The sequence below is a fragment of the Nuphar pumila genome, chromosome 3, assembly GCF_984573655.1.
Source record: "Nuphar pumila chromosome 3, dmNupPumi1.hap1.1, whole genome shotgun sequence".
Taxonomy (NCBI): domain Eukaryota; kingdom Viridiplantae; phylum Streptophyta; class Magnoliopsida; order Nymphaeales; family Nymphaeaceae; genus Nuphar; species Nuphar pumila.
This window is the reverse complement of record NC_143251.1, coordinates 120,153,950-120,298,128: the sequence shown is the minus strand read 5'-3', so window position 1 is coordinate 120,298,128 and position 144,179 is coordinate 120,153,950. Positions and strand designations below refer to the sequence as shown.

The 144,179-nt window shown below is 35.1% G+C and overlaps 2 protein-coding genes and 1 long non-coding RNA gene across 22 annotated transcripts; 2 read left to right on the top strand and 1 right to left on the bottom strand.

Annotated features, from left to right (window-relative positions):
- Positions 1–45,240: 45,240 nt before the first annotated feature.
- LOC149843490 (uncharacterized) lies at positions 45,241–48,048 on the top strand. Of its 6 annotated transcripts, none has more exons than XR_016430883.1 (3): positions 45,246–45,357; positions 45,500–45,746; positions 46,007–48,048. It is a non-coding gene; the product is annotated as an uncharacterized LOC149843490 (long non-coding RNA). The 6 variants fall into 6 exon arrangements; XR_016430882.1 differs by having other exon boundaries at positions 45,254–45,392; XR_016430884.1 differs by having other exon boundaries at positions 45,273–45,392; positions 45,496–45,746.
- A 17,481-nt stretch (positions 48,049–65,529) lies between these two features.
- LOC149843489 (uncharacterized) lies at positions 65,530–81,868 on the top strand. Of its 15 annotated transcripts, XM_089999851.1 has the most exons (9): positions 65,530–65,799; positions 65,881–66,042; positions 66,388–66,498; positions 66,767–70,221; positions 70,310–70,349; positions 70,486–70,534; positions 70,624–70,680; positions 70,945–70,996; positions 71,151–81,868. In XM_089999851.1, the coding sequence occupies exons 4-9, from the start codon at positions 70,114–70,116 to the stop codon at positions 71,292–71,294; spliced, it is 450 nt and encodes a 149-aa protein (XP_089855977.1). In that variant the 5' UTR covers positions 65,530–65,799; positions 65,881–66,042; positions 66,388–66,498; positions 66,767–70,113; the 3' UTR covers positions 71,295–81,868. The 15 variants fall into 15 exon arrangements, with proteins under 15 accessions (XP_089855977.1, XP_089855978.1, XP_089855972.1 ...); XM_089999852.1 differs by lacking the exon at positions 65,881–66,042 and having other exon boundaries at positions 65,530–65,738; XM_089999846.1 differs by having other exon boundaries at positions 65,530–65,738; positions 65,881–66,498.
- Positions 81,869–99,233: 17,365 nt separating this feature from the next.
- Positions 99,234–138,877, bottom strand: LOC149843488 (actin-related protein 2/3 complex subunit 2A-like). Its single transcript, XM_090001848.1, has 9 exons — positions 138,665–138,877; positions 136,073–136,139; positions 135,649–135,856; positions 126,452–126,621; positions 107,941–108,018; positions 107,588–107,720; positions 107,421–107,512; positions 100,993–101,049; positions 99,234–99,701 (listed from the first exon to the last, which is right to left on the bottom strand). The coding sequence occupies exons 1-9, from the start codon at positions 138,724–138,726 to the stop codon at positions 99,627–99,629; spliced, it is 942 nt and encodes a 313-aa protein (XP_089857974.1). The 5' UTR covers positions 138,727–138,877; the 3' UTR covers positions 99,234–99,626.
- Between the last annotated feature and the right edge of the window lie 5,302 nt (positions 138,878–144,179).

The window sequence follows — 144,179 nt, the reverse complement described above, 5'->3', positions numbered from 1 at the left end:
TTGTTGTATTTTTGTTGTGGTAGTTACATTTTATTGGGCATCTTTCCGTCTTCTATTGGGTCTTTTCATTTATATTACTACATGTAGCGTGAGGTTAGAGTTCTAGGTTTTGCTTTCTGCATATGGTCGCTCAATTTGGTGTCTTGGCAAGTGTTGGCTTTGACGAACTGTGAAGTCCAGAGACCTGCATGGTTAGTTGGTGTGCTTTCTTGTAAATGTTGCGCAATTAACTGAAAACATTCTCCTGTTTTGCATCTAATCTGGAGATTAGAAGGAATGGGTGCCTGTTGTAGGTATCTGATGGCTTGTCTGCAATCTTTCTTGAATGGTTGCTTTGTAACTACTGCAGTTTCTTGTTAGGCTCTGATCTTGTCTATTGCTTCATTTGCCATTCCTGTCAATAGTAGTTGTCTCATGTGGGCGTCGGTGGAAGTTGTGTGCTTTTTGATGGGGCACTTGTCTCTTTTCTGTGGACCGAATTTTTCAGGAGCTAATTTTGGGACTCTTGGTTGAGTATGGGGACACGACTATATATATTATTAAATCACATAAATACAAAATAAAATGAATATAATTTAAATATATATGTTATATCTAAAATATATATTATATATACTGAAAATATAATTATAAATTATAAATTATAAATTGAATATAAACCTGTATGTATGGATGGTAAAATGGTGTGTCCGGTTGACTGTGTCGTGGGCAAAATGGAGTTTCTAATGCATCTTGCTCTAGATCATAGCCTACGGGTCTTAAGTGACCCTATTTATGTCTCTCTTCCAATCACATGCATCCTGCTGTAGTTCATATCCTGCTAGTTTTTATGTGACCTCTGTTCGTTGGGCATATAGATGCTGCACCTATTCTTCTAAACGTTTGTACCTTAACGTGGTTTGTCTTTTTGTGATAATCTTATTGGTCTACTTTTTTTTAAGCGGTTTCAATTGTTAATCATCTTCATGGTTGATTGTCAGGTTTTGTTTGTTGTCTTTTTTATTGGAATTGTCCCAACTTTTTTGGTGATATATCGTGATTAATTTTCAAAAGGGGAAAGATTCTGTGTAAGAGATCTATTGCTTCTGCTCTCTTTTTATCCACTTCTGGCCTTACTGGATTGCTTATAGCAGTTTAATGTGTAGAGCCTCGTAGAGATTCTTTCATATGGGACATTATCATTCTGCTGGCCTTGGTTGATTATGTGATCTACTGCAAACAAAGAAAGACTTTCAACCTGCATCATGATATGGTATACATTCAGAATGCTGTCAGAGAGGTGATTGGAATGGAAGAGCCATCATGAGATTAGATCTGCTCTGTGCGTCTTCATTGGTCCAATAGATACCTGTCATCAACCTTTGGACTTCTTATTGTGTTCCATTCTTTTGTAGCTTTTTTTCCGTGTGAAACTTCACCTAGCTGAAGTCCTCTTCTGATGAAGTGCCAGATGACTTTGGTGAGTTGCTTGTTAGGTTATATTCTCTATTGGTCTTTCTTTGGTTTGGACTATATCAGTGCTGCTGCTCTTGTTCTTATGTGTTGGTTTCCCGTGGGTTTTGTTAAAGATATTTTTGACATAGTTTGCAGTTTGTTGTAAGGTGTTGCATTGTTCTATGTCGTGCCTTTTCACTAATTATGAGAAGGGTTGGGTTGATTTTTTTTTTAAAAATCATAAACATATGTAACAATGATTTATTGCACAAAATATAACCATGAAATTACATGTGAAACATTTATGTCTCCATGAGCTGCATAAGTCTTCCGTACCAAGTTTTTAAAAATATGACATTAATTATTTTCTTCTTCCCCTCTTTCCGCAGTCACATCATTTACATGAGATCATCATTTATGTCCCGAGTTCTTTCTGCGTTTATCCTAGAGTTCTTTCTGCGAATATCCATTGAATGTCCTCTTTCATTTAGAATGTATGCTTCTTTTTGAATCCATGCATTCAATACATCAAATTTATCCAAACTAATGGGATCTAGTTGCCCTTTGTGCCTCTTTGATAACTTTTTTAGTTGCTCAAAAAGATTACGTGAAAAAATTAAAATTAGTTGTGTTTTTTCTTGCTATTTTTTTAAATAAACACATGAAAATAATAAATTAACTTTATAATTTTTTTTACCTTTGCTACACGTAAGTTGCATCGAATGTAGAGAGGTCACTGAGTCTTTTATGCTTCAATCTATTTCTTCGTTTTGTATTTATTTGCTTAAAAACACTCCAATTTCTCTCGCACCTATTTTTTGACTAAAGATGTGAATGACAGCTTTCTAGTTTGGAACATCACTTTCAAACTTGATTCACGTCATAGAAAAACTATAAAATGTAAGACTAACAAATACAATCATACAAAACATTATAATTAAATAACTATATGAAATTGAAATAAAAAAAGTAAATTTTTTGAATGCATCGTGGTATGGTTTCGCACTGTCGTAGGTCTCCTCCTATTGTACAATGCATATCATAAATTTTTATATCTTTTCGAATTTGATCTTGAAAGCCATAATTAGGATTCAACATTTCAATGTGTATCTTAAATGTAAGATTTAAATAATATGTTGCATAGTGGTATGGTTTTGCACTGTACGTTGGTCTCTTTGTATCGGACAATGTCATAATTGGGATTATCTTAAATGTAAGATTTAAATAATATGTTGCTTCTTCAGCATGAAGTTGCCTATTCCACTTATGATTAATGATATTATATATAGGGATGCACCACTAGTGTGCTTTATCTCAGTGTCCTTAACCACGAGTTTTATGTAATAAGAAACATATAGGGTTTAAAAAAAATGACCCATAATTTTTAGCTAATTTTTTATTTGTTGTCTATAATTTGCTGCATTATTTTTTAGGCCAAAATATTTGTTGTTTTGGATGCATCCGACAAATCAATTGCCTTCAAAAATATAGTTTCTTTTGGGGGCATTATACGAAATTTATAAGGTCCTTTGGCTTTTTGTCTGTCCATTCATTTGTCATGATGATACACACTCAATTTCTCTCCATGAGTGTCTCAACTCATCATGTTTTAAATGTTGGTGTCATGGCATTACCCCATGGGTAGTTCTTGGATTGAAAAAACTCCAAATAGATGTTCTTGTACCTCTTATTCTTTCTTCTCTTTTTTTTATGCTTGTGACACTACTACTACTAGTAGTATCAGCCACACATTTTCCCTTCATTGCAAAACTTCTTACTTATGTTAGCTAGGGGTTGTAGGATCTCATCTTCATCCTCCCAAGGTTGTGCATGCACCATTTTTGCCTCTCTTTTTCTAGTCTTTTTTTCTTTATACCAATGATTGTTGATATTGTCATTTCATGACATTCATTAAATTTCTTGACATTAGGCTGCAACATTGAGACGTGTCATGGCTAAATGATGCTTCTATCGAGAGATACCACTCGAAAAAGTAGTATAACGAAAATAATAGAAAAAACATTTGATACACTATTCTCAATCAATTTTCACTCATGACTTGAGTACCCTATTGCCATGCCACACTATGATTTCAATTACTTTTCACTCATTGAGTATCTTATTGCCATGCGATGCCCTTTCCCAAAAAAACTCAATAAGAAGCAAATAATAATTTTTTTACCTTCATTTGAATAGAAAAATAGTGAAAATGTGAGTTCTCTTCTTTATGCATGAATTAACCCCCAAATCACTTTCACGAGTTTTAGGGTGCTTGGATAGCTCTCTAGAGTATTGATAAGGTCTCTCACACACCGGTGCTGATAGAAATTTCTTTGAACTCTTTCAAGGGCACATTGGAGAACGGAGAACCCAATTGTTGTACTCTAGTTTCACCTGCCTATAATCTTGCTTCGTCGACTTACACTTCTGTTGTGCCTCCCTAGGAATCCTATAATGGTTGGATTAAGGATTGAATGTTTAAATTATGTCTTGTAATTTATTATATAGCGTTATGGTATGTTTTATTTTTGTATAATGTGGTTATGTAAATAAAATAAATTATGAATATATATTATGTTTGTCAATACAAGAATTTATGTTAATTCTTTCAATCTAGGAAAAATGGCAAAATCATGGGAAAAACAGAGGGATTTTGTATTGGATGCCCTTGGTACGTTAGCGAGAAATGCATAAACCCAATATTCATAGCTACAAAATGTCTTATATGAGAAATTTTTGAAGATAACCATTTGACCTTTTATGGAAAGGCTGATAAGGAAGCAACAAAGTCTTGGATCCACGAAATTGAACATATATTCGTTGTCCTAACGACATGACATTTTACAGATTCTTTCGACTCAAGGGTGATAAGGGAAAGTGGTGGGAGATCACTTTTGAAATTTAGTTTGTGAGCTTTGACTTTCCTTGTGAGGAATTTAAAAATGTTTTTACAAGACCTATTTTCCTATCTTTGCCAAAGAGAAATTGATGTTGAAATTCGTAGGTCTCTCTATAGGGAACATGACTTATAGATTACACTACCAAATTTAGGCATTTAAAAAGATAATGTCCAAATGTCTTTACGTACATGTGCACAAAAGTATGTTCAAGGTTTAAGGGGTATACTCTAGGTCTGGGTCCTTACAAGAGGGCAAAAGAGGACTCTACCTTTGAGGATGACTTTCATAGAATCAAAGAGGTTCAAACACATTCAATATTTGAACAAGGATCATACTAGAAGAGGCCTTTTCCTCCCTCGAAACAAGGGAAAAGTGCCGATGAACAAGAGGCCATGCCCCTTCTATGGAGGATTTTGTTTTAATCAACCTGTCGTAAGAACATAGGCTGTGTCAAAAATATCACCCTAGACGCTTTTGCCCTCGTGATACTGGTGCTTGTATCTTTTGCAACGAGTTGGGGCATTACATCAAGAATTGCCCAAAATTGGCGGCACAACCTCAAACTCTACCTCAAAAACAATCGTTACTGTCGTGACCTCCACAACGATTGTACTCTCAGTTGAATCTACATCAGAGGCGGAATATTGGTCAAGTTAGCCGAGTTTATGCCGCCATGACAAATGAAGCAGGCTTGAGTCATAGGGTCATCGAATGTATAATCTCTATAGCTGATCACTCTGCTCGAGTATTATTTGAATCGGGTGCTTTTCATTCTTTTGTGTCGATTTTTGTGAAACTTTTTAATATGCCAACAAAAGAATTGAATATGGGTCTTTAAGTAGTTAATACTTTGGGAACAAGGAAGGTCCGTGTTAACTACCTTCCTAGTATATAGAGGTGTCTATTGAAGGGCACATTTTTAGCAAATCTTACTATACTAGAATTGATAGACTATGATCATTTTGGGATAGATTGGTTGCATGAGAACTTTGTCAATCTAGAGGGTCACGAAAGAAAGGTATTGTTAGAGCAACCTAACTACTCGACTATTGAGTTCAATTTTGTATTTCATTTTGAAAAGAAATGAATGATCTTTTCTCTAAAGGTGAAGAAATTTTGTTTCTCTTACTAATATTATATATTTTAAAATAATTATGAAACAAACATTGAAAATATGATAGTACAAAAATTCAAGAACGTTTTTTTTGGAGAATTATCGGGTCTACCATTTATGAGGGAGATAAATGTTTCTATTGATTTAATACCTGAAACTGCCCTAGTTTCGAGGGCACCATATCGATTGGTTCCAGGCGAATTGGCTAAGCTAAATAAGCAATTAGAAGGATTGATGAATAAATGACCCAGTTTGTCATCATGGGGGGTACCTACCTGTCTCATTTGTAAAAAAGAAAGATGATTCACTCTAACTTTGTGTTGATTACCACATGTTGAATAAAGAATAAATATCCTCTACCTATAATTGAGAACTTTTTGATCAAATAAGGTTGACTTAAAATCAAGCTGTTATCATATGCACATCAAGGCTGATGATGTTCAGAAGACTATCTTCAGGATCAGATATGACCATTATGAGTTCTTAGTAATGCCATTTGGACTCAGGAATGCATCAACAACCTTCATGGATCGTATGAATCACATTTTCAGAAAATTCTTGGAATTAGACAAAGGGCTTTTCTGTATATTTTATAGGTCTTGAATTTTTGGGTTTTCAAAAAATCCATACCATGACTTTTTGGAAAACCATTTCTCAAAAATTGTGGGAGACATAGTTTTCAAAGTGTTCACACAAAGAAATGAAAGGACGAGGTGATTGTCCCCTTGAGCTCACACCTAGTAGGACCCCTTACATATGAATGTCAACCAAGGGGGGTGACCCACCCCCTTCCTTGTAAACATGCCTCCCCCTTCTCTCTCTAACAAATTCTCCTCTCCTCATGCCCCTTTCTCCCTTCTCTATCTCTCTAATTTTTGTTCCATATGCCAATTTTTTCGTGATTCGTTTCATAAAATCTCATGATCCTTTCCACTACCTATCAATGATCTTCGTTTTTTTTTTAAAGAGTCCTTACAATTCAGAATTAGCTTTTGGAGCTTGACCACCAGAGGCTCTTGCCCAATTTAGAGGTAGTCTTGAGACCCTATGGAAGCATTATCGAAATCTCCACTCATCGTCAAAGATTTTCATATAGTACAGCAGAAGCGTTGCTCGATTTTTTTTACTACCAAATAAATGAGATGTACCTATAGGGCTCATCTGGTCCCTCTTATGAATCTATAAGACTTCCTAAGCTCTCTCTTGAACCCTTAAGATTTTTTTTTTTATAAATTTAAATGTAGTTAATGTTAAAATTTCAGTCCATTTGCGCCCTCGTATAGGGGCGGTTCAGTCAAAAATTTTAAATAAATTTTATGATTTTTCATACTAAAATAGGGCAAGTTTTGTTAAGATTTTCAAAATAATTTTTGGGTTTTTCTTACTAAAATAAGGCAGATATTATCCAAATTTTCATAGATTTTTCAAATGTCATGATTTGATATTGGGTAAATAATGTTGAAATTATAATACGAATGAATTCTGTTTGATTTTAATTTGAAGTGCTCAATTTAATTAAATGAGAATTGTTGTTATTTTTAAGAAATTTAAATTGTATATTATTTGTTAAGGATTTAATTGGATATATTATGGAGGATGTGAAATGAAATCGTTGGCCCCATGAGGTAGCACTATTTTTCTAATTTTATTGAAATATTTGGCATTTTTATTTTTAGGGATTATGGTTTTAAAACTCTAAATATAATTAAATTATTTTATGAGATATATATATATATATATATATATATATATATATATATATAGATACATACAACGTACAAATTGTGGTTGAGCTATGAGTGCTAACCATGATTCTGGAATTGTCCGGCGATTTATATTGAATACTCATGCTCTATGTGTGATTACAATTGTGGCAAATTCTGTGATTGCATTTTTATGTATTTTGATTGCATGAAATGTTTTATGAGTATTGACTTGTATAATTATTGTGAATTTTGAGGAAGTTGTGTTTATTTTTAATGGCATGCATTGAAGATCATCTCAAAAAGATAAGGTTCCCCTAATATTTGTGGAGCTAGTTGACAGTGAGTATTTGTTTGGCCATCGAGTCGGTCAAGTAGTATTGTTGCTTCATGTAATCCCTTTGGAGGGCTATGAGGATGAAAACCAAAGATCAGAAAATCTATCGCTAGGAAGGGCTGTAAGGGTGAAAACTAAATATCAAGAAATCTAAAGAACAATTGATCCTGTCCTTGAACCTCGGCTGATGCAAAGAGGGATGGACTCGATTGACAAAGCCGAGAGTTCAACCATGTACATGTGCTTAGCAGTTGACTGTGATCCTAGCCGGTTGCGATAAGCCTTGATGATGGTTCCTTTAGTGCCAGCCTTGTGAAATAAAAATTGTGAATGAACCTCAAAGTATGAATACTCAATAGTAGTCCGAGCTAGTGGCACCTCGGGATGTTAAAATCAGGATAATCACTTAATTTTGTGAAATGTTGGCTATCATGACATTTAATACAAAAATATTTTTATTGGAAAGATAATAATAGGGTTTATGTATATAGGATAGACATGTAGATATATAATTATTTGTTTTATTACTTTAGTGCCAGCCTTGTGAAATAAAAATTGTGAACCTGAAAGTATGAATACTCATAGTAGACCGAGCTAGTGGCACCTCCGGATGTTAAATGAAATGTTTGCTATCATGACATTTAATACAAAAATATTTTTATTTGAAAGATAGTAATAAGGTTTATGTATATAGGATAGACATGTAGATATATAATTATTTGCTTTATTAATTACGTAAATTAATTTTTATATTTATAAAATAAATATGTGATACAAGCAGTTCTTTATTATTATTTAGATAAATTATTTTAATTATATACATAACTCATAAAGGATCCTGAGATGCAAGCAATTTCTTATGATTGTTCAATTAAATATAAATGGTTTACTTTAATTCAGTTAATGAGATTGCCATATGAATAAGTATTGTTAGATTGTGATTATAGAAAAATGCTTGAAACATATTTGTTTTATGGACTTGACATATTTCTGTTTACATAATTTCATACACACTAAAAACCCGAGAGAGATTTATTAGTAAATAGGATGACATTAAGTTGTGTCACTTGTTTTTATTAAAATTGCAAGTTCACATAGGTGAACGGCCACAATACACATGACTCACCTGTGATTTTGATGTAGACTAGGTTATCAGTTTGCATCTTGCATTAATGCAAGTTTATAGTGACCTCAAATGTTGCTGTTAAAATTTTAATAAATCTGTCATCAACGTTGTTCGACTCAGTGTTGACTGATGATCCGATGGTATGACAAACATATAATGAACCACTAAATGTTGCTATTAAAATTTTAACAAAATCAATTCTATCGCCAATGTTGTTTGACTCAATTTTGATTGATGATCTGATGCTATGAGCTGTTAATGCTGCACAATGAAGTTTATAAGCAAGTTGAAAATAAGTAATGTAGATGGGCAACAATGTAGACCTTCAAGTAGCGCAGGACATGGTGGCATCTGCCTAAATTCAAAGCTTGTCCTACACAAAATCAATTCATTGAGCTGATAAACCATTAAATGTTGTTGTTAAAACTTTAACACGTAAATCTATTGTGAACGATGTTCAGCTCTGACTGATGATCTGATTGTATGACAAACTGAGTATCCTTGGCACGGCTACCCGTCTGCCTATGCTATTTTGTGTGAAAATTTTGGTTTTCTTTTCTTGTTGAACCTGGGGATTTTGAAGTTACCTGATTTATCATTTTTCTGAACGGTACACGTAGATGCTGGTTGTCCAGAAATTAGCAAGAGACATCTGTGCTATAACCTAGTGCACTTTGTACCAACTGAGCTTCCTGGGATGAGTTTAGAAGAATATAACAATAATCAACTTCTACAAACAGTAGTAAAGATGACCCACCATTAATCAAAATAATTTACCTGACAAACTATGGCAACAGAAATTTCTGGCATGCTCATATCCCCTTAGAGAAGCAATTTCTGCCTATAATTTTCAAGAATTTAAAACAGTGAAATATGAGACTAGCAACTCAGTTACGAAAAAAGAACAAAAAAATGTTGTCTAGATTGTTTGTTTTGTCTCTCTAACAAGCTCACAACAACATAACCACCAAGAAAGACATGGCTATAATTGTCCATTCTAGTTAATACTATTTTTATGAATGTTTTTTCTATACTTTTGTTTGCTAAGTGCTAATTGTTAGGTATTACCTATGTCACACGAACTCGGCTAAGGAGGCCCCACACTTGAGTCGACACGCCCTGACACAGGTGCGACTTTGGACACGGCCCGGGCTCGGTCAACGTTAAGTCAGACTCGGTCAACAAGTCAAGGCCGAGTCCGTCTTTGTTTTGGACTTGGTCAATGTTGATTGAGTCTATTTTTGTTCATTTTTTAAGATAAAAAATATATCAAAACTAAAAAAAATATATCTTTTATATATATTTTATTAACTTTCTTTAGAGAGAAAGATTGTGCAGAGCAGAGTCTTTACCCGACTGTGTAGATATATATTTTTTAACTGTGCACATGTGTCCTAGTGTCCAAAAATTTTAAATTCAGCTTCACCCGCACTCATGTGACATAGGGTATTACTATTATCTGAAATTGTTATTCACTTGATATAACTTATTTCTTCAATTGTTAATCTGTTAGTTGTAGCTTGTTGCTTCTCAGTTCTTCCTTCAATTTTGATTCTTTGAATAAGTTGCTAACATGTCAGTTGCTTGTTAAATGTTAAATTATCTTTGAATTTATTTTGTATTTATGCGATATTTAATATACATATCCATCATAAGAGAAACCATACCCGGATCCTACAAGGATTACTTGAACTAGGACCACACTGGATAAATTTATAGTTTTTATCCTTTTTTAGATAAAAAAATTATGGATCTTTGTTGGAACTCGGTTTGGGCCCAGGTTTAGTATGAAAGATCACTAACCATACCCAACTCCATACATTAATCGGACCTTTCGAGTCGGACATAGATTATATTCAAACCTTTTTATTTATCACCTAACTCTAACCCTATAAGGTTCTATCGACCCTCCCATCCCATCTAGGGGGATGCACAAATAACCTAGGGAACTCAGGCTTGACTCTGTTAAACTCGACTGGAGCTCATTTCAGGCCGTAAATGAGCGTACTATCTCTGAGGCTCATACCGAGCAAACAAGCCGAGTCTAATCAGCCTACCGAGCTCAATAAGGTTCAGTAGGTCCAATAAAGCTCATTTTGTTCTTCGCCACCCTTCTTGAGCCCCACCCCGCCCTTGCTCTCTCTCTTTTCCTTATGCACACGACGCTGATGAAAAGTGGCAGTATCTTATTATTTTAATTTTAAAATTTGTTGTTGATATTGTGATATGAGATATATGGTTATATATTAAAATGTAAAAGATATTTCTAATAAATTAAATAAATAAAGGTGTCTGTCCTATATTGGTAAAAAATAAAATGTGAGACTACTCGTGTCAAATGTTGAGTTTCATTTCTTCCCATGCACACGAGGGGAGCGGTTTGAGCCTGACCGTGTGCTTCGTGTGAAACACTGACCCGGGACAAGCTCGAGCCTAGCCTGAACAACCGTGGTTAAAGATCCGACCAATATTGAGCTGAGCCTGTACACACTCGTACCCACATTTTTTAGAATTGTCATGTCTTACCCTCCGTCGTACCCAGGTGACAAATGACTAATATATAGTGAACCACCAAATGTTGCTATTAAAATTTGTATAAAATTAAATCTATTGCCAACGTTAAACTCAATTTTGACTGATTATCTGATGCTATGAGCTGTTAATACTACCCAGTGAAGTTTATAAGCAAGTTACTTTTTATCTGATGCTATGAGCTGTTATTACTGCACAGCACAGTGAAGTTTATAAGCAAGTTGTTGAAGATAGATGTCATGTAGATGTAGATGGTCAACAATTTAGACCCCACTTAGGACATGGCATCCAACATAAATTCAAAGGTTAGCCTACACAAAGTAAATTCACTGAACAGATAAGGTTTTAAAAACATGAATTCATTGGTGGCACTTAAAAAATATAATGCAACTGAATTGTGAGTAACGATATTGCTTCACTTGGAGAACTTGGTCAGGAAACTGTTTTTTAAGTACTATTGGTATTGATTTGGGGTCTGCTGCCTAATAAAATGAGCATTGTGTTGGTCGGTCCTGGAGTTCTTCCACATAAAGAAACCACTGTTTTCATTTGGTAAAAAGAAGAATTTGAATTGAAAAATTGGTTGGTGATAAACAGGAGTTGCTCACACGAGGTAAAAAACTGTCTAGATTTCAACATCTTCTGTTTCATATGATTATACTGTGTTCTGAAATGAAACTGAGTTAATTCAATATGCGCTTGATTAGGCTATATTTTGAGTAGCTCTCTATTCGTCCAATCACAGGGTAAGTTTCATGCTAATCTTGCGGGTTAACATTTTGGCATGCAGAGAAAAAATTCATATCAATATAACTGGGAGCTAAAAACACTAAATACTAGCAAGCTGTCATGGTTATATTGTCTACAGCTATGATTAAATTTGAGAATGTTAAGAGTCTCGCAAACCTTTTTGGAAGTTTCTCTCAAACTAGCAGGTTATTTGCTTAGGAATTTATTATATGTTCCTTTTCCTTTTTCTAACCTTTTTTGGAACTGAGAATTCTGTTTTATGGGGAATCAGATATTGATATGCTTTAGCATCACTGCTGCATTTTCATTGTGTGGGAATGTCTTGTTTGCGGTATTTATTAGTTTTGGACATTTGGTGCTTGATAGTGCCCAACTCATTGACTTAAAAAATATGAATATGTTCATTGTTGTAAGTTGTGTGCTTTAATTTAAAAAATATGAATATATTCATTGTGTATGATGTGTGCTTTAATTTAAAAAATATGAATATATTCATTGTGTAAGTTGTGTGCTTTAATTTTAAAAAATATGAATATATTCATTGTGTGTGATGTGTGCTTTAATTTAAAAAATATGAATATATTCATTGTGTGTGATGTGTGCTTTAATTTAAAAAATATGAATATATTCATTGTATTAAAATGTAAAAGATATTTCTAATAAATTAAATAAATAAAGGTCTGTCCTATATTGGTAAAAAATAAAATGTGAGACTACTCGTGTCAAATGTTGAGTTTCATTTCTTCCCATGCACACAAGCCGAGTGCTTGGCATGTACAAGGCGGTTCGAGCCCGACCGTGCTTCCTGTGAAACACTGACCCGGGACAAGCTCGAGCCTATCCTGAACAACCGTGGTTAAAGATCGGACCAATATTGAGCTGAATCTGTACACACTTGTACCCACATTTTTTAGAATTGTCATGTCTTACCCTCCGTCGTACCCAGGTGACAAATGACTAACATATAGTGAACCACCAAATGTTGCTATTAAAATTTGTATAAAATTAAATCTATTGCCAACGTTAAACTCAATTTTGACTGATTATCTGATGCTATAAGCTCTTAATACTACCCAGTGGAGTTGATAAGCAAGTTACTGATTATCTGATGCTATGAGCTGTTATTACTGCACAGTGAAGTTTATAAGCAAGTTGTTGAAGATAGATGTCATGTAGATGTAGATGGTCAACAATTTAGACCCCACTTAGGACATGGCATCCAACATAAATTCAAAGGTTAGCCTACACAAAGTAAATTCACTGAACAGATAAGGTTTTAAAAACATGAATTCATTGGTGGCACTTAAAAAATATAATGCAACTGAATTGTGAGTAATGATATTGCTTCACTTGGAGAACTTCAGGAAACTGTTTTTTAAGTACTATTGATATTGATTTGGGGTCTGCTACCTAATAAAATGAGCATTGTGTTGGTCGGTCCTGGATTTCTTCCGCATAAAGAAACCACTGTTTACATTTGGTAAAAAGAAGAATTTGATTTGAAAAATTGGTTGGTGATAAACAGGAGTTGCTCACACGAGGTAAAAAACTGTCTAGATTTCAACGTCTTCTGTTTCATATGATTATACTGTGTTCTGAAACGAAACTGAGTTAATTCAATATGCGCTTGATTAGGCTATATTTTGAGTAGCTCTCTATTCGTCCAATAACAGGGTAAGTTTCATGCTAATCTTGCGGGTTAACATTTTGGCATGCAGAGAAAAAATTCATATCAATATAACTGGGAGCTAAAAACACTAAATACTAGCAAGCTGTCATGGTTATATTGTCTACAGCTATGATTAAATTTGAGAATGTTAAGAGTCTCGCAAACCTTTTTGGAAGTTTCTCTCAAACTAGCAGGTTATTTGCTTAGGAATTTATTATATGTTCCTTTTCCTTTTTCTAACCTTTTTTGGAAATGAGAATTCTGTTTTATGGGGAATCAGATATTGATATGCTTTAGCATCACTGCTGCATTTTCATTGTGTGGGAATGTCTTGTTTGCGGTATTTATTAGTTTTGGACATTTGGTGCTTGATAGTGCCCAACTCATTGACTTAAAAAATATGAATATGTTCATTGTTGTAAGTTGTGTGCTTTAATTTAAAAAATATGAATATATTCATTGTGTATGATGTGTGCTTTAATTTAAAAAATATGAATATATTCATTGTGTAAGTTGTGTGCTTTAATTTTAAAAAATATGAATATATTCATTGTGTGTGATGTGTGCTTTAATTTAAAAAATATGAATATATTCATTGTGTGTGATGTGTGCTTTAATTTAAAAAATATGAATATATTCATTGTATTAAAATGTAAAAGATATTTCTAATAAATTAAATAAATAAAGGTCTGTCCTATATTGGTAAAAAATAAAATGTGAGACTACTCGTCAAATGTTGAGTTTCATTTCTTCCCATGCACACAAGCCGAGTGCTTGGCATGTACAAGGCGGTTCGAGCCCGACCGTGCTTCCTGTGAAACACTGACCCGGGACAAGCTCGAGCCTATCCTGAACAACCGTGGTTAAAGATCGGACCAATATTGAGCTGAATCTGTACACACTTGTACCCACATTTTTTAGAATTGTCATGTCTTACCCTCCGTCGTACCCAGGTGACAAATGACTAACATATAGTGAACCACCAAATGTTGCTATTAAAATTTGTATAAAATTAAATCTATTGCCAACGTTAAACTCAATTTTGACTGATTATCTGATGCTATAAGCTCTTAATACTACCCAGTGGAGTTGATAAGCAAGTTACTGATTATCTGATGCTATGAGCTGTTATTACTGCACAGTGAAGTTTATAAGCAAGTTGTTGAAGATAGATGTCATGTAGATGTAGATGGTCAACAATTTAGACCCCACTTAGGACATGGCATCCAACATAAATTCAAAGGTTAGCCTACACAAAGTAAATTCACTGAACAGATAAGGTTTTAAAAACATGAATTCATTGGTGGCACTTAAAAAATATAATGCAACTGAATTGTGAGTAATGATATTGCTTCACTTGGAGAACTTCAGGAAACTGTTTTTTAAGTACTATTGATATTGATTTGGGGTCTGCTACCTAATAAAATGAGCATTGTGTTGGTCGGTCCTGGATTTCTTCCGCATAAAGAAACCACTGTTTACATTTGGTAAAAAGAAGAATTTGATTTGAAAAATTGGTTGGTGATAAACAGGAGTTGCTCACACGAGGTAAAAAACTGTCTAGATTTCAACGTCTTCTGTTTCATATGATTATACTGTGTTCTGAAACGAAACTGAGTTAATTCAATATGCGCTTGATTAGGCTATATTTTGAGTAGCTCTCTATTCGTCCAATAACAGGGTAAGTTTCATGCTAATCTTGCGGGTTAACATTTTGGCATGCAGAGAAAAAATTCATATCAATATAACTGGGAGCTAAAAACACTAAATACTAGCAAGCTGTCATGGTTATATTGTCTACAGCTATGATTAAATTTGAGAATGTTAAGAGTCTCGCAAACCTTTTTGGAAGTTTCTCTCAAACTAGCAGGTTATTTGCTTAGGAATTTATTATATGTTCCTTTTCCTTTTTCTAACCTTTTTTGGAAATGAGAATTCTGTTTTATGGGGAATCAGATATTGATATGCTTTAGCGTCACTGCTGCATTTTCATTGTGTGGGAATGTCTTGTTTGCGGTATTTATTAGTTTTGGACATTTGGTGCTTGATAGTGCCCAACTCATTGACTTAAAAAATATGAATATGTTCATTGTTGTAAGTTGTGTGCTTTAATTTAAAAAATATGAATATATTCATTGTGTATGATGTGTGCTTTAATTTAAAAAATATGAATATATTCATTGTGTAAGTTGTGTGCTTTAATTTTAAAAAATATGAATATATTCATTGTGTGTGATGTGTGCTTTAATTTAAAAAATATGAATATATTCATTGTGTGTGATGTGTGCTTTAATTTAAAAAATATGAATATATTCATTGTATTAAAATGTAAAAGATATTTCTAATAAATTAAATAAATAAAGGTCTGTCCTATATTGGTAAAAAATAAAATGTGAGACTACTCGTGTCAAATGTTGAGTTTCATTTCTTCCCATGCACACAAGCCGAGTGCTTGGCATGTACAAGGCGGTTCGAGCCCGACCGTGCTTCCTGTGAAACACTGACCCGGGACAAGCTCGAGCCTATCCTGAACAACCGTGGTTAAAGATCGGACCAATATTGAGCTGAATCTGTACACACTTGTACCCACATTTTTTAGAATTGTCATGTCTTACCCTCCGTCGTACCCAGGTGACAAATGACTAACATATAGTGAACCACCAAATGTTGCTATTAAAATTTGTATAAAATTAAATCTATTGCCAACGTTAAACTCAATTTTGACTGATTATCTGATGCTATAAGCTCTTAATACTACCCAGTGGAGTTGATAAGCAAGTTACTGATTATCTGATGCTATGAGCTGTTATTACTGCACAGTGAAGTTTATAAGCAAGTTGTTGAAGATAGATGTCATGTAGATGTAGATGGTCAACAATTTAGACCCCACTTAGGACATGGCATCCAACATAAATTCAAAGGTTAGCCTACACAAAGTAAATTCACTGAACAGATAAGGTTTTAAAAACATGAATTCATTTGTGGCACTTAAAAAATATAATGCAACTGAATTGTGAGTAATGATATTGCTTCACTTGGAGAACTTCAGGAAACTGTTTTTTAAGTACTATTGATATTGATTTGGGGTCTGCTACCTAATAAAATGAGCATTGTGTTGGTCGGTCCTGGATTTCTTCCGCATAAAGAAACCACTGTTTACATTTGGTAAAAAGAAGAATTTGATTTGAAAAATTGGTTGGTGATAAACAGGAGTTGCTCACACGAGGTAAAAAACTGTCTAGATTTCAACGTCTTCTGTTTCATATGATTATACTGTGTTCTGAAACGAAACTGAGTTAATTCAATATGCGCTTGATTAGGCTATATTTTGAGTAGCTCTCTATTCGTCCAATAACAGGGTAAGTTTCATGCTAATCTTGCGGGTTAACATTTTGGCATGCAGAGAAAAAATTCATATCAATATAACTGGGAGCTAAAAACACTAAATACTAGCAAGCTGTCATGGTTATATTGTCTACAGCTATGATTAAATTTGAGAATGTTAAGAGTCTCGCAAACCTTTTTGGAAGTTTCTCTCAAACTAGCAGGTTATTTGCTTAGGAATTTATTATATGTTCCTTTTCCTTTTTCTAACCTTTTTTGGAAATGAGAATTCTGTTTTATGGGGAATCAGATATTGATATGCTTTAGCATCACTGCTGCATTTTCATTGTGTGGGAATGTCTTGTTTGCGGTATTTATTAGTTTTGGACATTTGGTGCTTGATAGTGCCCAACTCATTGACTTAAAAAATATGAATATGTTCATTGTTGTAAGTTGTGTGCTTTAATTTAAAAAATATGAATATATTCATTGTGTATGATGTGTGCTTTAATTTAAAAAATATGAATATATTCATTGTGTAAGTTGTGTGCTTTAATTTTAAAAAATATGAATATATTCATTTTCTGTGATGTGTGCTTTAATTTAAAAAATATGAATATATTCATTGTGTGTGATGTGTGCTTTAATTTAAAAAATATGAATATATTCATTGTATTAAAATGTAAAAGATATTTCTAATAAATTAAATAAATAAAGGTCTGTCCTATATTGGTAAAAAATAAAATGTGAGACTACTCGTGTCAAATGTTGAGTTTCATTTCTTCCCATGCACACAAGCCGAGTGCTTGGCATGTACAAGGCGGTTCGAGCCCGACCGTGCTTCCTGTGAAACACTGACCCGGGACAAGCTCGAGCCTATCCTGAACAACCGTGGTTAAAGATCGGACCAATATTGAGCTGAATCTGTACACACTTGTACCCACATTTTTTAGAATTGTCATGTCTTACCCTCCGTCGTACCCAGGTGACAAATGACTAACATATAGTGAACCACCAAATGTTGCTATTAAAATTTGTATAAAATTAAATCTATTGCCAACGTTAAACTCAATTTTGACTGATTATCTGATGCTATAAGCTCTTAATACTACCCAGTGGAGTTGATAAGCAAGTTACTGATTATCTGATGCTATGAGCTGTTATTACTGCACAGTGAAGTTTATAAGCAAGTTGTTGAAGATAGATGTCATGTAGATGTAGATGGTCAACAATTTAGACCCCACTTAGGACATGGCATCCAACATAAATTCAAAGGTTAGCCTACACAAAGTAAATTCACTGAACAGATAAGGTTTTAAAAACATGAATTCATTGGTGGCACTTAAAAAATATAATGCAACTGAATTGTGAGTAATGATATTGCTTCACTTGGAGAACTTCAGGAAACTGTTTTTTAAGTACTATTGATATTGATTTGGGGTCTGCTACCTAATAAAATGAGCATTGTGTTGGTCGGTCCTGGATTTCTTCCGCATAAAGAAACCACTGTTTACATTTGGTAAAAAGAAGAATTTGATTTGAAAAATTGGTTGGTGATAAACAGGAGTTGCTCACACGAGGTAAAAAACTGTCTAGATTTCAACGTCTTCTGTTTCATATGATTATACTGTGTTCTGAAACGAAACTGAGTTAATTCAATATGCGCTTGATTAGGCTATATTTTGAGTAGCTCTCTATTCGTCCAATAACAGGGTAAGTTTCATGCTAATCTTGCGGGTTAACATTTTGGCATGCAGAGAAAAAATTAATATCAATATAACTGGGAGCTAAAAACACTAAATACTAGCAAGCTGTCATGGTTATATTGTCTACAACTATGATTAAATTTGAGAATGTTAAGAGTCTCGCAAACCTTTTTGGAAGTTTCTCTCAAACTAGCAGCAGGTTATTTGCTTAGGAATTTATTATATGTTCCTTTTCCTTTTTCTAACCTTTTATGGAAATGAGAATTCTGTTTTATGGGGAATCAGATATTGATATGCTTTAGCATCACTGCTGCATTTTCATTGTGTGGGAATGTCTTGTTTGCGGTATTTATTAGTTTTGGACATTTGGTGCTTGATAGTGCCCAACTCATTGACTTAAAAAATATGAATATGTTCATTGTTGTAAGTTGTGTGCTTTAATTTAAAAAATATGAATATATTCATTGTGTATGATGTGTGCTTTAATTTAAAAAATATGAATATATTCATTGTGTAAGTTGTGTGCTTTAATTTTAAAAAATATGAATATATTCATTGTGTGTGATGTGTGCTTTAATTTAAAAAATATGAATATATTCATTGTGCATGATGTGTGCTTACTCAAGGGCGTCGTTGTTCCAGAGTAATGTCATATTGAGAATATCTTTGACATTACCACCAACGTTACTTAGTCCTTTAGTCCTTTCGTTTTGTATCGGCTGATTCCGACTGCAAACCGAATCAAGCTCGAATCTGTCTGCTAATTTTCAACCACATGACGTGCTAGGAAAATATCGAAATAATAGAAAACTATGTTACACCATTTTCTAAAATGTATTTAAAATTAAGCCCAATCAACTCAGTTTCATATTGATTTTTGGCTTACACGGTTGCAAACCGATCAACAATACTGACAACATTGGTCTCAATTCCTGGCTAAAGCGGGGGATTATTAAAGTTTTTGTGGGTGTTTCAACTTTTAGTAAATGGCTATTGAATCATCGATTTCATTTTGAGTGTTTATGCATGTTCGTCCAGGTACAGGAATATTGTCTTACAATGCATAGTTATGTCCCTACTGTTCCTTCTGGTGGTCTTGTTAGATGCACTGTGGGTGCTGTTAGTAAAAAAATATTATTTCAATTATTGGTGGTGTTAGAAAGAAATATTGTTTCATAAAAATGCAATGCTAGTATAATAGGAGATTATAAAAAACATACAAACATTAGGTTGAATATGTTAACTCCGCCATTAGTTGAGTTTTTTTTTTTACTCTACTAGTGCCAGTCCCAAGCCTGGATAAAAGGAGGAGGGCATTCAGTTTTTTGTTGGAAGTTGTGTTAGAATTGATGTGTGCTCGCGAAAGGAGCGTTACTTGTCCGGGGATACGTTATTGTGATTAAAGTAGCGCGTGTTGATGTGTGATTGTCTGCGGGTTGTTGTCCAGAATAATTATGTCTTCAAAGAAATGTTTTTGACATTAGTTTTATTAAAAATGTTTTGACACTTGTCCACATGGTTATCTGTTCTAGTGTTTTTGTTAAAAGTATGGCTTGCTAATGTAAAACGTAAATGCAAATGTAGAATATATCAACACGGTTTTTTGTTATAGTGTTTGTGTTAGAAGTCTTATTGATGTAAAAAGCAATGCAAAGGTAGAATATATCAGCATGGTTTTTTGTTAAAAAATGTCATATGTAAAAAATAAAGCCAAGGTAACATATCAACATGGCTTTTCATCCTAGTTTTTTTTTGTTGAACGCATTGTTAAATATGAAACGTTATAGAAGATGGTGCACATATTAGTCAAAAATCATATATAACCGACTTCAAGAAGGAGAAGAATTAGGGGTTGGCCCCCATACATCAAAATGAATAATTTCAAAAGGTTTAGAAGCTCTTTTATTGCTGAAAATAAATGAAAATACATGACTTGGGCACTCAACAACTATGACAAATAAGACCCAAATTCTTGACTCTCATTAGAAACAAAAATTAGCTTATTGAAAATGAGCTTTCTAATGAAATCTTCATTACAATGCCCAAGACTAGAATTATTTGGCATGGACTTATGAGGTCAAATACACTCTTGGACTGCTGCAATAACTTATTGACTCAAGCCAATGGATCTTCCTTGAAGAGGTACATGTTTTCTTCTCTCAGACCTTCAACGTATGTCCTCTTCATGTGAAGATCCTTCACATGAACAACACATTAATTGGTATCATCAACTAACTTGGAAACAAATACTAGGCTCTTTTTAATATTTGGAACAATAAAGATGTGTGCTTTTTGATGGGGCACTTGTCTTTTTTCTGTGGTCTGAATTTTTCAGGAGCTAATTTTGGGACTCTTGGTTGAGTATGGGGACACGACTATATATATTAAATCACATAAATACAAAATAAAATGAATATAATCTAAATATATATGTTATATCTAAAATATATATTATATATACTGAAAATATAATTATAAATTATAAATTGAATATAAACCTGTATGTATGGAGGGTAAAATGGTGTGTCCGGTTGACTGTGTCGTGGGCAAAATGGAGTTTCTAATGCATCTTGCTCTAGATCATAGCCTACAGGTCTTAAGTGACCCTCTTTATGTCTCTCTTCCAATCACATGCATCCTGCTGTAGTTCATATCCTGCAAGTTTTTATGTGACCTCTGTTCGTTGGGCATATAGATGCTGCACCTATTCTTCTAAACGTTTGTACCTTAACGTGGTTTGTCTTTTTGTGATAATCTTATTGGTCTGCTTTATTTAAGCGGTTTCAATTGTTAATCATCTTCATGGTTGATTGTCAGGTTTTGTTTGTTGCCTTTTTTATTGGGATTGTCCCAACTTTTTTGGTGATATATCGTGATTAATTTTCAAAAGGGGAAAGATTATGTGTAAGAGATCTATTGCTTCTGTTCTCTTTTTATCCACTTCTGGCCTTACTGGATTGCTTATAGCAGTTTAATGTGTAGAGCCTCGTTGAGATTCTTTCATATGGGCCATTATCATTCTGCTGGCCTTGGTTGATTATGTGATCTACTGCAAACAAACAAAGACTTTCAACCTGCATCATGATATGGTATACATTCAGAATGCTGTCAGAGAGGTGATTGGAATGGAAGAGCCATCATGAGATTAGATCTGCTCTGTGCGTCTTCATTGGTCCAATAGATACCTGTCATCAACCTTTGGACTTCTTATTGTGTTCCATTCTTTTTTAGCTTTTTTTCCATGTGAAACTTCACCTAGCTGAAGTCCTCTTCTGATGAAGTGCCAGATGACTTTGGTGAGTTGCTTGTTAGGTTATATTATCTATTGGTCTTTCTTTGGTTTGGACTATATCAGTGCTGCTGCTCTTGTTCTGATGTGTTGTTTCCCGTGGGTTTTGTTAAAGATATTTTTGACATGGTTTGCAGTTTGTTGTAAGGTGTTGCATTGTTCTATGTCGTGCCTTTTCACTAATCATGAGAAGGGTTGGGTTGATTTTTTTTTTAAAAATCATAAACATATGTAACAATGATTTATTGCACAAAATATAACCATGAAATTACATGTGAAACATTTATGTCTCCGTGAGCTGCATAAGTCTTCCGTACCAAGTTTTTAAAAATATGACATTAATTATTTTCTTCTTCCCCTCTTTCCAGTCACATCATTTACATGAGATCATCATTTACGTCCTGAGTTCTTTCTACGTTTATCCTAGAGTTTTTTCTGCGAATATCCATTGAATGTCATCTTTCATTTAGAATGTATGCTTCTTTTTTAATCCATGCATTCAATACATCAAATTTATTCAAACTAATGGGATCTAGTTGCCCTTTGTGCCTCTTTGATAACTTTTTTAGTTGCTCAAAAAGATTATGTGAAAAAATTAAAATTAGTTGTGTTTTTTCTTGCTAATTTTTTTTAAATAAACACATGAAAATAATAAATTAACTTTATAAATTTTTTTACCTTTGCTACACGTAAGTTGTATCGAATGTAGACGAGGTCATCGAGTCTTTTATGCTTCAATCTATTTCTTTGTTTTGTATTTATTTGCTTAAAAACACTCCAATTTCCCTCGCATCTATTTTTTGACGCATCTATTTTTTGACTAAAGATGTGAATGACAGCTTTCAAGTTTGGAACATCACTTTCAAACTTGATTCACCACGTCATAGAAAAACTATAAAATGTAAGACTAACAAATACAATCATACAAAACATTATAATTAAATAACTATATGAAATTGAAATAAACAAAGTAAATTTTTTCAACGCATCGTGGTATGGTTTCGCACTGTCGTAGGTCTCCTCGTATTATACAATGCATTATCATAAATTTTTATATCTTTTTGAATTTGATCTTGAATGCCATAATTAGGATTCAACATTTCAATGTGTATCTTAAATGTAAGATTTAAATAATATGTTGCATTGTGGTATGGTTTTGCACTGTACGTAGGTCTCTTCGTATCGGACAATGCATTATATCTTTTTGTATTGGATCTTGAATGTCATAATTAGGATTATCTTAAATGTAAGATTTAAATAATATGTTGCTTCTTCGGCATGAAGTTGCCTATTCCACTTATGATTAATGATATTATATATAGGGATGCACCACTAGTGTGCTTTATCTCGGTGTCTCCTTAATCACGAGTTTTATGTAATAAGAAACATATAGGGTTTAAAAAAAATGACCCATAATTTTTAGCTAATTTTTTATTTGTTGTCTATAATTTGCTGCATTATTTTTTAGGCCAAAATATCTGTTGTTTTGGATGCATCAGACAAATCAATTGCCTTAAAAAATATAGTTTCTTTTGGGGGCATTATACGAAATTTATAAGGTCCTTTGGCTTTTTGTCTGTCCATTCATTTGCCATGATGATACACACTCAATTTCTCTCCATGAGTGTCTCAACTCATCATGTTTTAAATGTTGGAGTCATGGCATTACCCCATGGGTAGTTCTTGGATTGAAAAAACTCCAAATAGATGTTCTTGTACCTCTTATTCTTTCTTCTCTTTTTTTTATGCTTGTGACACTACTACTACTAGTAGTATCAGCCACACATTTTCCCTTCATTGCAAAACTTCCTACTTATGTTAGCTAGGGGTTGTAGGATCTCATCTTCATCCTCCCAAGGTTGTGCATGCACCATTTTTGCCTCTCTTTTTCTAGTCTTTTTTTCTTTATACCAATGATTGTTGATATTGTCATTTCATGACATTCATTAAATTTCTTGACATTAGGCTGCAACATTGAGACGTGTCATTGGCTAAATGATGCTTCTATCGAGAGATACCACTCGAAAAAGTAGTATAACGAAAATAATAGAAAAAACATTTGATACACTATTCTCAATCAATTTTCACTCATGACTTGAGTACCCTATTGCCATGCCACACTATGATTTCAATTACTTTTCACTCATTGAGTATCTTATTGCCATGCGATGCCCTTTCCCAAAAAAACTCAATAAGAAGCAAATAATAATTTTTTTACCTTCATTTGAATAGAAAAATAGTGAAAATGTGAGTTCTCTTCTTTATGCATGAATTAACCCCCAAATCACTTTCACGAGTTTTAGGGTGCTTGGATACCTCTAGATTATTGATAAGGTCTCTCACACATCGGTGCTGATTGAAATTTCTTTGAACTCTTTCAAGGGCACATTGGAGAACGGAGAACCCAATTGTTGTACTCTAGTTTCACATGCTTGTAATCTTGCTTCGTCGACTTACACTTCTCTTGTGCCTCCCTAGGAATCCTATAATGGTTGGATTAAGGATCTTGTAATTTATTATATAGCGTTATGGTATGTTTTATTTTTGTATAATGTGGTTATGTAAATAAAATAAATTATGAATATATATTATGTTTGTCAATACAAGAATTTATGTTAATTCTTTAAATCTAGGAAAAATGGCAAAATCATGGGAAGAACAGAGGGATTTTGTATTGGATGCCCTCGGTACGTTAGCGAGTATTGCATAAACCCAATATTCACAGCTACAAAATGTCTTATATGAGAAATTTTTAAAGATAACCCATTGACCTTTTATGGAAAGGCTGATAAGGAATCCACAAAGTCTTGGATCCACGAAATTGAACATATATTTGTTGTCCTAAGGACATGACATTTTACAGATTCTTTCGACTCAAGGGTGATGAGGAAAAGTGGTGGGAGCACTTTTAAATTTAGTTTGAGAGCTTTGAACATTCCTTGTGAGGAATTTAAAAATGTTTTTACAAGACCTATTTTCCTATCTTTGCCAAAGAGAAATTGATGCTGAAATTCGTAGGTCTCTCTATAGGGAACATGACTTATAGATTACACTACCAAATTTAGGCATTTAAAAAGATAATGTCCAAATGTCTTTACTACTGAACGTATATGTGCACAAAAGTATGTTCAAGGTTTAAGGGGTACACTCTAGGGTTGAGTCCTTACAAGAGGGCAAAAGAGGACTCTACATTTGAGGATGACATTCATAGAATCAAAGAGGTTCAAACACATTCAATATTTGAACAAGGATCATACTTGAAGAGGCCTTTTCCTCCCTCGAAACAAGGGAAAAGTGCCGATGAACAAGAGGCCATGCCCCTTCTATGGAGGATTTTGTTTTAATCAACCTGTCGTAAGAACATAGGCTAAGTGTCAAAAATATCACCCTAGACGCTCTTGCCCTTGTGATACTGGTGCTTGTATCTTTTGCAACAAGTTGGGGCATTACATCAAGAATTGCCCAAAATTGGCGGCACAACCTCAAACTCTACCTCAAAAACAATCGTTAGTGCCGTGACCTCCACAACGATTGTACTCTCAGTTGAATCTACATTAGAGGCGGAATACTGGTCAAGTTAGCCGAGTTTATGCCGCCATGACAAATGAAGCAGGCTTGAGTCATAGGGTCATCAAATGTATAATCTCTATAGCTGATCACTCTGCTAGAGTATTATTTGAATCGGGTGCTTTTCATTCTTTTGTGTCTATTTTTGTAAAAGTTTTTAATCTGCCAACAAAAGAATTGAATATGGGTCTTTAAGTAGTTCATGCTCTGGGAACAAGGAAGGTCCGTGTTAACTACCTTCCTAGTATATAGAGGTGTCTATTGAAGGGCACATTTTTAGCAAATCTTACTATACTAGAATTGATAGACTATGATCATTTTGGGATAGATTGGTTGCATGAGAACTTTGTCAATCTAGAGTGTCACGAAAGAAAGGTATTGTTAGAGCAACCTAACTACTCGACTATTGAGTTCAATTTTGTTTTTCATTTTGAAAAGAAATGAATGATCTTTTCTCTAAAGGTGAAGAAATTTTGTTTCTCTTACTAATATTATATATTTTAAAATAATTATGAAACAAACATTGAAAATATGATAGTACAAAAATTCAAGCATGTTTTTTTTTTAAGAATTATCGGGTCTACCATTTATGAGGGAGATAAATGTTTCTATTGATTTAATACCTGAAATTGCCCTAGTTTCGAGGGCACCATATCGATTGGTTCTAGGCGAATTGGCCAAGCTAAATAAGCAATTAGAAGGATTGATGAATAAATGACCCAGTTTGTCATCATGGGGGGTACCTATCTGTCTCATTTGTAAAAAAGAAAGATGATTCACTATAACTTTGTGTTGATTACCACATGTTGAATAAAGAATAAATATCCTCTACCTATAATTGAGAACTTTTTGATCAAATAAGGTTGACTTAAAATCAAGCTGTTATCATATGCACATCAAGGCTGATGATGTTCAGAAGACGATCTTCAGGATCAGATATGACCATTATGAGTTCTTAGTAATGCCATTTGGACTCAGGAATGCATCAACAACCTTCATGGATCGTATGAATCACATTTTCAGAAAATTCTTGGAATTAGACAAAGGGCTTTTTGGTATATTTTATAGGTCTTGAATTTTTGGTTTTTCAAAAAATCCATACCATGACTTTTTGAAAAACCATTTCTCAAAAATTGTGGGAGACATGGTTTTCAAAGTGTTCACACAAAGAAATGAAAGGAGGGGGTGATTTTCCCCTTGAGCTGACACCTAGTAGGACCCCTTACATATGAATGTCAACCAAGGGGGGGTGACCCACCCCCCTTCCTTGTAAACATGCCTCCCCCTTCTCTCTCTAACAAATTCTCCTCTTCTCATGCCCCTTTCTCCCTTCTCTATCTCTCTAATTTTTGGATCCCATACGCCAATTTTTTCCTGATTCGTTTCATAAAATCTCGTGATCCTTGCCACTACCTACCAATGATCTTCGTTTTCTTTGAAAGAGTCCTTACAATTCAGAATTAGCTTTTGGAGCTTGACCACCAGAGGCTCTTGCCCAATTTAGAGGTAGTCTTGAGACCCTGTGGAAGCATTATCGAAATCTCCACTCACCGTCAAAGATTTTCATATAGTACAGCAGAAGCGTTGCTTTATTTTTTTTACTACCAAATAAATGAGATGTACCTGTAGGGCTCATCTGGTCCCTCCTATGAATCTATAGGACTTCCTAAGCTCTCTCTTGAACCCTTAAGATTTTTTTTTATAAATTTAAATGTAATTATGTTAAAATTTCAATCCATTTACGCCCTCGTATAGGGGTGGTTTAGTAAAAAAATTTAAATAAATTTTATGATTTTTCTTACTAAAATAGGGCAAGTTTTGTTAAGATTTTCAAAATAATTTTTGGGTTTTTCTTACTAAACTAAGGCAGATATTATCCAAATTTTCATAGATTTTTCAAATGTCATGATTTGATATTGGGTAAATAATGTTGAAATTATAATATGAATGAATTCTGTTTGATTTTAATTTGAAGTGCTTAATTTAATTAAATGAGAATTGTTGTTATTTTTAAGAAATTTAAATTATATATTATTTGTTAAGGATTTAATTGGATATATTATGGAGGATGTGAAATGAAATCGTTGGCCCCCTGAGGTAGCACTATTTTTCTAATTTTATTGAAATATTTGGCATTTTTATTTTTAGGGATTATGGTTTTAAAACTCTAAATATAATTAACTTATTTTAATATATATATACATAAAGAATTGCGTACAAATTGTGGTTGAGCTATGAGTGCTAACCATGATTCTGGAATTGTCCGGCGATTTATATTGAATACCCATGCTCTATGTGTGTAATTACAATTGTGGCAAATTCTGTGATTGTATTTTTATGTATTTTGATTGCATGAAATGTTTTATGAGTATTGACTTGTATAATTATTGTGAATTTTGAGAAAGTTGTGTTTATTTTTAATGGCATGCATTGAAGATCATCTCAAAAAGATAAGGTTCCCCTAATATTTGTGGAGCTAGTTGACAGTGAGTATTTGTTGGCCATCGAGTCGGTCAAGTAGTATTGATGCTTTGCACCATCTTCATGGAATCCCTTTGGAGGGCTATGAGGATGAAAACCAAAGATCAGAAAATCTATCGCTAGGAAGGGTTGTAAGGATGAATACTAAATATCAAGAAATCTAAAGAACAATTGATCCTGTCCTTGAACCATGTACATGTGCTTAGCAATTGACTGTGATCCTAGCCGGTTGCGATAAGCCTTGATGATATGGTTCCTTTAGTGCCAGTCTTGTGAAATAAAAATTGTGAATGAACCTGAAAGTATGAATACTCAATAGTAGACCGAGCTAGTGGCACCTCGGGATGTTAAATCAGGATAATCACTTAATTTTGTGAAATGTTGGCTATCATGACATTTAATACAAAAAAATATTTTTATTTGAAAGATAATAATAGGGTTTATGTACATAGGATAGACATGTAGATATATAATTATTTGTTTTATTACTTTAGTTTAGTGCCAGCCTTGTGAAATAAAAATTGTGAACCTGAAAGTATGAATACTCATAGTAGACCGAGCTAGTGTCACCTCAGGATGTTAAATGAAATGTTTGCTATCATGACATTTAATACAAAAATATTTTTATTTGAAAGATAATAATAAGGTTTATGTATATAGGATAGACATGTAGATATATAATTATTTGCTTTATTAATTACGTAAATTAATTTTTATATTTATAAAATAAATATGTGATACAAGCAGTTCTTTATTATTATTTAGATAAATTATTTTAATTATATACATAACTCATAAAGGATCCTGAGATGCAAGCAATTTTTTATGATTGTTCAATTAAATATAAATAGTTTAATTTAATTCAGTTAACGAGATTGCCATGTGAATAAGTATTGTTAGATTGTGATTATAGAAAAATGCTTGAAACATATTTGTTTTATGGACTTGACATATTTCTGTTTACATAATTTCATACACACTAAAAACCCGAGAGAGACTTATTAGTAAATAGGATGACATTAAGTTGTGTCACTTGTTTTTATTAAAAATTGCAAGTTCACATAGGTGAACGACCACAATACACATGACTCACCTGTGATTTTGATGTAGACTAGGTTATCAGTTTGCATCTTGCATTAATGCAAGTTTATAGTGACCTCAAATGTTGCTGTTAAAATTTTAATAAATCTGTCATCAACGTTGTTCGACTCAGTGTTGACTGATGATCCGATGGTATGACAAACATATAATGAACCACTAAATGTTGCTATTAAAATTTTAACAAAATCAATTCTATCGCCAATGTTGTTTGACTCAATTTTGATTGATGATCTGATGCTATGAGCTGTTAATGCTGCACAATGAAGTTTATAAGCAAGTTGAAAATAAGTAGTCATGTAGATGGGCAACAATGTAGACCTTCAAGTAGCGCAGGACATGGTGGCATCTGCCTAAATTCAAAGCTTGTCCTACACAAAATCAATTCATTGAGCTGATAAACCATTAAATGTTGCTGTTAAAACTTTAACACGTAAATCTATTGTGAACGATGTTCAGCTCTGACTGATGATCTGATTGTATGACAAACTGAGTATCCTTTGGCACGGCTACCCGTCTGCCTATGCTATTTTGTGTGAAAATTTTGGTTTTCTTTTGTTGTTGAACATGGGGATTTTGAAGTTACCTGATTTATCATTTTGTTGAACGGTACATGTAGATGCTGGTTGTCCAGAAATTAGCAAGAGACATCTGTGCTAACCTTGTGCACTTTGTACCAACTGAGCTTCCTGGGATGAGTTTAGAAGAATATAACAATAATCAACTTCTACAAACAGTAGTAAAGATGACCCACCATTAATCAAAATAATTTACCTGACAAACTATGGCAACAGAAATTTCTGGCATGCTCATATCCCCTTAGAGAAGCAATTTCTGCCTATAATTTTCAAGAATTTAAAACAGTGAAATATGAGACTAGCAACTCAGTTACGAAAAAAGAACAAAAAAATGTTGTCTGGATTGTTTGTTTTGTCTCTCTAACAAGCTCACAACAGCATAACCACCAAGAAAGACATGGCTAAAATTGTCCATTCTAGTTAATACTATTTTTATGAATGCTTTTTCTATACTTTTGTTTGCTAAGTGCTAATTGTTAGGTATTACCTATGTCACATGAACTCGGCTAAGGAGGCCCGCACCTGAGTCGACATGCCCTGACACGGGTGCAGCTTTGGACATGGCCCGGGCTTGGTCAACGTAAAGTCAGACTCGGTCAACAAGTTAAGGCCGAGTCCGTCTTTGTTTTGGACTTGATCAATGTTGATTGAGTCTATTTTTGTTCATTTTTTAAGACAAAAAATATATCAAAACTAAAAAAAATATATCTTTTATATATTTTTTATTTACTTCTCTTTAGAGAGAAAGACTGTGCAGAGTAGTCTTTACCCAGACTGCGCTGCAGAGTCTTTTCTAGACTATTTTTTAACTGTGCTGAGCACAGTCTATATATATACACACACGTGTCCTAGTGTCCAAAAATTTTGAAATTGAGCTTCACCCGCACTCATGTGACATAGGGTATTACTATTAGCTGAAATTGTTATTCACTTGATATAACTTATTTCTTTAATTGTTTATCTGTTAGTTGTAGCTTGTTGCTTCTCCGTTCTTCCTTTAATTTTGATTCTTTGAATAAGTTGCTAACATGTGAATTGCTTGTTAAATGTTCAATTATCTTTGAATTTATTTTGTATTTATGTGATATTTAATATACATATCCATCATAAGAGAAACCATACCCGGATCCTACAAGGATTACTTGAACTAGGACCATACTGGATAAATTTATAGTTTTTATCCTTTTTTAGATAAAAAAATTGTGGATCTTAGTTGGAACTCGGTTTGGGCCCAGGTTTAGTATGAAAGATCACTAACCATACCCAACTCCATACATTAATCGGACCTTTCGAGTCGTACATAGATTCTATTCAAACCTTTTTATTTATCACCTAACTCTAACCCTATAAGGTTCTATCGACCCTCCCATCCCATCCAGGGGGATGCACAAATAACCTAGGGAACTCAGGCTCGACTCTGTTAAACTCGACTGGAGCTCATTTCAGGCCGTAAATGAGCTATTATCTCTGAGGCTCATACCGAGCAAACAAGCCGAGTCTAATCAGCCTACCGAGCTCAATAAGGTTCAGTAGGTCCAATAATTAAAGCTCATTTTGTTCTTCGCCACCCTTCTTGAGCCCCAACCCGCCCTTGCTCTCTCTCTTTTCCTTATGCACGCTGATGAAAAGAGGCAGTATCTTATTATTTTAATTTTAAATTTTTTTGTTGATATTGTGATATGAGATATATATGGTTATATATTAAAATGTAAAAGATATTTCTAATAAATTAAATAAATAAAGGTCTGTCCTATATTGGTAAAAAATAAAATGTGAGACTACTCGTGTCAAATGTTGAGTTTCATTTCTTCCCATGCACACAAGCCGAGTGCTTGGCATGTACAAGGCGGTTTGAGCCCGACCGTGCTTCCTGTGAAACACTGACCCGGGACAAGCTCGAGCCTATCCTGAACAACCGTGGTTAAAGATCGGACCAATATTGAGCTGAATCTGTACACACTTGTACCCACATTTTTTAGAATTGTCATGTCTTACCCTCCGTCGTACCCAGGTGACAAATGACTAACATATAGTGAACCACCAAATGTTGCTATTAAAATTTGTATAAAATTAAATCTATTGCCAACGTTAAACTCAATTTTGACTGATTATCTGATGCTATAAGCTGTTAATACTACCCAGTGAAGTTGATAAGCAAGTTACTGATTATCTGATGCTATGAGCTGTTATTACTGCACAGTGAAGTTTATAAGCAAGTTGTTGAAGATAGATGTCATGTAGATGTAGATGGTCAACAATTTAGACCCCACTTAGGACATGGCATCCAACATAAATTCAAAGGTTAGCCTACACAAAGTAAATTCACTGAACAGATAAGGTTTTAAAAACATGAATTCATTGGTGGCACTTAAAAAATATAATGCAACTGAATTGTGAGTAATGATATTGCTTCACTTGGAGAACTTGGTCAGGAAACTGTTTTTTAAGTACTATTGGTATTGATTTGGGGTCTGCTGCCTAATAAAATGAGCATTGTGTTGGTCGGTCCTGGAGTTCTTCCACATAAAGAAACCACTGTTTTCATTTGGTAAAAAGAAGAATTTGAATTTCAAAATTGGTTGGTGATAAACAGGAGTTGCTCACACGAGGTAAAAAACTGTCTAGATTTCAACATCTTCTGTTTCATATGATTATACTGTGTTCTGAAACGAAACTGAGTTAATTCAATATGCGCTTGATTAGGCTATATTTTGAGTAGCTCTCTATTCGTCCAATCACAGGGTAAGTTTCATGCTAATCTTGCGGGTCCAATCACAGGGTTATCTGTTCTAGTGTTTTTGTTAAAAGTATGGCTTGCTAATGTAAAACGTAAATGCAAATGTAGAATATATCAACACGGTTTTTTGTTATAGTGTTTGTGTTAGAAGTCTTATTGATGTAAAAAACAATGCAAAGGTAGAATATATCAGTATGGTTTTTTGTTAAAAAATGTCATATGTAAAAAATAATGCCAAGGTAACATATCAACATGGCTTTTCATCCCAGTTTTTTTTTTGTTGAACGCATTGTTAAATATGAAACGTTATGGAAGATGTTGAACATATTAGTCAAAATGTATCAACATTTTGCTGAAAGTAAGTCTTTTTTTTTTTAAAGGCAAGCTGGGGTTAGACTGACCCCAACCTGTAAAACAACTATACCATTGGGTTTTGAATTTACAACCTCCCAACACAAGCTATGGTACGCTAGCTGCGCACATCAGACAGGCGGATTCCCCTTTGTTACCTCTTGACAATGCTCGTCCCAAGCTTGGACAGAGGACGACTTCCAAGTTGGGTATGCTGAAGCTATTTCTGCTAGGCTTGTCAATGCGTCGGGGAGGAGGAAGAAGCTTGCCATCATATGATAAAAATGATAGGCAGAATACCCCAAGCTGCTAGTCATGTCAATGCCATCTTGTCTGTGTCCCTGGTGACATGGAGAAGTGCTGTCCCGACCTGTGGCATTATTTTATTTTCTTAGAAATAAATTTTATTACATTTTGATCGTATTTAAAAAAAAATAATAAACATAATTCGATTCCTCTTTTGTCCCATTTTTTTTTGAACTTTGGAGTCGAATCCAGATCGCACGACTCCGAGAATCATTATGACAGGTCTAGGCGAAACGTTTCTCTACTTATGTATATGTTAAGTTGTTTTGAGAGAAATCATCACCATTCCCTCTTCTTGCCCACCTTTCCACATTTGTTGAATCGCGCAACTCTTTCAATCCATGTTGCTTGAATTCTTCAATACATCTTGTGGGGCCAAGGCGTGTTTTTCCTTTGAAATACGATGTATAGCCTTGATGACCAACTTTATTATCTTTTCCCATGATCCGCTGCCTTCTCTTATGTTTTAGTGCAACTGATCCGATTGGGCAGTGTTTCGGGTCCAAATCCGGTTCTAAGACTTGCGGGTGCTTGGAAGTTTATGAAACCCTAGCGTAATTCTGATATTTGGTCCTCTTCCTGGTTTGGCTGGAAACTGTGGTTCACATTAAATGAAACTAGAAGGAAATCGTGTATTGTTGCTGATGTCATCTCCCTTGCATGTGACTTCTTTTCATTAACGATGCTGCTCACATTAAAAGCTTCTGTCCATCCCAACCATGGATAACTTGGTCTTTAAAAACCTGAACTTATGTTTACTCAAATCTTTCGTGAATAGATCAGCCACCTGCGCTTCTCTCTCAATAAACTTAGCTTCAATTTCTTCATTCACTATCTTGCTTTGAATAAAATGTTGATCTATTTTCATATGCTTTGTTCTACCATGCAGATTGCAGATTGGGATTAAGCAAGACATAGCACAAAACACATCTTCTAATTTAATTTACTAAGCAAATATCTAGCCCATGTTATTTTCGATGATGCCACACTCATAGCCCTATACCTGGCCTCTATATTAAAATATGCAATTGCCTTTTACTTCTTACTACGCTATGATACAAGATTTGTTTCAAGAAATACACTATATTCTGAGACTATCTTTGTTCACCCTACCCAATCTACATCTGAATAAGAAAATATAGTTATAAAAATATTTGTTTAATCTCTTTTCTTTTAGCAAAAACTATCACGAAGGGTACCTTTAAGATATCGAAGTATTCTCTAAATAGCCTCTACATGACTAATTCTTAGCGAATGTATGTATTGTGAGACTTTATTCATAACATAAGCAACATGAGGCCAGGTGAATGGAGCATTACCTACAATACTTCTAGACTTGATTGGCTCATCATACACATCCCCCCTCATCACAACCGAGCTTTTGATTCAATGAACTAGGAGTCACAAGAGTCTTTCAGTCTTTCATACCAGCCTTATTTAACAGAATGGTGTACTTGTGCAACAACGTATCATTTTTTCTATCAACTTCGACTCCCAAGAAATATTGTACGAAAATCTTCTCCAAAAAAACTTGTCCAATATGAGAATTCTCCCGTTGACAATTAATCATGTTTGTAACCATCCCCAAAGCCACTATGGTTGAGGATTGGTCCACCTTAGTGACCAAGATGGAGCCCATAAGAACAATTGTCATCGTTGTTAAGAAGGAATCTTTTGACAACTCAGCATCCCATGGGGTTAGTGCTAACTCGCTCAATGAGCCCAGTCCATTTACATGTGCCTCATATTTTAGGGTATAACTTGTTTCATTTTTAATTAACATTCATTATTAATTTGATTCTCATTGTACTCTTTAGGTACATAGGGCCTTGCCTAACAAGTTACTAACCAGTTATTTAACTTATAATATTATCAATTACTTGTATAAACCCTTGGTTGCACGCCTAGGGTCACTTTCTTGCTCCACCAGCATTATGTTTTACTAAGACATACTGCCAACCACAGTAGGCTCAGCCTCACTGTCATCCACGGTAGGCTCACACCTGGCAAATTATTTTTCATGATCTAAAGCAACTACCAGCGGTAATTTCATAAAATGACCTTTTAACGAATCTTGTACCACAATTCGTAGTTGAATCAAGCATATGTCTTTAAACAACTACTCAACTTAGTGCTATATTAATCATAGGTTAATTATTCAAATGATTATAGTAACCTACATGATGTCCATAAACTAACCATATATATATATATAGATATATACACACGTAGACATTCACAAAATCATGCTTAGTCTTATATTGCTGCATATCATGCTTTCATATATGAAATCAAAGAGCATACAAATATGAAAATCATAACGTCGTCCATGTAAATCATATCATACTTCTCAACATGGTTCAGGTCTCTCTCTTTGACCACCAAACTCAACTAATGCATTCAACCCAAAGGTATATCAAACACAGGTTAACCTATTTCAGGGTTGATCTATATATGCAATAAAACATTACTAAGCTCAACTAGAAGAAAGACAAATTCTGGTTGCAAAAGAATCAACTGCGTCAACTCAGACCCCATGCGACTTTCCAGGAAACAATATTCGGTTTGCCCAAAAGCGAGTGAAGCATTCATGGGTCGATTCTCAAGTGAAGGAGTCGACTCTTGTACTTTGCCGATTCAAGTACCACGAAAATACACATCTTAATAAAATTTACAAATCCAAGAAACTGCCAACTCTTAGAATTATAGAGACACGTATACAAAATATCAAATTTTGTAAAATAATCTAATTTTCAAAAAACATTTATAAAGATACACAAGTTTGCACTTTTAAAAAGTATTGGAAAAACATACACAAGTTTGCACTTTTAAAAAATTTACGAAATCCTTTCCCAAAGAATATACTAGTATGCAAGTTTTCAATTTTTTCCAAGAATTTCATAAATTGGTAAATTCTTCAGAAATACATAAAAAATGTTTCTAATGCATAAGTTTCTCAAAACCTTAAATGAAACAAGTTTTCAATGAAAATGATAAGCTAAACAAAAATATTTTATTATTTTTAAAAATAACCCTTTTGACAGAAATATTGAGTTGAAGTAGAAAGTTTTTTTTTTAAAGAAAACTTAGTCTAACCACAAACACCATTTTTCAGCAAATGAAATGCACAAAACTTACTTTCTCATGCATAAATTATACAAAATTGCTTTGTTGTATGAAATCCTTTAACATGTATATTAATACGAGATTAATTATTTTGAGCATGCATGACGAACCCATATCAGTCTCTTTCATTTTTCGAAACTCACATTTATTTTCAAAGAAATTGACTCTCCTACAGAGTTTGTTTCTGATTTCATGTATTTACTGAAAACAATTAGCATGATACACATTATTTGAATCATGTTCAACTCTTTGCAGATACATTTTTCTGAATCACACAATGTGCCTTTGCATGACACTACCACGAGAGAGAGAGAGAGAGAGAGAGATTGCAAATACAATTATGACAGTACATGATCTACCATCTTGAGAGTATTCACCAATGGCACTCAACCCTTATGAGCTTGGCAATTGGCTCATTAGAGATAGAAACCAATGTAGTTGTCCTGGACGCTGAATCATACAAATCGTCGAGTAGGATCGCAATTCAAGTTGTAACCAAGGTAAAATCAATGATTTTATGGACGAATCGTTTGAGTGACAAGTCGGCAATGAATCGGCCACTGAAAATCACGATTTCTCACGAATCAATGAAAATTTGCTATGTTTTCTCAAAAAAGGTAATAAAATCATGAAATGAATGACTAGAATTGCTTGAAAAGTTGTGAAGGTTTTCTTCATAAATCATTGATTGAGCATGAAATCGATCATTTTGTCCTAAATAATTTGATTTTGGTTTGTGTTTTTTGGAAAATTTCTTCCCTACCAATTAGTATTCAACTGCCATGGTTTGTTTCTTTGTTTATATTGTTGTGTTCTTTTGGCAAGTGATCTTTTATGTTTTCAGATTGCAAAACCATTTCTAATAGCATATGCCAATCCCATCTCTATCTTTACCTCAATTGCGTATGGTCTTCAACCTTTTGGCATACCTCAACAAATTCACTGCTCTCCAACTTTTGACATACCTTAAGAATTTCAGTTCTCCTTTATGCAGTAAGAAATAGGAAAATTCGGGTCAGTTGTAAACGGGAACCCCGTGTTCTGCCCATGGCTTCTGCATGTTTCCTGTCTTGAATTATTTAAAAATGGGGAGTCGTTCAAACTCATCTCATTTAGACCGGGGATGAAGGACATGAAATGAGCAATAGACAAAGAATAAAGGTAAATATCACATCACCAGGAGGGTGTTGTGTGTTCTCCCAAGAACACAAATTAGCATGTTTCGGTGTGTATGTAGGAATATCTTGGGACCCACCAAAATTCATATGCCAATGTTGCCCACAATGACTTTATAATAAAATAACATATAAAAAAGGTAGATATGTTTTTGACAAAAATATCCTCCCGTAAGACAGATATGTGTTGGACAAAAATGTCCTCCCGCTCCTCATAAATAGATTTGCACGTTCCATCTTTGTTTTTAGCTTTTGATACAACACATGACCGCCTTGTCGTTCCTGCCTTGTGTTAGGTAGAAAGCATTCTCGGGTTCGTTCCGACCTCGTTGAGATAACTATAAATCAAACGACTGGTTCAATCATTGGTGGGCGTCATAGAGGGATTTGTCGGCCATCTCTTTTTACAGTCTTCTCTTCTTCTTCGTTTTCGTTAGGTAGTATAAAAAAAAACAATGATGCGCAAACATTCCAACAAGTGCCATTAAGGCATCGTGAGTACATTTCCATATCATCATTCTATTGTTGAAGAACGTATGTCATTGTGAGTGCCATTAAGGCATTTTGTTATTACAAGTGGATGTTGTCTTTTCAATGGTTGAAAATTAAAGATATTTGTAATACCCTAGGACCTGTCGACAAGAATGCTTGTTTATAGATCCGAGGAAGGGCGTCTACCCCATCTGGTATCGTCAATTCACTCAGTATATACAATGTAACGCAAATCACGGTTGTAGTAACATACTATCGATTTGTGAGATATTATTTTGTTTGTTAATATCATTTTGTAAGCTATTGTGCTGAATTTTTGTATCGATTTGTAATATATTATGCGATATGTATACCGATTTGTCAGATATTATGTGTTTTATAGTGTCGATTTGTAAGCTATTATGCTAAATTACTGTATCGATTTGTAATATATTATGCAATATTTATATTAATTTGTGAGATAATGTTTGACGATTTCGTCAAGAGATTTCCTCTTTAATGACGAAGTGTTTCTTCTCTTACGAATCTAAGCCATTGGTAACCTGCACAACACAAAAACTCATCGAGATGGTAAAGGGTGCTTTGGCGAAAGAAGACGAAGCGTTAGATTTTTTATGGAACATTTATGGGAAAATATTGCGAGGATCTCTATTTATAGCAGAGGAGTTTAATGCTTATGGGACCCGCCAAAGATTTTATAATAAAATAACATATACCTTTAAATGGTTCACGTTTTAGGCGGTTTACGCAATGACGTCTTTGTCAGCCATAAATCGATATGGAAATTCTTGTTGATAGTTTATAAATCGATATACAAAATCAGGATAGAAATCAATATTAAGAATCAAAACAATATCTTAAATCAATATCAAGAATCAACATAGAAATCGATACTAAGATTCAGAACAATATCTTAAATCGATTTGGAAATTCGTATTGATATCTTACAAAATTGATATTTAGAATCAAAATAATATCTTAAATCAATATTAAGAATCAATATAACATCTTAAATCAATATGAAAATTCCTATTGATATCTTACAAATCAATATTTAAAATCAAAACAATGTCTTAAATTGATATTAATAATCAAAACAATATCTTAAATCGATATTAAGAATCAACATAGAAATCAATATTAAGATTCAGAACAATATCTTAAATCGATTTGGAAATTCGTATTGATATTTTAAAAATCGATATTTTGAATCAAAACGTAATCTTCAATCGATATTAATAATCAAAATAATATCTTAAATCGATATAAAAAATCAACATAGAAATCGATATTAAAAATCAAAACAACATATTAAATCGATATAGAAATTTCTATTGATATCTTATAAATCGATATTTAGAATCAAAATAATATCTTAAATCGATATTAAGAATCAAAATAATATCTTAAATCGATATTAAGAATCATCATAGAAATCGATATTAAGATTTAGAACAATATTTTAAATCGATTTGGAAATTTGTTTTGATATCTTAAAAATCAATATTTAAAATCAAAACGTAATCTTAAATTGATATTAATAATAAAAACAATATCTTAAATCGATATGGAAATTCCTATTGATATCTTAAAAATCATTGTAATGTTTAGTCGATTTGCCTTTGTTATGAAAGTATTGTCATAGTATAGGGTTTACGGTTGAGGTTTAGGGTTGAGGGATTAGGGTTAGGGTTTTAGGGTTTGGGGTTTAGGTTTGGGGTTAGGGTTTAGGGTTTAGGGTTAGGGTTTAGGGTTAGGGTTTAGGATTTAGGTTTAGGGTTTAGGGTTTAGTAATATATTATGGGTTTAGGGTTAGGGTTTAGGCATTAGGGTTTAAGGTTTAGTAATATATTATGGGTTGAAGGTTTAGGGTTTAAACATTAGGGTTTATGGTTTAGAGTTTAGTAATATATTATGGGTTTAGGGTTAGGGTTTAGTAAGATATTAAGGGTTTAGGGTTAAGGTTTAGTAAGATATTAAGGGTTTAGGGTATAGGTTCAGGTATAGTAATATAGCATGGGATATATGTACCGATTTGTAAAATATTAAGTGTTTTCTAGTATCGATTTGTTAGATAATTGTAGTATGTAATTGAAACATGTGCGTGAAGAATTTACATTGTAGTGACATGAGGTAGCCATTTGCATGTTCAAATCGTTGCTCATTTAGCGATTTCTATGAAAATCGCTTCAAAGCTTTGTACCTGTAATTAAATAGCTGGCACGTGAATCACTATCATCAACAAGTATAAATCGCTATTTCATCAAACGTATAAAACATTCCTGCTTTAAAAGTACAAATTGTTGCTTTAAACTTACAAATTGATGTATAAATCACACCCTTCATAACTACATATCGCGGTTGTATAGAAAATATTGGAATAGTATAACGTAAATCGCGGTTGTAGTAATATACTATCGATTTGCGAGATATTGTTTTGTTTGTTAATATAAATTTGTAAGTTATTATGATAAATTTTTTTATCGACTTATAATATATTATGCGATATATATATATCGATTTATAACATATTATGTGTTTGCTAGTGTCAATTTGTAAGATATTTTTATTACAATATTGAAACATGTGCGTGTGGTATTTATATTGTTGGGCGATTACGGTGACAATTTGCGTATTTAAATCGTTGTTCATTTAGCGATTAAATTTGAAATCGCTTCACAACGTCATAATAGTCATTAAATCATTGTCACATGAATCACTATCATCAACACACATATACGATAAGTCGTTTCTTTTATTGCCAAAGTAAATAACAACTCGATGCATAGTATAGTATGCTACAACTAACGATCATGACAAATAACATGAAAAAAGATGTGCATGCAAAATTAATTTTGCATGGTCGACAAGAAGAAATCTTTTTGCCTCATAAGTGTGCGTAGTTTTCATTCTCCTTTTTTTTTGTTTTTCCTTCTCTTCTTCTTCCTCCTCATTTTAGTTCTTTCTCATTTTACTTCGTTTGCTTTTCATCTTCAATATCTGATGGATCAGGCTCAGCATAATAAATATCCACCAATTTGTTCCTGTCTTTTTCATTCTCAATGTTCATTATATTTTGGTACTTTACATAACCCTCATATATATCGGATTGGCGGATGATTTCTCCAAGAGTCTTCATCTCCAACGGCGAAGGCTTTATTGTCTTACGAATTATAGTCATTGCTAACATGCACAACACATAAATTTAATCACATCATTATATGTTACAACCGTCCCCCCCCCCCAAAGTATATATTATTATAAATTATCACATTTGTTAAACAATTACTAGCATTACAAGTCGTTGCAATATTTGGCTTTATAAGTATACATCGTAGTACGATTTAGCAAAATTAAGTACAAATTAAGGTAACTTCATAATTACACATCGCTATGAATAGCGAAATCAAGTACAAATCGATTTAGTAATGTTTGGCCTTCATAAGAACAAATCGTGCTAACTATTTTTCAACATCCAAAAGGTGGATATATACAAATCGATTTGTTTCAACATGAAAATATGTGTTATTTAGCATGAATAGTACAATCAATTGTAAGATTTAGCATTCAGATTTACAAATCGATTTGTTTACATAACAAAACCTTAAATGAAACTCATCGAAACACCATGAGTTTTGCTAATCCGATAGTGGAGGAGAAGCACCTAGAAGGTAGATGCAGCCGATGGTGGCAACGGTTCTCCGACTACGCTTCGACGATAGTAGACGACGAAAAGGGGTGCTTCGACGATAGCAGACGATGCCAAAGGGGTGCTCCGGTGGCAGCAGACGATGTCAAAGGGTGATCCCGCAGCAGCAGACGACGTCAAAGGTTGCGTCGTCAAAGGGAGCTCCTGTTACAGCAGATGGTGCATCGTCAAAGGGTGAGCCAGAACGTTTAAGGTGAAATATTGCGAGGAGCTCCTGTTAAAGTATAGGAGTTTACTCCTTATGGATAAAATGATGATAATTTTAACCCTTTCTGACGGGAAAACATTTTTGTCATTTACTCGAAACATCGTTTCATGGTGTTATTGACGGAAAAGGGTAATTAAGTCTTTGCAAACAAATCGGACTCCGATGCTAAGTGATGCTGATACACATGGAGAAACGAGCTCCACGTGCTTACATACATGGCACTCATTCAGACTCGAGAACACGCACCTGCATGTTTCGGGGGGGGACATATAACCTGCTTCGCACCTCACCCGGTCTCCGTTAATGAAATTATTAATATATCTTTATATATTAAAAAATCTTTATATATACACATATATTCTTAACCCTAAACCCTTTCTCTCCTTATTTTATTCTTAATGCTGTTAAAATATGCATAAAGTTAGTTTGAGATGGGATGAGGACAACTATTTTATTCCCCTTTAGTTTGAGACAGAGATGAAAGAGGGATGAAAAGCAAAATTTTGAGATGAGACGAGGGTGGAGACCTTGTCCCGGCCCAATTCCATTGAATATACATCATCAAAAACATAAAAGTTTAATTTCAAAAACAATTCCTGACTATGAAACTTCCTCCCCAAAAACTAATACCTGATTTATTCACAAGTATCTCCACGACTAGCGGGAATTCCAGGTTCAATTCTTAGTATGTATCTCCATGAACACCCACTTCCCCTCTTAAGCAGTGATGACGATAGATTTCTCGTAAGCAAAGGTAAAGAACTCACTTTTTTTTGAAGAATTTGAAATTTATAAATTTTGTTTTATCTTTCACTTTTTAAAGATGTGAACAACGAATTTTCACCGATTGGGTTTACCTTTACAGCTGTTTGGATAAGAATCCCAGGTTGGGTGCGGACAGAGTTAGACCAGCCACAGTAAAGTCTGTGTCCTGTCTAAGCCCATAGGCTTCAATTCCCATGGGCTCATCAAAAAGATCACGCCTTCTTGGATATAAGCTTTGCCAGTCCCACTGTCAACTGGGGTCATGTCCATGTTCCAGTCGCAACAACTGTTGGGTTTGGAACAATGTTTGTCAGTATCTGTGCGTATACTGTTTTGTATCGGCTGATACATATTGTATCGAACAAAAATCGATAGGCTTCAATCTTGAATGACTATTTTTAATAAATATAAAAATACTTAAAATTATTTTTATTATTATAGTGACAAAAGATTAAAACTCGCTTTTTTTTTGGGCAGTAAAAAAAAAAAACTCACGAGATTTTTTTTTTAATTTTGCATTTTTAGGCAAAATATCGGCAATAAAAAATAATTAATTAAAAATTATTTTTTATAAGAAAATATAAATAAACAAATTTAAAAATGAAAACTGCACTATTTTTTCTCGATAAATAGTTGTTCAAAACATAAATATCATGTTTAAATCATGATATTCATGTTTTGCTGAAAATCATGATATTTTGAAAATCTTGTGGAAAAATTACCGTTTTAAACTTTCAAGTAATTTCTCATGATATTATCAAAAGATTTTCATAAATCTCTCAATATTTGTCACTACCATCCAGCCTCTTCGCACGCACAGGTCAGCCCACAGTTTGGAAAAAACTAGTTGACAGTTGACAAGATTAGCATGAACTTGGTGCATGTACCATGTGATGACCACAACCAACAAAGGGTGGCAAAAATCTGACCCGCCAACCCGCTTCTTAGTCGGATTAAGGTTTGGCTTAAACGGGTCAACCCGCCTGACCTGTTTATTTAACGGGTCATGTTCGTGTTCATGTTAGGGGTATACCAACCCGTTTGATCCGTTTAATAAATGGGTTAGGCAGGCGGGTCAACCCGTTTACACGAACCTGTCAACCCGCAACCCGTTTATATATATATATATTAACTTATCTAACCCTAACTCCTGTTTGACCAATAGTCCGAACCAAATCAAATCGTAAACAAAAATGTCTATGTTATCGGGTTGACTCGTTTAATAAATGGGTCACCATGTCATGTAATCGTGTCGTGTCAACCCGACCTATTTATTAAACGGGTTAACAGTGTCGTGTCGGGTTACCCAATTAATAAATGGGTCATGTTCGTGTTTGCCACATCCAACCCGTTTAATGAACGGGTCGTGTTCGTGTTGAGGTATTCTGACCCATCAACCCGTCGACCTGACCCGATTGCCACCCCTACAACCAACTTATCAGAGTCAGATCATGTCCAATTGGATCTGATGAACCATGCCAATTAAAACTTGGTTTGACTTGGAATCCGGCCTTCCTAATTGACTAATCGTGGTCGTCGGGCCAGACCCACTGATTGGCTGGACGGTGGCCTAGTTTTGCTTGACTCAGGATCCATTTCAGAGTTTATGGGTCTTTCAAGACTCCATTAAGCTGGTCCGTGTTTGGACTCAGATCCATTTTACCTGGTTCCACCTAATAGTAATCCGAAATTGGTACCACCGAGGATGAATCTATAAGCCTGTTGGGTGGAGTCTGCATGATATGAATGCAGTTGGGCCTGGATCCAGTTTGTTTATTCAGTTATACATATAAAATTTGCGATATATAGTTCTTACCCATAAGAAATGTAGGGTCTGGATCCATACATGAAATGAATTGGTCTAATCTGGTAGAAAAAAATTTGCTTCGAATCCAAAAAGATCAAATTAGATAAGTCAGGATCCCATCTAAATACACATTTGATCTTATTTTGTATGTAGTTGGTAGCTTATAGGAATATATCCGTGTCAAGTTGGATCAGATCCAATACACGGGCAATCCTGCTTGTTGGATCGGATCATACCTCCATGGTCCAAGGACTGCCTCTATGATATGTCCAACCAAAGTCGCTTCCAGTTTTGGTGCAAATGGATTGGATTGGTTTTGGAATTTTGAATTGAATCTGACACTATGAATAAAAATTCGATTTGCAAATAGGATTTGGTTGCGAGTGTGGATAGATTCTCCCTATCAGATCTATGTTCAAATCTGGATCAAACCCCAATCTGTTTTCACACTTTTACATGTTAAATTTCAACCTTTCTTATTGGATCCAGAATTATCATTTACAATTAGAATCTTGATTCAACTCTACGCTATCGGATAAGGTTCGCATCCAGATTCGGACCAGGATTGCCCCTGATTTTCGAATTCGGACCCCGGTCCGGAACTACTATAATGCGACCCTATCCGACCCGTCCAAACTCGAGGGGTGGCCCATTTTCCGCGTGGGAAAGGCGGTTCTCACGTCTCTCGCTGACGTGTCATATTCTTCAAAACTATTCTAGGTTCGTCAGCAGGTCCACCTTGCCAACCACTTACCTCCTCAGGAAAGTAAAACCAAATCTAGCCGTACGTTGTGTTGCCAACCGCTTCATCAGGACCGTAGATTCATGACCTCTCTGCTTATAAATACCCCAACCCTCGCTCCTTTCCCTGACTTCTCGTCCTCCAGTGTGGGGTTAGGGCGAGTTTGTTCCCGTGTGTTATGTCTGCCGTGCGTTTTTTGGGTTTCTTGCTCTGGATTTAGGGTCTTCCTTCCTTCTTCCACCATGTAGGGTTCGGTTTTCATTCTTTGGCTTTTCCTGATTTCTCTATCCAAGAGGAGAGCGAAGCAAAGGGCCAGATCGGATCGCTATCAGTAAGCGTTTATTCGTTTGATTCGAGTTATTTAGGGTGAGGACTCTTCTCTGCTGTTTGCGGTCTGTTTTTGCGGCAAATTGTGTTGTAGGTTTCGATTTTATTTGATATAAGATGATTTTGAGTTGTCGATCTGTAGCCAGTATGATAATAGGACGAGAATTTGATGCTGATTATCTGGAATAGAGAAGCAAGGGTTCTGAGGTTACGGGAGGTTGAATGCAAATCTTGTGCTCGTCTTTCTGATCTTGCTTTAAAGGATTCGTGGTAGAGAAGGCATCCTTCTGTTGGTTAGTCATCTGCTGGCATGCCGCTCTTCTGCATATGATTGATGAGTTGAGATTTATGGATTAGATGAGTGATTATGAATACGATAGTAGAAGCAAGCAGGTAAAGTTTTAGTGTCGGTTTTGGGGCAATTGGTGTAACCTTGCCCTTTCCCTTCACCGTGATGCATAGCTGTTTGCTTATCAAGTTTGGATGATTTCTCTCCCTGTCTTGGTCTAGGTTTATGCTGACCGCAGACTTTACTTCGTGATTAGCTGTGCGGTGTTATTATGGGTTTAAAAAACGAGTTTTACTGGACTTGCCCTCTTTTAGTAGGACTAGTATACATCTCATGTTGGTTCTGGTTCTGTTGTTGAATCTAGGGCTTGCTGCCATGGTCGGAGCAAAAGCATTTGGATGTGCGGCAGTGTGTTCTCTGCTATGAAGAGGGTTATCCGTTTTGTAATGGAGGTTTATTATTATTTTTTTCAATGGTGGGTATCATTGCGAGGTTGATATTCGGCACTTGTTTTGTTGATGTAGTGCGGATTCTCTTTATGGATGTGGTCAAGATCAAATTTAATCTTTTCTTATCCATCGATAGATTGATTATGAAAAGGGAAGGCTACTTCACTTGGTCAACACTGTTATCGTAGTGCATGAACTATTCTTCTTCTGCCTGTATATATGATCCATCGAATTAAGAATATTCTTCTTCTGGTCGCTCCTCCTTCAGGTATTGATATTCAAAAGTCATTGCAGGGGACAGGAAATGCGTACCTTTGGTGCTTAGGCTGGGTGACAACCAATCTACAAAAAAACATTTTTGTAGTTGTATTTGCGGGGTAGACATGATCATCTGCTCTTTTTTATTGCTATTTTATTGGCCTCGTCTTTGCAACTCTTTTTTTCTTTGGGTCTTTTCCCCTACAGAAGAGGGTGTTGATGCTCCGGATTTACTGCAGGAGATTATTTGCTGCAAGCAATACGAGACCAAGAAACACAACTTGGAGTCGTGTTTGTAAGATGTTTTTAATTGGAATAGTCCGTTCTGTTGTAGTCGTTATCTTATCCTCCCATCTTTACTTCTTTGGACTATTTTATTTGGATTATTCTAGACCACTATCTTATTGTGATTGCTTGGTAGTGCAAGCATCGACTGTCATATTATGAACTTTTTTTTCTGTTTGGATGGCAAATGCGCGTGGCCATTGGAGTTGCTGTTGGCCATAGATAGGCTGCTATATGAGGCTTTTGTGGTGGTTCGTGGTTGGTAGGTTGGAACCTCTGTTGGTTGTATCGTTCTTAAACTCTTATAGGGGAATGTCAGAGTATTTAATTGGCCATCAGTGAATAATTTGGGGGTGATGCCTTGTCTGTTTTGTCCTTTATGTATCAGGTAAGTTATGCAGCAAGGTGCTAGGGTGGTGGAGCATACTGCGATTTATGTGGATGTGTAGATAAGAATCTTGCAGCATTTTATTAGGGTTTTCCCATCTTTATTGCTGCCTGATTAGATTGTGCCTTTTGTTAGTTTTTTTCCTTGTAATTTTAATTTTTCTCTTTTGAATCTTTGTTATTCAATGATGGTTATATCCAATTTCTGTCTCGTAGTGAATTTTGGGCATTTTAATTGGTATTGCGGATTGTTGGAACATATGGGTGGAGCTGAGATCAAGGTGGCAGAGGAATCTTGGCACCATTGGCAGAAGAGGATTATAAGTTCATTTGTTATTTGTTATGGTTTTGTTTGTTTGGGAGAGTCTGTGATTTAGTTGTTGGTTTTGTGAACAGGCAAACGGGTAGGATTATTGCTGGTGGCTTGAAGCAAAGACCTAACTTTATCGTGAATTGTATTTTTAGTTTTTGTTTTTCAATATTATCTTTCTTCTTCCGGATCAGATGCTTTGATGTTGATTCATCCCATGTTTGCTGTCTGGATCTGTAGGGTCAGATTGTTGGTTTTGTTAATGAGCTGTGTTCGTGGGCGTGGTTCCAACATCAGCAGACTCCATTTGGTTATTTGATTAGATTGCTGTCTGATTAGATTGTGCCTTTTGTTAGTTTTTTTCTTTGGAATTTTAGTTTTTCTCTTTGAATCTTTGTTTTTCAATGATGGTTATATCCAATTTCTGCCTCGTAGTGAATTTTGGGCATTTTAATTCGTATTGCGGATTGTTGGAACATATGGGGGGAGCTGAGATCAAAGTGGCAGAGGAGTCTTGGCACCATTGGCAGAAGAGGATTATAAGTTCATTTGTTATTTGTTATGGTTTTGTTTGCTTGGGAGAGTCAATGATTTAGTTGTTGGTTTTGTGAACAGGCAAACGGGTAGGATTATTGCTGGTGGCTTGAAGCAAAGACCTAGCTTTATCGTGAATTGTATTTTTAGTTTTTATTTTTCAATGTTATCTTTTTTCCTCCCTGCTCTTCTTCTTTTCTTCCGGATCGGATGCTTTGATGTTGATTAATCCCATGTTTGCTGTCTGGATCTGTACGGTCAGATTGTTGGTTTTGTTAATGAGCTGTGTTTGTGGGTGTGGTTCCAACATCAGCAGACTCCATTTGGTTATTTGATTAGATTGCTGTCTGATTAGATTGTGCCTTTTGTTAGTTTTTTCTTTGGAATTTTAGTTTTTCTCTTTGAATCTTTGTTTTTCAATGATGGTTATATCCAATTCCTGCCTCGTTGTGAATTTTGGGCATTTTAATTCGTATTGCTGATTGTTGGAACATATGGGGGGAGCTGAGATCAAAGTGGCAGAGGAGTCTTGGCACCATTGGCAGAAGAGGATTATAAGTTCATTTGTTATTTGTTATGGTTTTGTTTGCTTGGGAGAGTCGGTGATTTAGTTGTTGGTTTTGTGAACAGGCAAACGGGTAGGATTATTGCTGGTGGCTTGAAGCAAAGACCTAACTTTATCGTGAATTGTATTTTTAGTTTTTATTTTTCAATATTATCTTTCTTCCTCCCTGCTCTTCTTCTTTTCTTCCGGATCGGATGCTTTGATGTTGATTAATCCCATGTTTGCTGTCTGGATCTGTAGGGTCAGATTGTTGGTTTTGTTAATGAGCTGTGTTCGTGGGCGTGGTTCCAACATCAGCAGACTCCATTTGGTTGTTTGATTATATTGCTGTCTGATTAGATTGTGCCTTTTGTTAGTTTTTTTCCTTGGAATTTTAGTTTTTCTCTTTGAATCTCTGTTATTCAATGATGGTTATATCCAATTTGTCCCTCGTAGTGAGTTTTGGGCATTTTAATTCGTATTGCGGATTGTTGGGACATATGGTAGGGAGCTGAAATCAAAGTGGCAGAGGAGTATTGGCACCTATGGCAGAAGAGGATTATAAGTTCATTTGTTTTTTGTTATGGTTTTGTTTGTTTGGGAGAGTGTGATTTAGTTGTTGGTTTTTTGAACAGGCAAACAGGTAGGATTATTGCTGGTGGCTTGAAGAAAAGACCTAACTTTATCGTGAATTGTTTTTTTAGTTTTTATTTTTCAATATTATCTTTCTTCCTCCCTGCTCTTCTTCTTTTCTTCCAGATCGGTTGCTTTGATGTTGATTCATCCCATGTTTGCTGTCTGGATCTGTAGGGTCAGATTGTTGGTTTTGTTAATGAGCTGTGTTCGTGGCCGTGGTGCCACTACCTATCAATGATCTTCGTTTTCTTTGAAAGAGTCCTTAAAATTCAGAATTAGCTTTTGGAGCTTGACCACCAGAGGCTCTTTCCCAATTTAGAGGTAGTCTTGAGACCCTGTGGAAGCATTATCGAAATCTCCACTCACCGTCAAAGATTTTCATATAGTACAGCAGAAGCGTTTGATTTTTTTTACTACCAAATAAATGAGATGTACCTGTAGGGCTCATCTGGTCCCTCCTATGAATCTATAGGACTTCCTAAGCTCTCTCTTGAACCCTTAAGATTTTTTTTTTTATAAATTTAAATGTAATGTTAAAATTTCAGTCCATTTACACCTCGTATAGGGGCGGTTCAGTCAAATTTTTAAATAAATTTTATGATTTTCTTGCTAAAATAGGGAATGTTTTGTTAAGATTTTCAAAATAATTTTTGGGTTTTTCTTACTAAACTAAGGCAGATATTATCCAAATTTTCATAGATTTTTCAAATGTCATGATTTGATATTGGGTAAATAATGTTGAAATTATAATACAAATGAATTCTGTTTGATTTTAATTTTAAGTGCTCAATTTAATTAAATGAGAATTGTTGTTATTTTTAAGAAATTTAAATTATATATTATTTGTTAAGGATTTAATTGGATATATTATGGAGGATGTGAAATGAAATCGTTGGCCCCATGAGGTAGCACTATTTTTCTAATTTTATTGAAATATTTGGCATTTTTAGGGTTTATGGTTTTAAAACTCTAAATATAATTAAATTATATATATATATATATATATATATATATATATATATATATATAAAGAATTGCGTACAAATTGTGGTTGAGCTATGAGTGCTAACCATGATTCTGGAATTGTCCGGCGATTTATATTGAATACTCATGCTCTATGTGTGTAATTACAATTGTGGCAAATTCTGTGATTGCATTTTTATGTATTTTGATTGCATGAAATGTTTTATGAGTATTGACTTGTATAATTATTGTGAATTTTGAGGAAGTTGTGTTTATTTTTAATGGCATGCATTGAAGATCATCTCAAAAAGACAAGGTTCCCCTAATATTTGTGGAGCTAGTTGACAGTGAGTGTTTGTTGGCCATCGAGTCGGTCAAGTAGTATTGTGAGGATGAAAACCAAAGTTCAGAAAATCTATCGCTAGGAAGGGTTGTAAGGGTGAAAACTAAATATTAAGAAATCTAAAGAACAATTGATCCTGTCCTTGAACCTCGGCTGATGCAAAGAGGGATGGACTCGATTGACAAAGCCGAGAGTTCAACCATGTACATGTGCTTAGCAGTTGACTGTGATCCTAGCCGGTTGCGATAAGCCTTGATGATATGGTTCCTTTAGTGCCAGCCTTGTGAAATAAAAATTGTGAATGAACCTGAAAGTATGAATACTCAATAGTAGACCGAGCTAGTGGCACCTCGGGATGATAAATCAGGATAATCACGTAATTTTGTGAAATGTTGGCTATCATGACATTTAATACAAAAAATATTTTTATTTGAAAGATAATAATAAGGTTTATGTATATAGGATAGACATGTGGATATATAATTATTTGTTTTATCTTTAGTTTAGTGCCAGCCTTTTGAAATAAAAATTGTGAACCTGAAAGTATGAATACTCATAGTAGACCGAGCTAGTGGCACCTCAGGATGTTAAATGAAATGTTTGCTATCATGACATTTAATACAAAAATATTTTTATTTGAAAGATAATAATAAGGTTTATGTATATAGGATTGACATGTAGATATATAATTATTTGCTTTATTAATTACTCAAATTAATTTTTATATTTATAAAATAAATGTGATACAAGCAGTTCTTTATTATTATTTAGATAAATTATTTTAATTATATACATAACTCGTAAAGGATCCTGAGATGCAAGCAATTTTTTATGATTGTTCAATTAAATATAAATAGTTTAATTTAATTCAGTTAACGAGATTGCCATATGAATAAGTATTGTTAGATTGTGATTATAGAAAAATGCTTGAAACATATTTGTTTTATGGACTTGACATATTTCTATTTACATAATTTCATACACACTAAAAACCGGAGAGAGACTTATTAGTAAATAGGATGACATTAAGTTGTGTCACTTGTTTATATTAAAAATTGCAAGTTCACATAGGTGAACGGCCACAATACACATGACTCACCTGTGATTTTGATTTAGACTAGGTTATCAGTTTGCATCTTGTATTAATGCAAGTTTATAGTGACCTCAAATGTTGCTGTTAAAATTTTAATAAATCTGTCATCAACGTTGTTCGACTCAGTGTTGACTGATGATCCGATGGTATGACAAACATATAATGAACCACTAAATGTTGCTATTAAATTTTTAACAAAATCAATTCTATCGCCAATGTTGTTTGACTCAATTTTGATTGATGATCTGATGCTATGAGCTGTTAATGCTGCACAATGAAGTTTATAAGCAAGTTGAAAATAAGTAGTCATGTAGATGGGCAACAATGTAGACCTTCAAGTAGCGCAGGACATGGTGGCATCTGCCTAAATTCAAAGCTTGTCCTACACAATCAATTCATTGAGCTGATAAACCATTAAATGTTGCTGTTAAAACTTTAACACGTAAATCTATTGTGAACGATGTTCAGCTCTGACTGATCTGCTTGTATGACAAACTGAGTATCCTTGGCACGGCTACCCGTCTGCCTATGCTATTTTGTGTGAAAATTTTGGTTTTCTTTTGTTGTTGAACATGGGGATTTTGAAGTTACCTGATTTATCATTTTGTTGAACGGTACATGTAGATGCTGGTTGTCCAGAAATTAGCAAGAGACATCTGTGCTAACCTTGTGCACTTTGTACCAACTGAGCTTCCTGGGATGAGTTTAGAAGAATATAACAATAATCAACTTCTACACACAGTAGTAAAGATGACCCACCATTAATCAAAATAATTTACCTGACAAACTATGGCAACAGAAATTTCTGGCATGCTCATATCCCCTTAGAGAAGCAATTTCTGCCTATAATTTTCAAGAATGTAAAACAGTGAAATATGAGACTGGCAACTCAGTTACAAAAAAAGAACAAAAAAATGTTGTCAGGATTGTTTGTTTTGTCTCTCTAACAAGCTCACAACAACATAACAACCAAGAAAGACATGGCTAAAATTGTCCATTCTAGTTAATACTATTTTTATGAATTCTTTTTCTATACTTTTGTTTGCTAAGTGCTAATTGTTAGGTATTACCTATGTTACATGAACTCGGCTAAGCAGGCCCGCACCTGAGTCGACACGCCCTGACACGGGTGCGGCTTTGGACACGGGCCGGGCTCGGTCAACGTAAAGTCAGACTCGGTCAACAAGTTAAGGCCGAGTCCATCTTTGTTTTGGACTTGGTCAATATTGAGTGAGTCTATTTTTGTTCATTTTTTAAGACAAAAAATATATCAAAACTAAAAAAAATATATCTTTTATATATTTTTTATTTACTTCTACTGTGCAGAGTAGAGTCGTTACCCAGACTGCGCTGCAGAGTCTCCATCATAAGAGAAACCATACCCGGATCCTACAAGGATTACTTGAACTAGCACCATACTGGATAAATTTATAGTTTTTATCCTTTTTTATATAAAAAAAATTGTGGATCTTAGTTGGTACTCGGTTTGGGCCCAGGTTTAGTATGGAAGATCACTAACCATACCCAACTCCATACATTAATCGGACCTTTCGAGTCGTACATAGATTCTATTCAAACCTTTTTATTTATCACCTAACTCTAACCCTATAAGGTTCTATCAACCCTCCCATACCATCTAGGGGGATGCACAAATAACCTAGGGAACTCAGGCTCGACTCTGTTAAACTCGACTGGAGCTCATTTCAGGCCGTAAATGAGCGTATTATCTCTGAGGCTCATACCGAGCAAACAAGCCGAGTCTAATCAGCCTACCGAGCTCAATAAGGTTCAGTAGGTCCAATAAAGCTGATTTTGTTCTTCGCCACCCTTCTTGAGCCCCACCCCGCCCTTGCTCTCTCTCTTTTCCTTTTGCACACGACACACTGATGAAAAGATGCAGTATCTTATTATTTTAATTTTAAATTTTTTTGTTGATATTGTGATATGAGATATATGGTTATATATTAAAATGTTAAAGATATTTCTAATAAATAAAGGTGTCTGTCCTATATTGGTAAAAAATAAAATGTGAGACTACTCTTGTCAAATGTTGAGTTTCGTTTCTTCCCATGCACACGAGCGGAGCGGTTCGAGCCCGACCGTGTGCTTCCTGTGAAACACTGACCCGGGACAAGCTCGAGCCTAGCCTGAACAACCGTGGTTAAAGATCTGACCAATATTGAGCTGAGCCTGTACACACTTGTACCCACATTTTTTAGAATTGTCATGTCTTACCCTCCGTCGTACCCAGGTGACAAATGACTAATATATAGTGAACCACCAAATGTTGCTATTAAAATTTGTATAAAATTAAATCTATTGCCAACTTTAAACTCAATTTTGACTGATTATCTGATGCTATGAGCTGTTAATACTACCCAGTGAAGTTTATAAGCAAGTTACTGATTATCTGATGCTATGAGCTGTTATTACTGCACGGTGAAGTTTATAAGCAAGTTGTTGAAGATAGATGTCATGTAGATGTAGATGGTCAACAATTTAGACCCCACTTAGGACATGGCATCCATCATAAATTCAAAGGTTAGCCTACACAAAGTAAATTCACTGAACAGATAAGGTTTTAAAAACATGAATTCATTGGTGGCACTTAAAAAATATAATGCAACTGAATTGTGAGTAATGATATTGCTTCACTTGGAGAACTTCAGGAAACTGTTTTTTAAGTACTATTGATATTGATTTGGGGTCTGCTACCTAATAAAATGAGCATTGTGTTGGTCGGTCCTGGAGTTCTTCCACATAAAGAAACCACTGTTTACATTTGGTAAAAAGAAGAATTTGATTTGAAAAATTGGTTGGTGATAAACAGGAGTTGCTCACACGAGGTAAAAAACTGTCTAGATTTCAACGTCTTCTGTTTCATATGATTATACTGTGTTCTGAAACGAAACTGAGTTAATTCGATATGCGCTTGGTTAGGCTATATTTTGAGTAGCTCTCTATTCGTCCAATCACAGGGTAAGTTTCATGCTAATCTTGCGGGTTGACATTTTGGCATGCAGAGAAAAAATTCATATCAATATAACTGGGAGCTAAAAACACTAAATACTAGCAAGCTGTCATGGTTATATTGTCTACAACTATGATTAAATTTGAGAATGTTAAGAGTCTGGCAAACCTTTTTGGAAGTTTCTCTCAAACTAGCAGGTTATTTGCTTAGGAATTTATTATATGTTCCTTTTCCTTTTTCTAACCTTTTATGGAAATGAGAATTCTGTTTTATGGGGAATCAGATATTGATATGCTTTAGCATCACAGCTGCATTTTCATTGTGTGGGAATGTCTTGTTTGCGGTATTTATTAGTTTTGGACATTTGGTGCTTGATAGTGCCCAACTCACTGACTTAAAAAATATGAATATGTTCATTGTGTAAGTTGTGTGCTTTAATTTAAAAAATATGAATATATTCATTGTGTATGATGTGTGCTTTAATTTAAAAAATATGAATATATTCATTGTGTAAGTTGTGTGCTTTAATTTTAAAAAATATGAATATATTTATTGTGTGTGATGTGTGCTTTAATTTAAAAAATATAAATATATTCATTGTGCATGATGTGTGCTTACTCAAGGGCGTCGTTGTTCCAGAGTAATGTCATATTGAGAATATCTTTGACATTACCACCAACGTTACTTAGTCCTTTAGTCCTTTCGTTTTGTATCGGCTGATTCTGACTGCAAACCGAATCAAGCTCGAATCTGTCTGCTAATTTTCAACCACATGACGTGCTAGGAAAATATCGAAATAATAGAAAACTATGTTACACCATTTTCTAAAATGTATTTAAAATTAAGCCGAATCAGCTCAGTTTCATATTGATTTTTGGCTTACACGGTTTCAAACCGATCAACAATACTGACAACATTGGTCTCAAGCCCTGGCTAAATCGGGGGATTATTAAAGTTTTTGTGGGTGTTTCAACTTTTAGTAAATGGCTATTGAATCATCGAGTTCATTTTGAGTGTTTATGCATGTTCGTCCAGGTACAGATATATTGTCTTACAATGCATAGTTATGACCCTGCTGTTCCTTCTGGTGGTCTTGTTAGATGTACTGTGGGTGCTGTTAGTAAAAAATATTATTCCAATTATTGGTGGTGTTAGAAATAAATATTGTTTCATAAAAATGCAATGCTAGTGTAATAAGAGATTATGAAAAACGTACAAACATTATTTAGAATATGTTAACTCCGCCATTAGTTGAGTTTTTTTTTTTACTCTACTAGTGCCAGTCCCAAGCCTGGATAAAAGGAGGAGGGCATCCGGTTTTTTGTTGGCAGTTGTGTTAGAATTGATGTGTGCTCGCCAAAGGAGCGTTACTTGTCCGGGGATACGTTATTGTGATTAGTGTGTTGATGTGTGATTGCTTGCGGGTTGTTGTCCAGAATAATTATGTCTTCATAGAAATGTTTTTGACATTAGTTCTATTAAAAATGTTTTGACACTTGTCCACATGGTTATCTGTTCTAGTGTTTTTGTTAAAAGTATGGCTTGCTAAATGTAAAAAAGCAATGCAAATGTAGAATATATCAACACGGTTTTTTGTTCTAGTGTTTGTGTTAGAAGTATGTCTTATTGATGTAAAAAGCAATGCAAAGGTGGAATATATCAGCATGGCTTTTTGTTAAAAAATGTTCTTATTCATGTAAAAAATAATGCCAAGGTAATATATCAACATGGCTTTTCGTCCTAGTTTTTTTTTTTTTGTTGAACGCATTGTTAAATCTGAAACGTTATAGAAGATGGTGCACATATTAGTCAAAATGTATCAACATTTTTGCTGAAAGTCTTTTTTTTAAAGGCAAGCTGGGGTTAGACTGACCCCAACCTGTAATACTACTATACCATTGGGTTTTCAATTTACAACGTCCAAACACAAGCTGAGGTACACTAGCTGCGTGTATCAGACAGTGTGAAAACCAAAAAAGAAACAGCTTGGTGTGGACTTTTTTAGAATCGAAAATGGGAACCCTGGAGTCGGCATTGGTTTCTTTAGAAAACGAGTGACATTTTACCAATGTCCCTGGTTGCTGTGGGGAATGATGAAGTAAGTTGTTTTGAGAGAAATCATCACCATTCGCTCTTCTTGCCCACCTTCACGTTCTGCCTCTATAAGGGTTAGATGATTCCATACAACTTCCATGCATGATTTTTAGCTCAGTAGTAGTCATTGTTTTCTCTATACTTATATAGTGAAACTAAAATATGTATGCTATCTCACATAGTTTGCTGGTTTGAACCAATAGTGGCAGAACAAAACTCCTGTCTAATTGTCCCCTTTTCGTACACGGCAGAGCTCCCTGCTCTCCGTCTTCACCTTCTGCCCACCATCCTCGTTCATGATTGTCTTCATTGGCTCCCATCCTCGTTCATGATTATTGCTAACTGATTTATGATTTTTTTTTATTTTGTTTAAGTACTCTATTATGAACATGAATTCTTTCTTGAGATTTTGGAATTCTCTCTTAAAAAACATGACCCTTGCTTCAAAAACTTGAGGATATGTCTGAACCAACTTACCCCAAAGCTCTATAGCAGTATAATCTTCAGGCATGCTGATCAGAACTATCTGAGACAAAGTAGACATGATATATGCCACAAGCGCTTGATCTTGCTTCATCCAATAGATATATTCAAGATCGCGAACATGAGTAGTTACAACAATCCTTTTATCATCTTTCTTTTCGTGCATAATGAATTCAAGGGGAGGGGGTCGAGAGTGAGCTATCTAGGTGACTCGAAAGATCTTGGCTGCAAATGAATGAGACTATTTGCCATTTTCAGGTGAGAAAATTAGTATTGTTGAGTTTTACATAAACAAGCTAGTTTAAAAAACTAGCAGAAAGGGATGTGGTTGCCCAAGAATCCATGTAGAATATAAGAATATAAGTAGAGAGAAACATGGATAGGAAGAAACAACTACCAAGAACGTGAAAAGGAATATAATCTGAAAACGGAAAACTGTAAACACAAACAGATCTTAAATCGATATGGAAATTCTTGTTGATAGTTTATAAATTGATATACAAAATCAGGATAGAAATCGATATTAAGAATCAAAATAATATCTTAAATCAATATCAAGAATCAACATAGAAATCAATATTCTGATTGAGAACAATATCTTAAATCGATTTGGAAATTCGTATTGATATCTTACAAAATTGATATTTAGAATCAAAATAATATCTTAAATCAATATTAAGAATCAATATAACATCTTAAATCAATATGAAAATTTCTATTGATATCTTACAAATCAATATTTAAAATCAAAACAATATATTAAATCGACATTAATAATCAAAACAATATCTTAAATCGATATTATGAATCAACATAGAAATCGATATTAAGATTCAGAACAATATCTTAAATCGATTTGGAAATTCATATTGATATTTTAAAAATCGATATTTAGAATCAAAACGTAATCTTCAATCGATATTAATAATCAATATAATATCTTAAATCGATATCAAGAATCAACATAGAAATTGATATTAAGAATCAAAACAACATATTAAATCGATATAGAAATTTTTATTGATATCTTATAAATCGATATTTAGAATCAAAATAATATCTTAAATCGATATTAAGAATCAAAATAATATCTTAAATCGATATTAAGAATCAAAATAATATCTTAAATCGATATTAAGAATCATCATAGAAATCGATATTAAGATTTAGAACAATATTTTAAATCGATTTGGAAATTTGTTTTGATATCTTAAAAATCAATATTTAAAATCAAAACGTAATCTTAAATTGATATTAATAATAAAAACAAAATCTTAAATCGATATGGAAATTCCTATTGATATCTTAAAAATCATTGTAATGTTTAGTCGATTTGCCTTTGTTATGAAAATATTGTCATAGTATAGGGTTTAGGGTTTACGGTTGAGGTTTAGGGTTTAGGGCTTAGGGTTAGGGTTTTAGGGTTTGGGGTTTAGGTTTAGGGTTTAGGTTTAGGGTTAGGTTTAGGGTTTTAGGTTAGGGTTTAGGATTTAGGTTTAGGGTTAGGGTTTAGGATTTAGGTTTAGGGTTTAGGGTTTAGTAATATATTATGGGTTTAGGGTTAGGGTTTAGGCATTAGGGTTTAAGGTTTAGTAATATATTATGGGTTTAAGGTTTAGGGTTTAAACATTAGGTTTTATGGTTTAGAGTTTAGTAGTATATTATGGGTTTAGGGTTAGGGTTTAGTAAGATATTAAGGGTTTAGGGTTAAGGTTTAGTAAGATATTCAGGGTTTAGGGTATAGGTTTAGTTATAGTAATATATTATGGGATATATGTACCAATTTGTAAAATATTAAGTGCTTTCTAGTATCGATTTGTTAGATAATTGTACTATGTAATTGAAACTTGTGCGTGAAGAATTTACATTATAGCGACATGAGGTAGCCATTTGCATGTTCACAGCGTTGCTCATTTAGCGATTTTTATGAAAATCGCTTCAAAGCTTCGTACCTGTAATTAAATAGCTGTCACGTGAATCACTATCATCAACAAGTATAAATCGCTATTTCATCAAATGCATAAAACATTCCTGCTTTAAACGTACAAATTGTTGCTTTAAACTTACAAATTGATGTATAAATCACACCCTTCATAAGTACATATCGCGGTTGTATAGAAAATATTGGAATAGTATAACATAAATCGCGGTTGTAGTAATATATTATAGATTTGCGAGATATTATTTTGTTTGTTAATATCAATTTGTAAGTTATTATGCTAAATTTTTGTATTGACTTATAATATATTATGCGATATATATATATATATCGATTTGTAACATATTATGTGTTTGCTAGTGTCAATTTGTAAGATATTTGTATTACAACATTGAAACATGTGCGTGTGGTATTGTTATTGTTGGGCGATTACGGTGACAATTTGCGTATTTAAATCATTGTTCATTTAGCGATTAAATTTGAAATCGCTTCACAGCGTCATAACAGTCATTAAATCATTGTCACATGAATCGCTATCGTCAACACACATATACGATAAGTCGTTTCTTTTATTACCAAAGTAAATAAGAACTCGATGCATAGTATAGTACGATACAACTAACGATCCTGACAAATAACATGAAGAAAGATGTGCATGTAAAATTAATTTTGCATGGTCGACAGAAAGAAATCCTTTTGCCTTATAAGTGTGCATAGTTTTCATTCTCCTCCTTTTTTTTTGTTTTTCCTTCTCTTCGTCATGCTTCTTCTTCTTTCTCTTCATTCTAGTTCTTTCTCATTTTTCTTCGTTTGCTTTTCATCTTCAATATCTGATGGATCAGGCTCCGCATAATAAATATCCACCAATTTGTTCCTGTCTTTTTCATTCTCAATGTTTATTATATTTTGGTACTTTACATAGCCCTCATATATATTGAATTGGCGGATGATTTCTCCAAGAGTCATCTCCTGCAACGGCGAAGGCTTTATTGTCTTACGAATTATAGTCATTGCTAACCTGCACAACACATAAATTTAATCGCATCATTATATGTTACAACCCCCCCCCCCCAAGTATATATTATTATAAATTATCACATTCGTTAAACAATTTCCAACATTACAAGTCGTCGCAATATTTGGCTTTATAAGTATACATCGTAGTACGATTTAGTAAAATTAAGTACAAATTAAGGTAACTTCATAATTACACATCGCTATGAATAGCAAAATCAAGTACAAATCGATTTAGTAATGTTTGGCCTTCATAAGAACAAATCGTGCTAACTATTTTTCAACGTCCAAAAGGTGGATATATACAAATCAATTTCTTTCAACATGAAAATAGGTGTTATTTAGCACAAATAGTACAACCAGTTGTAAGATTTAGCATTCAGATTTACAAATCGATTTGTTTACATAACGAAACCTTAAATGAAACTCATTGAAACACCATGAGTTTTGCTAATCCGGTAGTGGAGGAGAAACACCTAGAAGGTAGATGCAGCCGATGGTGGAAACAGTTCTCCGACTACGCTTCGATGATAGTAGACGACGAAAAGGGGTGCTCTGACGATAGCAGACGATGCCAAAGGGGTGCTCCGATGGCAGCAGACGATGTCAAAGGGTGATCCCGCAGCAGCAGACGACGTCAAAGGTTGCATCATCAAAGGGAGCTCATGTTACAGCAGATGGTGCATCGTCAAAGGGTGAGCCAGAACGTTTAAGGTGAAATATTGCGAGGAGCTCCTGTTAAAGTATAGGAGTTTACTCCTTATAGAGAAAATGATGATGATTTTAACCCTTTCTGATGGGAAAACATTTTTGTCCTTTACTCGAAACATCATTTCATGGTGTTATTGACGGGAAAGGGTAATTAAGTCTTTGCAAACAAATCGGACTTCGATGCTAAGTGATGCCGACACACGTGGAGAAACGAGCTCCATGTGCTTACATACATGGCACTCATTCAGACTCGAGAACACACACCTGCATGTTTCGGGGGGGGGGGGGGGGGACATATAACCTGCTTCGCACCTCACCCGGTCTCCGTTAATGAAATTATTAATATACTTTTATATATTAAAAAATCTTTATATATACACATATATTCTTAACCCTAAACCCTTTCTCTCCTTAGTTTATTCTTAATGCTCTTAAAATATGCATAAAGTTAGTTTGACATGGGATGAGGACGAGGATGAAGCTCAGGACAACTATTTTATTCCCCTTTAGTTTGAGACAGAGATGAAACGGGGATGAAAAGCAAAATTTTGAGATGAGACGATTTGTGAGATATTGTTTTGTTTGTTAATATTATTTTATAAGCTATTATGCTGAATTTTTGTATCGATTTGTAATATATTATGCGATATGTATATCAATTTGTAAGATATTATGTGTTTTGTAGTGTCGATTTGTAAGCTATTATGCTAAATTGTTGTATCAATTTGTAATATATTATACAATATGTATATCGATTTGTGAGATACTGTTTGACGATTTCCTCAAGAGATTTTCCCTCTAATGATGGATTGTTTCTTCTCTTATGAATATAAGCCATTGGTAACCTGCACAACACAAAAACTCATCGAGACGACAAAGGTTGCTCTGGCGAAAGAAGATGAAGCGTTAGATTTTTGGTGGAACGTTTATGGAGAAATATTGCAAGGATCTCCTTTTATAACAAAGGAGTTTAATGCTTATGGGACCCGCCAATGATTTTATAATAAAATAACATATACCTTTAAACGATTCACGTTTTAGGCGGTTTACGCAATGACGTCTTTGTCAACCACAAATTGATATGGTAATTCCTGTTTATAGCTTATAAATTGATGTTCAAAATCAAGATAGAAATCGATAATAAGAATCAAAACATTATCTTAAATTGATATAGAAATCAATATTAAGATTTGGAACAATATCTTAAATCGATTTAAAAATTTGTACTGATATCTTACAAAATTGATATTTAGAATCAAAATAATATCTTAGATCGACATTAAGAATCAAAATAACATCTTAAATCGATATGAAAATTCTTATTGATATCTTACAAATCGATATTTAGAATCAAAACAATATCTTAAATCAATATTAATAATTAAAACAATATCTTAAATCGATATTAAGAATCAACATATAAATCAATATTAAGATTCAGAACAATATCTTAAATCGATTTAGAAATTCGTACTGATATCTTAAAATTTGATATTTAGAATCAAAACATAATCTTCAATCAATATTAATAATCAAAACAATATCTTAAATCGATATCAAGAATCAGCATAGAAAACGATATTAAGAATCAAAATAACATATTAAATCGATATGAAAATTCTTATTGATATCTTACAAATCGATATTTTTAACCGATTAATCACGATTTGTCGATAAAAATACTTTCAAAATAAATGAATTAAAAGAAGAGAAGAAACAAAATTTCCCGGTTAAACTATTGGGTATCTGGGTTATTACGAGTTCTATTGGGGTATCCAACTCAAAACGTGCGGTCCTCATCTTCCCTGCCCAATATGGAACGTGATACCTTTACAACTGTTTGGATAAGAATCCCAGGTTGGGTGCGGACAGAGTTAGACCAGCCACAGTAAAGTCTGTGTCCTGTTTAAGCCCATAGGCTTCAATTCCCATGGGCTCATCAAAAAGATCACGCCTTCTTGGATATAAGCTTTGCCAGTCCCACTATCAAGTGGGGTCATGTCCATGTTCCAGTCGCAACAAGTGTTGGGTTTGGAACAATGTTTGTCAGTATTTGTGCGTATCGGTCGGTAGACTGGTTTGTATCGGTTGATACATATTGTATCGAACAAAAATCGATAGGCTTCAATCTTGAATGACTATTTTTAATAAGCATAAAAATACTTAAAATTATTTTTATTATTATAGTGACAAAAGATTAAAACTCAGTTTTTTTTTTCGGCAGTAAAAAAAAAACTTACGATTTTTTTTTCATTTTTAGGCAAAATATCGGCAATAAAAAATAATTAATTAATTAAACATTATTTTTTATAATAAAATATCAATAAAAATATTTAAAAATGGAAATTGCACTATTTGTTCTCGATAAATAGCTGTTCAAAACATAAATATCATGTTTAAATCATGATATTTATGTTTTGCTGAAAAATCATGATATTTTGAAAATCTTGTGGAAAAATTACCGTTTTAAACTTTCAAGTAATTTCTCGTGATATTATCAAAAGATTTTCATAAATCTCGCACTATTTGTCACTACAATCCAGCCTCTTCGCACACACGGGTCAGCCCACAATTTGGAAAAGACTAGTTGACACGATTAGCATGAACTTGGTGCATGTACCATGTGATGACCACAACCAATTAAGGGTGGCAAAATCTGACCCGACCCACTTCCTAGCCAGGTTAGGGTTTGGCTTAAAGGGGTTCGTGTCGTAAACAGGTCGACCTGCCTAACCCGTTTATTAAACGGGTCATGTTCGTGTTAGTGGTATGCCAACCCGCCAACCCGTTTGACCAGTTTAATAAACGGGTTAGGCGGGCAGGTCAACCCGTTTACACAAACCTGTCAACCCGCAACCCGTTTATTTATATATATATATATATATATATATATATATATATATATATATATATATATATATATATATAAACTTATCTAACCCTACACTACAAGAAAATCATGGATTAGCGACGGCTTATATCCATCGTTAATCCGTCGCTAAGCCGTCGCTAAACAGTTTAGCGACGGATTAGCGATGGATAGAGGCCATCGCGAATTTTTGCTCGCTAATTAGCGAAAAAACTTATTTGTCGTTAATTCCGTCGCTAATTTGCGACAGATTAGCGACAGACATTATCCGTCGCTAATCCGTCGCTAAATTTAAAAAAAAAATAAAAAAATGATCCCTGTCGGGCGGTATTCCGGCAGCAATAAGCCGGACTTATACCGCACCCGACAGGCATCGTCGTCCTCCGTGAACCGGCGTCGTCGTCCTTCGTGAACCGGAGGACGACGACGCCAAAGGCAGACCTTGCGTGGCACCGCCTTCGGGGGCAAGGGCTCGCACCCCTTGATCATCAGCCGCTGCACAAAGATGTCGTCCGCCGGGCACGTCCCCCCGATGTCGTACGACATATACTGCTTCAGCTCCTCTTGGAACCGTCGGCAGGCGTGACCCACCGGCGGGTAGATCTCCTCGGAGCCGAAGGTGGGCGAGAAACCCAGCGGCAGCTTGTGCGGACCCGCCACGTTCCTCACCTCGTCGGGGACATCGGGGCCCCAACCAGCCAGGTGATCTGTCTTGGCACCATCATATTGTTCAAGGACCACGGGGTCGTTCTGGCCGCTATTGCTCCCCCGTTCCGGCAGCGACTCCTTCAGCCGAGCCAGCTCCGTGAGCAGGTTCTCGAGGAGGGTGTTGGAGGAGTGAAGCTGGTTCTGCACCTCGGAGAGATGGCCTCGGTCATGACGAGGCGATTTTGCGTGGTGTTGAGCTCATGGAGAAGCTCGTGGGCGTCAAGCACGCTGCCCAGGCGCTGAGAGTATTGGGACCAGTTGAAAGGTTCAGCCCGGCCTTCGTGGGAATAAGAAGGGAATGGAACGGGATGGAATGAAGCAACCCGGTAGGATAAAAAAGCAAGAGGAGAGGGGGAGAGTGGGCCCGATTTAAATTTCGAAAGGGAGAGAGGGAAAATTTCGCGCTCGGTTTAAATCGAAAATTAGAGAGGGATTTAGCGACGGAATTTTTCCGTTGCTAATCCGTCGCTAATTAGCGAGGGATTTAGCGACGGAAAAATTCCGTCGCTAAATCCCTCGCTAAAATGTTTTTTTGGTATTGGGAATTAGCGACGAAACAATTGTTGTCGTTAATCCGTCGCTAATTAGCGACGGCAAAAATCCGTCGCAAATTTCCGTCGCTAATTAACATTTTTCTTGTAGTGCTAACTCTTGATTGACCAATAGTCCGAACCAAACCAAATCGTAAACAAAAATGTCTATGTTATCGGGTCGACTCGTTTAATAAACAGGTCGTCGTGTTGTGTCGACCCGACCCGTTTATTAAACGGGTTAACCGTGTCGTGTCGGGTTACCCGTTTAATAAATGGGTCGTGTTCGTGTTTGCCACATCCGACCCGTTTAATAAATGGGTTGTGTTCGTGTTGAGGTATTCTGACCCACCAACCCGCCAACCCAACCTGATTGCCACCCCTACAACCACCTTATCAGAGTCTGGATTCAACTCTACTGTATCGGATAAGGTTCGCATCCAGATTCGGACCAGGATTGCCCCTGATTTTCGAATTCGGACCCCGGTCCGGAACTACTATAATCCGACCCTATCCGACCCGTCCAAACTCGAGGGGTGGCCCATTTTCCGCGTGGGAAAGGCGGTTCTCACGTCTCTCGCTGACGTGTCATATTCTTCCAAACTATTCTAGGTTCGTCAGCAGGTCCACCTTGCCAACCACTTACCTCCTCAGGAAAGTAAGACCAAATCTAGCCGTACGTTGTGTTGCCAACCGCTTCATCAGGACCGTAGATTCATGCCCTCTCTGCCTATAAATACCCCAACCCTCGCTCCTTTCCCTGACTTCTCGTCCTCTAGTGTGGGGTTATGGCGAGTTTGTTCCCGTGTGTTCTGTCTGCCGTCCGTTTTTGGGTTTCTTCTGTTTTTCTTGCTCTGGATTTAGGGTCTTCCTTCCTTCTTCCACCATGTAGGGTTCGGTTTTCACTCTTTGGATTTTCCTGATTTCTCTATCCAAGAGGAGAGCGAAGCAAAGGGCCAGATCGGATCGCTATCAGTAAGTGTTTATTCGTTTGATTCGAGTTCTTTAGGGTGATGCCTCTTCTCTGCTGTTTGCGGTCTGTTTTTGCGGCAAATTGTGTTGTAGGTTTCGATTTTATTTGATATAAGATGATTTTGAGTTGTCGATCTGTAGCCAGTATGATAATAGGACGAAAATTTGATGCTGATTATCTGGAATAGAGAAGCAAGGGTTCTGAGGTTACGGGAGGTTGATTGCAAATCTTGTGTTCGTCTTTCTGATCTTGCTTTAAAGGATTCATCGTAGAGAAGTCAGCCTTCTGTTGGTTAGTCATCTGCTGGTATGCCGCTCTTCTGCATATGATTGATGAGTTGAGATTTATGGATTAGATGAGTGATTATGAATACGATAGTATAAGCAAGCAGGTAAAATTTTAGTGTCGGTTTTGGGGCAATTGGTGTAACCTTGCCCTTTCCCTTCACCGTGATGCATAGCTGTTTGCTTATCAAGTTTGGATGATTTCTCTCCCTGTCTTGGTCTAGGTTTATGCTGACCGCAGACTTTACTTCGTGATTAGCTGTGCGGTGTTATTATGGGTTGAAAAAACGAGTTTTACTGGACTTGCCCTCTTTTAGTAGGACTAGTATACATCTCATGTTGGTTCTGGTTCTGTTGTTGAATCTAGGGCTTGCTGCCATGGTCGGAGCAAAAGCATTTGGATGTGCGGCAGTGTGTTCTCTGATATGAAGAGGGTTATCCGTTTTGTAATGGAGGTTTATTATTATTTTTTTCAATGGTGGGTATCATTGCGAGGTTGATATTGGGCACTTGTTTTGTTGATGTAGTGCGGATTCTCTTTATGGATGTGGCCAAGATCAAATTTAATCTTTTCTTATCCATCGATAGATTGATTATGAAAAGGGAAAGCTACTTCACTTGGTCGACACTGTTATCGTAGTGCATGAACTATTCTTCTTCTGCCTGTGTATATGATCCATCGAATTAAGAATATTCTTCTTCTGGTGGCTCCTCCTCCAGGTATTGATATTCAAAAGTCATTGCAGGGGACAGGAAATGCGTACCTTTGGTGCTTAGGCTGGGTGACAACCAATCTACAAAAAACATTTTTGGAGTTGTATTTGCCGGCTAGACATGATCATCTGCTCTTTTTTATTGCTATTTTTATTGTCCTCGTCTTTGCAACTCTTTTTTTCTTTGGGTCTTTTTTCCTACAGAAGAGGGTGTTGATGCTCCGGATTTACTGCAGGAGATTCTTTGCTGCAAGCAATACTAGACCAAGAAACACAACTTGGAGTCGTGTTTGTAAGATGTTTTTAAGTGGAATAGTCCGTTCTGTTGTAGTCGTTATCTTATCCTCCCATCTTTACTTCTTTGGACTATTTTATTTGGATTATTCTAGACCACTATCTTATTGTGATTGCTTGGTAGTGCAAGCATCGACTGTCATATTATGAACTTTTTTTTTCTGTTTGGATGGCAAATGCGCGTGGCCATTGGAGTTGCTGTTGGCCATAGATAGGCTGCTATATGAGGCTTTTGTGGTGGTTCGTGGTTGGTAGGTTGGAACCTCTGTTGGTTGTATCGTTCTTAAACTCTTATAGGGGAATGTCAGAGTATTTAATTGGTCATCAGTGAATAATTTGGGGGTGATGCCTTGTCTGTTTTGTCCTTTATGTATCAGGTAAGTTATGCAGCAAGGTGCTAGGGTGGTGGAGCATACTGCGATTTATGTGGATGTGTAGATAAGAATCTTGCAGCATTTTATTAGGGTTTTCCCATCTTTATTGCTGCCTGATTAGATTGTGCCTTTTGTTAGTTTTTTTCCTTGTAATTTTAATTTTTCTCTTTTGAATCTTTGTTATTCAATGATGGTTATATCCAATTTCTGTCTCGTAGTGAATTTTGGGCATTTTAATTGGTATTGCGGATTGTTGGAACATATGGGTGGAGCTGAGATCAAGGTGGCAGAGGAATCTTGGCACCATTGGCAGAAGAGGATTATAAGTTCATTTGTTATTTGTTATGGTTTTGTTTGTTTGGGAGAGTCTGTGATTTAGTTGTTGGTTTTGTGAACAGGCAAACGGGTAGGATTATTGCTGGTGGCTTGAAGCAAAGACCTAACTTTATCGTGAATTGTATTTTTAGTTTTTGTTTTTCAATATTATCTTTCTTCTTCCGGATCGGATGCTTTGATGTTGATTCATCCCATGTTTGCTGTCTGGATCTGTAGGGTCAGATTGTTGGTTTTGTTAATGAGCTGTGTTCGTGGGCGTGGTTCCAACATCAGCAGACTCCATTTGGTTATTTGATTAGATTGTTGTCTGATTAGATTGTGCCTTTTGTTAGTTTTTTTCCTTGGAATTTTAGTTTTTCTCTTTGAATCATTGTTTTTCAATGATGGTTATATCCAATTTCTGCCTCGTAGTGAATTTTGGGCATTTTAATTCGTATTGCGGATTGTTGGAACATATGGGGGGAGCTGAGATCAAAGTGGCAGAGGAGTCTTGGCACCATTGGTAGAAGAGGATTATAAGTTCATTTGTTATTTGTTATGGTTTTGTTTGCTTGGGAGAGTCGGTGATTTAGTTGTTGGTTTTGTGAACAGGCAAACGGGTAGGATTATTGCTGGTGGCTTGAAGCAAAGACCTAACTTTATCGTGAATTGTATTTTTAGTTTTTATTTTTCAATATTATCTTTCTTCCTCCCTGCTCTTCTTCTTTTCTTCCGGATCGGATGCTTTGATGTTGATTCATTCCATGTTTGCTGTCTGGATCTGTAGGGTCAGATTGTTGGTTTTGTTAATGAGCTGTGTTCGTGGGCGTGGTTCCAACATCAGCAGACTCCATTTGGTTATTTGATTAGATTGCTGTCTGATTAGATTGTGCCTTTTGTTAGTTTTTTTCCTTGGAATTTAGTTTTTCTCTTTGAATCTTTGTTATTCAATGATGGTTATATCCAATTTCTGCCTCGTAGTGAATTTTGGGCATTTTAATTCATATTGCGGATTGTTGGAACATATGGGGGAAGCTGAGATCAAAGTGGCAGAGGAGTGTTGTCACCATTGGCAGAAGAGGATTATAAGTTCATTTGTTATTTGTTGTGGTTTTGTTTGTTTGGGAGAGTCAGTGATTTAGTTAGTTGTTGGTTTTGTGAACAGGCAAACGGGTATGAGTATTGCTGGTGGCTTGAAGCAAAGACCTAACTTTATCGTGAATTGTATTTTTATTTTTTATTTTTCAATATTATCTTTCTTCCTCTCTTCTTCTTTTCTTCCGGATCAGATGCTTTGTTGTTGATTCATCCCATGTTTGCTGTCTGGATCTGTAGGGTCAGATTGTTGGTTTTGTTAATGAGCTGTGTTTGTGGGCGTGGTTCCAACATCAGCAGACTCCATTTGGTTATTTGATTAGATTGTTGTCTGATTAGATTGTGCCTTTTGTTAGTTTTTTTCCTTGGAATTTTAGTTTTTCTCTTTGAATCTTTGTTATTCAATGATGGTTATATCCAATTTCTGCCTCGTAGTGAATTTTGGGCATTATAATTCGTATTGCGGATTGTTGGAACATATGGGGGGAGCTGAGATCAAAGTGGCAGAGGAGTCTTGGCACCATTGGCAGAAGAAGATTATAAGTTCATTTGTTATTTGCTATGGTTTTGTTTGTTTGGGAGAGTCGGTGATTTAGTTGTTGGTTTTGTGAACAGGCAAACGAGCAGGATTATTGCTGGTGGCTTGAAGCAAAGACCTAACTTTATCGTGAATTGTATTTTTTGTTTTTATTTTTCAATATTAGCTTTCTTCCTCCCTGCTCTTCTTCTTTTCTTCCGGATCGGATGCTTTGATTGTGATTCATCCCATGTTTGCTGTCTGGATCTGTAGGGCCAGATTGCTGGTTTTGTTAATGAGCTGCGTTCGTCGGCGTGGTTCCAACATCAGCAGACTCCATTTGGTTGTTTGATTAGATTGTTGTCTGATTAGATTGTTCCTTTTGTTTGTTTTTTTCCTTGGAATTTTAGTTTTTCTCTTTGAATTTTTGTTATTCAATGATGGTTATATCCAATTTCTGCCTCGTAGTGAATTTTAGGCATTTTAATTCGTATTGCGGATTGTTGGAACATATGGGGGGAGCTGAGAGCAAAGTGGCAGAGGAGTCTTGGCACCATTGACAGAAAAGGATTATAAGTTCATTTGTTATTTGTTATGGTTTTGTTTGTTTGGGTGAGTGGGTGATTTAGTTGTTGGTTTTGTGAACAGGCAAACGGGTAGGATTATTGCTGGTGGCTTGAAGCAAAGACCTAACTTTATCGTGAATTGTATTTTTAGTTTTTATTTTTCAATGTTATCTTTCTTCCTCCCTGCTCTTCTTCTTTTCTTCCGGATCGAATGCTTTGATGTTGATTCATCCCATGTTTGTTGTCTGGATCTGTAGGGTCAGATTGTTGGTTTTGTTAATGAGCCGTGTTCGTGGGCATGGTTCCAACATCAACAGACTCCATTTGGTTATTTGAATTGTATTTTTTAATGGTCTTTAGAATATGTGGCTATTGTGGTTTATTCTGCTGAGTATCAACTTTTATTTCCATGCAGTTGGATAATAAATTATATTTGGTTGGTCATGGAGTGGGAGGTGTGTATTGATGGTATTCAGTTAATGGATGGCTGCATTTATTTATTTTGTTAAATTTTGAGAATTTCTTAATGTCTACTCCACTGACTATTTGTTTTGGTGATTTGTTAATTCTGTCACCTGCACCTACTTTTAGGGCAATTGGATGTATTGGTGCTCGAATCATCCTTTAAAGCTTCCTGGCTGTAAGGTTTTGAGTCTTTTGACCCTCGTCATGTAGCAAGTTGGTTCCTTATTCTGGTTTTGTAAATTGCAAGCTTTTCTTTTAAATCAGGAACAATGTTCTTATAAAGAGATGTCACTGGGCATGCATAAGCTGCAAAAATCTTTTGTAAGATGGTCTTCGGCTCTATTGTTTTGTTTACTTCTCTTTTTCCTCTTCTTTCTTCCAGGTCTACAATCTTATTTTTGTTTTCAAGGAATTCTTCTTTTTGGTACTCTTGATGTGTTGCTTTTTAGGCATCTTTTGTTCTTGCTATCGGGGACTTTTTGTTGGTGGTGGTGATGCCTACTGTCTGCTATAATCTTTTCCAGCGTTTTGGTTTCTTTGCTAGGACGTCCTTCCCAATTTTTCTCATGTTGCTGTTGTTTACAGTGCGATTTTCCCTTCATCACTGGATACAATGACATGGGGACAACATTGTTCTGTAAGTGATTAGCTGAGTGGGTCTGTCCAGAACATTTTGGTTCAATTTTGTTTTCCATTTGTTGTTGTTAAGCTGCTGCTGCTTAAGTACCTGATTACCTGTTGTTCGTCTACTTTTTCTGTTTGTGCTAACTGGAAGATTTTAATTGTGCTAGGGTGTGACTCATCTGGTGTTTGTGTCAATTTCTTATTCCCTTCAAAACTTTGAAGGGTCATTCTGGTGGCTGTGGTGTTGGTTGGAAAATGATGGGATCTGTGCTATTGTTATAGTAGATCTTAATGATGGGCATTATATATAACTTCACGAGCTTCTAGATATCTATGTAAAGCATTTGTTGTACTTGTTGCTTGTACGGACTCACTGTTGTAATATAAAAGTGGTAATGTTGTTGTATAGAAGAAGTGCAAATAAAACTGTGGAGCATAGAAGTTTTTTGTGGTTTACAATCTCTCTCTCAGGATTTTGTTTCTACCGTTTCTTCTCTAAATACTGGAAAAGTGACTTGCTATAAATCTTTTGTTCATTATCAATCTATTTGGTTGTCAAATTTATTTTCTTGCTTTCGAATGTCTTCCTGTTAACATCATGTTCCCTGGTTAGTCTGCAGCACTACTGCGCCTTTTTTGTTGCTTCTTTGCAGACTTCATGCCATCTTGTTGATTCATTTTCATAATCTTTGTCTTCCTATTTCAAGGCTTCAATGTGGGTTTGCTTGTGTGCTTGGGTGATGCATTTTTTCTGTGTAGTCGTCTTTAAGGAGTTTCTTTAGAGCACGTCTGGAAGCAGGTAAATAACAGGAAAAGTTATAGTATGAATGAAAAATTAAAACTTCCCATCTATTCGAAACAAGAGAATTTCTGAAAGGAAGTTTTTCTAAAAACTTTTGATAGGGGTTGAGGAATTTTTCCTATCAAAATTTTTCTTTTTGCATTATGGCACTCGCCCTCAAAGTATCTCTCTGTCAGCTGCCACTCCACTGCCTTCATTTTCATCTCTCTCTCTCTCTCCAGTTGGCTGCTTGGTGCTGCTCATCTTAGGTTCTGCAGTTCCATGTATGAAAATTGCAATTGTATCTTCTTTGATGGGTCCCTCTTCTCCTTGAACTGCTCCAACTCAATCAATAATGAATTATAGGTTGAGCTTATGGAAACCATCATTGAATCTTTGCTGCCATTCACGATGGATGGATGGGACTTCTGAGCATGTTGCTGCTCTCCAATTAGGATGATGGAAAAGGAATGGGTTGCTGCCCACCAATGGCTTGTGTATATGTTTCAGGAAACATTTTGAGTTTTGACAAGTGGGTACACAATATTATCACATTTATCATATTTTTTTTAACTTCATTCTCTCAGCTCTCATTTGACACAAATGAGAGAATTTTTTCATATGAGAACTTCTCATGTGTACAATTTTCTTTTCCTATGAGAATGTTTCTCACTTCTAAACATGCCCTTGGTGTAGATAGGTGTTTTGTCTTGATGCGGTTGCTTTGGTGATCCAATATTGGTAAGCTCAGCCCACCAATGGCTTGTGTATATGTTTCAGGAAACATTTTGAGTTTTGACAAGTGGGTACACAATATTATCACATTTATCATATTTTTTTTAACTTCATTCTCTCAGCTCTCATTTGACACAAATGAGAGAATTTTTTCATATGAGAACTTCTCATGTGTACAATTTTCTTTTCCTATGAGAATGTTTCTCACTTCTAAACATGCCCTTGGTGTAGATAGGTGTTTTGTCTTGATGCGGTTGCTTTGGTGATCCAATATAGGTAAGCTCAGCCACCTTTGCAAGTGAAAGTGGTGCAGATTTGGTTCTGTTTTACTACATTACATGCATTGTGTTGTGGGTGATCTGTGTTGTCCTGGAGATATTTCCGTTGGTCTCTTATATGTGCCTTTCTGTGGTTTCTTTATTGATACTGTTGGGAGTACATTGCTCTTGCAGTCATGGCTTTGTAGGTCATGTATCAGTCGTTAGTTTTTTATACTGTTAGTTACATTCATGTCATCCTCTTCTTTGATTCTTTCATTTTTGGGATATTTTTCTAAGGAAATTCATCATCCTCTTGGATTTGGATGCCTTGATTTTTGTGCAGTCACGTTGGTGTGACCTTGGATAGTGTGCAGATCAATGGAGATGCCCAACATATCCTTGCAAGCTTGTTCTAGATTTTTGGTATATTGCTTTATTGTTTTCGATAATCAGATTGTCGATTTGCATTGTATTTTATTGTTTTTATGCAGAAGCATATTCTAACAAATTTCTCGTTATGTGTGCATCGCTGTAGCGCTCTCTCTCAGTGAGAGAATGCCCCGGTTGTGTCGTTTGTGTGTGTTTTGCTTGGTGTTGCTTGACGCACACCAAGTATTCGGTGAATTGCCTAAGCGACAATTTGTTGCAATTTTTTGGGACCTCTTGGTTTTTAAGGTTCCACTACTTAGTTTTATCGAATCGCTAATATAGGATTCTGTTTTGGTCCCAAGCCCGGATAAAGGAGGGTTGCAGTAGGCCAGTGACGTCAACATAAAAACTTAAGCCACACCCTATTAATATGAATCAATATGAGAATTTCGTTGGGGCGTTCCCTATTGAGCGACGCCCTGTACTCTATAGGCCCGGATGCAGTGATAAATGGGCAAGGGTTGCTAGGTCGTCGCCCAGAAGCGATGCGTCACACCGGCGCCTGGGTGTGGTGTCAAATAGGCAAGGGTTTTCTCTGTTGGATGGGTGAGGGTAAAGAAGATAGTTCAAGACTATAAAATTAGTAGATGTTATGTGTAGGAGAAAGATTGATATTTTATGTCTACAGGTGACCAAATGGGTAGGTGAGAAAGCATAAGTGATAAAACCTTGGGATATAAGATTTGATATAGAGGAATAAATAGGAATATGATTGAAGTAGGGATTGTTATTTGTCGTGAGTTTATAGATAATGTAGTTGAGGTCCGTAGGAAGGGTGATAAGATTTTACTTGTTAAATTAGTATTAGGTACGGATATTATTAATATTATTAGTGTTTATGCACCTTAAGTAGGTTTAGATGATTCCATTAAGCGTAAATTTTGAGAAGATTTGGATGGAGTAGTACAAGGGATATTTTATGGAGAAAAGCTTTTCATCGGCGGTGACCTTAATGCACGTAGGCATTAGTAGGGATGGATTTGAGAGTATCCATGAAGGTTATGGTATAAGAGAAAGAAACGAAAGTGGAGAAAGGATTTTAGATTTTGGGTTGCCTATGATATGATCTTTTAGCCAACACTTGGTTTAGGAAGAGGGAGTCTCACCTAGTAACATTTAAAAGTGGGGTTAATACGAGTCAGATAGATATTTTCCTACTTATAAAGAGAGATAGGGGTTGTTGCATCGATTGTAAGGTTATATCGGGATAAAGTGTAGCTACACAACATAGAGTCTTAATTTTAGATCTTAGATTTAGAAAATGCCACAAAAGGGATAGACATAAGATAGAGCCTAGAATTAAGTGGGGGTACTGAAAGGAGCTAAACACAGAATGTTTGTAGAGCAGGTAGCTAAGAAAGTTGATTGGTGTCTCGAGGAGGATTCAGAATCAACGTGGAATAAAATAGCGGGTTGCATGAGAAAGGTGGCTAAGGAGGTATTGGGTGAGTCTAAAGGCGGTGCACCGCTAGGTAAGGATACATCACGGTGGAACGAGAATGTCAAATTAGCTATTAAGGTTAAAATGGAGTGTTATAGAAATCGAAGAGTTTGATAATGAGAATTTGGAGAAGTATATGATAGCAAAGAGGAAAACCAAAAAAGTAGTTAAAAACGAGGGATAAGGTATATAAGGAGGTTTATGACAAGTTGGATACCACAGAGGGCGAGAAGGATATTTATAGGCTTCCAATGAGAGATAGGAAATCGAGAGATCTGGGTACGGTTAGATGTATCAAAGATGAAACGCAAAGGGTTTTAGTCAAAGATGAGTAGATTAAGCAGATGAAAAGATTATTTTGATAAGCTATTTAATGTAAGTCATGCTCAAGATCTTTGAGACTTCTCCATTCCTTTTCATGAGATGAATCGTGACTTCATGCGCAAGATTCGAAAGAATGAAATTGCAGAGGCTTTGAAGAAAATGAAATAAAAAAATATAATTGGCCCATATGGTATACCTATTGAGGCTTGGAAATGCTTGGGTGAGAGGTTTCGAATGATTGACAAATCTTTTTAACAAGATTTGACGGACAAATAAAACTCTTAATGAGTGGAGGAAGAGTATTTTGGTGCCTCTATATAGGAACAAGGGTGATATACATGATTGCACAAACTATCGTTGTATAAAACTCATGAGTCATATTATGAAACTTTGGAAGAGGGTGATTGAGTATAGATTGAGTAAGGTTGTCATGGTATCGGAGAATCAATTTGGTTTTATACCGGTGGATGACTGTTTCAAAAGGATGGAGAAATTGATGATGTAAATCATAGGATAAAGGTTGGGTGGATGAAATGAAAAAGTGCAACTGGAGTGTTGTGCGACCATAGAATGCCATTGCGGTTGAAGGGAAAGTTTTATAAGGCGACAATTAGGCCCGCTTTACTATATGGTACGAAATGTTGGGCTGCCAAGAGACATCATATTCAAGAAATGAGTATTGCTGAGATGCATATGCTTAGATGAATGTGTGGAAATACAATAAAAGATAAGATTCAAAACGAGGAGATACATAAAAAGGTAGGCGTTGCATCCATTGAAAATAAGATGAGAGAGAATCGTTTACGGTGGTTTGGACATATTCGGCGAAGGCCTACTGATGCTCCAGTTAGAAGGATGGAGAAATAAAAAAATATATTAGTTAAAAGAGGTCGGGGTAGGCCTAAGAAGACTTGGATGGAGATGATAGGAAAGGATATGAATGCTATGAACTTCACCGACATGACATTGGATAGAAAAGATTGGAGGACAAGGATTCATGTGGAAGACCCAAAATGATTTTCTTATTTGGTTCATATCGCCGACCCCAATTATTTTGGGATGAAGGCGTAGTATTTTTGTTGTGGTAGTTACATTTTATTGGGCATCTTTCCGTCTTCTATTGGGTCTTTTCATTTATATTACTACATGTAGCGTGAGGTTAGAGTTCTAGGTTTTGCTTTCTGCATATGGTCGCTCAATTTGGGGTCTTGGCAAGTGTTGGCTTTGATGAACTGTGAAGTCCAGAGACCTGCATGGTTAGTTGGTGTGCTTTCTTGTAAATGTTGCGCAATTAACTGAAAACATTCTCCTTGTGTGCTTTTTGATGGGGCACTTGTCTTTTTTCTGTGGACCGAATTTTTCAGGAGCTAATTTTGGGACTCTTGGTTGAGTATGGGGACACGACTATATATATTAAATCACATAAATACAAAATAAAATGAATATAATCTAAATATATATGTTATATCTAAAATATATATTATATATACTGAAAATATAATTATAAATTATAAATTGAATATAAACCTGTATGTATGGAGGGTAAAATGGTGTGTCCGGTTGACTGTGTCGTGGGCAAAATGGAGTTTCTAATGCATCTTGCTCTAGATCATAGCCTACGGGTCTTAAGTAACCCTATTTATGTCTCTCTTCCAATCACATGCATCCTGCTGTAGTTCATATCCTGCAAGTTTTTATGTGACCTCTGTTCGTTGGTCTTATAGATGCTGCACCTATTCTTCTAAACGTTTGTACCTTAACGTGGTTTGTCTTTTTGTGATAATCTTATTGGTCTGCTTTATTTAAGCGGTTTCAATTGTTATCTTTTTTATTGGGATTGTCCCAACTTTTTTTGGTGATATATCGTGATTAATTTTCAAAATTGGAAATATTCTGTGTAAGAGATCTATTGCTTCTGTTCTCTTTTTATCCACTTCTGGCCTTACTGGATTGCTTATAGCAGTTTAATGTGTAGAGCCTCGTTGAGATTCTTTCATATGGGACATTATCATTCTGCTGCCCTTGGTTGATTATGTGATCTACTGCAAACAAAGAAAGACTTTCAACCTGCATCATGATATGGTATACATTCAGAATGCTGTCAGAGAGGTGATTGGAATGGAAGAGCCATCATGAGATTAGATCTGCTGTGCGTCTTCATTGGTCCAATAGATACCTGTTATTCTTTTGTAGCTTTTTTTCCATGTGAAACTTCACCTAGCTGAAGTCCTCTTCTGATGAAGTGCCAGATGACTTTGGTGAGTTGCTTGTTAGGTTATATTATCTATTGGTCTTTCTTTGGTTTGGACTATATCAGTGGTGCTGCTCTTGTTCTGATGTGTTGGTTTCTCGGGGGTTTTGTTAAAGATATTTTTGACATAGTTTGCAGTTTGTTGTAAGGTGTTGCATTGTTCTATGTCGTGCCTTTTCACTAATCATGAGAAGGGTTGGGTTGAATTTTTTTTTAAAAATCATAAACATATGTAACAATGATTTATTGCACAAAATATAACCATGAAATTACATGTGAAACATTTATGTCTCCATGAGCTGCATAAGTCTTCCGTACCAAGTTTATTAATTATTTTCTTCTTCCCCTCTTTCCACAGTCACATCATTTACATGAGATCATCATTTACGTCTAGAGTTCTTTCTACGTTTATCCTAGAGTTCTTTCTGCGAATATTCATTGAATGTCTTTCATTTAGAATGTATGCTTCTTTTTGAATCCATGCATTCAATACATCAAATTTATTCAAACTAATGGGATCTAGTTGCCCTTTGTGCCTCTTTGATAACTTTTTTAGTTGCTAAAAAAGATTACGTGAAAAAAATTAAAATTAGTTGTGTTTTTTCTTGCTATTTTTTTTAAATAAACACATGAAAATAATAAATTAACTTTATAAATTTTTGTACCTTTGCTACACGTAAGTTGTATCGAATGTAGACGAGGTCATCGAGTCTTTTATGCTTCAATCTATTTCTTCGTTTTGTGTTTATTTGCTTAAAAACACTCCAATTTCTCTCGCATCTATTTTTTGACTAAAGATGTGAATGACAACTTTCAAGTTTGGAACATCACTTTCAAACTTGATTCACCACGTCATAGAAAAACTATAAAATGTAAGACTAACAAATACAATCATACAAAACATTATAATTAAATAACTATATGAAATTGAAATAAACAAAGTAAATTTTTAACGCATCGTGGTATGGTTTCGCACTGTCGTAGGTCTCCTCGTATTGTACAATGCATTATCATAATTTTTTATATCTTTTTGAATTTGATCTTGAATGCCATAATTAGGATTCAACATTTCAATGTATATCTTAAATATAAGATTTAAATAATATGTTGTATCGTGGTATGATTTTGCACTATACGTAGGTTTCTTCGTATCGGACAATGCATTATATCTTTTTGAATTTGATCTTGAATGTCATAATTAGGATTATCTTAAATGTAAGATTTAAATAATATGTTGCTTCAGCATGAAGTTGCCTATTCCACTTATGATTAATGATATTATATATAGGGATGCACTACTAGTGTGCTTTATCTCGGTGTCCTTAATCAAGAGTTTTATGTAATAAGAAACATATAGGGTTTAAAAAAAATGACCCATAATTTTTAGCTAATTTTTTATTTGTTGTCTATAATTTCCTGCATTATTTTTTAGGCCAAAATATTTGTTGTTTTGGATGCATCAGAAAAATCAATTGCCTTAAAAACTATAGTTTCTTTTGGGGGCATTATACGAAATTTATAAGGTCCTTTGGCTCTTTGTCTCTCCATTCATTTGCCATTACACACTCAATTTCTCTCCATGAGTGTCTCAACTCATCATGTTTTAAATGTTGGAGTCATGGCATTACCCCATGGGTAGTTCTTGGATTGAAAAAACTCCAAATAGATGTTCTTGTACCTCTTATTCTTTTTTCTCTTTTTTTTATGCTTGTGACACTACTACTAGTGGTATCAGCCACATTTTCCCTTCATTGCAAAACTTCCTACTTATGTTAGCTAGGGGTTGTAGGATCTCATCTTCATCCTCCCAAGGTTGTGCATGCACCATTTTTGCCTCTTTTTCTAGTCTTTTTTTCTTCATACCAATAATTGTTGATATTGTCATTTCATGACATTCGTTAAATTTCTTGACGTGCAGGCTGCAACATTGAGATGTGTCTTGGCTAAATGATGCTTCTATCGAGAGATGCCACTCGGAAAAGTAGTATGACGCAAATAATAGAAAAAGCATTTGATACACTATTCTCAATCAATTTTCACTCATGACTTGAGTACCCTATTGCCATGCCACACTATGATTTCAATTACTTTTCACTCACTGAGTATCTTATTGCCATGCGATACCCTTTCCCAAAAAAACTCAATAAGAAGCAAATAATAATTTTTTTACCTTCATTTGAATAGAAAAATAGTGAAAATGTGAGTTCTCTTCTTTATGCATGAATTAACCCCCAAATCACTTTCACGAGTTTTAGGGTGCTTGGATACCTCTCTAGATTATTGATAAGGTCTCTCACACATCGGTGCTGATAGAAATTTCTTTGAACTCTTTCAAGGGCACATTGGAGAACGGAGAACCCAATTGTTGTATTCTAGTTTCACCTGCCTATAATCTTGCTTCGTCGACTTACACTTCTGTTGTGCCTCCCTAGGAATCCTATAATGGTTGGATTTAGATTGAATGTTTAAATTATGTCTTGTAATTTATTATATAGCGTTATGGTATGTTTTATTTTTGTATAATGTGGTTATGTAAATAAAATAAATTATGAATATATAGTATGTTTGTTAATACAAGAATTTATGTTAATTCTTTAAATTTAGGAAAAATGCCAAAATCATGGGAAGAACAGAGGGATTTTGTATTGGATGCCCTCGGTACGTTAGCGAGAAATGCATAAAGCCAATATTCATAGCTACAAAATGTCTTATATGAGAAATTTTTAAAGATAACCCTTTGACCTTTTATGGAAAGGCTGATAAGGAAGCAACAAAGTCTTGGATCCACGAAATTGAACATATATTCGTTGTCCTAAGGACATGACATTTTACAGATTCTTTCGACTCAAGGGTGATGAGGGAAAGTGGTGGGAGATCACTTTTGAAATTTAGTTTGAGAGCTTTGAACATTCCTTGTGAGGAATTTAAAAATGTTTTTACAAGACCTATTTTCCTATCTTTGCCATGGAGAAATTGATGTTGAAATTCGTAGGTCTCTCTATAGGGAACATGACTTATAGATTACACTACCAAATTTAGGCATTTAAAAAGATAATGTCGAAATGTCTTTACGTACATGTGCACAAAAGTATGTTCAAGGTTTAAGGGGTATACTCTAGGTCTGGGTCCTTACAAGAGGGCAAAAGAGGACTCTACCTTTGAGGATGACTTTCCTAGAATCAAAGAGGTTCAAACACATTCAATATTTGAACAAGGATCATACTAGAAGAGGCCTTTTCCTCCCTCGAAACAAGGGAAAAGTGCTGATGAACAAGAGGCCATGCCCCTTCTATGGAGGATTTTGTTTTAATCAACCTGTCCTAAGAACATAGGCTAAGTGTCAAAAATATCACCCTAGACGTCCTTGCCCTCGTGATACTGGTGCTTGTATCTTTTGCAACGAGTTGGGGCATTACATCAAGAATTGCCCAAAATTAGCGGCACAACCTCAAACCCTACCTCAAAAACAATTGTTACTGCCGTGACCTCCACAACGATTGTAGTCTCAGTTGAATCTACATCGGAGGCGGAATATTGGTCAAGTTAACCGAGTTTATGTTGCCATGACAAATGAAGCAAGCTTGAGTCATAGGGTCATCGAATGTATAATCTCTATAGTTGATCACTCTGCTCGAGTATTATTTGAATCAGGTGCTTTTCATTCTTTTGTGTCGGTTTTTGTAAAACTTTTTAATCTGCCAACAAAAGAATTGAATATGGGTCTTTAAGTAGTTAATACTCTGGGAACAAGGAAGGTCCGTGTTAACTACCTTCCTAGTATATAGAGGTGTCTATTGAAGGGCACATTTTTAGCAAATCTTACTATACTAGAATTGATAGACTATGATCATTTTGGGATAGATTGGTTGCATGAGAACTTTGTCAATCTAGAGTGTCACGAAAGAAAGGTATTGTTAGAGCAACCTAACTACTCGACTATTGAGTTCAATTTTGTATTTCATTTTGAAAAGAAATGAATGATCTTTTCTCTAAAGGTGAAGAAATTTTGTTTCTCTTACTAATATTATATATTTTAAAATAATTATGAAACAAACATTGAAAATATGATAGTACAAAAATTCAAGCATGTTTTTTTTAAGAATTATCGGGTCTACCATTTATGAGGGAGATAAGTGTTTCTATTGATTTAATACCTGAAACTGCCCTAGTTTTGAAGGTACCATAGCGATTGGTTCCAGGCGAATTGGCCAAGCTAAATAAGCAATTAGAAGGATTGATGAATAAATGACCCAGTTTGTCATCATGGGGGGTACCTACCTGTCTCATTTGTAAAAAAGAAAGATGATTCACTATAACTTTGTGTTGATTACCACATGTTGAATAAAGAATAAATATCCTCTACTTATAATTGAGAACTTTTTGATCAAATAAGGTTGACTTAAAATCAAGCTGTTATCATATGCACATCAAGGCTGATGATGTTCAGAAGGCGATCTTCATGATCAGATATGACCATTATGAGTTCTTAGTAATGCCATTTGGACTTACGAATGCATCAACAACCTTCATGGATCATATGAATCACATTTTCAGAAAATTCTTGGAATTAGAACAAGGGCTTTTCGGTATATTTTATAGGTCTTGAATTTTTGGTTTTTCAAAAAATCCATACCATGACTTTTTGAAAAACCATTTCTCAAAAATTGTGGGAGACATGGTTTTCAAAGTGTTCACACAAAGAAATGAAAGGAGAGGACCCCTTACATATGAATGTCAACCGAGGGGGGTGACCCACCCCCCTTCCTTGTAAACATGCCTCCCCCTTCTCTCTCTAACAAATTCTCCTCTCCTCATGCCCCTTTCTCCCTTCTCTATCTCTCTAATTTTTGGATCCCATACGCCAATTTTTTCCTGATCCGTTTCATAAAATCTCGTGATCCTTGTCACTACCTATCAATGATCTTCGGTTTCTTTGAAAGAGTCCTTACAATTCAGAATTAGCTTTTGGAGCTTGACCACCATAGGCTCTTGCCCAATTTAGAGGTAGTCTTGAGACCCTATGGAAGCATTATCGAAATCTCCACTCACCGTCAAAGATTTTCATATAGTACAGCAGAAGCATTGCTCAATTTTTTTACTACCAAATAAATGAGATGTACCTGTAGGGCTCATCTGGTCCCTCCTATGAATCTATAGGACTTCCTAAGCTCTCTCTTGAACCCTTAAGATTTTTTTTTATAAATTTAAATGTAATGTTAAAATTTCAGTCCATTTACGCCCTCGAATAGGGGCGGTTCAGTCAAAATTTTAAAATAAATTTTATGATTTTTCATACTAAAATAGGGCAGGTTTTGTTAAGATTTTCAAAATAATTTTTGGGTTTTTCTTACTAAAATAAGGCAGATATTATCCAATTTTCATAGATTTTTCAAATGTCATGATTTGATATTGGGTAAATAATGTTGAAATTATAATACGAATGAATTCTATCTGATTTTAATTTGAAGTGCTCAATTTAGTTAAATGAGAATTGTTGTTATTTTTAAGAAATTTAAATTATATATTATTTGTTAAGGATTTAATTGGATATATTATGGAGGATGTGAAATGAAATCGTTGGCCCCATAAGGTAGCACTATTTTTCTAATTTTATTGAAATATTTGGCATTTTTATTTTTAGGGATTATGGTTTTAAAACTCTAAATATAATTAAATTATTTTATGATATATATATATATATATATATATATATATAGTTGCGTACAAATTGTGGTTGAGCTATGAGTGCTAACCATGATTCTGGAATTGTCAGGCGATTTATATTGCATACTCATGCTCTATGTGTGTAATTACAATTGTGGCAAATTTTGTGATTGCATTAAATGTTTTATGAGTATTGACTTGTATAATTATTGTGAATTTTGAGGAAGTTGTGTTTATTTTTAATGGCATGCATTGAAGATCATCTCAAAAAGACAAGGTTCCCCTAATATTTGTGGAGCTAGTTGACAGTGAGTATTTGTTGGCCATCGAGTCGGTCAAGTAGTATTGATGCTTTGCACCATCTTCATGGAATCCCTTTGGAGGGCTATGAGGATGAAAACCAAAGATCAGAAAATCTATCGCTAGGAAGGGTTGTAAGGGTGAAAACTAAATATCAAGAAATCTAAAGAACAATTGATCCTGTCCTTGAACCTCGGCTGATGCAAAGAGGGATGGACTCGATTGACAAAGCCGAGAGTTCAACCATGTACATGTGCTTAGCAGTTGATTGTGATCCTAGCCGGTTGCGATAAGCCTTGATGATGGTTCCTTTAGTGCCAGCCTTGTGAAATAAAAATTGTGAATGAACCTGAAAGTATGAAATGTGGCAAATTCTGTGATTGCATGAAATGTTTTATGAGTATTGACTTGTATAATTATTGTGAATTTTGAGGAAGTTGTGTTTATTTTTAATGGCATGCATTGAAGATCATCTCAAAAAGATAAGGTTCCCCTAATATTTGTGGAGCTAGTTGACAGTGAGTATTTGTTGGCCATTGAGTCGGTCAAGTAGTATTGATGCTTTGCACCATCTTCATGGAATCCCTTTGGAGGGCTATGAGGATGAAAACCAAAGATCAGAAAATCTATCGCTAGGAAGGGTTGTAAGGGTGAAAACTAAATATCAAGAAATCTAAAGAACAATTGATCCTGTCCTTGAACCTCGGCTGATGCAAAGAGGGATGGACTCGATTGACAAAGCCGAGAGTTCAACCATGTACATGTGCTTAGCAGTTGATTGTGATCCTAGTCGGTTGCGATAAGCCTTGATGATGGTTCCTTTAGTGCCAGCCTTGTGAAATAAAAATTGTGAATGAACCTGAAAGTATGAATACTCAATAGTAGACCGCGCTAGTGGCACCTTGGGATGTTAAATCAGGATAATCACTTAATTTTGTAAAATGTTGGCTATCATGACATTTAATACAAAAATATTTTTATTTGAAAGATAATAATAGGGTTTATGTATATAGGATAGACATGTAGATATATAATTATTTGTTTTATTACTTTAGTGCCAGCCTTGTGAAATAAAAATTGTGAACCTGAAAGTTTGAATACTCATAGTAGACCGAGTTAGTGGCACCTCAGGATGTTAAATGAAATGTTTGCTATTATGACATTTAATACAAAAATATTTTTATTTGAAAGATAATAATAAGGTTTATGTATATAGGATAGACATGTAGATATATAATTATTTGCTTTATTAATTACGTAAATTAATTTTTATATTTATAAAATAAATATGTGATACAAGCAGTTCTTTATTATTATTTAGATAAATTATTTTAATTATATACATAACTCATAAAGGGTCCTGAGATGCAAGCAATTTCTTATGATTGTTCAATTAAATATAAATAGTTTAATTTAGTTCAGTTAACGAGATTGCCATATATATAAGTATTGTTAGATTGTGATTATAGAAAAATGCTTGAAACATATTTGTTTTATGGACTTGACATATTTCTGTTTACATAATTTCATACACACTAAAAACCCGAGAAATTTATTAGTAAATTGGATGACATTAAGTTGTGTCACTTGTTTTTATTAAAAATTGCAAGTTCACATAGGTGAACGGCCACAATACACATGACTCACCTGTGATTTTGATGTAGACTAGGTTATCAGTTTGCATCTTGCATTTGCATTAATGCAAGTTTATAGTGACCTCAAATGTTGCTGTTAAAATTTTAATAAATCTGTCATCAACGTTGTTCGACTCAGTGTTGACTGATGATCCGATGGTATGACAAACATATAATGAACCACTAAATGTTGCTATTAAAATTTTAACAAAATCAATTCTATCGCCAATGTTGTTTGACGCAATTTTGATTGATGATCTGATGCTATGAGCTGTTAATGCTGCACAATGAAGTTTATAAGCAAGTTGAAAATAAGTAGTCATGTAGATGGGCAACAATGTAGACCTTCAAGTAGCGCAGGACATGGTGGCATCTGCCTAAATTCAAACTACACAAAATCAATTCATTGAGCTGATAAACCATTAAATGTTGCTGTTAAAACTTTAACACTTAAATCTATTGTGAACTATGTTCAGCTCTGACTGATGATCTGATTGTATGACAAACTGAGTATCCTTGGCACGGCTACCCGTCTGCCTATGTTATTTTGTGTGAAAATTTTGGTTTTCTTTTCTTGTTGAACATGGGGATTTTGAAGTTACCTGATTTATCATTTTGTTGAACGGTACATGTAGATGCTGGTTGTCCAGAAATTAGCAAGAGACATCTGTGCTAACCTTGTGCACTTTGTACCAACTGAGCTTCCTGGGATGAGTTTAGAAGAATATAACAATAATCAACTTCTACAAACAGTAGTAAAGATGACCCACCATTAATCAAAATAATTTACCTGACAAACTATGGCAACAGAAATTTCTGGCATGCTCATATCCCCTTAGAGAAGCAATTTCTGCCTATAATTTTCAAGAATTTAAAACAGTGAAATATGAGACTAGCAACTCAGTTACGAAAAAAGAACAAAAAAATGTTGTTTAGATTGTTTGTTTTGTCTCTCTAACAAGCTCACAACAACATAACCACCAAGAAAGACATGGCTAAAATTGTCCATTCTAGTTAATACTATTTTTATGAATGCTTTTTCTATACTTTTGTTTGCTAAGTGCTAATTGTTAGGTATTACCTATGTCACACAAACTCGGCTAAGGAGGCTCCGCACCTGAGTCGACACGCCCTGACACGGGTGCGGCTTTGGACACGGCCTGTGCTCGGTCAACGTTAAGTCAGACTCGGTCAACAAGTTAAGGCCGAGTCCGTCTTTGTTTTGGACTTGGTCAATGTTGATTGAGTCTATTTTTGTTCATTTTTTAAGACAAAAAATATATCAAAACTAAAAAAATATATCTTTTATATATTTTTTATTTACTTCTCTTTAGAGAGAAAGACTGTGCAGAGCAAGAGTCTTTACCCAGACTGCGCTGCAGAGTCTTTACCCAGACTGCGCTGCAGCCAGACTGTGTAGATATATATTTTTTAACTGTGCTGAGCACAGTCTATATATGTACACACACGTGTCCTAGAGTCCAAAATTTTTGAAATTCAGCTTCACCCGCACTCATGTGATAGGGTATTACTATTATCTGAAATTGTTATTCACTTGAGATAACTTATTTCTTCAATTGTTAATCTGTTAGTTGTAGCTTGTTGCTTCTCAGTTCTTCCTTTAATTTTGATTCTTTGACTAAGTTGTTAACATGTCAGTTGCTTGTTAAATGTTAAATTATCTTTGAATTTATTTTGTATTTATGTGATATTTAATATACATATCCATCATAAGAGAAACCATACCCGGATCCTACAAGGATTACTTGAACTAGAACCATACTGGATAAATTTATAGTTTTTATCCTTTTTTAGATAAAAAAAATTATGGATCTTAGTTGGAACTCGGTTTGGGCCCAGGTTTAGTATGAAAGATCACTAACCATACCCAACTCCATACATTAATCGGACCTTTCGAGTCGTACATAGATTCTATTCAAACCTTTTTATTTATCACCTAACTCTAACCCTATAAGGTTCTATCGACCCTCCCATCCCATCTAGGGGGATGCACAAATAACCTAGGGAACTCAGGCTCGACTCTGTTAAACTCGACTGGAGCTCATTTCAGGCCGTAAATGAGCCTATTATCTCTGAGGCTAATACCGAGCAAACAAGCCGAGTCTAATCAGCCTACCGAGCTCAATAAGGTTCAGTAGGTCCAATAAAGCTCATTTTGTTTTTCGCCACCCTTCTTGAGCCCCACCCCGCCCTTGCTCTCTCTCTTTTCCTTATGCACACGACACGCTGATGAAAAGAGGCAGTATCTTATTATTTTAATTTTAAAATTTTTTGTTGATATTGTGATATGAGATATATGGTTATATATTAAAATGTAAAAGATATTTCTAATAAATTAAATAAATAAAGGTGTTGAGCCCCACCCCGCCCTTGCTCTCTCTCTTTTCCTTATGCACACGACACGCTGATGAAAAGAGGCAGTATCTTATTATTTTAATTTTAAAATTTTTTGTTGATATTGTGATATGAGATATATGGTTATATATTAAAATGTAAAAGATATTTCTAATAAATTAAATAAATAAAGGTGTCTGTCCTATATTGGTAAAAAATAAAATGTGAGACTACTCGTGTCAAATGTTGAGTTTCATTTCTTCCCATGCACACGAGCCGAGCGGTTCGAGCCCGACCGTGTGCTTCCTGTGAAATACTGACCCGGGACAAGCTCGAGCCTAGCCTGAACAACCGTGGTTAAAGATCCGACCAATATTGAGCTGAGCCTGTACACACTTGTACCCACATTTTTTAGAATTGTCATGTCTTACCCTCTGTCGTACCCAGGTGACAAATGACTAATATATAGTGAACCACCAAATGTTGCTATTAAAATTTGTATAAAATTAAATCTATTGCCAACGTTAAACTCAATTTTGACTGATTATCTGATGCTATAAGCTCTTAATACTACCCAGTGGAGTTGATAAGCAAGTTACTGATTATCTGATGCTATGAGCTGTTATTACTGCACAGTGAAGTTTATAAGCAAGTTGTTGAAGATAGATGTCATGTAGATGTAGATGGTCAACAATTTAGACCCCACTTAGGACATGGCATCCAACATAAATTCAAAGGTTAGCCTACACAAAGTAAATTCACTGAACAGATAAGGTTTTAAAAACATGAATTCATTGGTGGCACTTAAAAAATATAATGCAACTGAATTGTGAGTAATGATATTGCTTCACTTGGAGAACTTCAGGAAACTGTTTTTTAAGTACTATTGGTATTGATTTGGGGTCTGCTACCTAATAAAATGAGCATTGTGTTGGTCGGTCCTGGAGTTCTTCCACGTAAAGAAACCACTGTTTACATTTGGTAAAAAGAAGAATTTGATTTGAAAAATTGGTTGGTGATAAACAGGAGTTGCTCACACGAGGTAAAAAACTGTCTAGATTTCAACATCTTCTGTTTCATATGATTATACTGTGTTCTGAAATGAAACTGAGTTAATTCGATATGCGCTTGGTTAGGCTATATTTTGAGTAGCTCTCTGTTCGTCCAAGCACAGGGTAAGTTTCATGCTAATCTTGCGGGTTAACATTTTGGCATGCAGAGAAAAAATTCATATCAATATAACTGGGAGCTAAAAACACTAAATACTAGCAAGCTGTCATGGTTATATTGTCTACGGCTATGATTAAATTTGAGAATGTTAAGAGTCTCGCAAACCTTTTTGAAAGTTTCTCTCAAACTAGCAGGTTATTTGCTTAGGAATTTATTATATTTTCCTTTTTCTAACCTTTTATGGAAATGAGAATTCTGTTTTATGGGGAATCAGCTATTGATATGCTTTAACATCACTGCTGCATTTTCATTGTGTGGCAATGTCTTGTTTGCGGTATTTATTAGTTTTGGACATTTGGTGCTTGATAGTGCCCAACTCACTGACTTAAAAAATATAAATATGTTCATTGTGTAAGTTGTGTGCTTTATTTTAAAAAATATGAATATATATTCATTGTGTATGATGTGTGCTTTAATTTAAAAAATATGAATACATTCATTGTGATGATGTGTGCTTTAATTTAAAAAATATGAATATATTCATTGTGCATGATGTGTGCTTACTCAAGGGGGTCATTGTTCCAGAGTAATGTCATATTGAGAATATCTTTGACATTACCACCAACGTTACTTAGTCCTTTCGTTTTGTATCGGCCGATTCTGACTGCAAACCGAATCAAGCTCGAATTTGCACATGACGTGCTAGGAAAATTATCGAAATAATAGAAAACTATGTTACACCATTTCTAAAATGTATTTAAAATTTAGCCGAATCAGCTCAGTTTCATATTGATTTTTGGCCTACAGGGTTGCAAACCGACCAACAATACTGACAACATTGGTCTCAAGCCCCGGCTAAATCGGGGGATTATTAAAGTTTTTGTGGGTGTTTCAACTTTTAGTAAATGGCTATTGAATCATCGAGTTCATTTTGAGTGTTTATGCATGTTCGTCCAGGTACAGATATATTGTCTTACAATGCATAGTTATGACCCTGCTGTTCCTTCTGGTGGTCTTGTTAGATGTACTGTGGGTGCTGTTAGTAAAAAATATTATTCCAATTATTGGTGGTGTTAGAAAGAAATATTGTTTCATAAAAATGCAATGCTAGTATAATAAGAGATTATAAAAAACATACAAACATTAGTTAGAATATGTTAACTCCGCCATTAGTTGAGTTTTTTTTTTACTCTACTAGTGCCAGTCCCAAGCCTGGATAAAAGGAGGAGGGCATCCGGTTTTTTGTTGGCAGTTGTGTTAGAATTGATGTGTGCTCGCCAAAGGAGCGTTACTTGTCCGGGGATACGTTATTGTGATTAGTGTGTTGATGTGTGATTGCTTGCGGGTTGTTGTCCAGAATAATTATGTCTTCATAGAAATGTTTTTGACATTAGTTCTATTAAAAATGTTTTGACACTTGTCCACATGGTTATCTGTTCTAGTGTTTTTGTTAAAAGTATGGCTTGCTAATGTAAAAAAGTAATGCAAATGTAGAATATATCAACACGGTTTTTTGTTCTAGTGTTTGTGTTAGAAGTATGTCTTATTGATGTAAAAAGCAATGCAAAGGTAGAATATATCAGCATGGCTTTTTGTTAAAAAATGTCTTATTCATGTAAAAAATAATGCCAAGGTAATATATCAACATGGCTTTTCGCCCTAGTTTTTGTTGAACGCATTGTTAAATCTGAAACGTTATAGAAGATGGTGCACATATTAGTCAAAATCTAGCAACATTTTTGCTGAAAGTAAGTCATTTTTTCTTTTAAAGGCAAGCTGGGGTTAGACTGACCCCAACCTGTAATACAACTATACCATTGGGTTTTGAATTTGCAACCTCCCAACACGAGCTGAGCTACACTAGCTGCGCATATCAGACAGGCGGATTCCCCTTTGTTACCTCTTAACAATGCCCGTCCCAAGCTTGGACAGAGGACATCTTCCAAGTTGGGTATGCTGAAGCTATTTCTGCTAGGCTTGTCAATGCTTCGGGGAGGAGGAAGAAGCTCGCCATCATATGATAAAAATGATAGGCAGAATACCCCAAGCTACTAGTCATGTCAATGCCATCTTGTCTGTGTCCCTGGTGAGATGGACACGTGCTGACCCGACCTGTGGCATTATTTTATTTTCTTAGAAATAAATTTTATTACATTTTGATCATATTTAAAAAAAAAAAGAATCAACATATTCCGATTCCTCGTTTGTCCCATTTTTTTAAAACTTTGGAGTCGAATCTAGATCGCAAGACTCTGAGAATCATTATGACAGGTCTAGGCGAAACGTTTCTCTACTTATGTATAGGTTAATTTGATTTGGCCTACACGAGGGAGGGTTTGGTAAGTCAAAAACCAACCAATGGCTAAATCGACCAAAATATTCTCACAAGGTTAAATTTCATTTTATTTAGGTGAATGAGCTCAAACCAATCACCATTCAGTGATGATATAGTGTGAAAACAAAAAAGAAACAGCTTGGTGTGGACTTTTTTAGAATCGAAAATGGGAACCCTGGAGTCGGCATTGGTTTCTTTAGAAAACGAGTGACATTTTACCAATGTCCCTGGTTGCTGTGGGGAATGATGAATTAAGTTGTTTTGAGAGAAATCATCACCATTCGCTCTTCTTGCCCACCTTCACGTTCTGCCTCTATAAGGGTTAGATGATTCCATACAACTTCCATCCATGATTTTTAGCTCAGTAGTAGTCATCGTTTTTCTCTATACGTATATAGTGAAACTAAAATATGTATGCTATCCCAAATAGTTTGCTGATTTGAACCAATAGTGGCAGAACAAAACTCCTGTCTAGTTGTCCCCTTTTCGTACACGGCAGAGCTCCCTGCTCTCCGTCTTCACCTTCTACCCACCATCCTCGTTCATGATTGTCTTCATCGGCTCCCACCCTGATAGCACCACCCCCTCTCCCCTTTTTGCCCAACCCAGAGGCCGTTTGGTGAGCTATGGGCAGCGGTGTGGGGGTGGAGGGTGGTCTGGATGGACCCTGCAGGACCATATGTCATCCTTCTCCCTGTCGTAGCTAAAGGTGGGCACTGGGCCCAGCAGTCCGCAGGCCGGCTGAGTAGTATATTTGGCCCTGGCCTGGCCTAAACCAGGCTTTTAGCCAGGCCCAGTCCAGCCCATTATTATATACATAACATAATATATATAATACAGTATATATAACATATTATATATTATAATACATTATATATATAACATAATATATAATATCAATACATCTTGTGGGGCCACTGCGTGTTTTTCCTTTGAAATACGATGTATAGCCTTGAGGACCAACTTTATTATCTTTTCCCATGATCCGCTGCCTTCTCTTATGTTTTAGTGCAACTGATCGGATTGGGCAGTGTTTCGGGTCCAAATCCGGTTCTAAGACTTGCGGGTGCTTGGAAGTTTATGAAACCCTAGTGGTAATTCTGATATTTGGTCCTCTTCCTGGTTTGGTTGGAAACTGTGGTTCACATTAAATGAAACTAGAAGGAAATCGTGTATTGTTGCTGATGTCATCTCCCTTGCATGTGACTTCTTTTCATTAACGATGCTGCTCACATTAAAAGCTTGCGTCCCAACCATGGATAACTTGGTCTTTAAAAAGCTGAACTTATGTTTACTCAAATCTTTCGTGAATAGATCAGCCACCTGCGCTTCTATCTCAATAAACTTATTTCATATGCTTTGTTCTACCATGCAGATTGGGATTAAGCAAGACACTGATTATCACAAAGTAGCACAAAACACATCTTCTAATTTAATTTACTAAGCAAATATCTAGCCCATGTTATTTTCGATGATGCCACACTCATAGCCTTATACCCGGCCTCTATATTAAAATATGCAATTGTCTTTTACATCTTACTAAGCTATGATACAAGATTTGTTTCAAGAAATACACTATATTCTGAGACCATCTTTGTTCACCCTACCCAATCTGCATCTTCTGAATAAGAAAATATAGTTATAAAAATATTTGTTTAATCTATTTGCTTTTAGCATAAACCATCACGAAGGGTACCTTTAAGATATCGTAGTATTCTCTTAATAGCCTCTAAATGACTAATTCTTAGAGTGTACGTATTGTGAGACTCGATTCACAACATAAACAACATCAGGCCAGGTGAATGTAAGATACTGGAGCATACCTACAATACTTCTGTACTTGGTTGGATCATCATACACATCGCCCCTCATCACAACCGAGCTTTTGATTCAATGAACTAGGAGTCACAAGAGGCTTACAGTCTTTCATACCAGCCTTATTTAACAGAATGGTGTATTTGTGCTGTATCAACAACAATGTATCATTTTTATTTCTATCAACTTTGACTCCCAAGAAATATTTTAGCATTCCTAGGTTTTTCATTTTGAACCTTCGACTTAAAACTTCTTTCATTTCTACAATATACTTAAAATTTTCTGCAACTATTATATCATCCACATAAATGAGTAGAACTATTAGCCATTCTTTATCTTTATATATAAAGAAGGAATGATCAAGTTGTGACATGATGAATCCATGTTTTTGAATCTCAAGAGAAAAACTTTCAAACCATGACCTGGATGTCGATTAAGTCTATATATAGCTCTATTCAATTTGCATACATACTGATTGTGATTATTCTTATTATATCCCTATGGCTACTTTATAAATCTTTCACTTTTAAATCTTCATGCAAAAATGCATTTTTGACATCTAGTTAGCTTAATGTCCAACCATAATCAATTGCAAGAGATAAAATAATATGTATGGTTCTCATTTTTACCACTGGGCTAAAGGTCTCATCATAGTTCAGTCCATGTTCCTGTGTATATCCCTTTGTCACCAATCTGGCCTTGTGTCTTTCTATACTTTTATCAGGTTTATATTTAATTTTATACACCCACTTTGATCCAATAACATTTTTATCAACAGGTCTTGGGACAATATCCTATGTTTGACATTCATATAATGTTTTTATTTCCTCAGTCATGGCCTCAATCCATCTAATTGATTTTAATGCAAGGTAATAAGGCTCTTCAAATTTATGCACACATAGTGCAGGCATCCTCCAAGGCCTCTGCATCATTCATGGTCGACCACTTCCAACCATGGAGACGAGACATACGAGTGCCCTTCAATTTTTAGTAAAAAAGAATGAACATAGGGCTAACTACAATGATTTTTTTAGTTTTCAAGACAACAATAAAAAATAATTGATGATGTGTACTGAAATTCTCATAACTGACCCATCTCTCCACTAGATGTCTGATTTGAGTCAATCTTCTCACATCTGGCTGCACATGATCATCTTCAATGCTGGATGTACTATGTTGTACCTGTCCTTGTTTCGGATGTTGTTTGCAATAAGTCTAAGATATCTTTGTCTAAGTTTCTGTGGCTATATATTTTACCTTTGAATATGCCATTTTGTAACTCAAGATCTTCACGTGGAAGATCATAATGCTAATTATTTTGGTTGTTACATTGCCGTTGATTCCCAAACTATTGTTCATGTATTTCATCTTCACATGAATTTCTATCATTGCCTCATTGGGCTGATTTATCATTCGTTGCTAGGAAAAGATCTTCATTCAACCAAGGCTGATAAATATGAGCAAATTGAACTCTTTCATATGCACTGTTTTTGTGATCACACTTTTTTTCATCAAAGATCACATTTTTTGATATGCGGATGCATCTATTTTGAGGGTCATAACACCGATATCTCTTATATTCATCAACATTACCAACGAATTTGCAGACATATGCCTTTTTTATCAAACTTGTTTCATAAGGATATATCAATATGCACAAAACAATTGCACCCATAAGCCTTCAATAGTCCATAATCAGGATGTTTACTAAATAGTTCTTACAAAAAAAAATTATCTTGAATTTTTTTCAGTGGTAGCATATCAATGACATGGACAACAATGTGAAAAGCCTCTGTCCATAAGTGAATAGGAACACATCCTTCATCCATTATAGCCAAAACACTCTCAACAATATGCTTGTGTTTTCTCTCAGCAAGTCCATTTTGCTGAGGTGTTTGAGGGTATGACATTATTTGATTAATCTCGTTCATTTTAAGACATTCGAAGACTATTCTCCTCTACCGTCACACTGAAAATACATGATTGACATAGACAATTGATTTCGAATCATAGCTCGTGAATATATTAAAAACTTCATGCTTATGTTTCATAAAGTATATCTAAGTATACCAAAAAAATTTGTCAACAAAAATCATATATAATCGACTTCAAGAAGGAGAAGAATTAGGGGTTGCCCCCCATACATCAAAATGAATAATTTCAAAGGGTTTAGAAGCTCTTTTATTGCTGAAAATAAATGAAAGTACATGACTTGGACACTCAACAACTATGACAAATATGACTCAAATTCTCGACTCTCATTAGAAACAAAAATTAGCTTATTGAAAATGAGCTTTCTAATGAAATCTTCATTACAATGCCCAAGACTAGAATTATTTGGCATGGACTCATTAACAAAACATGAGGTCAAAGACACTCTTGGACTGCTGCAATAACTTATTGACTCAAGCCACTAGATCTTCCTTGAAGAGGTACATGTTTTCTTCTCTCAGACCTTCAACGTATGCCCTCTTCATGTGAAGATCCTTCACATGAACAGGAGTAAAAACAATACATTAATTGGTATCATCAACTAACTTGGAAACAAATACTAGGTTCTTTTTAATATTTGGAACAATAAAGATGTTTGACAATTGAAGACTAGAAGAGGACATAGGAATAAAAACCTTTCTAGTGCTGATAATGGGACGTCGAGTACCATCTCTAGTAATGAGTATCGTTTTCAAAATAAGGTACTAAATTTCAAAATTTACCTGCATCTTCAGTGATATGATTGGTTGCTCCTGAATCAACATACCAAACTCCCTATTCATTTTATTTCAAATTGAGCCTTATAATTGCTGCTAACAAGTTGTCTATCTACTAGTGCTTGGACCTTCAAACTCGTCTCTGACCCTGTTGATCTATTTGCTGATTTTTCTTGAATCTTAGCCTCCAAGTTGTATTTGAAATCATCCTTGAACAAATGCCTTTCTTCTTGCAGACATAACATGTAGGAATTCTTTTGTCATCCTTGAAATATTTGGCAGTGAAAGGAGGCATCGACCTCCTTGATTCCCAAATTGTTTACATCCTCTGCCATACTGAGAGTCAGATATCAATACATTATGACTGTCGACATTAGACGAATTACCTCCTGAACTTCCTGACATGTTCATTTCAAAAAGAAGCAGTTTTGACCTTAGTGCTTCAAAATCTAGCAACTCATGAGAACATTTGATTATTGTTAACTGATTTATGATTTTTTTTCATTTTGTTTAAGTACTCTATTATGAACATGAATTCTTTCTTGAGATTTTGGAATTCTTTCTTAAAAAACATGACCCTTGCTTCAAAAACTTGAGGATATGTCTGAACCAACTTACTCCAAAGCTCTATAGCAGTATAATCATCTGATCAGAACTTTCTGAGACAAGGTAGACATGATATATGCCAGAAGCGCTTGATCTTGTTTCATCCAATAGATATATTCAGGATTGCGAACATGAGTAGTTACAACAACCCTTTTATCATATTTCTTTTCCTGCATAATGAATTCAAGGGGAGGGGGTCGAGAGTGAGCTATCTAGGTGACTCGAAAGATCTTGGTTGCAAATGAATGAGACTATTTGCCATTTTCAGGTGAGAAAATTAGTATTGTTGAGTTTTTCATAAACAAGCTAGTTTAAAAAACTGGCAGAAAGGGATGTGGTTGCCCAAGAATCCATGTAGAATATAAGAATATAAGTAGAGAGAAATATGGATAGGAAGAAACAACTACCAAGAATGTGAAAAGGAATATAATCTGATAACAGAAAACTGTAAACACAAACAGATCCTAATTTGCAGTCAGTTCTTAGTAGCATTTTTTTTTCTGTCAAAAAATAAAAAAGATCAGATTAACTATAATACCCAACTCAATCTGAGTAAAAGAAATAATACAAGTATTTAGAAGAGAATATGGTTCATGTGAATATGAGTTTATCCAGAAAATACAAGACAATTTTTTTTCTAGCTGGAGACAAGAAATCGATTTTGATTTTGGGTTAAATAATAAACCCAAATCAATACCAAAGAAAGAAGACAAAAAAATATTGGAAGAAAGAAAAATCAAAATATATGCAGTATAGAGAAGAAGAAAGGGAAACTAATCATTACAGAATCCAAGAGAAGAATGAAGAAGAAATATTCACAGCCAAGTTATCTATCTTACCTTGATGATCAGCTTTGAAAAGGAATATAATCTGATTACGGAAAACTGTTAACACAAACAGATCCGAATTTGCAGTCAGTTCTTAGTAGCATTTTTTTTCTGTCAAAAAATACAACAGATCAGATTAACTATAATACCCAACTCAATCTGAGTAAAAGAAATAATACAAGTACCCCTTTTTTCCTATTTAGAAGAGAATATGGTTCATGCGAATATGAGTTTATCCAGAAAATACAAGACAAATTTTTTTCTAGCTGGAGACAAGAAATCGATTTTGATTTTGGGTTAAATAATAAACCCAAATCAATACCAAAGAAAGAAGACAAAAAAATATTGGAAGAAAGAAAAAACAAAATATATGCAGTATAGAGAAGAAAAAGGGAAACTAATCATTACAGAATCCAAGAGAAGAATGAAGAAGAAATATTCACAGCCAAGTTATCGATCTTACCTTGATGATCGACTTTGAAATAAGACCCGCTCTGATACCATGTAAGCCGGGTGTACCTTGAGGAGAGAAAGAAGATGAGAGGAAGAAGAGGATGCTGCAAAACCCCCTAAAATATGGGTTCCTTTCTATTATATCGACAACTTACCATTAACAAATACATAACCACCATTTACAATAGTACCCCATACATTAAATACAGCAGCATGGAAGGAGGGACCAAAGTGTAACACATCCCAATTCTAGATCCAGATTTGGATCCAAACCAAATCACGTCTTAACAACACATGATTGCAAATGGATCTGATTTCAGATCCCAAAATACATTGGGAAGTTGGATCGGTTCGGATCCGGGACAGCCAAATTTTGCAAATTTGGCTTCCTGAATCCAACCGGTTTGCAACCCTAATATACACTCTGTGTGTGATTGCATCGGTGTCCGACTGTTATGAATATTGTTACAGTTTGTATGTTGCATCTGTCGGTGCCTGTTTTAAAAGTTGGTTTGAGATCTTTGTTGCATGATGGAATGGTGACTGGTGCAGGTGGAGGAAGCAGTTATGAGAGGGCCTTGTCTTGGAAACAAGCGACGTGAAGCACAGCCACTTGTCATTCTAGCTGACGATTCTGAGTTGATTAGCAGGTTTCGGCTTTTGGGGCCTTGTTGTATTCAACCAATTCGAGCAATTTTGCATATTTTGGATGAGACGCTTCCATGGAAAACTGTTTGGAGCATAAGGTTGGCATGCTAGGCCCTGTGTTGGACCAACGGTGACTAAAAGAAACTATTTTGCATGTTTTGACGGATTTAATGTTTAAGCAAAATATGTTAACAAAATACAGTTTGCCCCACACTGTAATTTGTAAAGTTATCATATTTTCTATGCAAAATATCCTCGTTCTTCTAAAAGTAGTAATCTTTTTTTCATGTATTGTACGAAAATCTTCTCCAAAAAAACTTGTCCAATATGAGAATTCGCCCGTTGACAATTAACCATGTTTGTAACAGTTTACAGAAAACAACAGCTCTGTAAGATTTGGAGAATTTTTTCATCTTTCTTTCTTTGTGCCATCAAATAGGCCTTAAAATCAAATGCGTCATTGCGGTGGACACTTTTAGTTATTGGGAGAACCTAAGTACTCTCTTTCGGATCCATGAAACAACTCTCAGAGATCTTTTTCCCTTTTGGAAGATACGAGTCAGCCTGCCTTAGGTTCTTATCAACTTGGAATCATTGCTCGAAGTTGGCATTTAGAAGAGCCAGAGTATAATCTTCTATTCGTAGCATAATGACACTTACTATAACATTATCATCTTATTTATAACTTGGAGGTGATTTTTAATTTTTTTAAAAACATTTGACTAATTAGTCTTGGGCCTTAAACCAAAATGAAGCTTAAGAAGCTCCTCTTGAAAACCCATAGGATTTTTACAAAGTTGGCAAGTTGCACCAGAAGGATTTTATATATTGACTACTGCCAAGTCAAATTAGTCAACAGCCTCAAAGGACGGGACAGTGTTCCCACACGTTAAAAAAAAATCGGGTGGAGGGGAAGGTATGCCTCGATTCCCCTCTCTCTCTCTCTCATTAGGGATTTTCTAACTAGGGTTTGAATTAAGGATTTTTGAATTAGAGTTTCAAATTAGGGCTTTTCAACTTAGGGTTTTCCAAATTAAGGTTTCGAATCTTTTTGTTTTAGGGTTTTGAAATAGGGCTGTTTGATTTAGGTTTTTGAATTAGGGTTTTGAATTAGAGCTTTTCCAATTAGGTTTGAATTAGAATTTGATTTGATTAGGGCTTTATGCTTTCATATTTGAGTCAAAATAAATGCTGGACGAGGTGCACTTTGTCACAGAACATTCTGTTCTACTGTTTATTCAATCTTGGGCAAGCAATCAAACAGGCCCTAAATGTAAACAGGTGTTATAGGTTCTGCAATTTCATGCAGTTTGTTCCTGCAATCATCATGTTTCACAATGACCAATTTGAACTTCCACACGTGCACCAATTCTCAGGACCTGGTCCAAGATTTGATGATTGTCAAGTCCAAACTTCTTGTTCAACTCGGACCCAACCATGCCATGTTAGAAATATTCATCTGAATCTTGACCTTGCTAAGGGCCCTGGAAACACTTCAAATTCATCCAATAAACTTATCTATATAGATATCCATTCATTAAGATACATAAATTAACGAGTGCAACATAGACAGAATTAAAAATGGTAAGAAACCAGTAGTTTTTTCTTCTGGCCTGCCAAAATACAATCACGCCAGAACAGCTACGATGACATGGGTATCCAAGCTCAGTTTAGCCACATTAGGCAGTCATGTATAGCATTAAGTCAAGCAAAATGTCTTCCCCTTCAACTCGGAGTGAGGCCCATGATGATGAATCATTGGTACCAAACCACCATCAACATCATCGATGCTCGTTATGATCTTATGTGGGGCTATCTGAATACGTCTGAAATTGCATGTGCCGCTAGCATGGCAGCAGAAGTGAAAGGCCTAAAATGAAATGCACCATTAAAATGACTAAACTACATCAGCCTAGGCGCTTGAATGGCTTTGGTTGTGATTTCTTGGATTTCTCCATGTCTGGTTTTGCTCGATCCAAAGCCTGGCAGGTAGGGTTAGTCAGAACGCATTCAACTTTAATCTGAAAATTATGAGCTTACTGTAAAATCCAAGTGATCAAACAAACTTATCACTATATATATCATCTGGCAGGAGTACAATTATCAAACCACCTTCCTTTGATTTCTAACACTCTACTAGGAGGGGCCATTAGGGCTGTGCGTGTGTGCGCGAGAGGAAAAGATAGACTTAAAAATAAGTTGAATTTCTATCACCAAGTTACTCTTTGGGCTTACCATGTCCAACTCATGCAACATTTTACAAATTAAATAAAAAAGAAAGCTGAATAGAACACCAAATTATTCAGTTCGGTGGACAACCAAGATCAAGTTCAAATTTTAAATTCAGCTTTCAGGTTTGACATTTATCAAGATCCCACTGTTTTTTTTTTTTTTTTTTGGGGGGGGGGGGGGGGGGGGGTTAAAGAACACATTATCTTTTGAATCATGTCTAATATGCATATTATCATTATATGAAGATTATTATTATTCTATCTCAGAACTCAGCTTAGCTATTTGCTAATTGCATGAGAAATCACCAGTTCACTTCTCTTCATAAATTCTTCTGATCATAAGGTGATGATCCTTGTTAAAATTATGGCTGAAAACACTTTAAACATAAAAGCTAAGAAAAAACCAAATTCTAGACTTTTAGACTTCCAAACCCAACTATTTTGGTTCCCCTTACAACAGAGAGAGAGAGAGAGAGAGAGAGAGAGAGAGAGAGAGAGAGAGAGAGAGAGAGAGAGAGAGGTTTCTCTAGAAAAGGAAGGACCATAAATGAGTGTAGCTCACATTTTGTTCATTGTAAAGATTGACATGTCAAAACTTTCAAGCCTATCTTGGAAGTTTCAAGCTGTTGATTTCTAGCATTTCTATTACCTCCATATTAAACATTACATCAATGTGTTGATTCAACTCATCAAATTCCTTTAAAAAAAAGGACCATGAAATATGTTTGACAATTTGGTCCCTGAAAGACATGAACTACAAGTTAATGGAACAGACTAATTTCAGGCCCAAGATTGAAGAATAAATCGATAGTCACTGGAATCAACCTTTTTCCTTTCAGATTTTAATAATTGCAACACTTTTTTAAAAATTCCCAACCATAAATATGCAATTTTCTTACTATGTATTGCAAAAAAGAGTTTGTTTGATCCCTTTCACAATTTATCCACCCATTTCAGAAAACTATTGTAAACCACACACTCTGCTTCATGGCAAAACAATAGAAATGTAAAATATATCCCTAAACTTTGTAGTCAACATTACCTGAATCAGTGTCTCTACACGCCGTCTCATTCTGGTATGCATAAAACCTTCAGAGCACTGAAGAAAACAAATACGAAAAAAAATGAGACCTCAATTGCATGCTTGAAAAATACCCTTCATTCTTCGAAAAAATAAATGGCAATAGTTTAAGGACACAAGTAGTTCAGAGCCCTGCACAAAGTCCAGGAAAGATCCAAGTATCCAACCATATTCTCAGATACAGGAAGCCCTTTCCCAAGTCCAAGTCAGGTCCAAGTGTATATATGACTGGTTCTTGTCATATCTGACTCCAGATCTGTTAAAATGTATATATATATATATTCAAATATGTATAATATATATAGATATATACATATATGTATAATATTCCTTTTTTGCATTTTATTTTTCCTTTTTTCTTTTCTGTATTTTCTATTTTTTAATATAGTCAACAGGTTGTTGACTAGCCGTTAGACTGGTTATAATGGCAAAAAATCTAGCTGTTATAACCAGTCTAACAGTTAGTTTTGCCCCCTCTTTTTATATGAATAAGGGGTGTTTTGTTAAAATGTATATATTATATAATTTTAAACTGCTTATCTTCCCTTTGTAATTGGTAATACCCTTTAGGGGTATTGTGGTAATTTTGTATATCTAATAGGCTCTTCCCATTAGGGGGCAGAATGGTAATTCTGTACATATAAAAGGCTCTGCCCTTTAGGGGCAGAACTAACATTTTTTATTTTATTTTTATTCTGTCTTTTACACTTTTGTAAAAGGCAATTTTGTCTTTTAATCAATATAGCTATTGGGAATCTCCAACAGCTATATTCAGTTTTGTCTTTTAGTGAACATAGCTGTTGAACAGCTATATTTCTAGCTGTTGGAGCCTTTCCCAACAGCTATATGGGTTCTCTTGGCCCTCTTTTTTGTATATAAATAGGGATCTCTTGTCCCATTAAATGTAATGTTTCCTTAAGCATTCTATCTCAATAAAGATTATTATTTTTTTTATGTTTTTTGTGTTCTTTTGTGTATGCTCTTTGATGCCTCTTATGATCTCATGTATCCGTCATTGATTGACTTGTGTATTGTCCCTTTGTGGACTTGTGTTTGTGCACATTTAAGCTCTTTGTAGCCATTGTATGCACTTAGGTGCACATTTGTATTGTTCCTTAGAGGACTTGTTCTTGTGCTTATGCATATTATGGTTTGTTTTTCAGTTGATTTCATTACATGGTATCAGAGCCAAGTAATTTTTCTTAGTATTTTCCTCTTTGGGTCTTGGGACTCTTTGGTTCGAGTCGTGACGGAATCGTGTTCGATGTATGACTTGGATTCAAGGGAGATCTTGACCCGGTATATATCTTAAATCTTTATATATATATATATATGATTATTTTTTGAGTTGTCTATTTCATGGATTACGCATGAGAAAACACTCATTTTTCTTATCTTTGAAAAATTATTTGTTATTTTTTAAAGCTAAACCTTTAAATGCTTTTCAAATTTATTGTTGGATTTATATTTTAAAAATATTTTATAAGGTTTATAATATTTATTTGATTTTGTGAAATGATATTTATACATGTGTATGCTTTTATGAGATCTAGTTTAAATCTTAGGTTTTTGAACTCTCTTTATTTAATATGTAAGTATATGATATGGTATTCTTGAGCATGTGATTTTGGCACTTAGATGCTTTATTTGAGTACTTTGTGGTTATAAATATCAAAACAAGTCTTTATGTATGACTTCAAATTCATGTATTTTCGTTTTGAGGGTTGTGATCTTTTGTTGTGACTATTCCTTGTGAGCATGACTTAGAAACTTATGGAATTTATGTTGAACTCTTCTATGAGGTTTATGATTGCATTCTAAATGTGCATTTAAAAAAATATAAAAAATATTTATGTTATTGTGTGCTATCTTGTTGTGCCCATTTATGGCTTGTGTTCTTGCCTCTTGGGAGGTGTTTATTGTGAGTGTCCTCATTGCACTTGAATGATTTGTGCCTTACATGCTTAGTGCATCATAAACATTAATAAAAATATTTATTGCAGTATTGTATCGTTAGATTCGTTACTTTGAGCCTAATCGATACGATACACACCTGTATCGAGATACGGGTATTATCGTACCTGTATCGGGTGTATCGTACGATACACCCCGATATAGGGTGTATTTTACGATACACAATTAGTGCATTTTATGTTGCACTCAATTCATTTTTTTTTAAAATATATAAGACTCCTTAAGGTGAGTTTGTGTTCAGTCCTAAAGAACTTGAGAGTGATTTAGGGCTTGATTTTTTGCAAGAAGAAGAAGAAATCTTCATTTTTGTTTGAACTTAAAAAAATTTGGTTATGTAAAACTTTTAAGTATTGAGAAACACTTGGGGATTTTGTTTTTGTTTATATAAACATGCACTGTTATGGATCTTATGACTTGTTAGCTTAGTGTTGTTTATTATCACAATTTGCATTTTTGTTATGAGATATGCATGCCATTCATAGTAGCTCATGGAGACATAAATGCTTCATATATGATTTTATGGTTGTATTCTATGCAATTCATCATTGTTTCATGTGATGTGATTTTTTTAGAATTTTTGCTATTTTTTCTTGAATTTTTTGAAATTTTTTATTAAAAATTTATGATATGATACAATGTTACTTTGGGCCCGACCTATACGGGTAACGATACGATACTTACAACCTTGATTTATTATAAACATTTTTGTGAGGATTCTCATTAGAGACCTTAGTGGCATTTGTATCTTGTGATTGCGTTATTTCTTGGTTTTATAGCTCTTTAGTAAACATTATCTTACATGTTGTTACATCACATGAAAATTTAAGCATAATACTTGCAAGATTTGGGTGATCAATAAAATATTATTTTATTTGAGCCTTATTTGTGTGTATCCCTTTTATGGGACTTGTGGGTGTGCCCATAGTGACTACTTTTGTGCTTGTCAACTTTTGGTTTTGGGTGGACTTTTGCTTATGATCGAAAGCTCCTTGATTCTTCACATGCATTAGATCTATAGGATCATATTATTTTTTGGCTATTATAATGTCTTTCTTTATGCAATCTTTTTGCATTATTGTGAGGTTAATGAAATAATAATTTTTTAAAAAGGTGTGCTTTCGCACCCTTAGTGGCTTATGTTTTCTTTCCTTATAGGCATGTGTTTGTGCCCTTAGTGGCCTTGAACGCGGATTTGTGAGAATTAATATCTTAAGTATTGTATGTTCTTGCCTTAGTGGCATTGTGATTATTTTACTATTGGCTATTTCCCTCTTGAATTACCATCTCATTGCATTCCTTATAAGGCTTTATGTTTTTTGAACTTTTGATGCATATTATTGTATCGTATATATGACCTCATGAGGTTTTTAGTGACTTGTTTGCATCTTGTCATATGATTGACATATCGGCTCTTGTTTATAACCTCTTTTTAAAAGTGTTTTCTGAGGTTTTTCTTGTTGTCTTCTTTTGGCTATAGTTTAGTTCATCACTTTTCTATTTGATACATCTATTATTATTATTATTCGGCCTTTTCGAGGCGAGTTTGTGTACCATGGTGTTGTGGAGACAAAGTTAGTTGTTAGGGGTGAGTTATGTGTGCACCTTTATCTTCTTGTCAATATAGATTACCAAGTTTATGAGTGTCGTATTGACACTTGTTTTGGCTCTGACTGATAATTGATTGATCTTTGGTTCTACGAGTGAGTTATATTACTCAATTGCTTTTTTATGCACCTCGGTGTTGTGGAGTCAAAGTTGATTGTTGGGGTGAGTTATGTGTGCACCTCTATCTTCTTGTCAATATAGATTGCCAAGTTTATGAATGTCGTATTGACACTTGTTTTGGCTCTGACTGACAATTGATTGACCTCTAGTTCTAAGACTGAATTGTATCACTCAATTGCTTTTTTGGCCTTTGTTGTTTATTGGATGCCCGTATCCATATTTGTTAGTGATGGCTCAATTGCTATTTGCTTGTGATCATATTGGTCTTTATGGATTAAATCTCATAATATTGCAAAATTTATTACTTTTACCTTTATTTGAATTTGCAATACACTAGACGTAAGGATAAAAAATCTTCCATGTGCACTTGAAAGGTATTTGAAGATTGGAAGTAAAGATAATACGCAATCTAGGAGATCATCTAGATTGTCAAAGCCTCCAGAAAAGTTTGTATCTTATCGTTGTCATCTAAATACAAGGCATGTCTTGCACTTATTCATTCTTATATAAAACCCTCATCCTATTGGACAATTTAAAACCTTCATCAAAGAAAAAAACCTATAAGATGTAAGTGGGTGTATAAAGTAAAAAACCAAAAGTGATGGAACCCTTGAGAGGTATAAAACTAAGTTAGTAGCCAAAGGATGCTCATAAGAATATGAAATAGATTACGAAGAAACTTTTACTCTCGTTGCTACGACCACTGATAGGGCCTCAATAGTCATCGCTTCCATTAGGAATTGACCCATATATCAAATGGATGTCAAGAATGCTTTTCTTAATAGGGATTTCGTTGAAGAAATGTACATGAAGACACCTCCTGGTGTGAACATTCCCAAGGGAAAACTCATCGTTTGAACAAGGCACTTTATGGCTTAAAGTAAGCACCGAAAGCATGGTATGACATGTTTAGTAAGGTTATGCATGATATTCGTTTTATATCTTGTTTGACTGACACATCTTTGTTTGTTAAGGAAATTGATAAAGATATTGTCATTCTACTCTTGTATGTGGATGACATGTTCATCATTAGAGGAGACAAACAAGGAGTTGAATATATTAAAAAACTTCTTAAAAACAATTTTCAAATGATTGATTTGTTTTTTTTAAGACACTTTATAGAGTTTGAGCTTGCTTATTCCCCTAGAGGGCATTTGTTGTCTCAGTTTAAGTTCGCCTCTGGTATTATTTTTAGGTCTAAAATTACATATGATAAGAGAGTAGATACCTTTGAGGTTGCTAATGTCAATATGAGAATTGATAGAGAACTTTTTGAAGATCCAACACTTTACTGATCGGAACACTCTCTTACCTTTCAATTACTAGACCAAATATAGCACACGTTGAAAACACAACTAGTCAATTTCAGCACACTCTTACATTTGTTCACATGGAAGTAGTTTTACAAAGTATTATATACATTAAAACTTCTATTTTAGAGGTTTTTTCTGTCTTCTTCATCTATATTAGATCTAATTACTTATATTGATATTGACGGGGGAGGTGACCCCCAACAACAAACACTCAAACATGGGTTTTTGTGTTTTATAGGTGAATACACAGTTTCATTGAAGTGCAAAGAACAACAAAAGGTCTCACTTTCATCAACAGAAGTTAAATACAAGGTCATGACCACTACCACGATGGAGGTGGTCTAGCTGAGAAGATTGCTGACTGACATGGGCATTCGAGTAACAGGAGCTTCAAAGATGTGTTGTGACAATAAGAGCGTCATTTACATCGCCAACAACCATACATTTTATAAGAAAACAAAGCACATTGAAATAAATTGTCACTATGTTGGAGAGAAGGGCGACATTGATCTGTCCTATGTTACATTGACAAATTTTTTCACCAAACCTTTCTTAGCTCCAAAGTTCTATTTTGGCAAACTTTCGGTCATTATACTGTAAGTTTGAGGAGTGTTAAAATGTGTGTATATACATGTATCCATACTCAAATATGTATATAGAGATATATACATATATATATATGTATAATATTCTTTTTTTGTATTTTATTCTTTCTTTTTTCTTTTTTGTATTTTCTATTTTTTATTATAGTTAACAGGCTGTTGAATAGCCATTAGGCGCAGTCCAACAGCTAAAAATCTAGACATTAGATTTGTTCTAAAGGCTAGAAATCTAGCTGTTAGAACCAGTCTAACAACTAGTTTTGCCCCCCTCTTGTGTGTATAAATAAGGGGTGTTTACCCCATTGTAAGCATGCACCTTGCATACATTTCAAGTGTGAATAAATAATATTTTTAATATTTGAGAGCTCGCTTTGTGTGTGCCCTTAGTGGCTTTTGAGTGTGTGCCCATAGCGGCCCTTTGTGTGTGTCCATTTGGACTCATTGCTGGAAATTTGCTCTCACTTAGTGATTACATTCTCTTTACAAGATCTAGATAAATTAAGTAATTAGAACACAAGCTGGAATCAAGTCAAAACTAAACTGCATGATCCTTTTAGATGGATCAAATCATGATTAACTCTATCTTGCCTGATTAGTGTCACAAGTTTAGACAAGAATATTAATTTGTCCTCTAAGATTTGAGTTAGATCCAGCTCCAGATATAGACCACCTTTGCAAATAAAGGATACAGCTGCAAACGCTTGACTTGGCCCACACCCGACCCATTTTTACCATGCAAGTATTTACTCCAAATCAGGTTGAAAGAAAAACTCACTTTAACATGGTAGCTAACATAGGCATGAAAGGTAGATAGACTCCAAACAGTTTTGTCCAGCTTGCGGCCTTCCACATGACGAGGAAAAATAACTGAAAATAGAGAACTGTTACTCTAACTAACAAAACAAAAAAGAAAAATAGTAGAGGAAATTGGAATATTGTTACCAAAAGTAACAAATCCTGCATTAGCAGCTAATGCTTGTTTGGGAGCTCCTTTCAACTCCATTGGAGGAGATGGTGACCATAAACAGGAAGGTGCAGTATTAAGTCCTGCTGCATGCCGTGCCTCCACAAATTCCTACAGATATATCTCTCGATAAAAAAATGATTCACTTGTACATAGTAGCATTTTGTTTTCAAATATTGAAAATAACCAGACTAAGGATTCAAGATTTGGTTGAGAGTCAACCAGGTCAGGGCTTTATGGCATGGTATATGATGTATAAACTTCCCCAATGGGAATTTGTAGTTCAAATATTGTTATGAGATGCACTTGAAGAAAAACTTTAAATCATTACCTGCAAGAAGGATGTCGCCAAAACTGTGTCAATTGAATCTTTAAACCTCATTGGGAATACAACAGTCACCTTGTCCGGCTGCCATAAGAAAGTAGGGGTCATGAATCATCTCAACAGCAACAAACATTTGGTAAATACATGATTCTTGAGTAACAAACAATGAGGAACATGCATTCTAAACAAAAAAACTATTTCTGGCTCAATTCTTTTTCTTTAATTTTGACCTTCTTGCCTTACATAACTTTTCCCCTTCATATCTTAATCTAGAAAGAATTAAATTTCATAATTTTTCAAAAGCAGCTTTCTTGGTAGTTGAATCTAACCCAGAGTTATCGGAAGCTTCTTAGGTAGGTGGGAAGTGCACTTCACGGAAACTCGCTTCGGAAGCACGATACTCCTCGCTTCCGAAACTTCATGGGAATCTTGATTCCCCCACGCTTCTTCTATACTTCCCACACGCATGGTGTATACTTCCTATATGATTTTCTCACGTTTCGTTTCATGGTTTTCATGTATTTCCTCTCACGCTTCCACTAACTACCCATGTATTTTCTCTAAATTGGTAACCATCATTGTTAGATTTTAACAAAAATTTTACTCTTTTACTGAAAAATCATGAAAAATAAGAATAATCAATTTATTTTAGTTTTTATTTGCTTCTTATTCAGTTACCATATTGCTTCATTTTTTATTCCTATTTTGCTTTCAAAATGATATTTCGCTTCTCGCTTCCACTTCCACTTCCACTTCCACTTCCACTTCCACTTCCCGTACCATTTCTATCTTCCGCTTCCTAGTTTGGCAACCTTAATCTAACCCATGTAAATCAGCCAAATCACACCAATGGAATCTACACAGGTACATGTAACTGCATACATTTGTGAAAGATATGATTCAAAGGAGAAGGTACATTGAAATGCAGTTTATACTAAACTCATAACCATAAATTGTTTAGCAGCTTGCATTCCTATTTACATGGAGTTCTAAGTGGTTTCAAGCTTTTATGATCATGGTGATGAATAGAAAGCAATCTCATCTCATGCTTCAAAGTTGTAAAGATGTTTAAAAAGATGGAAAGAGAAAACCATATAGAGAACTACATACACTACTATCTCTAAAAAACTACATACACTACTAAATGCTTTTTATGTCTCATTCTAACACTTATTTTCGCATATAGTAGCCTGACATACTATCCGCTAAACAGATATAAATCATCATAACGATAAAGCAACAAAAACATTTGGCAGAAAAATTATTCCTCTTTTATACAAATGCATCTCTTGTAGCCTCATCCAGATAATTAGAAAAGAATAATAGGATTCTTCATATTCTTGACAAAGTAAATGATAACAAATTACAAAGACAAAACCACTAGTGAAAAACTTTTGAGTCCCATTTATCTCCTATGTTATGGCAACAACTTATCAAATATATAGTGTGTCACTGGTGGAAAGGACAGCTCAGGTACCATATGTATTTCACTAACATCATACATGAATCAAGTGCATGGTGTTACCGTTATTAGTTTTTAGTTTGTCTAACCTCTAATTGAAGTATACCTCTAATTTTGTGTAACCTCTAATTGAAGTATACCTCTTATTTTGTGTAACCTCTAATTTGCGGTGGTATGTTTACTAACCCTCATTAAAGACAATTACAGCAGAGATCCAATCTTGGTAATCCCTATTGACTATTGTTTCTTTAATGTGGACTCTCCGTACATGAACATTTGCATAGAAGAAGAATTCAATAGTATATCAAAAGTTTTGGTTAACTCAGCATTCTGAAAGAAAACAATATAAATGGACCATGCTCGCCTCTGTGGATAAAATACCTTGAAAACTGGCAAAGGACATTGATACTGGAGAAACATGAAGAGTGGCATAGGATTATCACTCAGATTTGACTTAAATCTAATCAAAGAATCCATGTTTTATTTTTATTACTAACTAAATTTGGACATGCCTATTTTAAGAACCTTGAATATTTGTGTGCAAGCATGAACATGGCCGGACACAGGTTGGAAATCCAAGGGCCTACTGGATTTTGTCCATGAAGCCCATCACACTACCCAGCCAGATGTCCATCCCTATTTATGTGTGCTTCTCTTGTAAAAGTACACATCCCCTCTTGATATCATCACCAATTTGGTTCTCTTAAATTTTCATGTGCAGGAGATTTTTAAGAACTAATAACAATGAAAAAATAAGAGCTAAAATAGAAAAGAGTGCTTTTTAAAGCTACTAATGAAGTACAACTTCTTTAGTGCATGTTCGCATAGCAAAAGTTTTTTTTTGCATGGTACATAGCCAACAATTTTTAAAATTCACATAATCCGATGAGATTGTTGTTGCTATTTGCTGCAAAATCATTTTGGTATTGAAGGGATAACTGTTAATATATATATATATATATATATATATATATATATATATATATATATATATATATATATATATGTGTGTGTGTGTGTGTGTGTCTTGTCTAGAATACCCGATATGGGTATTTTAGACTTTTCACATAGTTGTTTCTAGAAACAACTATTTTATTAGGTTAGACTTTTCTTTTTTAATTAAATGTAACTTTTTATTTTCTTTTTTTTTTAACTACATTGGGGGTCCCACCATAGAGTCGTTGGGACCATAAATATAACTGTTGGGGGCTCCCAACGACTCTATGTGGGAGCCCCCAATGGCCTCTCACTCCCTCATCTTTTGTGTATAAATAGGGGACCTCTCCCCTTGTATTTTAATGTACGTTCTCCCACTCTTTCTCTTAATAATATAATTTTTTTTGCCTTTTGGCATTATCCCTTTGTGGATTTGTGTGTGTGCACTTAAAGTGCTTTTGTACTTTCTTTTGTTTTTTGTCTATTGTTGGACTTGTAAGTGTTTTACACTCAATATTTGTATTTCCGCTTACTTCATTACATGGTATCAGAGCCATTTGGTTTCTCTTGATCTTAGAAGCCTCTCTTGTGACATTTAAAAATCGTGACAAAGATACTATCATTCTCCTTGTCTTAATCTATATCTTATTCGTCATGGAGCATGAATTAAGGATGGAGCTTTCCTTCAAGCTTAATGGATCAAACTACTTGATGTGGGCATCGACTACGAAGAATCACCTTAGAGGAAAGAAGCTTTGGGGCTTTGTGATGGAAACTTCTCTTGAACCATCATTGAAACTCACCAAAATCGAAGGTGTTGAAAAAGCTCTCGTTGAGGAGGATTGTCTTAAAGTCATTCATGATCATCAAGTAAAGGTAGAATATTGGGAAAGTAACCACGCTAAAATCTTGGCGTGGTTTATGAACAATGTTGACATAAGAATTTGTACCAACATTGCTAAGTTTAGCAGAGCCAATAAAGCTTGGTTCTTCCTTAAGGGTATGTATACCCAAAAGATCTTGCTAGACAATATTTTTGTCAAGATAAAATAAGATTCACTAAGCAAGGGGACATGAGTGTCCGCGATTATTTTACTACTTTGCCCCCCTCTTTGGGATGAATTAGCTCTTCTTGAGCCTAGATGGGTGGCTCCCAAAGACATTGAAATAAAAAGAGAGCAAATTGAAAAAGAACACTTCTTTCAATTCCTTCATGGTCTAAGACCGGAATTTGAATAAGTGAGAACATCTTTCTTAAAAAAAGCAAGACTATGCCTATTGAAGATGCTCTTGATGAAGTATGCCAAGAAGAAACCCGTCCTGACATGACTCAAAAGAGTGATGATATTTTGGCCGTTGGGCCGGGTTTCAATATAAAAACTTATAAGTCATCCCACTTTGCCAAAACTAATAACTATGAAAATGGATCCAACTATAATAGTGGTTATAGGAAGGGTGTTACTTGTCATTATTATAATGAACCGGGTCATATTAGACTAGTATGTCCTAAGCTTAAGGAAAAAGTTGCTTCCGTTGGTGAAATCACATCAAAGAAAGAAGAAGCAAGCAAAAATGGAGAAGATATTAAAGATACACTTAATCAAATACCGGAGGCACTCCAACAACTTCTCAAATCATCTTCAACTTCGGGTGCCGCTATTGCATCATCCCCATCTCCTCCAGGTATGTGGATTCTTGACTCGGGTGACACTTTTCATATGACACCTTATAAGAATGTTCCTTCTAAAGTTTATTCTAATCATTCCTCATTTTATTTTTCAACAACCGATGAAACTTCTTTGAAAATATAAAGTATTGGAACACTTGATTCAAAACATTCTAAAAAAAATTTAGTTAAAAAAATATGAGTGGTTTCAAAAATAAATTTCAATCTCTTTTTCGTCTCTCAAATTTCTGATCATAGTTGCAAAGTCTCTTTCTCACCTAAAAATTACACTGTGCAAGATCTTCAGTCAGGAAAGTTGACTGGGCAAGGCCATAGGAGAGGCGATCTTTATTTTATGGATTTTTTGTCTCTTCCACCCAAGTCATTTTGTAATTTTGTAAATATCAAAAGTATTGATGTTTGGCATAAGAGACTTGGCCACCCTAGTTTTTCAAAGATGTCGCTTTTATCCTTTTTGGGAAATACATGTAATAAAAAATATATAGCTTGTAAAGATTGTATCTTTGAAAAAATAAAAGCAATTCCCCTTCCCCAAAGAAACATTTGGATGTATGGGGTCCCTCACCTATCATATCAAAATGAGGTTACTCATATTATGTGATTTTTGTTGATGATTTCACTAGGCACACATGGATATATTTTTTAAATAATAAATCTGATGTGTTCTCTTTCTTTAAAGAATTCCATATAATGATTAAAAATCAATTCTTAAGCAATTTTTCTATTCTAAGATTGGATTCGGGAGAAGAATATATGTCTAATGATTTTCAAAACTATTTAAAACAAAATAGAATTTGTCATCAAAAGTCTTGTCCTGAAACTCGACAGCAAAATGGTTTAACGGAAAGAAAACATAGACATATAATAGAAACCACTAGGGCTCTTTTAATTTCCAAGAATATTCCAATAAAAAATTGGGTTGAAGCCGTTCTAACTTCAACTTATTTAATTAATAGAACTCCTTCAATCTCATTAAACAATATTTCTCCATTTGAAAAACTTTTTAAAATGACTCCGGATTTTAAAAGGCTAAGAATCTTTGGTTGTAAGTGTTATGTTCTTACTCATAAAAATGACAAACTTTCTCCAAAAGCTATTGAGTGTATTTTCTTAGGCTATAGAGAGAATAAAAAAAGATACCAATGTTTTGACCCAATATAACAAACTTTATATTTCAAAAGATGTTTCTTTTCTTGAAAATGAAAATGGGTTTGAGAGTAAAGAATAAAGAGAAAACATTGATTATTCATTTCTATTTGATTTATTACCAAGAAATGATATATCCAACTCTATTGAGGTTTTTGAATCGTTTGACAATGATTCTAATAATGATAGTAATCAACATAGGAATTTCAATCAACATATATCAAGTAATACACATGTATATGTTAAATTGTAATACCAATTCAATGTAATTATATATATTTTATATATATATATATATATTTCATATATATGTGCATATATCTACCTACGCATATATATAATATATTTATTTCTCGTAATAGTCAGAGGGGTAGTTTAATCTTTTTGCACATATCCATTTTTGGATATGTTGTAATTTCTTTTTATTTTTTACTTTTATTTTTTTCTTTTTATTCTTTTTCTTTTTTCAATCTAGGTTAGTGTGTACCTTGGGGGCCCAACATCTAGTCGTTGGGCCCCTCCAACGGTCACATTTGTGACCGTTGGAGGGGCTCCAACGACTAGAAGTAGAGCCCCTCCAAGGTCTCCACCTCTATATAAATGGGGGTCCTTCCCTTGTATTTCATTCATGGCTTTGGGTCAAAGCCCAAGTGTTCAATAAAGATTATATTCTTTCTTTTAGTGCATTTGTGAGATTGATTGGTTTGTGCCTTTGTGCACAAGTGTTCTAAGTGTTCTTATTGTGCATGTGTGCACTTGTCCTTCATCGAGAATATTGGGTCTTGATTATAGTATCTTGTTGAAGATACTTTCACATGGTATCAAAGCGAGGTTGAAGAAAGAAGATCGTGTGGATTCTCACTTTTTATGGGCGTAAGAAAATAGAACTTCAAAAGCAACTCCAAAGACAAGCTCACAAAGGCTCTTAATGAACACAAGAGTTCATTCAATATACTCACAAGAACCACAAAAAATACTCAAAAGAGTATATACACCAAGAAGGAAAAGAGGATAAATATATCACTCATGTGGAGAAAGCCCACTCCAAAAAGAATACATAATGCATGGGGTATGGCCCCATATTTATACATGAAAGGAAGGGGCTAGAAAGAGCTGTTGGACCCTCCAAAAGCTCTTAAATGCTTTTGCTTTTTGACTTAGTCAAAAAGCAAAAGTCTAAAGGATGTCCAAAGTTATTTGCTTTTTGCTTTTTGACTTGGTCAAAAAGCATAAGCTTACACTAGTCCAAAAAAACAAAACTAACTAGTTGTCCTAATGTAACTAAACTAAAAAACAAATAAAAGATTACATATGATAGGATATTTACATATGAGATTGTCTATGAGATTACAACTTTTAACACTCCCCCTCAAACTTACGGTTGAATAACTAAAAGTTTCTCAAAAAAGAAAGTAAAACCGTTGAGCAGCAAGAGGTTTGGTAAAGAAGTCTGTCAGTTGATATTCAAAGGAAACATATGGAAGCTCAATGGTGCCTTGTAGAAATTCCTCATGCACGTAGTGGCGGTCCATTTCGATATGCTTTGTCCGTTCGTGAAATGTCTGATTGCTGACAATGTAAATGAAATTTTTATTGTCACAACATAACTGTGATGCTTTTGTGCTCTCAACACCCATATCTTGAAGCAGTCGCCTCAACCAGACTACTTTCATGGTGGTTGTAGCCATGGCTCTGTACTCGGCTGTTGTTGATGAAAGAGAGACTTTCTGTTACTTCTTGCATCTCTATGAAATCAATGATTCTCTTAAAAACACACAAAACCCAGTAGTTGAATGTCGATCATTTGGATCACCTCTCTAATTTGCATCAGTATAAGCAGTTAGTTCTAATGAGGAAAAAATAGACAAAAGAAGTTCTCTACAAATAGAGGTTTTAAGATATCTAATAATTCCCAATACTGCTCCCATATGGACAGTAGTGGGTGCATGCTGAAATTGATTTGCTGTGTGAACAACATGTGCAATGTCCGGTCGAGTGATGGAAAGGTAAGACAATGCCCCAACAAGATGTCTGTAAGGTGTTGGGTTCTCAAGTGGTTCTCCATCATCCATCTTCATTTTGCTATTTACGATCTCATGAGTGTCTACATATTTTTTATCTGTGATTCCGGACCTGTTAATAATTTCAAGAGCAAATTTTGATTGAGTTAGTAAATAACCTTTAGAGAACAGGCTACTTCAATTCCAAGAAAAAATCTTAAGAAACCCAAGTCATTCATTTCAAAATTAGTCTTGAGAAATTTTTTGATGTTGTCAACTCCCTCTTTATCACTTCCTGTTATGATCATGTCGAATAATAATACTTGCATTAGATTTCTTAATGAACAAAACAGTGTCAGTACGACAAAATCGAAAACCAAAAGTAAGCATAACTTAACTAAATTTATCATACCAGGTCTTTGGGGCTTGTTTAAGTCCATATAAGGCCTTATGTAAACAAAAGGCTTTTCCTTGAGGAATCTTGATGTCAGGAGGTGGTTCATTAAGAAACACATTCTTAACATCCATCTGAAATATATACCATTTTTTTATAGAGACAACAACAATTAAAGTTCTTACAGTGGTCATTCTTGCTACTTGTGCGAAGGTCTCATCATAGTATATTCCATATTCTTGGAAATAACCTTTAGCCACTAGACGAGCCTTAAATCGTTCCAGGGTGCCATCACTCTTGGTTTTGACTTTGTATACCCAACGACATCCTATAGGTTTCTTCCCTGGTGGAATATCGTGAATAGTCCACGTGTTTGCCTTTTCTAAAGCGCTTAACTCTGTTGACATGGCTTCAACCCATTTGGGATGTTCTTTTGTAATATCATACTTAAAAGGTTCTATGTAGGAATGTAATAGGATGATATATGCTTGGTACCTTGGTGAAAAGGACTCATAGGATACAAATTTTTTAGGTACTTTTGACATTCTTGATGATCTTCTAGTTTCCATATGATCTTGTGCTTTAGTATATTTTTCTAGAGCACAAAGTTGCTCCAGATTATCCCGTCTGAAATATTAAATGCATGCTGGGTGAGACGATTCAGTACTTCCACATTTTGATCTTCTTGGTCAGCTTCTTCTTTATTTATCTTTGGAACTAGGTCCAGTAGAAAAGAGTATTCATTACCTTTTGTAGAGTTTTTAATTTCAAAAAAACTTTCATTTTCTAAGAAGGATACATTTCGTGACACATATAGTTTTCTAGTTTTAAGATTAAGGCATCTATAGCCTTTCGGATCGCTTGCAATACCAAGAAACACACATGGAATAACACGAGGTGAGAGTTTGTCATTTTTGTTGGAAAAAACAAAACATTTACAACCAAATACCCTTAGCCTTGAGTAATCTGGGGTTTGTTTGAAGAGTTTTTCAACAGGTGAAATTATGCTCAATAAAGATGATGGCATTCTATTAATGAGATATATTGTAGTTAGAGCGGCTTCGGCCCAAAAAAATTTGGGTACTAGATGAGTAATAAGTAGGGTTCTTGTTGTTTTTATGATATGCCTATGTTTCCTTTCTGCTAGACTATTTTGTTGAGGGGATATATGAACATGATTTTTGATATGAGATTCCATGTAATTTTAGGTAATCGTTAAATTCTTTTGATAAAAACTCTCCTGAATCAGTGCGAAAGACAGAGATATCATTCTTGAATTGATTCTTGACTAGTTTATGAAATATTTGGAAATGAAAAAATACTTCGAATTTATTTTTGAGAAAGTAAATCCAAGTATGCCTTGTAAAATCATCTACAAAAATAACATAATATGAAAAACCTCCTTCGGACATAACCGGTGCAGGACCCCATACATCTAAATGCACTAACTCAAAAGGCCGAGATGAAACAAAATTTCTTTCTTGAAAAAGTAATCTCTTCATTTTTCCCAAGATACATTCTTCACACTTGAATATTTCAGAATTACAAAAGTATTCTATATTTGGAAACAGATGAAGCTTGGATATGCTAAGATGACCAAGTCTCCTCTGCCATATATTTAAGTTCATTTTCTGAACATTAAAACAAAAAGTATTTTTGGAAATTTCCAAAAAATTCATGTAGTATAGGCTTCCTTCTCTATGGCCTTCCCCAATCAGCTTCTCTGACTGACGATCCTGCACTCGACAATCACGAAAAAAAGAAGGAAACGTTATATTCACAGTCACATAGTTGAGAAACAAACAGGAGATTGAGATTTAATTTGAGAATATATCTAATTTGTGGAACATGAAATCCTTTTGAATTTTGAGAAACCTTTTTCAAAATTCCCTATTGCTTCAATTTCTAGTGATGTTTCATCGACAGTAAAAACATTTGATCCTTTTGAGTTATGACATTCAGATAATATATCAATATTTGGAGTCATGTGAAAAGAAGCACTTGAATCAAGAAGCCATAGAGTTTTACCTGGATCGGAGGTGCTCACGGAGGAGGTTGCAACTCTCGTAGATGAAGATGCTCCTTTGAGTAGAGGTTCAAGTGCTTCCACCAATTGAGCGATAGACATACTTCCAATAAAAGTTTCACTCGATTCTTGTGGTGGTCCGACATATGTTGCTTTCTTCTCATAGGGCCTTTTTAATTTGGGACAGTGAGTTTTTACATGTCCAGGTTCACGGCAATAGTAGCAAATGATTTTTTTTTCTCAAAATCATCATTTCCTTTTTCGTAGTTAGGTCTATAAGTCCTTACGAAGTTTCCAGGTTTCGAAACGGCTAGAACTGAGTCGTCATCGCTTTTAGCAATTCTACCTTTTAGTCTATTCTCTTCTATACTCAATTCCTCTACTGTATCTTCAATTGATAGTACTTTTCCACGATGAAGAATAATAGACTTAGTGGATTCAAATTTCGGTCTCAATCCACTAATAAACTGAAAGAAATGCTTCGCATTGATTTGGTTTTGGCGGAGTTCAATATCATGTGGATAATGCCACTTTGGTTCAAGAAGAGCTAATTCTTCCCATAATTCCGACAAGCTATTATAATACTCCCTAATACTCTTGTTCCCTTGAACCATATTTCTTACTTTATTTTGAAGGTTACACATATGTGCAATATCTTTAAGAGAATACATTCTCTTAAGATAGTCTCATGCTTCATTTGCATGCTCAAATTTTGCTAAACACGAGCATTTCTTTATATCAACACTCGAAATAAGCTAAGACATGATCTTGGCATGTCCCTTACGCCATTCTTTCCACTTTTTCTCGTAAGTGGCTATAGCCTTAACTTTTTCTACCTCCGTAAGAGGTATTTCCCCTTCCCCTTCAACCTTTGTAAGGATTAGAGTAGGTTCCTCATCAGTTCCATCTACTAATCCCCATAAACCCTTCTATATAAGATGCTTCATGATTGAAGCCCATGTGACATAGTTGGAATCATTTAGTTTGATGGGCTTAATGGTGACATTATCATTGTCATCAATTTTACAATTTTTGATGAAGTAGGTAAGAGCGGAAAGAGAGAAAAAAGTGAAAAGATACTCTACCACAAGAGTGAATAAAAAAATACTTCTCCGAGCTTTTTACGCTTCCACACGATCACCCCTTCAAAGAAGATCACTTTCTTGCAAGAAACTTGTGTGGCATGCTTCCCAGTGCACCAAAAAAACTTGCTTCAACCAAGCTTTGATACCATGTAAGGAAATAGAACTTCAAAAGCAACTCCGAAGACAAGCTCACAAAGGATCTCTTAATGAACACAAGAGTTCATTCAATATACTCACAAAAACCACAAAAAATACTCAAAAGAGTATATACACCAAGAAGAAAAAGAGGATAAATATATCACTCATGTGGGGAAAACCCACTCCAAAAGGAATACATAATGCATGGGGTATGGCCCCATATTTATACATGAAAGGAAGGGGCTAGAAAGAGCTATTGGACCCTCCAACAACTCTATTAGAGCCGCTGGAGAGTCCAACAGCCCTTACATACTTTTGCTTTTTGACTTGGTCAAAAAGCATAAGCTTACACTAGTCCAAAAACCAACAAAATAAAACTAATTAGTTGTCCTAATGTAACTAAACTAGAAAACAAATAAAAGATTACTTATGATAGGATATTTACATATGAGATTGTCTATGAGATTACAATTTTTAACAATTGGTGCCTCAAAAAACGTGCCCTCAAATTTTTGGAGATTGGCGTGGATTCTCTTATTAATCCAATATTTTAGAAGCCTCTTCTATCAAGAAAAATGTAAAACTCTATTGTGGTACGTACCTTCTTCCCTTGTTTCTCCTCTTTAATGGGTGAAAAAGATTTCCATTTCTCTCTCGGTTTCAAACTTAATGGCTCCAATTATCACGTTTGGGCCGAAAACATGGAGGCTCATATTAAAGGAAAAGGGCTTTGGAGTTATGTCCAAGGCTCGATTCCAGAACTAGAGCCTAAAATCACTTTGATGGAGAGAAGAGAAATAAAGATCCTTGAAGGAGAAGAAAGAGCCAAGGCGCTTGAAGATTATAGTAAGAAGCATGAAGAATGGGAGATGAAGAACTTTAAAATCCTCTCATGGATTTTCTCATCCGTTGAGACAAGGATTAATGCCAACATTATAAAGTTCAATAAAGCTTCTCAAGCGTGAGAATACCTTGAAAAAATGTACACTTCAAGGGATTTGTCCCACAAACATTACCTTCAAACAAGGGCCTTGACCCTTCAACAAAACGAAATGACTATTAGAGAGTATTTCACGAAGTTTTCTTTCATTTGGGATGAGCTTGTCATGCTTGAGCCCAAATGGAGCGAAGAAGCTATTGAGCTTAGGCATAAACAAGTAGAGGAAGATCGGTTTTTTAATTTATTGAATCGGCTTAGGCCCGAATTCGAACAAATTCGATCTTCTCTTCTATCCACCTTCACTTCCCCCTCTCTTAAAGATGTAATTACTAAACTAAGTGGGGAAGAGACTCGTATGGGTATAAGCAAGAATAACCTGAGTGTTCTAGCAACACCTTCTAATAATGAAGAAAATAAAGGTGTTAATGTCGTCTCAAGACCAAGGAGCAACTTAAGGACCTACAAGCCTCCCCACTTCAAGAATCAAAACCAAAGTTCAAGTAGTCAAGGTGGAAAGAGGGATTATAGCAAGCTTGTGTGTCACTTTTGTAAGGAACCGGGGCACATCAAGCCTATTTGCCCAAAGTGGAAGAAGTTGCTAGCTATGGCTACTACATCCCAACCTCAAAAGGAAGAGCGTTCGTCATCTTCTAATGGAGTTCTCTCACTACAACAAATTGTGGATGCACTTCAACCTCTTCCTAAGGGGGCTATTTTCGGAGCCGCTATGTCAACCACTTTTCCTTCCGGTAAGACCTCGTGGCTTTTAGATTCGGGTGCTTCATTTCACGTCCCCAAGTATTAGTTCTTTTTCAAAATACTCAAACAGTCTTTCTCCATCCCTTGTTTCAACCGCGGATGGAACATCTCTTGAAGTAAAAGGAATTGAAAATTTTGAAAAACAAGGGTTCTTTATTCCAAAAATTAGATTTATACCCAAATTAAACTTAAATTTGCTTTCGGTTTCTCAACTCTCGGATCATGGGTGTGATATAAAATTTTCATCTAACAAATGTTGCATACAGGACGCCAATCTGGGAAGTTGATTGGGGAAGGCTCTAGGAAAGACGATCTTTACTGTCGATTCCCTTCAAATTCCAAAGAACCCATTTTGTAATGGTGTCCAACAAAAGGATATTAATGTATGGCACAAGAGACTTGGACATCCAAATGTTGTACAAATTTCTCATTTACCTTTTGTTAAAAATATATGTAAAAGTGATTTCACTTGTAACGATTGTACTCTTGGGAAAATAAAAAAATTACCTTTTGGTCAAAGATCTATGTTTACAACAAGACCTTTTGAAATTGTACATTCGGATATATGGGGACCGGCACCTGTTTTATCAAAAGGGGGTTTTGCATATTATGTCATTTTTATTGACGACTACATGAGATATTGTTGGATATTTTTTCTTAAGCACAAATATGAAGTTTTTGTGACTTTTAAAACCTATCATATGATGATTAAAAATCAATTTAATGAAAATCAAAATTTTTTTAGAACTGACTCTGGTGGAGAATACCTTTCAAAAAGTCATGGTATTCTCCACCAAAGATCCTGTCTAAAAACCCCTCAACAAAATGAATTAGCCGAAAGAAAGCATAGACACATAATAGAGACAACTCAAACTCTACTTATTTCTCAAAACATCCCAAAAGGTTTTTGGGCCGAAGCTGCCTTAGCGTCTGTCTATCTGATAAATCGACTACCTTATAAAAATTTGAACAATATCTCGCATTTTGAAATGTTGCATACCAAAGAACCCGACTATAGTCGGTTGAGAATTTTTGGTTGCAAATGCTTTGTCCTTACTGACAAAAATGACAAGCTTTCATCGAAAGCCATTGCATGTGCCTTTCTTGGATATTTTGAAACCCAAAAAGGATTTTAATGTTATGATATCAAGAATGATAAGTTATGTGTCAAGAAATGTGAGTTTTCTGGAAAATGTTAGCGGTTTTGAGAGAAGTGAACATTATAAAGAAAACATGGATTACTATTTTTTATTTGAGTTGTTGATGATGAACTCACTCATAATGATGCTAATGATAAAGAAGATGAAGAAAATATTTCATCCCATCCACCTATCTTCCAACCTAGTGGTGAAGGGGCATCGAGAGATCCTATAACATATACCCATAGAGATAGAAACAATTTTAGAAGTGCAATTGAAAAATACAGTGAACCTAGTAGCTCCAATTCAACAAATAATGAAAACCTACAGAGAACTGAGAGAAGTAGAAAGAAGCCCTCTAGGTTCATCTCATATGATTCCTTTACACCTAAGCATAGAGCTTGTCTTAGCGTCATTCACTCCTATATAGAACCCAGAAACTTCGAAGAAGCCAAAAAGAATGATGAATGGCTGAAAGCAATGGAATGTGAGCTTTCAGATCTCAACATGACAAAAACTTGGGAATTTCAAGATCTCCCTAAGGGTAAGAAAGCAATAGGGTGTAGATAAGTATTTAAGGTGAAAACTAAGAGCGATGGATCTCTTGAGAGATACAAAGCTCGGTTGGTTGCAAAGGGATATAGTCAAGAATACATGATTGACTATAAAGAAACGTTTGCTCTTGTGGCCCACATGGTCATTGTCCGATGCCTCATCATTGTTGCCTCAATCAACAAATGAAACATTTATCAAATGGATGTTAAAAATGCCTTTTTAAATGGTGATTTAAATGAAGAGGTATATATGGATGCTCTGACAGAAATGGAGACTCTCAAAGGAAAAGTGCTTCGTCTTCGAAAATCACTTTATGGTTTAAAGCAAGCCCCCAAGGCTTGGTATGATAGATTTAATTCTATAATGTTAGAAAATGATTTTTCATCCTGTTTCACTGACACTGCTTTATTCGTTAGAAAAACCAATGCAGGGATTGTTATTATTCTTCTGTATGTAGATGATATGCTAATAACCAGAAGTGATACTAAAGGTGTTAGAAGCATAAAATCAATTTTAAAGGATAGATTCGAGATGTCTGATTTGAGATTTCTAACTTATTTTTTGTGTATTGAAGTAGCACTCTCACAGAGGGTATTTTTTATCTCAAACTAAGCTTGCCTCTGAGATTATTGACAGGTCAGATATTACGGATGATAAGGTTTGTGAAACTCCTGCTATAGTAGGAGCCAAAATAAAGATTGATGATGGCATCCTTCTTTCGGATCCCACTCCCTACAGGCAATTTGTGGGATCATTGGTGTATCTGAGTAAAACTAGACCAGATATCTCTCATGCAGTTCATACTGCAAGTCAGTTCCAACATGCACCAACATCGAATCACATGGGTGTCATCCTGCGGATCATAAGATACATAAAGGGTACACTACATAAGGGAGTATTTTTATTCTTCTTCTAAATTAAAATTAATTGCTTATACTGACTCTGATGGGGGAGGTGACCCAAATAACTGTCACTCCACTACTGGTTTTTGTGTGCTTTTAGGAGACTCACTAATTTCATGGATATATAAGAAGCAACAAAAAGTGTATTTTTTCTCAACTGAAGCTGAATATCGAGTCATGACAACTACTACCATGAAGATTGTATAGATTCATCAGCTATTAAAAGACATGGGGATTAATGTAGGAGGGCCCACCAAGTTATGTTGTGATAACAAGAGTGCAATTTATATTGGCAAAAATCATACGTTTCATGAGCGGACTAAACACATTGAGATGGACTGTCACTATGTTCGAGAAGCCTATCTGAAAGGAGTCATAGATCTTCCATATGTAACTTCAGAATATCAGTTGGCAGATTTCTTCACTAAAGCATTGTGTTCTCCACGGTTCAACTTCCTTCTTGGCAAACTTTCAGTCATCTTGCCCTAAGTTTGAGAGGAGGGTGTTAAATTGAAATACCGATTCAATGTAATTATATATATTATATATATATATATATTTATTTATTTATTTATTTATTTATTTATTTATTTCTCGTAATAGTCAGAGGGGTAGTTTAGTCTTTTTACACATATCCATTTTTGGATATGTTGTAATTTCTTTTTCTTTTTTACTTTTTATTCTTTTCCTTTTTCAATCTAGGTTAGTGTGTACCTTGGGGGAGCCAACATCTAGTCGTTGGGCCCCTCCAACGATCACATTTGTGACCGTTAGAGGGGCTCCAACGACTAGAAGTAGAGCCCCTCCAAGGTCTCCACCTCTATATAAATGGGGGTCCTCCCCTTGTATTTCATTCATGGCTTTGGGTCAAAGCCCAAGTGTTCAATAAAGATTATATTCTTTCTTTTAGTGTATTTGTGAGATTGATTGGTTTGTGCCTTTGTGCACAAGTGTTCTAAGTGTTCTTATTGTGCATGTGTGCATTTGTCCTTCATCAAGAATATTGGGTCTTGATTATAGTATCTTGTTGAAGACACTTTCACAGTATATACTATACTGGGAGAAGGTAATCATCTGTGTGTTCTTGACAAATTCACTCAAAACATACCTTTGGAAGAATCCCAACCTAAAAAGTCAAGTCGTATTTCTAATGCATCAAGTAGATTTGTATCCTATGAATCCTTCTCTCCAAATTTCAGAGCATGTTTAATAACCCTTCACTCGTACTATGAATCATCTCATTATAATGATGCCAAACAATATTCTCATTAGAACGGAGCTATGAAATTTGAACTTAACGCTCTTAAAAAAGCCAACACATGGGAAATTGTTAATCCACTCTTAGGCAAGAAACCTATAGGATATAAATGGGTGTTTAAAGTAAAAACCAAAAGTGATGGGGACGTTAGAAAGATATAAAGCAAGGTTAGTTGTCAAAGGGTATGCTCAAGAACATGGAATAGATTATGATGAAACCTTTACTCTGATTGCTCGAATGACAAGTATTCGAGCTCTTATTGCCATTGCATCTATTAAAAAATGACTTATTTATCAATTAGATGTTAAAAATATTTTTTTGAATGGTGATCTTAGTGAGGAAGTTTACATGAAACCTCCTCCTGGAGTAAATTTAAATGAAAAAAAAATTAAATTAAAAAATGATTTGTATGGTCTCAATTAAGGCCCTAAAATGTGTTGATTAATTTGGGTTCTATACTGACGCTGCTCTCTTTGTCAAGTAACAGGTGATACTATTGTGATTCTTCTTCTATATGTTGATGATATGATCATCACAGAAAATGACAAAGAAGGAGTGATTGAAATTAAAACAATTTTAAAGAAAACTTTTTATATGTCTGACTTGGGTTTTTTGAGATATTTTTTAAGCATTAAAGTGGCCTACTTTCCTAGAGGATATATTTTTTCTCAAACAAAGTTAGCTACTGACGTTTGTGCTAAGTCGGGAATCTCGGATGACAAGAAGGTGGAAACCCCATAAGTTATAAATGTTAAATTAAGACTTGAAGATCCTACTTCATATCGACAATTAATTGGATCTCTTACTTACCTCTTTATCACCCGACCTGATATTGCTCATGTTGTTCATGCAGCAAGTCAGTTTCAGCATGCTCCTACCACAATGCACATGACAACAGTAATGAGGATTGTGTGTTATATTAAAAACATTATCTCAAAAGGGTTTTTCTTATCATCTTTTTCATCTTTTGATTTAACTGCTTATACTGATGTTGATCGGGGCGGTAATCCAAATGATAGAATATCAACTACTGGTTTTTATAGTTTTTTAGGAGATTCGCTAATTTCTTGGAGGTGCAAGAAATAACAAAATGTATCTCTATCCTCAACTGAAGCTGAATATCGTGCAATGGCCACAACAATAATGGAGATTGTGTAGCTTAAAAGTCTTCTCAATGATATGGGCATCATCACCTTAACACCATCGAAGATGTGCTGCGACAATAAAAGTGCAATTTACATCGCAAGCAACCACACATTTCATGAGTGTACTAAGTATATTGAGATGGACTGTCACTATCTATGTGACGAATATCTGAAAGAAACTATTACTTTGTCATATGTCACATCAGAGTACCAGTTGGCAGATTTCTTCACCAAAGCGCTTCCAAACTTTCCGTTAGCTCCCTGTAAAGTTTGAGGAGGGTGTTAAAATATATGTACATGTCTTGTCTAGAATACCTGATAGAGGCATTTTAGACTTTTCATATAATTGTTTCTAAAAACAACTATTTTATTAGGTTAGACTTTTCTTTTTTAATTAAATGTAACTTTTTATTATTTTTTTATTTTTAAACTACATTGGGGTCCCACCATAGAGTCATTGGGACCCCCAACGGTCATAAATATGACCGTTGGGGGCTCCCAACGACTCTATGTGGGAGCCCCCAATGGCCTCTAACTCCCTCATCTTGTGTATAAATAGGGGACCTCTCCCCTTGTATTTTAATGTATGTTCTCCCACTCTTTCTCTCAATAATATTATTCTTTTTGCCTTTTGGCATTATCCCTTTGTAGATTTATGTGTGTGCACTTTAAGTGCTTGTGTACTCTCTTTTGTTTTTTGTCCATTGTTGGACTTGAAAGTGTTCTACACTCAGTATTTGTATTTTCGCTTACTTCATTACAATAACATGGTCTATTACACATGCAGAACAAGAAGGTTTTCTCCAGCAATGGCTACAAATATATTTTCTTAAACATAAATACATCAATCTTAGAAATAGGTGTTATTTTAAAGACATTGCAATCACAATAATATGAAAGAAGAATTACATCATTAATGTAAAGTAGAAAAAGTTAAATCTTAACCTGGGGAATCAAGAAATAAGATTCTTTGGGCCTATGCACAAGAGCCACAAGTCTATCAACATCTGGAGCAACAGTCTTGGATGCTAGGTGCTTTAGAACCACTCTCAATGGAGCTCCTAGTACCACTTCTCTTACTGATGCAATCTTTACCAAAAAGGCATATCTTTGTTCTGTTTAATTATGAAACAAAAACATAAATGAGAACAAAAAGAAAAAGTATACCCATCAAAGACTATTAGAGATGATATAATTAACATCAAAAAGCTCTGTTAACAGAAGCAAAAACATAACCAGGAAAACAATGTCAATGAGACTAACCTTTAAGATTTGAAAATATCTAATCACAACTAAAGGAGAAATTCAAGTACAGAATGTTTCTGAATAAGCATCAGGGCAGCTAGCTTGATAAGAGTAGACTTATAGACTGCAGTTAAAAGTATGAGTTGGCCTCATCTAGCCAACCTAGGCAACCTGGGAGCTGGCAACAAATTAGGCAATGCCTCTTAGTTGCAAAAAACTAGGTCAAGACTTAGTCAACCTACGTGACAAAGACGAGCAAGAAGGTGGTGAGGCGTTGCTTATCATGCCAGGAGTCTTATTCTTCTTTTCTAATGATAATTGATGACCCTATGCATTAACCCTAGAGTCATTCTGGTGGGATAGGCAGGGCCTAGAGTAAACCTCATCCAAAAGCCTTATAAATAACAAAATGAGTTTTCTCTGATATTCAGTAGTGTTTATATCATGATCAATTTTAAGAACAGCCAAAGCCCAAGCATATAGTCAAATAGCTATAATTTTAATCTTTAAGGGGGCTGTTAACATCCATGACAGCCTTTAGTGGGTGTGAACACATTTATCACACACCCCTAACATATTAAAATGCTAGCCATTTGATGCATTGGTCGTTGTAAGGAAATGAGTTCCTCCGAAGAGTTTATTAAATCACCAAAAGTAGACACTCAAAAGAGTTCCACCAAAATATCACAATGAACAAACAAATAACCACAAATAGGTTCACTAATCACTTACAAATACCCACAAAGAGGAACAAGAACAAAAAGATAAAAAAAAAAATAAATGTTTTTATTGATCTCAACACATGAAAGAAGCACACATTTGAAGTGGGGCTTGGCTCCATATATATACACAAGAGAAGAGGGTCACAGGGAGTCGTTGGGACCCCAACGGTTCCCTATGTTGACTAGTCAACAAGTGTTGACTAGGTCAAATGCAACAAAAAAGAAAAAACCTAACAAAAAAAATCCTAGTTACATTATATATATATATATATATATATATATTAACACTCTCCCTCAAACTTACGGTTGGATAACTGAAAGTTTATCCAAGAGAAAGTGAAATCTAGGAGCAACGAAAGGTTTGCTGAAGAAATCAGCCAATTGATATTCTGAAGTAACATAGGGAGGATCAATAGTGTCGTGTAGGAATTCCTCTCCACATAGTGACAATCCATCTAATGTGTTTGGTTCGTTCGTGGAAGGTTCGGTTGCTGGTAATGGATGAAACTTTTGTTGTCACAGCATAATCGTGATGCTTCTTTACTCTGAACACCCGTATCAGTCAGCAATCTCTTTAGCCAGACTACTTCCATAGTGGTTATAGTCATGGCTCTGTATTCTTTTTCAGTTGATGATAAAGAGACTTTTTGCTACTTCTTGCACTTTCAAGAAATCAACGATTCAGCTAAAAATATACAAAAACCAGTAGTTGAGTATCGGTTATTTGGATCACCTTCCCAATCAACATCGGTATAAGCAATTAAATCTAAGGATGAAAGATGAAGAAGCTGATAAGAAAAGTCCTTGAAAAATAAAAGTTTTAATATATCTAATAATACGCAAAACTGCTCCCATATGAACAACGGTAGGAGCATGCTGAAATTGGCTTGTTGTGTGAACTGCATGCACAATGTCAGGTCTTATAATTGACATATATGACAATGCCCCAACAAGTAGTTTGTATGGTGTTGGATTTTCAAGTGGTTCTCTATCATCAATCTTCATTTTGACATTGACAACTTCGAAAGTGTCAACCTTCTTATCATCTGAGATACCAGACATGTTAACAATATCTAAAGCAAACTTAGATTGAGTCAGTAGATAACCTCTAGAAGAATAAACAACTTCTATGTCAAGAATTTTTTAAAAAAAATCCAAATCAGTCATTTCAAAATGTGTTTTGAGAAACCTTTTAATGTGTTCAACTCCCTGTTTATCACTGTCAGTGATAATCATATCGTCCACGTAGAGAAGGATGATAATACCAAAATTAGAAATCTTAACAAACAAAGTTATATCAGTGAGACAAGATTGAAATCCAATATCAAATATAACTTGACTAAACCTGTCATATCAAGCCTTTGGTGCTTGTTCAAGACCATACATGATCTTGTCTAAGCGAAAAGCTTTTCCTTGAGAAAAGCATTTTTAACCAAACTTTTATTGTGGTAACTATGCTAGGCGATGTTTCTATATAAACTTCTTCAACCAAACTTTTATTGAGAAAAGCATTTTTAACATATATTTGATATATAAACCATTTTTTCATAGAGGCAAAAGCTACTAAGGTCTTAATTGTGGTCATTCTAGCAACTGAAGCAAAGGTTTCTTCATAATCTATTTCATACTCTTGGGAATATTCCTTGGCAACTAATCTGGCTTTGTAATTTTCAAGAGTTTCATCACTCTTGGTTTTAACTTTATACATCCATCGACAACTTATAGGCTTTTTTTCTAAGGGAATGTTTTGAATAGTCCAAGTATTCGCTTTTTCTAAGGCATCTAATTTTACTCTCATAACTTCTACCCATTCAGGAAGTTCCTTTGCTTCAGCATAGTTGGAAGGTTCTATATAGGAATGTATTAATACAATGTAGGCTTGATACATAGGTGAAAATGACTTATAGGAGACAAAATTTTCAGGGATTTTTGACATCTAGATGACCTTCTGGTTTGTATCTCTCCCTGTTTTTCATCATTGGTATATTTTTCAAGAGCACATGGATGTTCTAAATTACCACGCCTGAAATATTGGACACAATCTTGCTCTTTATGAGATGGTTCTTCACTTATCACATCATTTTTAACTTTTTGGTCTTCATCAATATCACAATCACTAATCTTTGGAATTAAATCCAACAGAAAAGGATACTCATTTACTTCCTTAGTTTTTTCGGTTTCAAAAAAAAAAATTCTAAAAAAGACACATTCCTTGAAACATATAGCCTTTTAGTTTTAAAGTCAAAACATTTGTAACCTTTTTTATTATTTGCATATCCTAGAAAAACACAAGAAATAGCACGAGGACATAATTTGTCATTTTTGTCGGTAAAGTCTTAGAGTAATTTGGGATTTGTTTGAAAAGTTTTTCAATAAGAGATGCATTTTTTAAGGAAGAGGATGACATTCTATTAATAAGATAAATAGTAGTTAATGTGGCTTCAGCCCAAAAGTCTTTAGGTATTTGGTTTGTAATAAGTAAAGTCCTTGTTGTTTCTATAATATGCTTATGCTTCCTTTCAGCATAACCATTTTGTTGAAGAATATAAGGACAAGATTTTTTATGTGTGATACTGTATAAGTCTAGGTAATCTTTAGATTCTTTTGATAAAAACTTTTCCTCTGAATCAGTGTGAAAGATGAAAATATCATTCTTAAATTGATTTTTGACTAAATTATGAAATATTTGAATATGTGAGAAAACTTTAGACTTATGTTTAAGGAAATAAATCCAAGTGTGTCTCGTAAAATCATCCACAAAAATTACATAATACATAAAACCACCATTTAATATAACAAAGAAAGATCCCCACACATCTGAATGTATTAACTCAAGTAGTCGAGAAGAAACAAAGGTTCTTTTTTGAAATGATAATCTCTTCATTTTACCAAGAATAAAATTTTCACATATAAAAATTTCAAAATTACAAAAAAAAATCATCTTTGGAAAAAACTAAATCTTGGATATACTAAGATGGCCACGTCTCTTATGCCATAGATCCAAATCCAATTTTTTAACATTGCAACAAAATGTATTCTTGGGTATTTCTAAAAAATTCATATAATACAAGCCTCCTTCTCTATGGCCTTTTCAAATCAGCTTCTCTCACTGACGATCTTGTACTCGACAATCACGAGAGGAGAAGAAAGCATTACATCCATAGTTAGATAATTGAAAAACAGATAAAAGATTTAAGTTTAGTTTAGGAATATATCTAATTTTTGGAATACAAAATCTTTTTGAGTTTTGAGAAATGTTTTCAAAATTTTCTATTCCTTTTATCTCAAGAGATGTTCCATCGGCGGTAAAAACATTTGACCCACTTGAGTTATGACATTCGAATAACATATCACTGTTTTGTGTCATATGAAAAAAGCACCTGAATAAAGAAGCCAAAGAGATTTACCGGGATCGGAGAAGCCGAAGGAAGAGACCGCGGCTCTAATGGATGAAGATGCTCCTTTGAGTAGAGGTTGAAGAGACTCCACTTTATTGTGTTAAGGACATGTTTCTAATAGATGGTTCACTCGACTCCTGTGGAGGTCCAAGAGAGACAACTTTCTTCTCTTAAGGTTTCTTCAATTTAGGACAATATGTTTTTACATGTCTCGGTTCACGACAATAGTAGCAAATAACTTTCTTTCTTTCATACTCATTGTCTTTCTTCTCATCATTTAGCCTTCCATAGTGTGGGTTTGTAGGTATGAACATAGTTTTTCGATCTAAACACGGTTAGATCCGAGTCATCATCACTCTTAAAGATTATCTTTTTTAGCCTATTTTTCTCCATACTTAATTCTTCTATCGTGTCGTCTATCGAAGGAACTTTCCCTCGATGAAGAAGAGCGAACTTGATGGATTCAAACTTTGATCTCAATCAATTAATAAATTGGTAAAAGTGTTACACATCTATTTGATTTTGACGGGGTTCTATATCTTCCAAACAATGCCACTTTGGTTCAAAAAGAGCCGACTATTTCCATATTTGGACAAACTATTATAGTATTCTCTAATGCTTTTGTCCCCTTGAATCATATTCTGTATCTTATCTTGTAAGTTGCATACATGTGCAATATCTTTAAGAAAATACATTCTCTTAAGATAATCTCATGAATTGTTTGCATGTTCGAATTTAGCAAGGCTTGAACACTTCTTAATGTCGACGCTACTAATGAGCCAAGACATAATCTTGGCATATCCCATTCTCCATTCCTTCTACTTTTTCTTATAAGTGGTTCTTGCCCTATTTTTCTCAACCTTCGTAAGAGGTACCTCTTTCCCACCTTCTACTTTGGTAAGGATTAGTTTGGATTCCGGATTAGTCTCATCCACTAATTCCCACAACCCTTTTCCCTATATACGGTGCTTCATAATTGAAACCCATGTTACATAGTTTGAATCATTGAGCATAATGGGTTTTATGGTGATATTTTCATTGCCATTCATTTTTACAAAGGTAAAAAAGAAAAGAATAGAAAAAGAGGAGAGAAAAGAATGGGAGTAACAATGGAAGTCACAAGCACTCTATCACCAAGCAAACGTCATCAATCACGAGCATTTCAAATAGAAATTGCAAGAGAGATTCAACACTTTCAAATTTGGAGTGACACACTTCCCAATGCTCCAAAAACAATTTTAGCTTGATCACCACTCTGATACCATGTAAGGAAATGAGTTCCTTCGAAGATGTTCACTAAATCACCAAAAGTGGACACTCAAAAGAGTTCTACTAAAATATCACAATGAACACACAAAGAACCACAAATAGGTTCACTTACAAATACCCACAAAGGGGAACAAGAACAAAAAAATTAAAAATAAATGTTTTTGTTGATCTCAACACATGCAAGAAGCATACATTTGAAGTGGGGCTTGGCCCCATATATACACAAGAGAAGAGGACCATAGGGAGCCGTTGGGACCCCAACGGGTCCCTATGTTGACTAGTCAGTAGTCAACAAGTGTTGACTAGTTCAAATGCAACCAAAAAGAAAAAACCTAACAAGAACAAATTCTTAGTTACATTATATATATGTACATTTACATTTTTTAACAGTCGTCACCAGCAGCCATGGACATTCTTTAGTTGTGCTTTTCAAAGAACATATTAAATGACATTGTGTATTTCCAAAGTACAAAGGCCCACGGTGAAGACAAATCATGCATGAAACCACTGCCATTTTGTTTGTAAGTAGTATAAATTTGAATGTGAACTTGTTCACATCCAAAAGGCCATGAAATTTAACAACTCCATTACTGTATTATACTGACAAGTATAGCATGCACACACGCACAACACACACACAGTTCATTATATATATATATATATATATATATATATATATGTGTGTGTGTGTGTGTGTGTGTGTGTGTAATGAACTATTCCTATATATAGACAGCTGAGGCATAAAGTTACATACACTTTTATTTCCTACTTAAGTAGATCTATATGCTGATAAGACATGTGATACCTAAACATTAAATTTCTTCTTTTTCTTTTTTGACATGGAGAGCTCTTAATTTATGATGTTATCCCTTTGTACTTGTCATTATACAGCTGTTTATGCTGTAGGCTTTTGAACTACTCCATTTGAACTAGTTGAATACTTGGATTTTGATCTTTGGAACTTAAAGTGTTCATTAGAATGAATATATCTAATAACTTATTTTCTTTTTAAATATTATACAGTAATTCATACTTGTAAACTGTAATCTATTATAAAGCTACAATAGTCATGACTTGGGATAATAGATTTTAAGTTCATAATTATCAATCAAAATTCAAAACAATTTTGTTATTTTCCTTAATTACCCTTGTATTTTCCTTTCTTTTCTGTGTTATCTTCTTGGCAGTTTTTTTCAAGTAACATGGGAAGGATATTTCCAGCAGTGCTTCTACCAACTGGTCCCAGAGGCAAATCCACCAGCAGCACCCCGAGAAAAGGAAAAACCCAAAGTCCAACCCGAAATCAAAAGGTTAGCAGATGCATCGGGATATGTTCACTGGGTCAATCACCCAGGACGTCAGGATTTGGTCGAAGTGGACTACTAGTACTGGAAAAGAGAGATTTGAGCCCAACACCAGGCAGAAAATTTAGGTCTTGATTGGAAAGAGTATCTGGATCTTGCTCTGAAGGGTCTAGCAGTCAAAAATACAGGATGTGGATTGAACCTGTCAGAAGAGTCCAAAGAGGACCTGACATATCCAGAAGACCAAACTATGGGTCTTGGATGGTTTGAATATGAGTCACCCATGCCAATGACCTTCGGCATATCAGACGAAGTTGGGCCAAGTATCAGCTCAGAGGTCAGAGCCTTTGCCACTTATGTACATTCACTGGGAAGATGCCCCTGAGCAGGAAAGGATAGTCAACCGGGACTATAAAGAATGGGAAAACCAGCAAAGAGCACGCTGGGTCCGAGGTAGAATGAAAGAGGACTGGAGAAAGTTCTTAGACCAAGCTCTCAAGGGGATTTGTTTCCAACAACAATAGTACAGATCACCTGAATTGTTCCATCAAGACCCATACAGTCAAAAAAGGTGGATTGAATACTGTCGATCTGGAGCTCACTTGGATAGTAATTTGTATCTCTTCAAAGAAGATCCATTTCCTTGGGGCATTGGAATCCCAAGAGGAAGTGAAGAACCAGAAGAAGAAATCCCGGAATTTCCATTAAAGCTGAACCCGCTCCAGTATCTGGGGCATCCACAAATATCAGTCTTATGGACAGACCTGCTACATGGATACAACTGCCAAGATCCAAATTGAATATGAAGAATGGGTCAAGGAACAGAAGGCACAATTTGCCACAGAAGCTGAAGCCCAAGAACACATCCAACAGGAATTGGAACCCCTATTCGAGATATCTTCTTAGCATTTTTTTTCAAAAAAAAAAGGAAAAAGTTTTTTTCTCGAAAAAATCTCAGATGCTTTAAAAACTTTCTTAAATTTAAAGAAAAATTTTAACAAATGCTTTCACAATACTTTTTATGAAACATAAAAGAAACAATGAGAAATTTTTTTAAACTAAAATAAATAGAAAATAGGAAAATTATATTTTTTAAGTATAGAAAGTAAGCTTTCTTACAAATATCAGAATAATTTGAAAATATCACCAATATGTATCCTTTTGTATTGGCTGACCAGTATTTGTCATAACTATCCTGAAATTTTCAAAATATTGGAGATATGGTTCCAAACAACTTCCAGGTGGCCCTAAGAGATGTAGGTGCTTAGCAGAGATATTTCCTAGCACTTTTGGCAACATAGTTAATATGATACTTGATTAGAACTTCTAAATTGAATAGTATCCAGATCAATGTTGTCAGTATCGGCCTGAATTGCCCGATATGTATCGTATCGGCAGAAAATTGAGACAGAAATGACTTAAACCAGCTAATTAAAAAAAACTGAAAATTGAACAAAAATGTTCTTTTAATATTTTTTTGACACGTATCTTTCCCTGGTTAAAAGTTGGGTGATTCAGATTGATTCACCTCCGAATCGGTATCGCCCAATTCACCTGAATAGCTTAAAAAACGATACAGTGTCCGAGACGATACTGACAACATTGATCCAGATACAATGAAAACTACTTCTTGTGTCAGTCACTATGGGACAGATGACCAGTCACAATATTGCAGCTTATTTATCATGTGTTTGAATGCAGTCAGACCTGAGATCCTAGGATCTTGAAATAATACCAAACAATGTGTGTCTGTAGAAAGCAAGCAGAGAGAATAAAGGGTCTGCCAAGAAAAAAAATAGAGAAGATAAAGTATTCTTCCTCAATAATGAGCTTTACATTGTTTCAATATGAGCTTTAAGGGCATCTCTAGAGAGATCTCGACTTTTGAGGATCTTTCAAGATCCAGCATCTAATAGGAAATCTGAAGATGCCATTCTCTCAGGACAGATCAAGATGTCCCTAAGGAGATTCTGCAATAACAAGATCTCATGAAAATACCAGACGATCAGGATCTCCCGTGGCATACAAAGCCAGAAATGCTGTGGCAAGACAACCACTCATAGAGATGAGGACATAATCGTCTAGAAGTTGAAAGAACAAAAAAGAATGTCAAAGATCAGGATTCTGAAGGATCAAGCCTATAATCTTCCCATAGACATAGCATAACAAGCTAATTATAACCTTGAGTTAGAAACTTCTTGGACCTTCATCTGACGGAAGTTTTGACAGATTCAGTTTCATTGTAAGGTTGTATCCATCCTTTGGAGGATCAAGAATTTGTACAACGCCACCATATGCTGCTTTTATAGCTTCAATTGCACCAAAAGGAAGCCCATCAAAGAAAACCGTTTCTGGAGGTGGAGTAGGCAATGACACTGATAGCAGAATTGAATGAGGATCCCTCACAGAGAACTGCAATAAAGAATTTCAGGATTAAGTGAAGACAGTTCAAGAAATTTCAATTTATAGCATCAATTAGATCTAGAAGGAACAGATACAACAACATTGATAAGAGAGAGAGAGAGAGTTCATAATGCAATGCCTAGAAAGTACTCTTGGTTTCCATAAGTATAACAATATATACAAACAGAAAAGAAAAAACCACCTACATCTAAAGGCATACAATACCTGAATGTGATAGCGGACATCATCAAATTCAACTGAATGGCAATCCATTTCAACAACTCTTTCTGGACTGCAAGACAAATGTTGCAACAGGACTAATCAGCAGGAGATTTTAGTATATACAATTGTCTTAAATAATTTCAGAAATCCAACACTATGTTCATGTATGTATGTACGTATTAATATGTATTGTGTACATATCATGTTGGTGTGTATCAGTGTCAGCTATATCTCAGCAAGACAAAATATCAGGATACTGTAGGTGTTCTGATAAGTCCTAGGAAGATTTTGACATTAAAAAATATTATAATATAAATAAATAATAAAAATAGTTTTAGTAATACTTTTTGTAATAAAAATGACAAAAAAGTAGATTTATTTTTGTAAAAATAAAAAAAGAAATGCAGTCATCTCACTATTGTTGCATATTATCCAGTAATAGAACAATGGTCATTCTCTTTAATAATTTTTCATTATATCATTACATACTGTATTTGGCGATGTATGTGACACTGACACATAGATATACATGGGAATTGTTAGCTTCCACAGAAGTTTGTAGATGTTAACAAGTTTTGCCGCAAATTTACAAAACTAACAAATACAATAATCACATGGTTATTTCATGCATTTACTGCCACCACCATGGGCACTTCAGTCATCCTATAGAGAAAAACATATTAAAAATACTTGTGGATTTCCATATACAGCTAATGAATGTAACATTTATTCATTATAAATCACTAAAATGCCTGTAGAGGTATAGAAGTGACAGTTAATGCATTAAACCACCATATCATTTTTATATTTGTTTGGAGTATAAATTTCTGGTGGACTTGTTAATAGGACATGGCAGTTAACATGCATTCTCTCTCTTTCTACTAATTAAAGAAAAAGGAAGTTATTGAGAAGATGGTACCAAGCTAGAACACATAACCGATACTATTTATAGTATACAACATGTTTATAAGATTGTATTGTATTTGGGATAAAAAGAGTCAGTGAAATATTCAACAATGTCCGTTGAGTTTATTGAGGAAAGGAAAAGCCAAGGAGCAGCGCAAATAATTTATATCATAATATTAGAAGCTGAATTAGCTAAAATATAAAGCATTCTACATCGACCAGTCTCCAAGTTAAATAAAATGAAAATGAATTTTAAGATCATCGGCACAGGCCTTCTAAAATGCACTAGTAATTGGAACTTAGCTTTATAGTTCAGGTGAATTTTTAGATCACTGACGCAGGCCTTCTAAAATGCATTAGTAGTTGGAACTTAGCTTTACAGTTCAGGTGCATTTTAAGATCATTGGCATAGGCCTTCTAAGATGCATAAGTAATTGGAACTTAGCTTTATCATTCAGGTGGGCAATCTGCTGCAAACTTGCAATACAAGGCTTTACTAGATCACTAACAAAGGCCTTACAGTTCATCCTGTTGCATATGGTGGATTAATGTTTCCGTACCAGATACACCTCTCAGCTAAAATTGGTAATGTTGCTAGGAACCTTAAAGGTCAAAGACTCAAAACATTTCAGAAGAGCAGATTGTGTTCCTCTATCAGCACCTAGGATCCCTAATTATTGCAGAAGGCAAGCTAATCTTATCCAAGCACGTGATATCACGTTATCTGTTTGAGTTAGCAACAGTAGATTAGGAAAACTAACTCATATAAACAATTGAGCGTCAACTTTTATGTGTTAGCATACTTGAATCCTCTGCCTTTTTCACTTAGTGGAACCAATGAGATATAATTCTTACAATAGGCAAGATAATCGTTTCTAAGCACACGATATCATGTTCTGCTTGGGTTAGCAACTGTAGACTGTGAAGAGCTAATTCATATAAAAAATTGAACCACAGCTTTGTATGTGTTATGACAGACTCGAATCTTTTCTCTTTTTACTTACAGTTCAAGCAAAATTCTACCTTGTAAATGTTATGAAGATTTCAATTCTATAGTTAGGCACTTGCAATTGGTAGGGGTGAGGCAGCATTCAATGCAAAGAGGGAGAGGGGTGAAGCTTACGCAGCATTCAACAATGTCCAGGCTCGGCCCAATATGTTTTTACTGTCTGCTTTTGCATTCTTCAAAACATTGTGATGATGGGAGTTTACAACCCAAGTTTGGCTGGATTTTGGTGTTTATTTCTTGGGGTATAACATATATTCATGAGCTGCTGTTTAAATACATTATTTCGAAGCAAATAACATGTCCAAGAACAAAATAAGCTATGGTTTAGCCAACACCCAACAATTTTTTCTTGAGGTTATGTCGTATATCCTTGAATTGTTATGCAATATGCAGCAACATGATGCAGAGAAAAAACACAATTCTTACAAATAACAATACTGTGAGGATCATATTAGGTAAAATTAAGCAAAACCTAACAATTTCTTTTTGGTAAATGGACAGTGGCCTGGCAAGAGACCTCGAAAGGAAAGGGAAATCGGCAAGGAATCGAACGTAAGGAAATAATGGTAGATCAGATCAACCCAAAAAAGGGAACCAAACAAGGAAATCGAACATGTATCTGCATAATTCAAGAAAAAAAGGCTCCAATCGAGATAGAATTAAAAGGAAAGAACACCAACTTTTGGATGCGATTTAGCAGGATCTGCAGAAGAAACCTCGAGCGAGATTGAAGGAGGATCATGGCTACCCCCCTCCCAAATTACCTAGCTTGTGTAGTTGTGATCCTCTTCCTCTCCTGATTTCTGCAGGAAATGTATGAGAGAGAGAGAGAGAGAGAGCTCTGTCTTCTACCGATGCAATCCCATCTTTTTTCACCAAAACAATGCAACCCCACGGGGTGGAAGAGGAACTACCCTTCTTTCTTTCTAATTGGATACGAATCTTGACCTGTCAACGGATCGGGTTTCAACCGGATCAGGTTGGATGACATGGTCCTGGTTTGAGGCACCACTTCTAGTAGGACTGTAACGGTTTGGGTGCAAACTTAATACCAAACTCGGATCCGATTATTACTCAGTTCCAGATTCGGCTACCAAACCCAAACTCAAATCTGACTAAAAACCCGACCGGATTATGTGTAAATACCAGGTTTTAAGCTAGTTGGATCTGGGTTTAGTTTTATCATTTTCCATCCGAATCCGATTAGGCCAGACCGGATTAATTCAGACTTGGTAATGCCAAGATTTAACCCGAATCCAAACCGTTTACATCCCTAACTACTAGTCTACACGCGTTTGTGCTTCCAAATCAGGGTACTACTATCTGACCTTGTACAAGCAGACCCATATCCAGGTCCATATACCGATTGCATACACCAGACATAAAATGTTAGCCTTTTATATTTTGTATATTGAAATTAGTGGATCTAATTTGGAACTTAGGTCAAACTTGGGTCTGGTTTAAAATTTCAAAAAAACAGACACAGGTTCATATACTTCTTAGCATCCTATGGCCCGACCTGAATAACCATTGGGACCTGCGCCCTGTTGGATCTGATTCAGATTGGCATAAGATCAAACCTGACCCATTAGCAGAACTAGATGTGATACATGTCGGAACTAGGGCACTTGTGCAGGTAGGAATGTTGATGGCTCAAGTTTGGGTTGGATCGGCGTTCAGGATCCGATTCCTGCAGATATCACTCATTTGCGCAAGTTGAGCCAGTGCGATCAGGTCTTTGATCCCAGATGCAATTTTTTTAAATAATAAATCGAACAAAAAAAGTTTAAGTTAGACATTTGACTATACATCCATATTTGTAGTCAAATTTAATAATAAATATAATGGCTAATTAATAATTGAATTTAGATTTGATGCAAGCTTGAGGGCAAGTCTTTCTCCAGTTTTTTCCCTTATGATTCCTTTCTTCAACACAAAGTTGTGTCTAAAAGGGCATATCCATTTAGAGATCAAGGTTCGATCGGGCACAGCTCTGGCCTGACCTGCGTGTTAAAGTTTTTAGCTTTCTTTTGTTCCATCTTTTACTTTTTTTTTTTAAATATAGGCAAGCTAGAAGATTAAGTTGGTAAACAAGCCAAGCAGCTCATGACTTGGTTTGGTTCGTCTCGTCACAAACTCGTTCATGATCAGTCGGTTGGTATAGCTGGCGAGCCGAGCCATGAGCAGCTCAAGAGAGAGCGTATATATATATATATATACCCTACATGGGGTCGGAGCCACATTGGGGACATGCTCACCCTAACCCAATTTTTTCCTCAATAAGTAAGAGGGTTCATGTCAAGGTGGGGTGCTCACCTTGACCTTGGATAAGGTCGAGTCAGGGTGGGTATTGTGCCCACCCTGACTCTATGTAAGGCAGGGTCAGGGTGGCACACCCCTCCCCCTCAACTCCGGACCCACTCCCCCCCCCCCCCCACCACCACCACCACCTCTCTCTCTCTCTCTCTCTCTCTCTCTCTCTCTCTCTCTCTCTCTCTCTCTCTCTCTCATCGGATTGCATCTAGTTTTCTGCTGTCGGGTGGCCTTTTTGGTGCACAGCCCTGGCCTTGGTGACTGAGGCCCTGAGTTTCACTTTTCTGTCTTCTTTCAAAATCTTTTTTTTTAAGGCTTGATAGGGTTTTGATTTGAGGGTTTTTTTTTTCAATTAGATTGATGTATTGTTAGGGTTTAGGTTTTTAATGTAGTTTTTTTTAAATACTATAAATGCTTAGTTAAGGTGTCAGGGTCTTTGTGTTTTTTTCTTCAATTAGCATTAGGGAGTGATAAATGCTTGATTTTGGTTAGAATATTAGGACTCATTTTTTATTAGCTTAAATTTATGATTTTTTTAGAACTTTGGGTATTGATTTGAGTTTTTTTAAATGACATGAATATGTATGTAATTAGAGTTTTAGGGTTTGTGAATATGCAGATCTGATCGAATTTTGTGAAGTTTTGAACTGGATTCAAATCTTGTTAAAGGAGAAATGGGATCCCTACTTGCAAGTTGAGCATTTTTCCTTCTTTGGTGAGAAGAGATCAACCTCGCCAAGAACATTAGCTCCTTATTAATCTTGGCTTTAGCGTACAACACAACGTACCTCATACACAAATCTTGAAAAAAAATGTGAGCTTATGGTGTACAAACACCACCAAGACTAGAAAAGGATCCAAAAAATACAAGTATACTATCCATTAGATAAATTCACACTTATTTGAGTAAAATAACAAATAAAATCAAAAAAATTAATGAATACAAGTCTTACATTGAGTTTAGGTAGCTCTTTCTATGATTACGATGACGAGTGCAACGACAAACGAGTAGAGCTTTGGCTAGGCAAAGACCCTGAGACAAGTGAGATAATGATCTAAATCTAGGTGGTTATTGGTTCAAGCTCCAAGTATGAGTGCATCAGGCTAAGATGAATTTGTCAGTAGATGGGCATAAGGGGCTAGACCTGGGGACATAGGTCTTAGATACTAAATACTAGCTAGATGTGTGAAACCGGGGGGACAAGATCTCTATTTATAGGTATAGAGACGGATCCTGGATCTATGTCTAATGGATTTCGAGCCACAAAATCCAGATCTAGATGCTATGCAGGTGCGTGAATATAACAGACCAGGGATTTGAGGTAGCAAGTTCCTATTGGTTGTTGATCTAGCTTAGGGGTTAAGAAATCAGATTTGATAAGTCTTAGAAGCTAAGTTTTGGGTTTATGAAGGTTTTGAGGCGAGTTTTCGGGATTTTTGGTAATTTTCAAGTCTAAAATACCTTCCAAGTGTGAGCCAGGTCCAAAATGAGAAGTTTTGACTTGGGTGTCACCCTGGCTGCTTGAGTAACAACCTAGGTTATCGTCTAAGATGGGTTGTCATTTGAATAAAATGTGTTTGAATACAATCTGGATCCATACTTGAGAATGACAACTCAGATTGTATAGGCGAAAATTCAGACTAGATCTGATCTAGATCCAAATAGCGTGGGTGACAACTTGGCTTTGATCTTATCCAGATCCATTTAATTTAAACGACAACTTGGATCAAGATCCAAACTTAAGACGATAAGTTGGGTCCAAATCCAAACAATTTGGGTGACAATTGGGCTTGGTTGACAATGCAAGGGCAATAATTGGACATGGGCAATAATATGGAATGAATCTAAATCCAAGATCAAATTGAAAAAGGCTAAAAACCTTTTTTTGGCCATAACTTTTGTTCCTGATATCAAATTGAGATGATAGTTTATGCATTAGAATGTCCAACTTCTCTTTTGGATGAAAAGCTTGAAAAGATTATTTTTTAGGCCAAAATGCGTTTGAAATATATCTAATAGTTTTAGACAAAAGACAATGGTGTTTTGAGAAAACATACATCTGGACAAAAATCCTTAGATGCCACACTTTATTGTCGAGTGAAGGAAACTTGACCAGTAACAAAGAAGTTGACGCACTGATTTTGAAATACATAAGACAATTTTGAAAGAGCTTGACTATTATGAAATATTTTGCCGAAATACATTTTGATAGACATACATTAAAGTGTGTTTTGTACCACAAGGTGCATGTATGGCTTTATACGAGGCTTTCTTAGGCTCTGTGCTTAATGTCTAGAGGTCTTGCTGAATGAGGTCGGATTAAACAAGACAAAGCCAACATCCTGCAAGCATAAGATTGCACAAAAAACTTTAGAGGATATTTTTTTTTTTATGAAAGAGAGACATCATGAGTGACAGACGTCATTTAGAAAGACATTTTTTGACAAGATTTGACCAATTAATTTTGAAATGCACTAATTGTTTTCTTTATAAGAACATTAGTTCACTTGAAAATGGTGTTTTGGTTTGACTTCATTTGTCTTTGGTACTCAGACTGCTTAATCAATTCATAGGACAACCTATGGACCTAATGTCCAACTATATAACAAGATAGTCTTAAGATAAGGCAGGTTAGGCTTTTCTAATAAGACAATTGAGTTCGTAAGAACTATGTTTGCTGTAAGAAAACTTATTAGTAACATGAAGAAAAAATGCATATGACATGACATGATGCATGATGGGATGCTTTGGTTTTGACCCATTTTTTATTTGGTCAAGTTTATCTGTAAAACCCATGAATTTTAGAGAATTTTCAATGAAATAAAATTGTGTGTTTACGTGAGATAATATGGTTTATGAGATATTCAATGTGATTTTGAGGCTGGCGGGCTAGTCGAGCGAACCCAATAACGAATACTGGAAAGGGTACTTGGATCTGGACTTTGACGAGATCCGATGATCCGACCCGGTTCACAAGGCCAAGTAAGGAAACCCGATGGTTTCAGGATGATAGCGTGAGATCCGAAGCACATTTAAAGTAAGCGAGTGCAAGTTTAAAACCAACGGGTGAAAAATCCACTTGAAAATGGAAGAAATCCATCAACAAGGAAAAACGTTGCCTTTTTGCATGAAATCCAGAATTAAACCAACAGAGTTAAATACAATAAAATCCACACACTTTGCAACAAAAAAGTAATGTAGCACAACTGGTGGGGCTCGTTACCCCTTTGGTGGAAGACCATGGTTTGAAACCCTTTGTGCGAGGAGTTCTTTTTGCACAAAACACCATGGTTTTTACCTTATTGGAAAAGGTAAAAACGTGGGCTCAAATTAAACCCTACCTTTTTTGCCTCTCTCCACAAAAAACGTGAGCAACTCCTCTCACCTTACCAAAAATAGAGGAGAATCCCATGCATCAGGGGATGAGGGGTACCACAATAAGGAAAAAAAAGGGTGGAAGTTGAAAAAATGACACATGGAGTAAAGGGCAAAATCAAAAGAGATGCTATCCCCAACAAAAATCGTGGGATTTGGAGGAGATTTATGAGGTTTGAGTTTTGAAACTCCACCTAAGAAAGAGGAGACAAATCAAGAAGTTTTTTTTTAGAAATCGTGAAACACGATTTTCTATATCTCTCTCTCTCTCTCTCTCTCTCTCTCTCTCACGGTGGTGGTCGACCTCCATTGTTGGACTGTGTGGACCTTGCTGAACGCGTGAACATCCATTATCGACATGGGGTGCCACTCTAACGAAGATAAGGGGTTGCAGCCTTGCCGTCGTGAGACTCCAAAGAGGTAAGGAGCATTGTTATTTGTATGTAAGTGGTTGATGCCTTGTTGCACATCTATATTGCAATATCATGGAGTTTACGCGACAAGCA

Bases quoted from the DNA above. Each gene is read 5' to 3' on its own strand.
- LOC149843489 (XM_089999853.1), top strand. From the start codon at position 70,114: ATGTTGATTCATCCCATGTTTGTTGTCTGGATCTGTAGGGTCAGATTG. The intron at 70,222-70,309 runs GTTATTTGAATT...ATTTCCATGCAG, and splicing joins ACATCAACAGACTCCATTTG to TTGGATAATAAATTATATTT. The intron at 70,535-70,623 runs GTAAGGTTTTGA...CTTTTAAATCAG, and splicing joins TCCTTTAAAGCTTCCTGGCT to GAACAATGTTCTTATAAAGA.
- LOC149843488 (XM_090001848.1), bottom strand. From the start codon at position 138,726: ATGATCCTCCTTCAATCTCGCTCGAGGTTTCTTCTGCAGATCCTGCTA. The intron at 126,622-135,648 runs GTCCAAGAAGTT...ATAATTAAACAG, and splicing joins AAAACTTCCGTCAGATGAAG to AACAAAGATATGCCTTTTTG. The intron at 107,513-107,587 runs GTAACAATATTC...CTCTATTTTCAG, and splicing joins TGCAGGATTTGTTACTTTTG to TTATTTTTCCTCGTCATGTG.